At 38.6% G+C, this 120,417-nt stretch overlaps 1 protein-coding gene across 3 annotated transcripts; it reads right to left on the bottom strand.

The window, feature by feature from the left end:
- On the bottom strand, positions 18,434-92,284 carry LOC102184713 (complement factor H). Of its 3 annotated transcripts, XM_018060137.1 has the most exons (11): positions 92,149-92,284; positions 86,529-86,699; positions 81,604-81,777; positions 77,711-77,899; positions 77,114-77,290; positions 53,691-53,873; positions 51,929-52,105; positions 46,646-46,822; positions 20,627-20,809; positions 19,281-19,463; positions 18,434-18,848 (listed from the first exon to the last, which is right to left on the bottom strand). In XM_018060137.1, exons 1-11 carry the CDS (start codon positions 92,204-92,206, stop codon positions 18,652-18,654), a joined length of 1,869 nt encoding a protein of 622 aa, XP_017915626.1. In that variant the 5' UTR covers positions 92,207-92,284; the 3' UTR covers positions 18,434-18,651. The 3 variants fall into 3 exon arrangements, with proteins under 3 accessions (XP_017915626.1, XP_017915627.1, XP_017915628.1); XM_018060138.1 differs by lacking the exon at positions 86,529-86,699; XM_018060139.1 differs by lacking the exons at positions 81,604-81,777; positions 86,529-86,699.

The following is a 120,417-nucleotide window of genomic DNA, read 5'->3' on the forward strand; positions in this document are numbered from 1 at the left end:
GCTGAAGCTGAAGCTCCAATACTTGGGCCACCTGATGTGAAGAGCTAACTCACTGGAAAAGACCTTGATGTTGAGAAAGATTGAGGAAAGGAGGAGAAGGGGTTGACAGAGGATGAGATGGTTGGATGGCATCATTGACCCAATGGATATGAGTTTGAGCAAATTCATAGAGATAGTGATAGACAAGAAAGCCTGGTGAGGTGCTGTCCAAGGGGTTGCAAATAGTGGGACACAAATGACTGAACAACAAAACGAAGCTTAATCCACCAGATGGCACTGTTCAGTTTCTAAAGAAGGGTTTTTTTTTTTGTTGTTGTTGTTTTAAATTATTTTATGGGTAAGGTAAGAAGGGGCCTTGAAGATTCTGAGACTCTTTTTGCTTTAATATACATTTCAAAAGGTGATGTGGGAAATGGGCAATATCATAATATTAAATATTTTGTATATTTTTTTCCACAGCTGAGACTGAAATAAGAACTGGGGCATGGATAGACTTATATTTGTATGAGTTAAATATTCTGCAAAGTAGAAAGAATGTAACCAAAACATGGCAGGAGTAGGAATAGATGAATGGAATAAAAACACTGACCACTGAGAAGTAGGTGAGTGTTCAAACATCCCACTTACAACTGGCAGTAAGATGTCAAATGGTGGAGTATAATGAAAACAGGAATGGTGTTCTATGAAATATACTATATGTGTTTAGACATATGGAAAAGGCACAAAACTTTCACAGATAACAAAGTAAATATAAAAGCACAAAAGGAAAGAGGAGTGTATATATTTCAACAGAAGATGCTATAGCAGTTTCCACCAAACATGAGTCATATTTATAAGCATGTACAGTGTGATATTGTCTATTAAAGAAAGGGTCCTTCAACTGACTTAACCTTATTCTGCCCATATACAAGGAGCATGCCTAATCATAGTGACCTAGGAAACTAAACCTGATTTATGCACTGCAATTGGCCAGGCTTGGAGGAGACAGAGACAGGGAGAGATGTGGAGAGTGAGACAGAGTATTATGAGGTAAGATAGAATTGAGATTTAACAAGAACTTTTTGGGCTCCAAAATCACTGCAGATAGTGATTGCAGCGATGAAATTAAAAGACGCTTACTCCTTGGAAGGAAATTTATGACCACCCTAGATAGCCTATAGAAAAGCAGAGACATTACTTTGCCAACAAAGGTCCATCAAGTCAAGGCTATGGTTTTTCCAGTGGTCATGTATGGACATGAGAGTTGGACTGTGAAGAAAGCTGAGCACCAAAGAATTGATGGTTTTGAACTGTGGTGTTGGAGAAGACTCCTGAAAGTCCCTTGGACTGCAAGGGGATTCAACCAGTCCATTCTAAAGGAGATCAGTCCTGGGTGTTCATTGGAAGGACTGATGCTGAAGCTGAAACTCCAGTACTTTGGCCACCTCATGCAAAGTGTTGACTCATTGGAAAAGACCCTGATTTTGGGAGGGATTGGGGGCAGGAGGAGAAGGAGATGACAGAGGATGAGATGGCTGGATGGCATCACTGACTCGATGGACGTGAGTCTGAGTGAACTCCGGGAGATGGTGATGAACAGGGAGGCCTGGCGTGCTGCGATTCATGGAGTCCCAAAGAGTCGGACACGACTGAGCGACTGAACTGAACTAAGTGATGTGTTAGTCTGAGAACCTCCAGGACTCATAGCTTAGAGGAACTGGTAGTGTGGAGCCCTGGAAGAGAATGGAAGCTCTGAACTTGGTAGGTCCTGCTGTCTTCTATTAACTTCTATCACATCTTGCCCTGGGCCTCCTTTCCATCTGGCTGGTCATGAGTTAATCCAATGAGTTTCTTTTGAGTTCCATGGGCCACACTAGCAAAATAACTGAACCTGAAGACGAAGTTGTAGTTACCTCCAATCTTAATGATTAGACCAGGAGTGCAGGGTCACATGGATTTGTCATCGGCTTCTGAAGTGGGCGGGGGGCATGTTTGTGGGACTGAGCCCTTAACCTCTGGGATCTAAGCTGTTTCAGGTAGATGGTATTAGTATGTACTAAATTGTAGGATACTCAGCTCGTGTTGGAGAATTGCTTGGAGGTATGGAAAACATACACATACACATCATGATAGAAAAGATCATCAAACTACTTGAATAGCATATTTCAGTTGGGATAACAAATAGACTTGTCCTCAGTGGGAATAAACTTACAGCTAAGTGTGTAACTGAAAATGTTCAGTTTCACGAAGTGAACTTTTGACAGTTTCAATTAAGCTTCTTGTCTTCCCTCCCACTGTTTCCTTCATATGCGGTTGTTGTGGTTGTTGTTGTTCAGTCACTCAGTCGTGTCTGACTCTTTGCAACCCCATGGACTGCAGCATACCAGGCTTCCCTGTCCTTCCTAAGTACCATTTACTAACTTGACACCTGTCTAGGTTTGTTGTAACCCTCTTTAAAGGAGCAAGCATGTTTTAATTTCATGGCTGCAGTCATCGAGACAGTGTACTGAAACAGAGACATCAGATTCCAGACAAGGCCCATTCAGTCAAAGCTATGGTTTTTCCAGTAGTCATGGATGGATCTGAGAGTTGCACCATAAAGAAAGTTGAGCACTGAGGAAATGATGCTTTTGAATTGCAGTGCTGGAGAAGACTCTTGAGAGTCTTTGAAGTATAAGATCAAACCAGTCAATTGTAAAGGAAATCAATCCTGAATATTCATTGGAAGGAGTGATGCTGAAGCTGAAGCTCCAGTACTCTGGCCACCTGATGCAAAGAGCTGACTCATTGGAAAAGACCCTGATGCTGAGAAAGACTGAAGACAAAAGAATGGGGCGGCAGAGGATGAGATGGGTTAGATAGCATCATAGACTGAATGGACATGAAAGACTTCAGGCGACAGTAGAGGACAGAGGAGCCTGGCGTGCTACAGTCCATGGGGTCACAGAGTCAGACATTGGTTAGTGATTGATCAACAGCAAACCTGACAGCTGACCTTGTATGAGTAACTGAACTGTGCCACTTCTTAAAGTTTTAGGGGAGAACATCCTGCTTATTTTCTTTTTAAAAAATATTTATTTGTTTTAAGTGATTGATGATTGCATTACAATATTGGCTTGAATCTGTCATACATCAACATGAAGTAACCATAGTTGTACATATATCCCCTCCCTCGTGAATCTCCCTCCCACCTCTCACCCATTCCCACCACATCTAGGTTGTCACAGAGCCCTGGTTTGTGTTCCCGGAGTCATACAGCAAATTCCTGTTGGTATCTGTTTACATATGTTAGTGTGTATGCATCCATGCTGCTCTCTGCATTCATCACCCTCTCCCTCTTCTCCCCCACCCTTGTCCATAAGCCTGTTCTCTATGTCTGTATCTCCATTGCTGCTCTGTGAACAGGTTCATCAGTACCACACTTATAAGTACATTAATATACAATATAGGTTTTTCTCTTTCTGACTTACTTCACTCTGTATAATAGACTCTAGGTTCTTCCACCTCATTAGAACTGACTCAAATGCACTCCTTTTTATGACTGAGTAGTATTCCATTGTATATACGCACCATCGTTTCTTTGTCTATTAAACCGTTGATGGATATCTAGGTTGTTTGCGTGCATTGTCTATCATGTATAGTGCTACAATGAACACTGGGGCACAGGTGTCTTTTGTAGTTTTGATTTCTTCAGGGTATATGCCTAGTAGTGGTATTGCTAGGTCATAGGGTGGTTTTATTCCTAGTTTTATTTTAAGGAATGTCCATACTATCTTCCATAGTGGCTGTGTCAATTTACATTCCCACCAGAAGTGCAGAAAATTTCCCTTTCTCCAGACCCTCTTCAACACTTCTTTATGAATTTTTTGATTATGGCCATTTGGTCTGGTGTGAGGTGATATCTCACAGTAGCTTTGATTAGCATGTCTCTAATAATGAATGATGTTCATGGGTTTTTTGATGCTTTTGAACTGCAGTGTTGGAGAAGACTTTTGAGAGTCCCATGGACTACAAGGAGATCCAACCAGTCCATTCTAAAGGAGATCAGTCCTAGGTGTTCTTTGGAAGGAATGATGCTAAAGCTGAAACTCCAGTACTTTGGCCACCTCATGTGAAGAGTTGACTCATTGGAAAAGTCTCTGATGCTGCAAGGGACTGGGGGCAGGAGGAAAACAGGATGACAGAGGAAGAGATGGCTGGATGGCATCACCGACTCGATGGACATCAGTTTGAGTGAGCTCTGGGAGTTGATGATGGACAGGGAGGCCTGGCATGCTGCAATTCATGGGGTCGCAAAGAGTCGCATACGACTGAGTGACTAAACTGAACTGAACTGAACTGAGGTCTTCTTTGGGGAAATGTCTGTTTAGGTCTTTTGCCCACTTTCTGATGGGCTTGTGTGTTTTTCTGGTATTGAGTTGTATGAGCTACTTGCATATTTTGGAAAATAATAATTCAGCAATTGTTTCCTTTGCTATTATTTTGTTCTATCCTGAGGATTGTCTTTTCACTTTGTTTATAGATTCCTTTGCTGTGAAAAATCTTATAAGTTTAACTAGGTCCCACTTATTTATTTTTTGGTTTTATTTCCATTATTTTAGGAGGTGAGTCATGAAAGATCATGCTGTGATTTATGTCATACAGTATTCTGTTTATGCGTTCTTCTAAGAGTTTTATAGTGTCTGGTCTTAAATTGAAAACATTTAGTTTTTATCCATTTTGTGTTTATCTTTGTGTATAGTGTTATGAAGTGTTCTAATTTCATTCTTCTGCACATTGTTGTCCAGTTCTTCCAGCATCAGTTATTGGAGAACTATTATTTTTCCCATTGTATATTCTTGCCTCCTTTTTCAGCGATAAGGTGCCCATGGATGCAGGGGTTTATCGCTCAGCTTTCTATCTTGTTCCATTGGTCTATCCTTCTGTTTTTGTGCCAGTGCCATGCTCTTTGGATGACTATAGATTTGTACTATAGTATGAAATTATACAAGTTGATTCCTCTAGCTCTATTCTTCATTCTTTTTAAAAATTTTATTTATTTTAATTGGAGGCTAATTACTTTACAATATTGTAGTGGTTTTTGTTATACACTGTCATGAATGATCCATGGGTTTACATGTGTTCCCCATCCTGAACGCCTCTGACACCTCCCTCCCCATCCTATCCCTCTGTGTCATCCCAGTGCACCAGCCCTGAATACCCTGTCTCATTCATCAAACCTGGACTAATGATCTGCTTCACCTCTGATAATATACATGTTTCAATATATTCTCTTAAATTATCCCACCCTCACCTTCTCCGACATAGTCCAAAAGACTGTTCTATACATCTGTGTCTCTTTTGCTGTCTTATATATGGGATTATCATTACGATGTTTCTAATTCCATATATATGAGTTAGTATACTGTATTGGTGTTTTTCTTTCTGACTTACTTCACTCTGTATAATAGGCTCCAGTTTCATCCACCTCATTATAAATGATTCAAATGCATTCTTTTTAATAGCTGAGTAATATTCCATTGTGCATATGTACCACAACTTTCTCATCCATTCATCTGCCGATGGACATCTAGGTTGCTTCCATGACCTGGTTATTATAAACAGTGCTGTGATGAACATTAGGGTATACATGTCTCTTTCAATTCTGGTTTCCTCTGTGTGTATGCCCAGCAGTGGGATTCCTGGGTCATATGGCAGATCTATCTTCAATTTGTTAAGGAATCTCCACATTGTTCTCCATCCTGGCTGTACTAGTTTGCATTCCCACCAACAGTGTAAGAGGGTTCCCTTTTCTCCACACCCTCTCCAGCATTTATTGCTTGTGGACTTTTGGATAGCAGCCATTCAGACAGCTGTGAGATGGTACTTCATTGTAGTTTTATTTGCATTTCTCTATAATGTGTATTCTTCTTTCTTAAAATTACTTTGGCTTTTGGGGGTCTTCTGTGTCTCCATACAAATTGTGAAATTTGGGTATACCTGTGGCAGATTCATGTTGATGCATGGCAAAACCATACATACAAAAACGTGTATGCCTGTTGTGGTTTCATGTTGATGTATGGCAAAACCAATATAATATTTAAAGTAATAAACCTCCAATTAAAATAAATAAATTTATATTAAAAAATTAAAAAAAATTTTTAAATGATAATGGTAAAAATATATCTAGGAATTTCTCTGGAGCTGTTGTGGACAGTATGGGGTCAATTAATTTTCAGATAGTTCCTTGGTCTGGCTTATACTTCTCAAGATCTATAGGCACCTTCCTATGTAGTCGGAGCTGACTACAGGGTTTTAATCTGTTGCACCTGTCACTTCCAAAGTGGGTCCCTCTGTTTATTTTAGCTTTTTCTGTTTACTGGTCTCTTCAGCGTCTAATTTCTGCCCTGACACAAGGGTGCGATGGTGGTCATTTTTTCAGGCTCACTTATTTAGTCGTGCTGTTGGGAGGGAGCAACACTGCAGACAAATACCACTGGCGTGTATGGGAAGTGCTCACAGGGTTTCAGCCGCCCTGGGTTTGCCCCCGCTCGCTGCGTGTGTGCTTTCATTCTACACTTCTCAGGCTCTATGTTGCTCTGCCGGGAACTATCTGAGGTGGGCCCTGGATTGCATTTACTTCCCAGGTCTAAGTTGCTCAGGCTCAGGTTTTCGGGTGCTCCACAAAGGCGCAGACTTGGTTGGGCCTGCGTTTGGTGCCCTTCCCAGGCCCGAGCAGCTCAGGTGACCAGGTCCTTGGTGAGCGCAGTCACCCCCAGGTAGGGGGTGCATCTTGTCGCCTCCCCCGTCCCAGCTGCTTGGTTTTCTGAGTGTACAGTGGACGCGCCTTCTCAGGTGTGCCGGGTGTCTCTTCTGGGGAGCTGACCTCTGGCTGCAACCCTCCCAGCAGATGTTGACCATCCAGGATCCCAAGTAGTCTTGGTTAGCAACAAAGCCTGCTTGCAGTTTGGTAGATGATGCCTCTCTGGGGCCACCATTGCCCCCTTCTGGCTCTGGTTGCCCCCCACCCCCTGCCTGCCTGTCTCTGGCGGGGGATGAGCCGGTCCGCTAGCTCTGCTTAGTTCTCTGTTCTGTGAGCGAGCCTGGCAGAGTCTTAAGTTAGGGCTTTGCATGGGATAGTTTCTCTCTCTCTCTCTCTTTTTCTGTCTCTCTCTCTCTCTTTTTCTGTCTCTCTCTGGCTATCTCACAGTCTGGGTTGCTTTCTCACGTTAGTTTCCTGATGCCCTCAAGGCATCAGGCCCAGGCCTTACCCTAAGCAATGCAGCCGGTGCCTCCCTGTCCAGACCCTGCTTGCTAATGGCAGATGCGAGCCTCTGGGCTGCTTCTCCTCTGGGAGTTGCCATTGGCACATAATCTGTGGGTTTTAATTATTTATTTATTTTTTTTCCTCCAGGTTATGTTGCCCTCTGAGTCTTGCCCTACAAGACTCTTCCCAGACCTATGGTGAGTGTTTCCTAGTGTTTGGAAACTTCTTTCTTTTTTAAAACTCCCTTCCTGGGGCAGATCTCAGTCCTTACCTCTTTTGTCTCTCTTTTTGTCTTTTATATTTTCTCCTACCTCCTTTTGAAGACAATAGGTTGCCTTTCTGGGTGCCTGATGTCCTCTGCCAGCATTCAGAAATTATTTTGTGGAATTTGCTCAGTGTTAAAATGTCCTCTCCATGAATTTGTTGGGGAGAAAGTGGTCTCCCCGTCCTATTCCTCTGCCATCTTAGGACTGCCTCCCTTCAGTTCTTTTTCATTTATTTCTGCTCTGATCCTTATAATTTATTTCCATTTACTATTTTTGGCTTTTTGTTGTTGTTGCTATTGTTCTTTTACAGGCTGATTTAAGTGTACAGTTAGGTTGTCTATTTTACAACTTTCTTGTATCTTCAAGTAGGATTGTATTGCTATACACTTCCCTCTTAGAACTGCTTTGCTGCATCCCATAGGATTTGGGTCATTGTGTTTTTGTTGTCATTTCTTTCTATGAATCTTTTGATTTCCCTTCTGATCTCTTCAGTAACCTCTTTATTATTTAGAAATGTATTGCTTATTATCCTTGTTTTTGTGTTTTTTTGCAGTTCTTTCCCTGTAATTGATATCTAGTCTCATAGCATTGTGGTCAGAGAAGTTGTTTGGCATGATTTCAATTTCCTGAAATGTACTGAGGCATGATTTGTGGCCCAAGCTCTGGCCTATCATGGAGAATGAATGTTCCATGTGCACTTGAGAAGAAAGTGTATTCTTCTTCATTTTTGGATGGAAATTTCTGAAGATATCAATTAACCCAAATGGCTTAATGTTTCATTTAAGGTTTGTGTTTTCTTGGTTTTCTGTTTCTCATGCTCTGTCCATTGGTATAAGCAGGGTGTTAAAGCCACTACTACTATTTTGCTATTCTTGAGCTCCATTTTTATATCTCTTAGTATTTGCCTCATGCAAGGAGGTGCTTCTATGTTGGATACGTAGATATTTACAGTTGTTGTGTTCTTTTCAGATTGATCCCTTGATCATTATATACAGTCCTTTTTATCTCTGGCAATATTCTTTACTTTAAAGTGTATTATATCTGAAATGAGAATTGCCACTCTGGCCTCTTTTGATTTCCATTTGCATGGGTATCATTTTCCATCCTTTTGCTTTCAATCTGTATTTGTCTCTAGGTCTGAAATGGGTCTCTTCTAGGCAGCAAATATATGGGTCTTGTTTTTTTATCCATTCGTCTAGTCTATATCTTTTGGTTGGAAAATTTAATTCATTTACATTTAAAGTAATTATTGATATATGTTTCTATTGACATTTTCTTAATTGTTTTTGTAGGTCTTTCCTTTCTCTTTTGTTTACGACTTATATAAAATAAGTCCCTTTAGTATTTGTTGTAATGCTGGATTGGTGGTCCTAAATTCTCTTAAAATTTGCTTTTCTGTAAAGCTTTGATTTCTCCATCAGTTTTGAATGAGATCCTTACTAGATAGAGTAGACTTGCCGGTAGATTTTTTTTTTTTTCCCTTTCAGTATTTTAAATATATCCTGACATTACCTTCCGGCTTGCAGAGTTTCTGCTGGCTTGCAGAAAGATCTGCTGTTACTTGTATGGGCTTTCCATTGTATGTTATTTGTTTATCTTCCCTTGATGTTTTTAATATTGTGTTTTATACTTAGTGCTTTTAATCTTTGTGTTTAATATCTGTTAGCTTGATTAGTATGTGTCTCAACATCTTTCTCCTGGGGTTTATCCTGTATTAGACTCTGTGCTTCTTGGACTTGATTGACTATTTCCTTTCCCATGTTGAGGAAATTTTCAACTATAATCTCCTCAAAAATGTTCTCAATGCCTTTCTTTTTCTGTTCTTCTTCTGAGACCCCTATTAACTCAAACACTGGTGAGTTTAATACTGTCATCAGTTTCTTCTCATTATTTTTCCTTTATTTTTCTCTTCAGCAGTTATTTTTCCCAATCTGTCCTCTAGCTCACTTATCTGTTCTTATACCTCAGTTACTCTACTATTGGTTCCTTCTAGAGTATTTTTAATTTCAGTAATGTGTTATTCATCTCTCTTCATTATTTATTCTTTATTTCTTCTACATCCTTGGTAATTGTATTAATTGTGTTAATTGCTTCTTGCATATTCTACATCCTATTTTTGAGGCTTTGGAACATCTTTACTGTCATTATTCTGAATTATTTTTCAGGTAGTTTGCTTATTTCCTCTTTCTTTATTTGGCCTTGTGAGTTTCTACTTTGTTTCTTCATTTGTCCTATATTTCTGTGTCTTTACTTATTTATTTATCTATGTATTTATTTTCTAACTTGCTCCATTTGAAGTCTCCTTTTCCCAGATTTTAGGGGTGAATCCCTTCTTCCTTTTGGTTTTTGCTTTCAGTGGAAAAGGTTGTTTCAGTGGTTTGTGTTGATTTCTTGTTAGGGGTGACCTGAGTCTGTGTTAAAGTGGAGGAAGTGAGTTGTTTTATTTATTTATTTTTTTTTTTCCTGATGGAGAAGGCTGTGTGAGGCGATATAATTTGGAGTGTCTGTGGGAATCTTGTGGCTGATATTGTTTTTGTGTTTTTGTCTTGCGACTTGATTGGGTAAGGTATCCTGCAGGGTATGCCATTGGCAGCCCAGTGATACCAGGCTCTGTTTACAGTTCTAGGCCTTCATGGATTTTATCAGTAATTAATTTCCTTAATTTCCATGGGGGGTGGGGTGGTGCAGTTAGGAGTTCATTAGCAGTCTCGGATCTTGGACTCAATGCTCCCACTTCAGTGGTTCCGTCTCAGGCACAATCTCCCATCCTGAAATTCTCCATCTCTTCCTTTCATTTTTTATGTCTTATCTTTTGTCCCACCTCATTCCAGTGAGCTTAGCTTGCCACCCTGGAGGCACCTGGGGTCTTCTGCTGTCTCTTAGAGGCTGCTTTGTAAGCATTGTTCAATATCTTGATGAGTTTTTGGTGTATTTGTGGGGAAGCTGGAAACCTCCCCATCTTACTCCTTTGCATTTTTTTCTACTTCTTTTTATGTGTTGCTGTATTATATAAAATTGTGTAGAATTCTATATAAAATATCCAGTGCATTTAAGAAGTAGCATAACATTTTTGTAAATGGCACAGTATTTAGAGACAGACTAATAAGAATTTAAGTTGTGTCATAACAATGGGATAGATGTGAGGTCTTCAGTGATATACTATGAGTTGTGTGGCTTCCATCTCATCTGTGAAATATCTACAATCATATACTCAGTATATGAGCTTCCTTTCTATCGTCTTCCCTCATAGCTCATTAGTAAAGAATCTGCCTGCAATGCAGGAGACCCAGGATCAGTTCGTGGGTTGCAAAGATCTCCTGGAGAAGGAAATGGCAACCCACTCCAGTATTCTTGCGTGGAGAATTCCATGGACAGAAGAGCTTGACATTCTACAGTCCATACAGTCACAAGAGTCAGACATGACTTAGCAGTTAAACCACCACCATACCCAGTAATAAGGCCCTTTGTGAAGATCACGCATGTTAATTATACAATATCTTGAAATGTAGTATTGATAAGTATTCAGTTGTTACTAAAACTTAGTTTTTCTTAATTTGATATCTTCTTAGGCAATTATCTTACTACTAAACATTCCTGGGGATACAAACTTCAAGGGAAGATAGAATCGTAATCCTCACTAGCAAGTCATATCTCCAGATACAAACTGCAATTTCCTAACACTAAAATAAAGAAGACTATAGTGGAGAATGGATTAAGAAATCATACACATTATTCTAGAAATTACTTCATTAAAAATTGAACTCTATGTTTTAAAGCAGGTTTAGGTTCATAGCAAATGTGAGCAGAAAATACAGAGTTCCCAAACTCCCCACCACACACACACACGCACACACACACACACACACACACACACACACACACACACACAGATTGAGATTTGTTTTAAGGATCTGGCTCATGTGATTGTGAAGACTGGTAGGTCTGAAACCTGCATGGTAGGTGGCAGCCTGGAAAATTCAGGAAGGGTGTGTGTTGCAGTTTTTACTTTGGAAGCCTTGAGAGGCAGAGCTCCTTTTTCCTGGAAGGAGCTCAGTGTTTTATCTTAAAACTTTCAACAGAATGGATGAAGTATACCCATGTTATGAAAGGTAATTTACTTTATTTAAAGTTTGTGATTAAATGTTAATCATGTCTTTAAGATGCTTTCAGAGAAACAGCCAAACTGGTTTGACCAAACTACTGAGTACTATAACCTGGCCAACTTGATACAAAATTAACCACTATACAAAATATCCAAGGTGAACTTGGATATTTAGTTCAGAAGACTGCCAACCCAATTATGGAAGATTCATCTAATTTCTTCTCGCTGCTTGCATAAAATACATGAGACGAGTTGTAAGTGGAAGAATGAATCACCAGTCATTAAGAAGTCAATGGGAGATAATTCAAAATTTCTCAGTGGAGCTAATGGTAAAGAGCCTGCATGACAATGCAGGAGACTTAAAAGATGGGCATTTGATTCCTGGGTTGAGAAAATCCCCTGGGGAAGGAAATCACAACCCACTCTAGTATTGTTGCTTAGAGAATCCCATGGACAGAGGACCCGGTCAGGCTACAGTCCCTGGCATCACAGAGAGTTGGACACGACTGAAGCTACTTAGCATGGCACAGCACAAGACAGAGATAGAGATGCTGTTATCCAGGGATGATCTGTGTTTTATCCACATGGCTGAGAACTTATACGTATTAAAGCACAAGAGACAGAAAAGGTTTTTGAGAACTTTATACCAGCAGAAATGCATTCAGCATGGACTGAAAGGGACAGGCATCATACACATAAAAGAAGAATGCCTCCAAAGGTAGAGCTCTGATAACAGAGCTTCTTTCAGCTGAGAAAGTAGGCTCACTTCTTTGGTGGGTTGAAAAGTTGTGGCTTTCCCCATTGGCTTTTTTTTTTTTTTTCATAGAAATGTGTCCTTTCAATTGGAATCTAATGAGATTTCTCCTCATGGGGTTTGAGTTTAAACTTGAGACTCATTTTTTCTTTATCTTTCTCCATTTTTGAATGGTGATGTCTATTCTATGTATGTATTAACATTGTACTTTGGAAGCACATTTCTTGTTTTCTGGTTCATAGGGTCACACATGAATAGGAATTTTGCCCAAGGATGGACAAGAAACTGCGTCTCACCCATAACTATTTGGAAGACATTTAATAAAATTTGGGCCTTAGAGTTGACACTGAAAAGGGTGAAAACTTTGGGAGATGTTGGGATTTAGTGAATATATTTGACACTTGGGAAAGACAGGAAGCTGAGAGGCTGCAATGTGCACTGTTATGTGTCAAACAGTGTCCTCAAAAGAGTTTTTAGAATCCTTACAGGCAAGACCTAAAAGTCTAACAGATGTAATCAAGTTAAGATGCGATCATTTTGTGACACTTAGATTATTCCCAGATTGTGGCTGTTCTTTTCAGAAAAGGCAAAACTACAGTCACAGAAGCCAACTTAATGGTTCTCAGAGGTTAGGGTTTGATGAAGAGGATTGCCTGCAGAAGATTCTTCTGGGGTTATTGAACAGATGGTGCTACTGGTACAGAACCTGCCGGCCAATGCAGGAGATGTAAGAGCGTAGGTTTGATCTCTGAGTGGGGAAGATCACCAGGAGGAGGAAATGGCAACCAACTGCAGTATTCTTGCCTGGAGAGTCCCATCGATCCAGGAGCCTGGCAGCCTACAGTCCATAGGGTCGCACAGTCAGACATGGCTGAATGCACAACAGCCTGTATTTTGACTAGATGATGCTTATACAACTGTATACATGGGTCAAAATTTCTTCAACTCTGTGCAACTCAATTCCTCCATTAAAAATAATTACTTTTAAGAGTGATTCTGAAACCATTTTATTTTATTCAATATATTTTCATAATTAATAAAATATCTTAGACTTAATTATCCTTGATGGATTTAAAAGATTGATTTCTCATAAGGCATTAATGTAAACCTAAATTTCCTTCTTGTCCTTAGACTTGGGCTGTACATTTGCATCTTAGTATGTGGATAAGGCCACATCTCCCAAAGTGAATTGACTGTGTGTAGGATCTGTTCATAATTCTTTAATTTAAAAAAAAAAGAAGTTTGACATATACAGACTACTATATATAAAATAGATGACAAATAAGGACCTACCATGTAAGACAGGGAACTCTACTCCATACTCTGTTACAGCCTATATGGGAAAAGAATCTTAAAAAACTGTATCTTAAAAAAGTGTACATCTTTAACTTTGCAATGCATCTGATACTACACATTATAAACCAACTATGCTGCAATAAAATTCATTTTTAAAATAAAAAGTCTGAGATTTGTTCACGATTCTCATACTTGCATGTAATGACACATGCATAGTACATGCTCATCTCATTTTTAGCTTAGAAAATCATAACTTTTCACTGAAATTGAAAAAAATAATTTGTGTTCTTACTGTCCAGGTTACTTCCTTAGACTCACTCTTCATTATTTTTTCCAGACTTGCATTTTTTATGTAATCCTTTTTCCCCTGGTGTTTCACATTGCAGACTTACAAAATATGTCTAGATTCTCCTCTCTAGTACTTATTTAAGGTGCCAGATCATAGTCTATCCTCTAGTACCTCAAGTGATGATGCTTTCTTTTAACTTCATCTCCTAGAGGTACATATTTATAGATATATATTTTTTCACTCTATGTTTTCCAAAAATACTAGCTATCTTAGTACAATTAAGAAAAGACTAAGAAGAAAATTGTAACAAATTTTATGTATAAGTGGCCTTCTGAAATACTGGGACAATTGTAAAACAGTTCCACTGTTTCACCTCCCACACCTGCACACCAGATGCATGCAAAATAAGCTAGACTCCACAGCTCTTTTTCGACTTCTTTAAAAACAAAACCTTCAAATATGCTTAGTCAAAGACCATCACAGCTTGGAAATTAATACTTCTTATTCAGTGTAAGCATATAAATATGGATGAATATGAATCAAATTTTAATCTCCTATTCCCTAGCTTACCTTCAATAACCAGGACTACACTGATAAGGGATATGATGCTTTCGTTATCTTTATAGTAGATTTAACTCAAACCACTAATTATGTGTATATATATATATATATATATACATACACACACACACATATATATATGTATATGTATGTATTTACACAAGGGATTAAAGTAACCATAAACAAGAATGAATTTTTGCTATTTTATGCATAGTGATTAGACTTAGAAGGTATTATTCTTTGTGAAATATGTCATACAGAGAAATACAAGTACCATATGATATCACTTATATGTGGAATTTAAAAAAATTAATTGAAAGAGACACGTGTATCCCAATGTTCATCACAGCACTGTTTATAATAGCCAGGACATGGAAGCAACCCAGATGCCCATCAGCAGATGAATGGATAAGAAAGATGTGGTACATATACACAATGGAGTATTACTCAGCCACTAAAAAGAATACATTTGAATCAGTTTTAATGAGGTGGATGAAACTGGAGCCGATTATACAGAGTGAAGTAAGCCAGAAAGAAAAACACCAATACAGTATACTAACACATATATACGGAATTTAGAAAGATGGTAATGATAACCCTGTATGTGAGACAGCAAAAGAGACACAGATGTATAGAACAGTCTTTTGGACTCTGTGGGAGAGGAAGAGGGTGGGATGATTTGGGAGAATGACACTGAAAAATGTATAATATCATATATGAAACAAATCACCAGTCCAGGTTCAATGCAGGATACAGGATACTTGGGGCTAGTGTACTGGGATGACCCAGAGGGATGATACGAGGAGGGAGGTTGGAGGGGGGTTCAGGATGGGAAACATGTGTGCACCCGTGGCAGATTCATGTTGATGTATGGCAAAACCAATATTGTAAAGTAATTAGCTTCCTATTAAAATAAATGAACTTATATTTTAAAAATAAATTTAATAATGAATGTATGGCAAAACCAATACACTATTGTAAAGTAAAATAAATAAAAATAAAAATATAAAAACAACAGAAAAAATGAATGAATATAACAAAACAGCAACAGACTCACAGATACAGATAAAGAGCAACTGGTTGCCAGTGGGAAGAAGGAAGCTGGGAGGGACAATAGGCGTATTTGATTAAGAGGTATTATGTATAAAATAGAATCTCCAAGGACATACCATACAACACAGGAAGCATAACCAATATTTTACAATAACTCTAAATATAATATAGGGAAGTCGCTCAGTCGTGTCCGACTCTGCAACCCCATGGACTGTAGCCCACCAGGCTCCTTCCTTGGGATTCTCCAGGCAAGAGTACTGGAGTGGGTTGCCATTTTCCTTCTCCAGGGGATCTTCCCGACCCAGGGATCGAACCCGGATCTCCCGCATTCCAGGTGGATGCTTTAACCTCTAAGCCACCAGGGAAGCCCTCTAAATACAGTATAATCTTTAAAAATTGTGGATCTCTGTGTTATACACCTGAAACTTGTAAATTAACTATATGTCAACTACAAATTATTTAAAAACAAATTATTTTAAAGATTTGCTAAAACGTTTTAGGTGAAAGTGATTATGAACAAAGTCTGTAAATTAACACTCATCTCTTTACACAGAATGACAATAAATGTAGAAAAATGATAGAACTGATCTTTAAAAATCACCATTTTCTAGACAACAGTGAAATAACCATTTGCAGCCTTGGGTCATAAATAGATTCTACAACGATTAGTTGAAAAATTTGGAGAAATATTATCTGCAAACATGTTAACATTTACAGCAAAGATAACTTGTCAACTGTAACAATTTTATCTAAGGGTGAGAAAACCAGCTGTTACCAGCAATTCAGATTTAAATCAATTAGCACCAATGCTAATGGCCATGCTTCTTAGACTAACAAGGTCACTTGATGCAGTACAAAGTAATAAGATATCATCTTAAATATTGTAGCTTGATTATTTAAATCTATTTTAATAATAAAATTTTTATGATATTTAGAAATTTAAAATGTTTATAGTTAACTGATTTAAGCTTAATATGCTGTTGAAAATGTGTGAACATAAAAATCATCTTTCAGACTGGTGGTGAATGTTTCTAAAGTGCTCTGTACCAGCAAAATCAGGAAAACGTTACTAGACCTGGAATTTATTACCAAATTAGTCTCTAAAGCTCCTGTTGTGTCATTTTCCATATTTATTTTAGAAACTATTTTGAGGTTCAAAGTTGATATACACTGAAGACAGAAAAAAATCAAGAATTCATGTAAGTAAAAAGAAGTGAAACACCTTTTACACCGATTATCTGTGAATTCAACTCTAGCTATACTAGTTTCTTGCATTTCTTGACAATATTTTTCTATAAAAAGTTATTCAAAAATCTGCAAGCAATAAATGCTGGAGAGGGTGTGGAGAAAAGGGTTTGGTGGGAATGCAAACTAGTACAGCCACTATGGAGAACAGTCTGGAGATTCCTTAAAAAATTGCAAATAGAACTACCTTATGACCCAGCAATCCCACTGCTGGGCATACACACCGAGGAAACCAGAATTGAAAGAGACACATGTACCCCAATGTTCATCGCAGCACTGTTTATAATAGCCAGGACATGGAAACAACCTAGATGTCCATCAGCAGATGAATGGATAAGAAAGCTGTGGAACATATACACAATGGAGTATTACTCAGCCGTTAAAAAGAATTCATTTGAATCAGTTCTGATGAAATGGATGAAACTGGAGCCGATTATACAGAGAGAAGTAAGCCAGAAAGAAAAACACCAATACAGTATACTGACACATATATATGGAATTTAGGAAGATGGCAATGACGACCCTGTATGCAAGACAGGAAAAAAGACACAGATGGGTAAAACGGACTTTTGGACTCAGAGGGAGAGGGAGAGGGTGGGATGATTTGGGAGAATGGCATTCTAACATGTATACTATCATGTAAGAATTGAATCGCCAGTCTATGTCTGACGCAGGATACAGCATGCTTGGGGCTGGTGCATGGGGATGACCCAGAGAGATGTTGTGGGGAGGGAGGTGGGAGGGAGGTTCATGTTTGGGAACGCATGTAAGAATTAAAGATTTTAAAATTTAAAAAATAAAAAACTAAAAAAAATAAAATAAAAAATAAACCAAAAAAAAAAAAGTTATTCTGTGTTTAAAGCAGAGTGTCTTTATGTGTGTGTATGTATTTAATGTTGAATTTTTAAATCACTTATATGCCGTGTTATAGTAGTTATGCAATGTGATTGTCATTGTTCTTTATTTGAATTATGTGTACTTAGATAAGCATCTTGTAAAATATTAAGAGATCCAACCAGTCCAGCCTAAAGGAAATCAGTCCTGAATGTTCACTGGGAGAACTGACGCTGAAGCTGAAGCTCCAATATACTGGCCACCTGATGTGAAGAGCTGACTCCTTTGAAAAGACCCTCATGCAGGGAAAAATTGAAGGAGGGAGGAGAAGAGGACAACAGAGGATGAGATGCTTGGATGGCATCATTGACTCAATGGACATGAGTTTGAGTAAGCTCCGGGAGTTGCTGATGGACAGGGAGGCCTGGAATACTGCAGTGCATGGGGTCACAAAGAGTCAGAAACTACTGTGTGACTGAACTGAACTAAAAATATTATGTGTTTCATCATTTTTGGTTTATTCATCTATTGATAGATGAGCAAAAGTAAGATAAACTTCTTATATTTAATTGTTGACTTAAATATGACATTGTTTGCTTTTATATGTTTGTTAAGTGATATTATCAATATTTTGAATGTTTTCCATTTCGTTCCACACTTTTTTCCCTTGTATGCTAAAACAGAGTTTCAGAAACCCTCAGAAGTAATGGAGAAATCTTTAAGAAAGTTAGGAAACTGATGGATGGATGGAGGCATGGAAGTGATTGAATCTCATTTCTTGCTGTAAATGTTTCATGAACAGGGCACATAATATTTTGATTTGCCAAGTTTAATGAGGTACTTTTAAGAAGTGATTCATTGGACCCATCTCTCAATTACATTGTCCCCATAATATTTAACACAAATCTGATTTATGATTCAAGATGAGTTTAAAAATACTTGATAAAATAAACAGAATTGAATTAATAAGGAAAAATCTGAATACATATACATATTTCAGTTTTACAACTGCATTTAGTCTATGTTTTACCCACATTGAGGATACACCACCTTTCCTTCCCGACAAGTTGTTCGAAATGTATGTTTTGGTGTCAGTTGATGATAACCATATTCACACGTAAATTCAATAGTATCCTCTGTTTTATAGTAAAGTTTTGTATCATGTTTCCATCTTAACTGTATGTGATGTTTTTTCATTGTTTCTTCTGAAATTACACATGCCTCTAAAATTAAAGAAAATAAACATAAACCTTTGAGTAATATGCAAATACTTTCTACAGAATTTCAGGGTTTCAAGAACGTTGGTCCAAAAATTCTTCCTCAAACCTTTTCCAAACCAATACACTGAAAATGCACAATGTAGGTTTCATCATATTTAAAAAATTAATGTTATAAAAATGAGATATTTTGTTAGTGTAATCATTAAATGTTATAAGATTCATAATGTCAGTTATCATATGAAGAGCTTTCATAAAGGAGCCATTGTGCTTGAACATGAAATTTTATAACTTTATTTCTATATACAGGTATTAATGCTTGGTGTGCAAGCATTAACTCGTTGTTATTTAATCCATAAAATCTCTATTATAAACAGTTAAACATTATGCTGTGTACAAGGATTATCCTAGGATCCAAGAGAAGTTTAAAGCATTTACCTAAGCATTTTGGTGGTTCTGACCACTCTCCATTCTGACATACTATGTTTCTGTTTCCCCTAAGTTCGTAGTAGAGCTGACACTGGTACTCAGCAGTATATCCTGGAGGATATACTGATTGCAGGAGTGAGGTAATGTCTCCATTGTCTATTGGTGGGGGAGGCCCACATTTTCCTTGAGAGTCTAAAAAATAATGGCGTTTGTTTTATTCAAAGACAACACTGACAGTTTTAAGCAAATAAAAATGAAGCCAAATATGTCGTATGAAAACTTAAGATTTCTGATGAAAGAAATTATTTATAGAAGGAATTTTAATCACTAAAACAGAAATACACATTTTAAGACCTTATTTTACCACCATGGAAGCACATATAGTACTTTAACAAATATGTCTGCTTTGCAGTGAACTGATGTTCAAACATATTTTCTTTCAGAGTATATGCTGGGAATATGGGTAGCTAAGATAAAAGTTTGATATGTGCAACTTTTTCATTTTGAGGGTGTAGTGCCAGTAGCAAGTATAGACACTGGAAAAAATAAAATGAAAACAGTAGAAAGGGATATTATAAATACCCACTTTACTTAAAGTGACTATGTAAAATATCACTTCAAAAATATCACTGTGTAGCTTTGGGATGAATAAGACAAACTCATTCATTGTTCTTAGAAAATCTTCATAAACATCTATGTCTTGCTACAAGAAAAACCTTCAGCACAGCAGAATTTGGTCCTGTCTAGAGGTGTTTCTCTGTCTCCACTAACTAGATGTTTATGAAGATTTCCTAAGGGAGAATTTTTCACAAGGATATCTATCCTAGAGATTCAAACATATGAATTATATGTCATATTATTTGAAGTTTATGCACCATGGCCTCACATCTTTGCTTAAAAACATAACTTTTAGGCTTAGGAGCAGAGACTCTGGCTTAAGAGTCTCCTAAAATAAAAGCAGATGCATTAAGCATAAAGGTCTCAGCTGAAAATAAATGAATTTACCCCAGAAGAGAGGTAAGGATCTTAGCAAAATTACTTTTTAGTCACAGGATGTTTTAAAGTGACAAAACGTTGAACTAAATAGTACAATGATATTCTACTCCACTAGTAATTAATCATTAAAGGCAAAAAAAACATACATTTTTCAAAGCTTTGTAATTGATCCTTTAAAATACAGCCATGGAACCACAAAACACTTCATATGACCCTGCACCAGCAAAAAAACAAACAAAAAAAAAAAAAGAAAGAAAAAAGAAAGAAAGAAAGAAAAAAGAAAAAAAAGAACAAAGTTCAAGAATACTTCTGTATAGTTATCATCAGGATAAAGAATACTAAGATAATGAATTACTTACTAATGCATACAGGTTGAGCTGACCATCCATTTTGCAGACATGTAATTAACCCTGATGTCTTACCATCTGCTGTTACATATCCTGGTTTACACTTATATTCTGTTTGTTTATTTAGGGGATACGTAAAGGCAGATTCAGACAAAAATCCATTCTCAATTCTTATTTCAGATTTTGAACATGTTTCTAAAAGGGAGAAAGCATAAAGAAAAGGTAAGCATATATTTGATACACATTTCATAAGGACCCAAGTAAGGTAATGATACAAAAAAGAGGAGTCATTTATGACTATAAACCAAGAAAACATCTAATCATTTCCCCTCCTGTGTAAGAGGGGAAAAACAAAACAAAAAACTATGAGTTTCCAAAGATATTAAACCAAAACACTTGATTTCTATTTTCTAGAGCAAAGCAAGATTTAAAATACTCCGAATCCCTTCTAGGAAATTTTTAGAAATCTGTTTGTATAAAGGATCTGGAATCCCACAGCATGTCAGAAATCTTTTAGCAATGGGTTTCCTTTCCTGGGACTTGTTGAAAGTATTGTCTAGTCTGGATCTCTTACACAACCCGGAACACAGATCAGGTGGCGATTACAGAATCTTCCACCATAGTTACCCCAGCCTTTGTCTCTGAGAATTTGAAATGGTGTCATCAAAACTGAGTGCTTAAAGCCATATCAGTACATGGCGTTCAATGAAGATGACAAAGATCAATACATCCATTCATTTTACTAAGGACAAAATGTTGATCCTTCAAACCATGAATAACTAAACTTGGAAAAGTACAATTTTGTCACCTACTAGACATCTTCATAGAATTCAGCTAATTTTTTTAGTACTTCATGGATAAAGAAGAAATCAAAAGAGAAAACTGAATATTTTGAATTGAATGAAAATAAAACCATGATAAGTAAAGTTTTGTATGATTTATGAGATGACACAAAATTGTGCTGAGGGGAATTTTAAAATTACATAGCAATAATAATAATGATAAAGACTGAAAATCAATCATTGCTTTTTCCTAAAATTGAAAACAGAAAAACAAACAAGCCCAACACATATAATTTGGAAACACTGCAGTGATATCAGTAAGAGAGTGGAATAGGCCACCTTGACGTCTCCTTCCCTCCACAGACACACTGAATTAACAGCTATGTGTATATCAGCTCCTTCTATTCAAAATAGAAACAGTAGATGAGAAGTTCTGTATTCAAGGCAAGTGAGAAAATGACAAAATCCTAAGTGGGAGGGAAAACTAAGACACATTCCTGCAATAAGATCCATGCAGCAGAGGACCATACAGTTTGAAGGGAACACTCAACTCCCAGCTTCTCCTGGAGGAGCAAAGAGTTTGATCCACCATCTAGGCCTCTGATTCTGCAAATGCTAGTCCAGGGTCCAGTTTCCAATTTACCTGCCTCTGGGAGGCCTAGGATTTCCAATCTCCTGGGATTATAGAAATGAAGTGGCAGTTATGAATCTGTACCAGCACTTCTCACATGTCTTCCCATAGATTAATGAAGAGTGAGCAACTCCCAGTTTCTCCATGGAAGGAGACACATGTGGACCTTCATCTTTTCCCACTCTGCCCGAGGAATTGGCTTCTAACTAACCTGTCCCTGAGAGCTGATGAAACCCAACATTTGCATTTGTGCCTGGGGAGTACAGAGAGCCAAATTATGGTGCAGAAGGCATAGGGTTTGAAGTAGCATGCAGGCATTAACCACAGCTCCTTTCCCCAGGTCAGTGCAGAGTGAGCTAGGTGATAAACTCCAATTGCCTGTTCCACCAAGTATTCTGACTTGTTCAGTTCAGTTCAGTTCAGTCACTCAGTCGTGTCCAACTCTTTGTGACCCCATGAATCACAGCACGCCAGGCCTCCCTGTCCATCACCATCTCCCGGAGTTCACTCAGATTCACGTCCATCGAGTCTGTGATACCATCCAGCCATCTCATCTTCAGTCGTCCCCTTCTCCTCCTGTCCCCAATCCCTCCCAGCATCAGAGTTTTTTCCAAAGAGTCAACTGTTCGCATGAGGTGGCTAAAGTACTGGAGTTTCAGCTTTAGCATCAGTCCTTCCAAAGAAATCCCAGGGTTGATCTTCAGAATGGACTGGTTGGATCTTCTTGCAGTCCAGGGGACTCTCATGAGTCTTCTCCAACACCACAGTTCAAAAGCATCAATTCTTCGGCGCTCAGCCTTCTTCACAGTCCAACTCTCACATCCATACATGACCACAGGAAAAATCATAGCCTTGACTAGACGGACCTTAGTCAGCAAAGTAATGTCTCTGCTTTTGAATATGCTGTCTAGGTTGGTCACAACTTTTCTTCCAAGGAGTAAGCGTCTTTTAATTTCATGCCTGCAGTCACCATCTGCAGTGATTCTGGAGCCCCCAAAAATAAAGTCTGACACTGATTCCACAGTTTGCCCAACTGTTTCCCATGAAGTGATGGGACCGGATGCCAATATCTTAGTTTTCTGAATGTTGAGCGTTAGGCCAACTTTTTCACTCTCCTCTTTCACTTTCATCAAGAGGCTTTTTAGCTCCGCTTCACTTTCTGTCATAAGAGTGGTGTCATCTGCATATCTTAGGTGATTATTATTTCTCCCAGCAATCTTGATTCCAGCTTGTGTTTCCTCCAGTCCAGCGTTTCTCATGATATACTCTGCACAGAAGTTAAATAAGTGGGGTGACATTATACAGCCTTGACGTACTGCTTTTCCTATTTGGAACCAGTCTGTTATTTCATGTCCAGTTCTAACTGTTGCTTCCTGACCTGCATACAGATTTGTTAAGAGGCAGGTCAGATGGTCTGGTATTCCCATCTCTTTCAGAATTTTCCACATTTTATTGTGATCCACACAGTTAAAGGCTTTGGCATAGTCAATAAAGCAGAAATCGATGCTTTTCTGGAACTCTCTTGCTTTTTCCATGATGCAGCGCATGTTGGCAATTTGATCTCTGGTTCCTCTGCCTTTTCTAAAACCAGCTTGAACATCAGGGAGTTCACGGTTCACGTATTGCTGAAGCCTGGCTTGGAGAATTTTGAGCATTACATTACTAGCATGTGAGATGAGTGCAACTTTGCAGTAGTTTGAACGTTCTTTGGCAATGCCTTTCTTTGGAATTGGAATGAAAACTGACCTTATCCAGTTCTGTGTCCACTGCTGAGTTTTCCAAATTTGCTGGCATATTGAGTGCAGCACTTTCACAGCATCATCTTTCAGGATTTGAAACAGCTCAATTGGAATTCCATCACCTCCACTAGCTTTGTTCGTAGTGATGCTTTCTAAGGCCAGTTGACTTCACATTCCAAGATGTCTGGTTCTAGATTAGTGTCTGCATACTCTCGACTCCTCGAGGAGGCTAACTACAAACACAGAAGTTTGGATGAGCAGAGAGGTTAGAGAGGTAACCAAAATTCTGGCCAGGCTGATTGAAAAGGCTGAATTCTGGAAAGATTCTACTTCTGAGGCCAATTTGTGAAGACTAGGACAAGTGGATGTTTAGTCTAATGCACAGATATCAACACAGAGACTCCAGAAAAATGATCAACTGAGAAGTATGTTCAAATGAGAACAAGATATCCATTGTTTTTTATCCCAACCCAACAGCAGAAATTTAACAACCGACCACAGCAATCCTGACTTGGAGTGAGGTGTGGGCTCTATACCATACACTGAGATCCATGATGGTAAAAGAGTAGGTACACATGGAGTACATCTCTCTCCACGAATACATCAGGAATACACCTCCAGACACAGAAGCTCTTGCAGAACGCCAGCTGAGAAACTGACCACGGGAAAAGAATATATAGAACCAGGCAACACTCAGCAAGAGAAAAGGAGAAGTGCAAAAAAAGAAGACAGTGAGTAGAACTGGATCTGCATCTGCGGTTGGGAACTGAAGCAGGGACAGAGCTGCACAGGAGGGCAAATGTTCGTGACAGAGGTGAAGCACTGAGACTGTTGGAGAGTGAAGCAGCTGACCAGCGAGTGTCTGAATGGAATGAGGATCACACAGACAATCCTTGCCACAGCTGTACCTACACCAGACAGGGATGCAAGTCCCCTAGAAAGTGCTTCAGGTTGGAGCTGGAACATAGAGATTCAAAAGCAATCCCATGGCAAGGTCTGCTGTTGACTGAAGGGAGATGATGTGAAGGAACTTGAGAGAGGAGAGCACAGTGGGAAATGCTTATGAAGGAAAGCCAGCTAACCTGGAGTCATCGTGATACTGCTGAGTCACACACAGAGGATGGAGCCATCTCTATAGCCTCTCTCTCTGCACATATCAGCACCAGACAGCTGAAACAACACAGGGAGGGTGGTCCTTTAAGGATCTGACATGCAAAGCAACAGATAGACCCCAGCCAGGGTAATCTTTAAGTCCCTGATGCAAAGAACAACAAATAATGACCCCAACTGGGGGGCCTGTAAGCACCTGATAGGGTGAAGCAACAGTGAAGGACCAGCCAAAGAGACACTCTGATGGCCAGGTGCCAGAAGCTAGGAAACGACTCTAATAGGACCACCAATTCTGCAGCTGAGACAGTTGGTTTCCCTGCACGCTTGGCACTCCCAGGGTTTCCATAATTCAAGCAGCTGTGTCACCTCCATGCTCAATCCTCACTGGGCAGAGCTATCAGAAGCTAGAAAAATCCGTAATAGTCACATACCTCTGGTGACAATAGCCACAGCTATGTATCCGGGATTGCTATGGTCCCCATTATCCAAGCTCCTGTGTCACTTCCTAGCTCAATCCCACAAGGACAGAGCAAGCAGAGGCTACAAAAATCCCTAAGGGCACCATATTTCCTGCTGTCCTAGCCAGTGGCTCCCCTTAGTACCTGGTACTGCCAGGGCTCCTGCAATCTAAACAACTGCACCACCTCCACATTCGGTCCTCCCTGGGGCACACCCAAGTCCTCCAGGGGAGCCTCAGGAGTAACTCCTGTGGACGACTCACATGCAAAGGTGGAGATAAAACCACAAGTGAAATCCAGGGGCAGGTGGCTAAGGAATAGAACCAAAACATTCCCACCAGTGGTACAAGCTGAAGATTGAATCCACATGGTCAACTGGCAGACTTTGTACCTATGGGACAGATAAAGGACAATGGGAGTTGCTGGAAAAGAAACACACTAGCACTGGCAGATGTGGACATTAGAGCAGGAACATGCAAGAGCAGGACAGATGAGAGTCTGAGCTGTGGCCACAACAGGTACGAGACCAGCCCAGACCTGGAGGGCATCCTAGGGAGGAGAGGTGGGCTGTGACTCACATTGAGGAAAAGGATGCTGACAGCTGATCCAAGAAAAATATGTATTATTCTTATACTTTTATTTATTTAGAAATTGCTACTGGGGTTTTAAATTTTTGCTTGTTTTTTGCTCTCTGTTGTTGTAGCTGTTGATTTTAATACTACAATTAAATCTATTTACACTTTTGAGAAATTGTTTTCACCACACATTTAATTTTCTTTAAATACTTCCACCTCTACATGGTTTTGAGGGTTGTTTTCCTCTTTAATTTTCAAAGCTTTAAAAAAAAATTATTTTCACTATTTTCCCACATATATTCTTTTGCTTGCTTTTCTTATTCTTTTTCTGTTGTTTTTCTTTAACATACGTAAAACTTATTTATCTGCCTCTATTTTAATTTGCTTTTCTAGCTTTTCTTTCTTTTTTTCCTTTTCTCACTTTTCCTCATTATGTTTATTAGTTTGTTTTGCTTTAGTTGTTTTTTTCCCCTGTTGACATATGGCTTTGGTTTTGTTTTCCAGTTTTCGCTTTTAGTCAGATTTGTTAGTAACTAGTTGATATCATTCTTACTTTCCTTTGCTCATTGAATAAATCTCTTATCCTTTTTTTTTTTTCACTGTTTTGGTTTTGTTTATGTGTGTATACGTGTGTGTATATTTCCCATTTTTTTGTTAGTACTTGCCTGATTTTGTATCTGCCATTTGTCTGAGGTTTGTAGTTTGTTTCTAGTTTTAGTGTGTTTGTTTTATCCCCTTTAATGCCATTACAAACCACCTGTGGAATCTCACTTCCCTGGCCAGAGATCAGGCCCAGAACCTTTGAAGTGGAAGCACTGACAAGACTCTAGACTGCCATAAAACTCCTAATCCCAGGGAGTACTTATTAGTGAGAATTGTTATAAAAGCCTCCACCTGTATACACCTGGCATCACCCAACTACCAGCAGTATTCAGTGTAGGATGCCTCATCCAAAAAAAAAAAATCAAGAAACTATAAAACTCCTAGAGGAGAACATAGGCAAAACACTCTCAGACATAAATCACAGCAGGATCCTCTATGATCCACCTCCCAGAATTCTGGAAATAAAAGCAAAAATAAACAAATGGAATCTAATTAAAATTAAAAGCTTCTGCACAACAAAGGAAAATATAAGCAAGGTGAAAAGACAGCCTTCTGAATGGGAGAAAATAATAGCAAATGAAGCAACTGACAAACAACTAATCTCAAAAATATACAAACAACTTCTGCAGCTCAATTCCAGAAAAATAAACGATCCAATCAAAAAACGGGCCAAAGAACTAAATAGACATTTCTCCAAAGAAGACATACGGATGGCTAACAAACACATGAAAAGATGCTCAACATCACTCATTATTAGAGAAATGCAAATCAAAACCACAATGAGGTACCACTTCACACCAGTCAGAATGGCTGCGATCCAAAAATCTGCAAGCAATAAATGCTGGAGAGGGTGTGGAGAAAAGGGAACCCTCCTACACTGTTGGTGGGAATGCAAACTAGTACAGTCACTATGGAGAACAGTGTGGAGATTCCTTAAAAAATTGCAAATAGAACTACCTTATGACCCAGCAATCCCACTGCTGGGCATACACACCGAGGAAACCAGAATTGAAAGAGACAAATGTACCCCAATGTTCATCGCAGCACTGTTTATAATAGCTAGGACATGGAAACAACCTAGAGGTCCATCAGCAGATGAATGGATAAGAAAGCTGTGGTACATATACACAATGGAGTATTACTCAGCCGTTAAAAAGAATTCATTTGAATCAGTTCTGATGAGATGGATGAAACTGGAGCCGATTATACAGAGTGAAGTAAGCCAGAAAGAAAAACACCAATACAGTATACTAACACATATATATGGAATTTAGGAAGATGGCAATGACGACCCTGTATGCAAGACAGGGAAAGAGACACAGATGTGTATAACGGACTTTTGGACTCAGAGGGAGAGGGAGAGGGTGGGATGATTTGGGAGAATGGCATTCTAACATGTATACTATCATGTAAGAATTGAATCGCCAGTCTATGTCTGATGCAGGATACAGCATGCTTGGAGCTGGTGCATGGGGATGACCCAGAGAGATGTTATGGGGAGGGAGGTGGGAGGGGGGTTCATGTTTGGGAACGCATGTAAGAATTAAAGATTTTAAAATTAAAAAAAAATTAAAAATAAAACATTTTAAATCTTAAAAAAAAATAAAGTGAATGAAAGCAATTGCCTTCAAAAAAAAAATCAAACAAGATAAAAACACAAACCTAGTCATCAGTAAACAAGACTGCCACCTCATACAGCCCTGCCCATCAGAGAGAGAGAGGAAAAAAAAAAAAAAAAAACTTGCCTCATTTACCAGAGTACAAACAAAAGTCATGCCCAAAAGAAGCCTACACAAACCACTGGCACAATCTTACACACCAAGGGCAGACCAAAAGGAAGAAAGTATTCAAATTGAAAGCCTGAGAAAAGGAGACATCAAATGCAATAGTGAAAAAAAGAAAAGGTAAAAAATTATTGCTCAAATGAAGGAACAAACTAGAAGCATACAAGACTAAAAAACAAACAAACAAACAAAAACCCTTAAGAGGAAATAGTTCAAATTCCTGAAAAAAATTCAGAATAATGATGGTAAAGACGTTCCAAAACCTTGAAAACAGAATGCATAAAATGCCAAGAAGCAACCAACACAATTAACATAATTACCAAAGATATAGAAGAAATAAAGAATAAACAAACAAAGATGAATAACACAATTACTGAAAATAAAAATACTCTAGAAGGAAACAAGAATAGAGTAACTGAAGCAGAAGAATGGAACAATGAGCTGGAAGATAGAATGGTTGAAATAGTTACTGATCACCAGAGTAAAGGAAAAAGAATGAAAATAATTGAGGAGAGCTTCAGACACTTCTGGGACAGTATTAAACACACCAACATTTGAGTTATAGAAGTCCCAGAGGAAGAAGAGAAAAAGAATGGCACTGAGCAATTTTTTAAAGATAATATAGTTGAAAACCTTCCCAGCATGGGAAAGGAAATTGTCAATCAAGTTCAAGAAGCACAGAGAGTCCAACACAGGATAAATCCAAGCAGAAACATGTCAAGACACATACTAACCAACAGAGATTAAACACAAGGAAAGAATATTAAAAGCAACAAGGGAAAAGCAACAAGCAACACAGAAGGGAAAGGCCATTCAATTAATAGCTGTGTTTCAGCAGAGATCTTGCCGGCCAGAAAGGAATGGCAGGATATATTTAAAGTACTGAAAGGGGAAAATCAACAAGCAAGATTACTTCGCCTGGCAAGGATTTCATTCAAAACTGATGGAAAAATTAAAACATTTAGAGATAAGCAGTAGTTAAGAGAATTTAGCACCACCAAACCAGCGTTACAACAGATATTAAAGAGACATATAGGCAATGAGCATAAGACAAAGGAAAGACCTACAAAAAACCCGAAACAATTAAGAAAATGTAAGTGGGGGGTGGTCTTAAGGTGGCAGAGGAATAGGATGGGGAGATCACTTTCTCCCCCACAAATTCATCAAAAGATCATTTGAATGCTGAGCAACTTCCCCGAAACAACTCCTGAACACTGGCAGAGGACACCAGGCACCCAGAAAGGTAGCCCATTCTCTTCTAAAGGAAGTAGGACAGAATATAAAAGACAAAAAGAGAGAAAAAAGAGTTAGGGACAAAGACCCACCCTGGGAGGGAGTTGTGAAGGGGGAGAAGTTTCCAAACACCAGGAAACCCTCTCACCAGTGGGTTTGTGGGGAGTTTTGGAATCTCAGAGGGCAACATAAAGTGAAAGACAGAAAGAAATAAAAAAAGTGAAGTTGCTCAGTCGTGTCCGACTCTTTGCGATGCTATAAACTGTAGCCTACCAGGGTCCTCTGTCCATGGGATTTTCCAGGCAAGAATACTGCAGTGGGTTGCCATTTCCTTCTCCAGGAGATCTTCCCTACCCAGGGATCGAACTCAGGTCTCCCACACTGCGGGCAGATGCTTTAACCTCTGAGCCACCAGGAAGAGGGCAACATAACAGGGAGGGAAAAAAACAAAAAACAAACAAACCATAGAATATGTGCCTTAACCACAACTCCAAGCAGAGAAATAGCTCAGATGCTCAGGTCTGCCACCAGCAAGAGGGGGAGGCACTTTTGCATTGCTTAAGTTTAAGGACCCGTCCTGAAAGCCCTGAGGACAATCTGAGGGAGCTAACGTGAGATAGCAATCAAACTGTGGGACAGACAGAGAGAGAAAGGGATAAAAGAGAGAGAGAGAAAAGCTCTAACCTAAGCCACATCCTGGCCGACTCACAGAACAAAGGATTGAGCGAATGCCAAAGGAGAGCTAATAGACTGCAGACCGGTTCCTTCCCAACCCCCCCACACCGGAGGCAGAGAGGCAGACAGGCGACAGCCAGAGCCAGAAAGTAGGGGGCAATTTTGGCCCCAGAGACGGCATTCTCCACCATACTGGGAGCAGGCTCCCACTTGTTAACCACGTCTTCCTGGGATATTGAATGGCTGACATCTGCCAGGAGGGTTGCAACCTGAGATCACCCCCCAGAGGAGACACACGGCACACCTGAGATGATGCTCTTGCAGCGCACCCAGTAAACCAAATGACAGGGACCAGAAAGGTGACAAGACACACTGCACACCTGGGACAGTGTGCTCGCCAAGCACCTTGTTGCCTGAGCTCCTCGGACCTGGGAAGGGCACAAAATGCAGGCCCAGCTGAGTCTATGCCTTTGTGGAGAAACTAAACCTGAGCAGCTTAGACCAGGGAAGTGCACGCAACCTAGGGCCCGCTTTGGAAAGTTCCCCTTCAAAGCAACCTGGAGTCTGAGCAGTGTAGATCAGGAAAGCACAGGCACCATGAGCTAGGGCAACCCAGTATGGTCCGTACACTGTGAGCACTCCCCACACATGCCAGTGATATTTGTTTGCAGTATTCCTCCCTCCCCACAGCACAACTGCACAAGTGAGCCTAAATAAGTGACCACCTTCACCCCCTTACATCAGGGCAGAAATTAGACATTGAAGAGACTTGCAAACAGAGGGAACTGCTCTCGAAGTGACAGGCACAACAGACTGAAACCCTGTAGTTAGCATTGACTAAGCACTGGAAGGGGCCTATAGACCTTTAAAAGACGTATAAGCTGGAGCAAGGAACTATCTGAAACTGAACTGACCCCACACTGCCCTCACCAGCTCCAGAGAAATTCCTAGATATACTTTTACTAGAATCATTTTTTAAAAAATTTTTCAGTTCTTTATTACACCTTTAATTTTTATTTTTATAACCTACTATTACCTTGCAGAAAAGACCCTATTTTTAAAAGCAAATTTCACATATGTATTTTTTATAATTTGTGATTGGTTTTGTATTTATAATGTTGCATTTTTCAGAGTCTAACCTCTACTCTAGATTTTTAATCTTTGCTTTTTGTATCTGTTATCAATTTTGTACCTTTAAGAATCTAATCTTCAGTACCCATTTTTACTTAGGGGTGTGATTACTGGTTTGATTGCTCTCTCCCCTTTTGACTCTTCCTCTTCTCACCCAGGTCACCTCTATCTCCTCCCTCCCCTTATGCTTCTCTACTTAACTCTGAATCTCTCTGGGTGTTCCGGGCTGTGGAGAACACTTAAGGACCTGATTACTGGCTAGATTGCTCTCTCCCCTTTGGATTCCCCTCTTCATCTATCTTCCTCCTCCCTCTTCTCTTCTCCATGTAACTGTGTGAACCTTTCTGGGTGTCCCTCACTGTGGAGATTCTTTTCACCATTTTTCTAGATGTTTTATCAGCAGTGCTGTATGGATAGAGAAGTCATGAGGCTACTGTAAGATTAAGACTGAAAGCCAGAGGTAAGAGGCTTAAATCCAAAACTTGAGAACACCAGACAACTGACTCCAGGGAACATTAATCGACAAGAGCACATCCAAAACTCTGCATACCTACACTGAAACCAAGTTCCATCCAACAGCCAACAAGTTCCAGAGCAAGACAGATAATGCTATTTCTCCAGCAACACAGGAACATAGCCCTGAGCTTCAATATGCAGTCTGTCCACAGGCACACCAAACCCATAGACACCTCAAAACTCACTACTGGGCACTTCACTGCACTCAGAAGAGATCCAGCTCCACCCACCAGAACACGGACACAAGCTTCCATAACCAGGAAACTTTGACAAGTCAAACGTCCAACCACACCCTCAGGGTGCAACCTCCACAATAAAGAGGAACCAAAAACTTCCAGCATACAGAAAGGCCACCCCAAACAGAACAATCTAAACAAAATGGAAAGGCAGAGAAATATTCAGCCCGTAAAGGAACATGATACATCCCCACAAAATCAAACAAAAGAGGAGGAGATCTCTCTTTTTGAGTCTATCTCAGAAAGAATTCAGAATAGTGATAGTAAAGATGATCCAAAATCTTGAAAACAAAATGCAGTTGCAGATAAATAGACTAGAAACAAGGATTGAGAAGATGCAAGAATGTTTAACAAGGACCTAGAAGAGATAAAAAAGAGTCAGTCAATAATGAATACTGCAATAAATAAGATCAAAAGAACTCTGGAGGGAAACAACAGTAGAATAACTGAAGCAGCAGATATAAGTGAGGTGGAAGATAGAATGGTGGAAATAAATGAAGCAGAGAGGAAAAAAGAAAAAAGAATTAAAAGAAATGAGGATAACATCAGAGACCTCTGGGACAATGTTAAACACCCCAACATTCGAATAATAAGAGTCCCAGAAGAAGACAAAAAGGCCATGAGAAAATACTTGAGGTAATACTTGAAAACTTCCGTAAAATATGGAAGGAAATAGCCACCCAATTCTAAAAAAGCCAGTGGCTCCAAAATAGGATAAACCCAAAAGGAAACACCCCAAGACACATATTAATCAAATTAATGAGGATCAAACACAAAGAGCAAATATTAAAAGTAGCAAGGGAAAAACAACAAATAACACACAAGGGGATTCCCATAAGGATAACAGCTGATCTTTCTACAGAAACTCTTCAGGCCAGAAGGAATTGGCAGGACGTACTTAAAGTAATGAAAGAGAAAAACCTACAAACCACATTACTATACCCAGTAAAAATCTCAGTCTATTATGCAGGGGAAATGAAAAGCTTTACAGACAAGCAAAAGCTGAGAGAAGTCAGCACCACCAAACCAGCTCTTCAACAAATGATAAAAGAACTTCTCTAGACAAGAAACACAGAAAAGGTTTATAAGTAAGTATGGATGTGAGAATTGGACTGTGAAGAAGGCTGAGCACTGAAGAATTGATGCTTTTGAACTGTGGTGTTGAAGAAGACTCTTGAGAGTCCCTTGAACTGCAAGGAGATCCAACCAGTCCATTCTGAAGGAGATCAGCCCTGGGATTTCTTTGGAAGGAATGATGCTAAAGCTGAAACTCCAGTACTTTGGCCGCCTCATGTGAAGAGTTGAGTCATTGGAAAAGACTCTGATGCTGGGAGGGATTAGGGGCAGGAGGAGAAGGGGACGACAGAGGATGAGATGGCTGGATGGCATCACGGACTCGATGGACGTGAGTCTGAGTGAACTCCAGGAGTTGGTGATGGACAGGGAGGCCTGGCATGCTGTGATTCATGGGGTCGCAAAAAGTCCGACACGACTGAGCGACTGAACTGAACTGAGGAGCCCACCAGGCTCCTCTGTCCATGAGATTTTCCAAGTAAGGAGACTGGAGTCGGTTGCCATTTCCTTCTACAGAGGAGCTTCCCAAACCAGGGATTGAACCTGGGACTCCTGCACTGCAGCCAGATTATTTACCGACTGAGCTACAAGGGAAGATATAACAGTTTATAAACTCAAATCCAAAACAACAAAATAAATGGCAACGGGATCACACTTAACAATAATTACCCAAAATGTAAAAGGGGTGAATGCCCCAACCAAAAGACAAAGACTGGCTGAATGGACTCCAAAACAAGACTCCTATATATGCTGTCTATAAGGGACCCCCTTCCAAACAAGGGACACATACAGACTGAAAGGAGAGGGCTGGAAAAATATATTTCAAGCAAATGCAGACCAAAAAAAGCAGGAGGAGCAATACTCATATCAGATAAAACAGATTTTGAAATAAAGACCATGAAAAACGACAAAGAAGGACACTAAATAATGATCAAAGGATCAATCCAAGAAGAAGATATAACAATTATAATTCTATACGCACCCAGCATAGGCACACCGCAATATGTAAGGCAAAGGCTAACAAGTGTGAAAGGGGAAATTAACAGTAACACAATAATAGTGGGAGACTTTACTATCCCACTCACTCCTATGGATAGATCAACTAAACAGAAAATTAGCAAGGAAACACCAATTATAAATGATACAATGGACTAGTTAGACCTAATGAATATCTTTATGACATTTCACCCCCAAACAACGCATTTCACCTTTTTCTCAAGAGCACATGGAACCTTCTACAGGATAGATCACATACTGGGCCATAAATCTAGCCTTGGTAAATTCAAAAAATTGAAATCATTCCAAGCGTCTTTTCTGATCCCAATATAATAAGCCTAGATGTCAACTATAGGGGGAAAAAAAAACTATTAAAAATTCAAATATATGGAGGCTAAACAACATGCTTCTGAATAACCAACACATCATGGAAAAAATCAAAAAATAAATCAAATATGCACAAAAATGAATGAAAATGAGAACAAGACAACACGAAACCTAAGGGATTCAGTAATATCAGTGCTAAGGGGAAGGTTCATAGATTACAAGCTTACCTCAAGTAACAAGAGAAAAATCAAATAAATAACCTAACTGTACACCTAAAGCAACTAGAAAAAGAAGAAATGAAGAACCTTAGGGTTAGTAGAGGGAAAGAACGCATAAAAATTAGGGCAGAAGTAATTGAAAAAGAAACAAAGGAGACTATAGCAAAAATCAACAAAACTAAAAGCTGGTTCCTTGAGAAGATAAATAAAATAGAAAAACCATTAGCCAGATTCATCAAGAAACAGAGGGAGAAGAATCAAATCAATAGAATTAGAAATGAAAATGGAGAAAGCACAACAGACAACACGTAAATACAAAGGATCATAAGAGATTACTATCAGCAAATTTATGACAATAAAATGGACCACTTGGAAGAAATGGACGAATTCTTTAAAAAATATAACCTTCCAAAAGTGAACCAGGAAGAAAGATAAAATCTTAACAAACCCATCACAAGCACGGAAATGAAATTGTAATCAGAAATCTTCCAGTAGACAAAAGCCCAAGACTAGATGGCTTGACAGCCGAATTCTACCAAAAATTTAGAGAAGACCTAACACCTATCTTACTCAAATTCTTCCAGGAAATTGCAGAGAAAGGTAAATTGCCAAACTCTTTCTATGAGGCCACCATCACCCTAATACCAAAACCAGACAAAGATGCCACAAAAACCGAAAACTACAGATCAATATCACTGATGAACATAGATGCAAAAATCCTTAAAAAAAAATTCTAGGAAATAAAATCCAACAACATATTAAAAAAAAAAATCATACATCATGACCAAGTGGGCTTTATCCCTGGGATGCAAGGATTCTTCAATATTCACAAATCAATCAATGTGATAGACCACATTAACAAATTAAAAGATAAAAACCATGTGATTATCTCAATATATGCAGAGAAAGCTTTTGACGAAATTCAACATCCATTTCCATTTATGATAAAAAAAAAACCTCCAGAAAACATGCATAGAAGGAACATAACTCAGAATAAAGGCCATATATGATAAACCCATAGCAAACATTACCCTCAATGGTGAAAACTTGAAAGTATTTTCCCTAAAGTCAGGAACAAGAGAAAGGTGCCCACTCTCACTACTACTATTCAACATAATTTTGGAAGTTTTAGCCACAGAAGTCAGAAGAGAAAACATAAATAAACGGAACCCAGATCAGGAGAAAGTAGTAAAACTCTCACTGTTTGCAGATGACATGATCCTTTACATAGAAAACCCTAAAGACACTACCGGAAAATTGCTAGAGCTAGTCAATGAATATAGTAAAGTTGCAGGATATAAAATTAACACACAGAAATCCCTTGCATTCCTATACACTAACAATGAGGAAACAGCAAGAGAAATGAAGGAAACAATTTCATTCACCAGTGCAATGAAAAGAATAAAATAGTTAGGAATAAATCTTCCTAAAGAAACAAAAGACCTATACATAGAAAACTATAAAACATTGATAAAAACTCAAAGAATACAAATAGATGTAGAAATATGCCATGTTCATGGATCAGAAGTATCAACATAGTGAAAATGAGTATACTACAAAAGGCAATCTGTAGATTCAAAGCAATTCCTATCAAGCTACTAACAGCATTTTTCAGAGAACTAGAATAAATCAATCCACAATTTGCATGGAAATACAAAAAAAAAAAAATATTGAATAGCCAAAGCAAGCTTGAGAAAGAAGAATGGAACTGGAGGAATCAACCTACCTGACTTCAGACTATATTACAAAACTACAGTCAATAAGACAGCATGGTACTGGCACAATGTCAAAAACATAGATTAATGGAACAAGATAGAAAGCCCAGAGATAAACCCACTCACCTATGGAAACCTTATCTTTGACAAAGGAGGCAAGAATATACAATGGAGAAAAGACAATCTCCTTAACAAGTGGTGCTGGGAAACCTGTCAACCGCTTGTAAAAGAATGAAACTAGAACACTTTCTAACACCATGCACAAAAATAAACTCAGAATGGATTAAAGATCTAAATGTAAGACCAGAAACTATAAAACTCCTAGAGGAAAACATGGGCAAAACACACTCTGACATAAATCACAGCAAGATCCCCTATGACTCACCTCCCAGAGTAATGGAAATAGAAGCAAAAATAAACAAATGGGACCTAATTAAACTTAAAAGCTTTTGCACAACGAAGGAAACTATAAGTAAGGTGAAAAGATAGCCTTCAGAATGGGAGAAAATAATAGCAAATGAAGCACCTGACAAAGAATTATTCTCCAAACTATACAAGCAGCTCATGCAGATCAATTTACAGAAAAATAAATGACCCAATCAAAAAATGGGAACACGTGTACACCCATGGCAGATTCATGTTGATGTATGGCAAAACCAATACAGATTGTAAAGTAAAATAAAGTAAAATTTTTAAAAAAGAACTAGGCAACAACAAAAAACAAAAATGCTAAAACTAGTTAATTTGTAAATTACTTTCCTTTTTTCTTTAGGAAATAAAAAATTGAAAGTACCAAAAAAAAAAAAAAAAACGGCCAAAGAACTAACAGACATTTCTCCAAAAAGACATACAGATGGCTAACAAACACATGAAAAGATGTTCAACATTATTCATTATCAGAGAAATGCAAATTAAAATCACAATGAGGTACCATCTCATGCTGGTCAGAAAGGCTGCTATCAAAATCTACAAACAATAAATGCCCATTGGCAAAGTAATGGATAAGTAAGCTGTGGTATGTATACACAATGGAATGCTACTCCATAATTAAAAAATGCATTTGAATCAGTTCTAATGGGGTGGATGAAAATGGAGCCTATTATACAGAGTGACAGAGAAGGCAATGTCACCCCACTCCAGTACTTTTGCTTGGAAAATCCCATGGACAGAGGAGCCTGGTAGGCTGCAGTCCATGGGGTCACTAAGAGTGGGATTCGACTGAGTGACTTCACTTTCACTTTTCACTTTTATGCATTGGAGAAGGACATGGCAGCCCACTGCAGTGTTCTTGCCTGGAGAATCCCAGGGATGGGGGAGCCTGGTGGGCTGCCATCTCTGGGGTCGCACAGAGTCAGACACGACTGAAGTGACTTAGCAGCAGCAGCATACAGAGTGAAGTAAGTCAGAAAGAAAACACCAGTACAGTATATTAAGGCATATATACGGAATTTAGAAAGATGTTAATGATGACCCTATATGTGAGACAGCAAAAGAGACAGGATGTAAACAACAGACTTTTGAACTCTGTAGGAGAAGGCAAGGATGGGATGATTTAAGAGAATAGCATTGAAACATGTGTATTATAATATGTGAAATAGATTGCCAGTCCAGGTTCGATGCATGAGACAAGGGGCTCAGGGCCAGTGCACTGGGATGACTTTGAGGGATGGGCTGGGGAGGGAGGTGGGAGGGGGCTTCAGGATGGGAGACACATGTACACCCATGGCTGATTCATGTCAACATATGGCAAAAACCACAACAATTTTGTAAATTAATTAGCCCTCAATTAAAATAAATTAATTAGGTTAAAAAATGCTATAAGAACATACAGCATTATATTATATTATAATAGTAAAACGCTAATAGTAATATATAAATAATTACTTTAAATGTAAATGGATTAAACTCTCCAACCAAAAGACAAAGATTGACTGAATAGATAGAAAACAAGATCCATATATAGGCTGTCTACAAGAGACCCACTTCAGACCTAGAGACACATACAGACTGAAAGTAAGAGGATTGAAAACATATTCCATGCACATGGAAATCAAAAGGAAGTTGTAGTGGCAATTCTCATTTCTGACAAAATTGACTTTAAAATAAAGAATATGATACAAGATAAGGAAGGGACATTACATAATGATCAAGGGATCAATCCCAAAAGAAGACAAAATTCTAAACATCTATGCACCCAGCATAGAAGCACCTCAGTACATAAGGCAAATAAACAAACGTAAAAAGGGAAATTGACAGCAACACAATAATGGTAAGGGATATTAACACCCCAGTTATACCAATGGGCAGATCATCAAAACAGAAAATTAACAAGCATAGAACCCAGCTCTCCCACATTGCAGGCAGACGCTTTAACCTCTGAGCCACCAGGGAAGATCTCAATAAGGAAACAATCTTAAATGAAACATTAGGCCCAAGGGACCTAATTGATATTTTCAGCATTGTCCACACAAATCCAAGAGAACACACTTTCTTCTCAAGTGTGCTTGGAATATTTTCCAGGATAGACTATATTGGGGCCAAAAATCAAACCTCAGTAAATTATTAAAAATCTAAATTCTATTAAGCATTTTTTCTGACCACAATACTATGAGACTAGATATCAATTACAGTAAAAAACACAAACACTTGGAGATTAAACAATATGCTTTTACATAATGAACAGATAAATGAAGAAATCAAAAGGGAAATCAAAGAATTCTTGAAACAAATGAGAATGAAAACATGATAACTTAAAATCTATGGGATGCAACAAAACAGTTCTAAGAGGGAAGTTTGTAGCAAGAAAAAAGAAAAACATTAAATAGACAACCTAACTTTACACCTAAAACAACTGGATAAAGAAGGACATTAAAAGAAAAAAAAAAGTTAGTCAAAGGGAAGACATCCTACAGATCAGATCAGAAATAAATGAAAGAAAATGAAGGAACATTAGTAAAGATTGATAAAACTGGAAGGTGCTTCTTTGAGAAGATAAACAAAATTATCAATTAGTCAAATCCATCAAGAAGAAATGGGACAAGAATGACATCATCAAAATTAGGAATGAGAAAGGAGAGGGTAACAGACAACACAGAAATACAAAGGATCATAAGGGGCTACTATGAGCAACTATATGTCAAGAAAACAGACCAACTGAAATAAATTGATCTATTCTTAGAAAAGTTCAATCTACCAAGACTGAACCAGGAAGAAATAGAAATTATGAACAAGCAAATTACATGCACTGAAATCGAAAATGTGATTTTAAACACTCTCCAAAAATTGAAGCACAGAGCCAGATAGTTTCACAGGTGAATTTTCTCAAACATTTAGAGAAGAGCTAATGCCTATTCTTATCAAACTCTTTCAAAAAACTGCAGAGGAAGGAACACTTCCAAACTCATTCTACAAGGCCATCATCATCCTAATACCAAAACCAGACAAAGACAACACAAAAAAGAAAATTACAGGCCAATATCATTGATGAAAATAGATGGAAAAATCCTCAGCAAAACTCTAGCAAACAGAATTCAAAAATACATTAAAAAGATAGCACACTATGATCAAGTTGGGTTAATTCCAAGGATGCAAGCATTCTTCAATATACTGGTGTATATCCATCAATGTGATATATCATATTAACAAATTGCAAGATAAAACCATATGGTCATCTCAATAGAGGCAGAAAAAGCTTTTGAAAAATTTCAGTACCCATTTATGATAAACACTCTTCAAAACATGAGCAAAGAAGGAACCTACCTCAACATAATAAAGGCCATATATGAAAAACCCAGAGCAAACATTATTCTCAAAGGTGAAAAACTGAAAGCATTCCCTCTGAGATCAGGAAAAGACAAGGGTGCCTACTCTCACCACTATTAGACAACATTGTTTGGAAGCCCTCGCAACAGCAATCACAGAAGAAAAAGAAATAAAAGGAATCCAGATTGGAAAAGAAGAAGCAAAACTCTCATTGTTTGCAGACAGATGACAGATGATACTATACATAGAGAACCCTAAAGATATGTTCAGAAAATTACTAGAGGTAATCAGTGAATTTAGCAAACTGACAGCATACAAAATGAATACACAGAAATCACTTGCATTCCTCTGTACTAACAATGAAACATCAGAAACAGAAATTAAGGTATCAATGCCATTTACCATTGCAACAAAAAGAACAAAATCCTAGGAAAAAAAAACCTAAGAAGACATAAGAGCTGTATACAGAAAAGTACAAGACGTTGAGGAAAGAAATCAAAGACAACAAAAAGAGATGGAGAGATATTCCATGTTCCTGAGTTAGAAAAATCAACATTATGAAAAGGACTATACTCCCAAATACAATCTACAGATTCAATGCAATCTGTATCAAAATACCAATGCTATTTTTCACAGAACTAGAACAAAAAGTCATAATTCATATGGAAACACAAAAGACCTGAATAGCCAAAGCAATCTTGAGAAAGAAAAATAGAGCTAGAGGAATCAACGTTCCTGACTTCAACTGACTACAAAACTACAGTTATCCAGACAGTATGGTACTGGCAGAAAAACAGAAATATAGACCAATGGAACAAGATAGAAAGCCCAGAGATTAACCCATACACCTATGAATTACTTATGTTTGAAAAAAGAGGCAAGAATATACCATGGGGCAAATAGAGGGTCTTTCATAAGTGCTGCTGGGAAAACCTGACAGCTACATGGAAAAGAATGAAATTAGACTACTTTCTAACACCATTCACAAAGATAAACTCAAAATGGATGGAAAACACAGGCAGAGCACCCTATGTCATAAATCACAGCAAGATCCTCTATGACCCACCTCCTAGAGTAGTGGAATAAAAACAAAGATAATCAAGTAGGATGTAATTTAACTTAAAAGCTTCTCCACAGCAAAGGAAACTATGAATAAGGTGAAAAGACAATGCTCAGAATGGGACAAAATAACAGCAAATGAAACAACTGACAAAGGATTAACTTCCAAAAGATAGAAGCAACTCATAGAAATCAATACCAAAAGAAAAAAAAAAAAACACAACTCAATCAGAAAGCGGGAAAAAGACCTAAACAGACATTTGTCTAAAGACCTAAAATGGCTAAGAAACACATGAATATATTTTCAATATCACTATTAGAGAACTGCAAATCAAAGTTACAATGAGATATCACTTCACACCAGTCAGGATGACCATCATCAAAATGTTTACAAACAATAAATACTGGAGAAGGTGTAGAGAGAAGGGAACCCTCTTGCACTGTTAGTGGGAATGTAAACTGATACAGCCACTCTAAAGAACAGTATGGAGAGTACTTACAAATCCAGGAGTAAAACCACTATATGATGCACCAACCCCACTCCTAGGCATATACCCTGAGGAAACCAAAATTGAAGAAGACACATGTACCCCAATGTTCACTGAAGTTCCATTTACAACAGCTAGGACATGGAAGCAACATAGATGTCCACAGATTAATAGATAAAGAAGCTGTGCTACATACATACAGTGGAATATCACTCAGTCATAAAAAGGAATGCACTTGAGTCAGTCCTAAAGAGGAGGATGAACATATAGCCTAGTATACAGAGTGAAGTAAGTCAGAAAGAGAAAAACAAATATTGTATGCTAACACATATACATGGAATCTAGAGATATTGTACTGATAAACTTATTTGCACAGCAGCAATAGAGACACAGACACTAAGAACAGCCTTATGGACACGGCTGAAAGGGAGGAAGTAGAGGGTGGCATGTATGGAGAGGGTTAGCATACAAACTTAAGCTACCATATGTAAACTAGAGAGTCAATGGGAATTTGCTGTATGACTCAGGGAACTCAAACCAGAGCTCAGGAACAACCTAGAAGGGTGGGATGGGCAGAGAAATGGGAGGGATGTTCATGTGGGAGGGGACATGGTAAATCTATGGCTGATTCTTATTGATGTTTTGTAGAACCCAACATAATACTGTAAAGTAAGTATACTTCAATTAAAAATAAATAAATATAAAAAAACAACCACCCACCCCCCCCCCGAAATTCCATATGCCAACGGACCCAGGAGGAGGCTCACTCATGCATGCATGAGGTAAAAGGCAGACAGATCTCTGTCTTGACTGTGATGCCTACAGTGGCTCATGAACCATCTCAATTCCCTCTCAGCTGCATTCCAGGAATCCTGGAAAACCTATCTTAAAAATTCATGCATGGAGCTAAGTCCTTCTGTGAAACTCCAGGTATTGACAAGTGGACCTCTGTCCGCTTCATTCACACACCCTGTGGCCAGATCCCTGTGGTTACAACTGACTCAAGAGAAGAGCAACCTTTGACAGACCACCAGTGAGCTTGCACAGAAATTTGGCTTAATTCTGTGGCCCAGAACAAGAACACAAGATTAGTAGCACTGGAACATGTATATTATCATATGTGTAACGGATCACCAGTCTAGGTTTGATGCATGAGACAGGGTGCTCAGGGCTGGTGCACTGCAATATCCCTGAGGGATGGGATGGGGAGGGAGGTGGTAGGGGTGTTCAGAATGGGGAACACATGTACGCCCATGGCTGATTCATGTCATTGTATGGCAAAAATCACTACAATATTGTAAAGTAATTAGCCTCCATTTAAAAAAAAATTTTTTTAAGTAAAAAGGAAAATTAAAAAAAGATGTAGTGCTACTTTGGGGGAAACAAAGGACAGGCTGTCAGTACCATTTCTGGTGCACTAATGTATCTAGACAAAACAGGAAGCACAGAAATTCTGACAAAACAGGGATGAGAAGTGTCAGCAGGTGCCACTATAGAAGATCTGAGATAGCTGCGGAGTCTCTAGCCAGGTTGAAGGAAGTTGTCTCTCACCCAAAGGAGACTGGAACTTTAATTAGAAAAACAGCACCGACAAACTTCAAGGAACATGAACTCAACGTATCATGACACCAACAAAGTATAAAAATCTTCAGTATTCACATCCAATTGGCGATGTGTGATTTATCCTGTGAAGAATTCGAAATACCTTTTTAAAATAACTCGGTGTGCTATAGAAAATACAGTAAGATACTTGAACAAAAGCAGGAAGACAATAAACAAAAAGCAGGAAAACAATGGACAAAACAAGTAGTTTAATAAAAAGGTACAAATCATTCAAAATCAGAAACTCTGGTGCTGAAGGTTCCAAGGATGAAATAAAATAATTCATTAAAGAGCATCAACCACAGAGTCAAAAATGTAGAAGAATATGTGAGACAGATGATATATCAAAGTTATCCTGTCCAGGGAGATTAAAAACAAAATTTAAAAGAAAAGAATGAAAAAGAACAAAGAAAGGCTACATGATCTATGCCACATTGAAAACAGAACCGATTTGCAAATTATTGAAGTTCCAGGAGGAGAAAGGAGATGAGGCAGAAAATATATTTAAGGAGTAGTGTATGAAAACTTCCCAAATCAAGGATGATATTTGAATATCTAAGTTCAGGAAGCTTACAGGGACCAAACCAAACCAACTTTAAAAATCCTCTACAACACACATTCATAATAATGTTGCAAAAATCAAAGAAAAATAGAGAAGTCTTCAAGCAGCATGAAGAAAAAACAAACAAGCTAACAAAACAAAAACCTTGAAATTTACTAAGGAGCCTTCATTTGGATCTTAGCAAATCTCTCATCAGAAACCCACTAGGCCAGGAGACAGTGGGAGGATATATTCCAAGTGTTGGAAGAAAAATCTGCCAAAGAATACTTGAAAATATCATTCAGAAAAGAAAAGAATATAAAGATTTCACCAGACCAACAAATATTGAGGAAATAGAACACAACTAGACCTTCCTTTTGGAGAAGGCAATGGAACCCCACTCCAGTACTCTTGCCTGGAAAATCCCATGGATGGAGGAGCCTGGTGGGCTGCAGTCCATGGGATTGCGAAGAGTCGGACACGACTGAGCGACTTCACTTTCACTTTTCACTTTCATGCATTGGAGAAGGACATGGCAACCCACTCCAGTGTTCTTGCCTGGAGAATCCCAGGGACGGGGGAGCCTGGAGGGCTGCCGTCTCTGGGGTAGCACAGAGTCGGACACGACTGAAGCGACTTAGCAGCAGCACCAACAGACCTTCCTTGAGGAGGACATGGCAACCCACTGCAGTACTTTTGCCTGGAGAACTCCATGGAGGGACGAGCCTAGCGGGCTGCTGCCCAAAGTGTCCCAAAGAGTCAGACACAGCTGAGGTAACTGAGTAGGCACACAGATCTTCCTTACTGAAACACTAAAAGGAATTTTTGAAGCTGAAATAAAAGAATGCTAATTCATTCCATGAAATTACCTAGTACACTGGTAAATTTAAGTGCACAATCACATTCAGAACACTGCCGTACCTTGATATGCAACATTAAACACAACTATTTAAGAGTTAAAGTACAGAAATTAAAAATTAGTATATTTAAAATTATTTTTTAATTAAGTACACACTATAAAAAGAGGTAAATCATGACATCAAAAAGATAAAATGGAGAAGGGCAAAAGGAAGGAGATTTAATATGTGGTTGATGTTCATATATTATCAGCATAAAATACACTGCTCTCTCTGTAAGGTGTTTTACGTATATCTCATGGTAAACAAAGCAAGAATCCATTCTAGATTCACAAATGGTAAAGAAACGTTCATTAAATGCATACTACTGTAACAAAAATCATGAATTCAAAGAGGCAAGCCATCAGAGGAAGTAAAGAATTAAGAAACTATAAAACATCTTGTAAAATAAAAAAATATTAATATATCCTTATCTATCGATAATTTCTCTAAATATAAAGGATTGCATGTTTGCATGCTAAGTCACTACAGTTGTGTCTGACTCTTTTGAGACTCAATGGACTATAGCCCTCCAGGCTCCTCTATCCATGGGATTTCCCAGGCAAGAATACTGGAAGGGGTTGCCATTTCCTTCTCCACCGTTTTCTTCTATCTCAATGAAATTCTTAAGCAATTACTTTGAATTACTTATCAGACAAATTATCCATATCTATTATTCGGGGTCAGTAACTGAAAAACTATTGTATTTCTCTGTTAACATTTTAGTCCTTTGATGTCTATGTCCCTTGAAGTCTCAAGTTGCTGTTTGCATTTAAAGAAGCAGTCACTCCCTCCAGTCTTTACAGACTGACCTGGGGAGGGAAGTACACTGTCACATTGCTAGGGATTTTGAGACTTTTCAGACATTTTTAAAGGAGACACCTGTCCCATCTACTCAATTCCTCCTAGGAGAGAATTCTGAAGCTCATATGCTTCTATCAAAACAGCAAAGTCAGTCTCTGTGCTGACAGTTTCCTGGCTGTTTCCCTGGGGCAGTGCCAAATGCTCACATTCATATGGTTTCTCACAGACCCACGGGGACAGGATGGCTTCTAGATGTCCCACAGGCCATCTGAAAAGGTCTAGATGCCACCGTGGGGACCTACAGAGGGAGCTGGCCCTGGAGAGGGGATGTAGATGAGATGAGGGGCCCAGGAGTGAGCAGAACCACAAGCACCGTGTCTGCAATGGTTTGGGGCTCCCTCGTGGGGTCTCCACATGGTCAGTAGGACCTATGTTCCTTGAAGAACTCTAGCCCTGGATGCTGTGCTCCTGGGCTGTCCCCACCCCAGCCATGCAGGTGACCCCAGTGGTCTGGATAAGGGGAGAGAGAAGTGTGCTGGAAGGTGAGGACGCCACCCTTGCTTACATGCTCTTATTTTCCCCACAGGTAAAATCCTGTGCTGAGGGGTCTGTCTTGGCACTAAGCAGTGCCACCTCAGGGGCTAAACGAGGCTACTGCTCTAACCCTCAGTGAGGCATCCAGTCTTCAATCTTTGTGCTCTAGCAGCATGCTATCATTTCTCTGCTAGACTCCTGGACCCCCACAAAGATCCTCTTATCCACAAATGATGGTCAAAGACTGCATTTATATCAGGAGAGACAGTGAGACTCCTGCCATCTTTCTGACCTCACTCTGTTATTACAGGTTTCCTCTTTGTGAATCTTTTCCTACTTTTTTGACTAATGTCTATCAATAGGTATATGTATTTTGTTATATACTTATCAAGACGTCTATAGGTATACTCATAGACACTTGTAAACAAAATTAAATTGGTCTTTTGGCAAAACAAGAATTTGATATAAACTTTTTGAGTGGATAATACAGCTGAGTCTTAGAAAATTATGAACACCCTGGGATCTCAGCCCAGTTCACTCACTGACACGGATGCATCTGGGAGGAGGAGACCAGCCACTCTCTGTGCAGTTCATTGTGTTCTGATCATTTTGAAGACTGTAGCCTTCATAGCAGCGGACTGTTACAGTTTCACCCTGTAAATATTTTTCTTCATGATGTGGGTTATGTCCATTTTCCAAATAATTGAAGATACATTGTCCTAAGGATCATAAAATTAATATGAAAGAAATACAACATAAATTTGGGAAAATAGTGCATTAAAATTAATCTTATAGAATTTACATGAGAATAAATTAGTATTCAAATATATCACATAAGAATAAAAATGAAAGCTAGTACACATGTTTGTTGGAAATGAAAATCAACATTCCATATTATTTATCCTTAGTTTATGATTAAAATATGTATTAATGATACAGATATTCTTGTAAAGCCTCTGTATCTCTCACAGGATTTACATGAAGAGCCTCTAGTATGGAAAATCTATTGGATGTTTCTACTCATAGAACTCATCCCTTGGCCTTACTGTTGTTATACAACACTTAATTGTATTCACTTATATATCCTGTTTAAGTATGCTATAATTTTACAAAATACAGTTAGAAAAAAGAGAATTGTTACTTTAGCGGCGGGAAAGTAGTTGAGGACTAAACGAAGCAGCCCCAAAAAATACTGTGTTCAGTTGACCTGATGTTTTTCTATATGTGATGGATTTAGGAAAGTCCACAACACCTTCCACACTCCTCTCTCCAAATATTAAAGCTTGAGTCCTCACTACTGAGTGTGCAGGACTTTAGTGACAATTTCTCATGATTACACATGACTGATGTGACAGTGTGACAAATTCATACCTGCTGTGGAGGCTTCCTCCTCCCTGTCTGGGGTCACTGGCCCTGAAGAAAGCTAGCTGTCTCACGAGCTAGCTGCAGAGATGCCCACGTGGTCAGGTGCTGAGGCCTCCCCCAAACGCCAGGAGAGTGAGCCAACTTGGAAGCAAAGCCTCCAGCCCAGCTGAGCATCCAGGTGACAGCATCCCAGGCTATTACCAAGTTGCCACCCAAACAGAGTGACTCAGAATTAGCCAGCGAGGCCCTTTCCTCATTCTGAGAGACAGAAATTCTAAGAATATGGAGGTGTGTGGTCTTAAGCCAATATGTTTTTTAGAAAATTTGTTAATTAGGAGTATGTGTCTAATACAATGGCCATCTCAGTTGGTGCTAGTGGTAAAGAATGAACCCACCTAGCCATGCAGGAGATATAGTAGTACAGGCAGGTTCAATCCTTGGGTTTGGATGACCCGCTGGAGGAGGGCATGGCAACATATTCCAGTATTCTTGCTTGGAAAATTCCATGGACCGAGAAGCCAGGCATCTACTACAATAGGTGTTAGATAATGTGAATTTAATATAATGGCTTGGATCTGATATTACAATTATTTTGCATGCTAAAACTTTCACAATCGCACCCATAAATTATGAAAAATAACTGCATATAAATATTCAAACATTTAGCTTTAGGACCACTTTTAGAAAGAGTTCAGTTGTTAATGAGAAGACAAGTGTTGCATTGGAATGTCTGGTGAAGAGTTGTCAAAGTTTCACATTTCTCTTTCATGTTGTGTACTCCTTCTCCTCTTATTTAGAAATATGCCTGTAGACTTATCTATAATTGATTAATAGACCATCACTCATACACCTGGGAATCAGGAGAAACTGAATTAAATAACATATCTGCCTGCTCCTTAGCCAGAATAATGGTGATGCAGCATTTCGTATAAGTGATCTGGGTCCCGAGCTACTATTTTTTATTGTTTTTAATTTGTGTGATTTTTTATTCATTATTTTCTTTTTTTTAAGATTCTTTTTTTAATTTATTTATTTTAATTGGAGGTTAATTACTTTACAATATTGTATTGGTTTTGCCATACATCAACATGAATCCACCACAGGTATACTTTTAATTGTAACACTTAGGACTAGACAGGGAGCTTTATTGTGCTGTAAGTCTTATTCATGAAAAAAATTGCCAAATGGTCTAAAATAACATGCAACAAATTATGAGATGAATAATGCAGAGTGATGCATATTCTATTCACATCTTGAATTTCACGAGGTATCATAAAACTCAGTAGAGGTTTCATTTAAAAGAACTTGAAGAAAAATGGATTATTAAAGAAAATGAAAGACAAAAACATCATAATGAAGAACTTATAAGCTTACTTTTTTGGAGTAAAATCTTTATTTTTACTATTTGCTTATATTAACACATCTATATAATTTAATTTTTTGTTTTTTCATTAGTTTTTATTGGAATGTGGTTGTTTTACATTGTTGGGTTAGCTTCTGCTGTACATCAAAATGAATCAGTTCCATGAATATATATATATATATGTATATGCATAAATATATATCCCTTTTTTAAAAAATTATTTCCCTCCCATTTAAGTCACCAGACAGCATTGAGTGGAGGTCCCTATGATACACAGTAAGTTCTCATTAGTTATCTATTTTATTCAAAACAGCCAGGACATGGAATCAACTTAAATGTCCATGAACAGAAGAATAGAATAGATTGAACCCAAGTCTCCTGCATCGCAGGCAGATTCTTTACCATCTGATCTTTTTAAAATAAGCCAATTGCTTTGCTGTCTCGGCTGCTGCAAGGGCGTGTGTCTCTGCTGCTGAATGGTTTCCAGGCTTTCTTTGCATAGACGTCTTCCTACATAAACTTGACCAGCAGTCCCTCCTACTTTCTAAGCACTTGGATTCTTTTGTTCTTAGAATACACTTATTGGAACAATATAATAGAAATATTTTTACTTTTTGGTTCATTATTTGCCTTAATTCATCTTTTTTTTTTTTTTTTTTTCATACTGGCATGAAAGCTCTTGAAAGACATACCACCTTCCTCCACTGTATTCTTCACAATTACTCTTAGGCAACTTCTGGCACATAGTAGGTGCTTGCTGACAGCCTGAAAGTGAAATTACCTGGGCTCTGGACTCTGTTGAACAAGCCTGGCTTGTTCCTCTAACAAGCTACCCCTGTGTGTCTATCTGAAATCTCTATCCTGAACCTCTTGTTCTCTGTCACAACCAAGCCTTTTCAGAGTTATGTCCTAAAGCTATATTGCATTTCTTATTAACAATTTATTTAGCAGATTCTAAGCACGTTTTTCCCTGCCTACACCATCTTAAACTGTCTCTCTCACAATTAATGTTGGCATCATATTTTTAGTCTTTTAACCTGGCTTATTAACTGAATTAGAAGTATTCATTAGTGTGACTATTCTAATGTAATTAGTTTACAAGTTCCTTGACTAAACTGTATGGCAAGCATTATGACAAGTGTATATGAATATTTTATTTTAATAGCTAAAAGATATTTTGAAATATTAGAACATTTGTAAATATTAAATCTTTTTACAGATTCAGAGGAGTGAACAAAGCTTCAAATAGGTTGTTGCCCTTAGATTCATACTTAGCAAATGGTGGAATTGGATATAGAACCATTTCAGGCTGATTCCATAGGAATTACTATTAGTCAATTTATTATCCCTTGTTCTTAAATCATTTTTTTCTGTCCAATCTATGCAACATTCATTCTGACATGTTTTCTCCTAAATTCTCTGGGTCCTCCTTTCTTTCTGTCCACTTTGCCATCTATTCTTCTTCTGTCAGACACCTCAGTGTTGGAAGCTTCAGAACTCAGTCTTGAGCTTTCTTCTATTTTCATTCTACATTCTTTTCTAATCTGATGTCATCATTTAGAGAGTGATAATCAGTCTATGGTTTTTCCAGTAGTCATGTATGGATGTGAGATTTGGACTGTGAAGAAGGCTGAGCGCCGAAGAATTGATGCTTTTGAACCGTGGTGTTGAAGAAGACTCTTGAGAGTCCCTTGGACTACAAGGAGATCCAACCAGTTCACTCTGAAGGAGATCAGCCCTGGGATTTCTTTGGAAGGAATGATGCTAAAGCTGAAACTCCAGTACTTTGGCCACCTCATGCAAAGAGTTGACTCATTGGAAAAGACTCTGATGCTGGGAGGGATTGGGGGCAGAAGGAGAAGGGGACAGCAGAGGATGAGATGGCTGGATGGCGTCACTAACTCAATGGATGTGAATCTGAGTGAACTCCGGGAGTTGGTGATGGACAGGGAGGCCTGGTGTGCTGCGATTCATGGGGTCGCAAAGAGTCGGACACGACTGAAGGACTGAACTGAACTGAACTGCATCTCATGTGTATATCTCCTGGTTAAACCTATGCATTCAGCACTACAGTTGATGTATCTTATGTTTATGGTCCCCATTGGCCCAACCACAATGTGTTCAGGCCAAAGTTGTGATGTTCTTGCGAGAGTGTGCTTTCTCCTGCCAGTACCACGTACAAAGTCATTTCCATTTTCTTGCTTGCTTATGAGAAAATGGTATTCAAAACATGAGTCCTTTCAACTTTTGCTCTTTCTGACAATCAACATTTATCAACTTTACATGCATTTATTACCAGAAAAATATATCCCAAATTTATTCTCTGCTCAGAATCACTTCAGCCAAGAATTTATCTAATCCCCACACTTTTTCACCCCACATGGTTTCTTGAATCTTCTCTTGTCCATCATAAGCACAGCATACAGAAAAATCCACAAACAGCCTTCAAAACTCCAAATAAAATTATATCATTTCTTTTCTTAAAATTCCCTATGCGTTTTCATGAATCATGAAATCAATCAATGTTAATATGCCTTGAAATAACCCAGCTCCTTTTTCCTTTGCCTCATATCAGCTTCAGCTCATAAAATTCTCTCTCATTCAGTAGAATATTCCCACCTTCATATTTTCCAAATATTACTTTGCTGCCAAAGTTTGCACATAACTCTTCCCTTGACTTGAGACACTCAACATCCACTCAGCTTACCAGAGACTGAATCCCTATTTCCAACCCTGGAAAAAACACGTCTGATTGGCAAAATATAAGAGATCCATGTCATTGTCCTCAGAACTTGTCAGTCAGAAAATAAAATCACCTGTCAAAACCTACAGAATTTAACATTCAAGGTAGGAGGTATAAGCAGAAACTCAGGAGCAAATAATTGAACAGGTTGCAAGACCCTGTCATTTTGGTATTGAGTGAGTCGTTGGACTTTAAAACTTCCCCTCCTTCCAGTTTACATTAAAGTAGAAGGAAGCATCATTCCTTAAAGATGATTCTAGATCAGTGTAATTTGGTAAAAATCAAACACTTCTGACAATTACTGTTAAATTTTGCTTATCTTGAAGGAGAGAACATCTGGAAAAGAGCACTTACCATAGCATGCAGCTTTATCGGACCAGCCGTCTTGACCACATACTATGGAGCCTGTGGTGCGTCCATCTCGAGTCTCATACCCATCAAGACATGCATAGTCCAGGCTGTCATTCAGCTTGAACCATGTGCCATCACTTTTGACTTCGGCCTTCTCAAATACTGGCCTGTCACAGGACTCTAAGGGATAATGGGATTGTGATTTCATTTCTAATATTATTTAGTGGGCAATTTGATTGAGTTTCATCTCAAGGGAAAAGGGCTTCACCAGTTAGTATGTACTAATCATAAAATATTAGCCAAGAATGCCAGTGATATATCACTGTCCTGACATAATTACTCAAAGTGAAAACAAGTGCATTTCTATGCAACATTTTTCTCAACACTTGATGTTCCTGAATTATTTACTTTAAGAACATGTTCCTCAGTTGCTGTACTTATGCATTTTTTCCAATGCTAGTATTAAAATAAGCCATTACAGAAGTATTGTACTATTTTCATAACAGCATTTTCTGAATTAATATGCCAAATTAATCAGCAGTTGTGACATATTTGCCAGAGAAAACTTCATTGAAAAAAAGTAATTTTCAAAAGGCAAGTTAATTTTTTAAAGATGCTATAAAATTTTTAAAATCTACATGATGATTTTCCTTTTCCAACTATATTTCTAATGGTTGTATATTCTTTTATACTTATCAAGGTTGAGTACAGACATAATTCTTCATGTATAGCTATTTACAAGAAAACATGTTAACAATTAATCTGTTTTCACTAACACCATAGACTGATGTTAATAGTTTAAATAATTTACTTCAAATTTTCATGTGTTAAAGCAAAATTATACTAGTAAAATATAATAGAGACACTTTTCATAAAAGACTGTTAAAATGGAAAACTGTCATATATTAAAATAAAATAAGTTTGATATGTGCAACTTTTTTCATTTTGAGGGTTTAGTGCTTATAGCAAATATAGACACTGGAAAAAATACAATGCAAAAGTAGAAAGGGATATTATAAATACCCACTTTACTTAAAGTGACTATGTAAAATATCACTTCAAAAATATCACTGTGTAGTTTGGGGATGAATAAGACAAACTCATTCATTGTTCTTAGAAAATCTTCATAAACATCTATGTGTTGCTACAAGAAAAACCTTCAGCACAGCAGAATTTGCTCCTGTCTAGAAGTGTTTCTCTGTCTCCACTAACTAGATGTTTATGAAGACTTCCTAAGAATTTTTCACAAGGATATCTATCCTAGAGATTCAAACATATGAATTATATATCATATTATTTGAAGTTTATGCACCATGGCCTCACATCTTTGCTTAAAAACATAACTTTTAGGCTTAGGAGCAGAGACTCTGGCTTAAGAGTCTCCTAAAATAAAAGCAGATGCATTAAGCATAAAGGTCTCCGTTGAAAATAAATGAATTTATCCCGGAAGAGAGGTAAAGCTCTTAGCAAAATTAGCTTAGTCAAAGGATGTTTTAAAGTGACAAAATGTTGAACTAAATGGTACAATGATATTCTACTCCACTAGTAATTAAATCATTAAAGGCAAAAAAAAAATACATATTTCAAAGCATTGTTATTGATTTTTTCAAATACAGCCATGGAACCACAAAACACTTCATATGATCCTGCCTCAGCAAAAAACAAAAAAAAAGAAAGAAAGAAAAAAGGAAAAAATAACTAAGTTAAAGAATACTTCTGTATAGTTATCATCAGGATAAGAATACTAAGATAATGAATTACTTACTAATGCATACAGGTTGAGCTGACCATCCATTTTGCAGACATGTAATTAACCCTGATGTCTTACCATCTGCTGTTACATATCCTGGTTTACACTTATATTCTGTTTGTTTATTTAGGGGATACGTAAAGGCAGATTCAGACAAAAATCCATTCTCAATTCTTATTTCAGATTTTGAACATGTTTCTAAAAGGGAGAAAACATTAAAAAAAAGGTAAGCATATATTTGATATACATTTCATAAGGACCCAAATAAGGTAATGATACAAAAAAGGGAAGTCATTTATGACTATAAACCAAGAAAACTTCTAATAATTTAAGGTCCTGTGTAAGAGAAAAAAAAAGTATGAGTTTCCAAAGATATTAAACCAAAACACTTGATTTCTATTTTCTAGAGCAAAGCAAGATTTAAAATACTCCGAATCCCTTCTAGGAAATTTTTAGAAATCTGTTTGTATAAAGGATCTGGAATCCCACAGCATGTCAGAAATCTTTTAGCAATGGGTTTCCTTTCCTGGGACTTGTTGAAAGTATTGTCTAGTCTGGATCTCTTACACAAGCCAGAACACAGATCAGGTGGTGATCACAGAATCTTCCACCATAGTTACCCCAGCCTTTGCCTCTGAGAATTTGAAATGCTGTCATCAAAACTGAGTGCTTAAAGCCATATCAGTACATGGAGTTCAATGAAGATGACAAAGATCAATACATCCATTCATTTTACTAAGGACAAAATGTTGATCCTTCAAACCATGAATAACTAAACTTGGGAAAGTACAATTCTGTCACCTAATAGATATCTTCATAGAATTCAGACAATTTTTTATAGTGCTTCATGGATAAAGAAGAAATCAAAAGAGGAAACTTTGAATATTTTGAATTGAATGAAAATAAAACCATGATAAGTAAAGTTTTGTATGATTTATGAGATGACACAAAAGTGTGCTGAGGGGAATTTTAAAATTACATAGCAATAATAGTAATGATAAAGACTGAAAATCAATCATTGCTTTTCCTGAAAATAGAAAAGCAAACAAGCTCAACACATATAATTTGGAAACACTGCAGTGACATTAGAAAGAGAGTAGAATAGGCCACCTTGACCTCTCCTTCCCTCCACAGACTCACTGAATTAACAGCTATGTGTGTATCAGCTCCTTCTATTCAAAATAGAAACAGTAGATGAGAAGTTCTGCATTCAAGGCAAGTGAGAAAATGCCAAAATCCTAAGTGGGAGGGAAAACTAAGACACATTCCTGCAATAAAATCCGTGCAGCAGAGGACCATACAGTTTGAAGGGAACACTCAACTCCCAGCTTCTCCTGGAGGAGCAAATGGTTTGATCCACCTTCTAGGTCTCTGATTCTGCAAATGCTAGTCCAGGGTCCAACTTCCAATTTACCTGCCTCTGGGAGGCCTAGGATTTCCAGTCTCCTGGGATTATAGAAATGAAGTGGCAGTTATGAATCTGTACCAGCACTTCGCACAGGTCCTCCCCTAGCTTAATGAAGAGTGAGCAACTCCCAGTTTCTCCATGGAAGGAGTCAGATGGCACATCTGGACCTTCATCTTTTCCAGCTCTGCCTGAGGAATTGGATTCTAACTAACCTGTCCCTGAGAGTTGGTGAAACCCAAAATTTGCATTTGTGCCTGGGCACTACAGAGAGCTAAATCATGGTGCAGAAGGCACAGAGTTTGAAGTAGCATGCAGGCGTTAACCACAGCTCCTTTCCCCAGGTCAGTGCAGAGTGAGCTAGGTGATAAACTCCAGTTGCCTGCTCCACCAAGTATTCTGACTTGTAGATCACTGCGTACTCTCTACTCCTGGAGGAGGCTGACTACAAAAACAGAAGTTTGGATGAGCAGAGAGGTTAGAGAGGTAACCAAAATTCTGGCCAGGCTGATTGAAAAGGCTGAATTCTGGAAAGGCTCTAATTCTGAGGCCAATCTGTGAAGGACATGTGGATGTTTAGTCTAAATGCACAGATATCAACACAGAGATTCCAGAAAAATGATCAACTGAGAAGTATGTTCAAATGAGAAGAACAAGATATCCATTGCTTTTTATCCTGACCCAACAACAGAATTCAACAACCGCCCACAGCAATCCTGACCTGAGTGAGGTGTGGGCTCTATACCATACACTGAGATCCACGATGGCAAAAGAGTAGGTGCACGTGGAGGTCATCTCTCTCCACAGATAGATCAGGAATATATACCTCCAGACACAGAAGATCTTGCAGATGCCAGCTGAGAACCTGACCATTGGAAAAGAATATATAGAACCAGGCAACACTCAGCAGGACAAAGGAAGGAGGGCAAAAAAAGAGGAGAGTGAGTAGAACTGGATCTGCATCTGGGGTCGGGAACTGAAGCAGGGACAGAGCTGCATGGGAGGGCAAATGTTTGTGACAAAGGTGAAGCACTGAGACTACTGGAGAGTGAAGCAGCTGACCAGTGAGAGTCTCAATGGAATGAGGATCACACAGACAATCCTTGCCACAGCTGTACCTACACCAGACAGGGATGCAAGTCTCCTAGAAAGTACTTCAGGTTGGAGCTGGAACATAGAGATTGGAAAGCAATCCCAGGGCAAGGTCTGCTGTTGACTGAAGGGAGATGGTGTGAGGGAACCTGAGAGAGGAGAGCATGCTTATGAAGGAAAGCCAGCTAACCTGAAGGCAGTGTGATACTGCTGAGTCACACACAGAGGATGGAGCCATCTCTATAGCCTCTCTCTCTGCACATATCAGCACCAGACAGCTGAAACAACACAGGGAGTGTGGTCCTCTAAGGACCTGACATGCAAAGCAACACAGAAGGACCCCAGCCAGGGTTATCTTTAAGTCCCTGATGCGAAGAACAACAAACAATGACCCCAAATGGGGGGTCTGTAAGCGCCTGAAGGGGTCAAGCAACTGAGAAGGCCCAGCCAAAGAGACCCTCTGATGGCCAGGTGCCAGAAGCTAGGAAACGACTCTAATAGGACCACCGATTCTGCAGCTGAGTCAGTTGGTTTCCCTGCACGCTTGGCACTCCCAGGGTTTCCATAATTCAAGCAGCTGTGTCACCTCCATGCTCAATCCTCACTGGGCAGAGCTGTCAGAAGCTCGAAAAATCCCTATTAGTCACATACCTCCGGTGACAATAGCCACAACTATGTATACGGAATTGCCATGGTCCCCATTATCCAAGCTCCTGTGTCACTCCCTAGCTCAATCCCAGAAGGACAGTACAAGCAGAGGCTACAAAAATCCCTAAGGGCACCATATTTCCTGCTGTCCTAGCCAGTGGCTCCCCTTAGTACCTGGTACTGCCAGGGTCCCTGCAAACCAAGCAACTGCACCACCTCCACATTCGGTCCTCCCTGGGGCACACCCAAGTCCTCCAGGGGAGCCTCAGGAGTAACTCCTGTGGACGACTCACATGCAAAGGTGGAGATAAAACCACAAGTGAAATCCAGGGGCAGGTGGCTAAGGAATAGAACCAAAACATTCCCACCAGTGGTACAAGCTGAAGATTGAATCCACATGATCAACTGGCAGACTTTGTACCTATGGGACAGATAAAGGACAATGGGAGTTGCTGGAAAGGAAAACGCACTAGCACTGGCAGATGTGGACATTAGAGCAGGAACATGCAAGAGCAGGACAGATGAGAGTCCGAGCTGTGGCCACAACAGGTACGAGACCAGCCCAGAACTGGAGGGCATCCTAGGGAGGAGAGGTGGGCTGTGACTCACATTGAGGAAAAGGATGCTGACAGCTGACCCAAGAAAAATATGTATTATTCTTATACTTTAATTTATTTAGAAGTTACTACTGGGTTTTTAAATTTTTGCTTGTTTTTTGCTCTCTGTTGTTGTAGCTGTTGATTTTAATACTATAATTAAATCTATTTACACTTTTGAGAAAATTTTTTAACCACACATTTAATTTCCTTTAAATACTTCTGCCTCTACATTGGTCTTTTGTGGTTTTGAGGGTTGTTTTCCTCTTTAATTTTCGTTTTTAAAAAAATTATTATCACTATTTTCCCACATATATTTTTTTGCTTGCTTTTCTTATTCTTTTTCTGTTGCTTGTTTTTCTTTAATATATGTAAAACTTCTTTATCTACCTCTATTTAAATTTGCTTTTCTAGCATTTCTTTCTTTTTTTTCTTCTCCTTGCATTTCCTCACTATGTTTATTAGTCTGTTTTGCTTTAGTTGTTTTATTCCCCAGTTGACATATGGCTCTGAATTCGTTTTCCAGTTTATACTTTTAGTCAGATTAGTTAATAACTAATTGATATCATTCTTACTTTCCTTTGCTCACTGGATCAATCTCTTCTACTTTTTTTTTTTTCCACTGTTTTGGTTTTGTTTATGTGTGTATACGTGTGTGTATATTTCCCACTTTTTTGTTAGTACTTGCCTGATTTTGTATCTGCCATTTGTCTGAGGTTTGTAGTTTGTTTCTTGTTTTAGTGTGTTTGTTTTATCCCCTTTAATGCCATTACAAACCACCTGTGGAATCTCACTTGCCCAGCCAGAGATCAGGCCCAGAACCTTTGCAGTGGGATCACTGACAAGACTCTAGACTGCTGTAAAACTCCTAACCCCAGGGAGTATTTATTAGTGAGAATTCCCATAAAAGCCTCCACCTGTATACACCTGGCATCACCCAACTGCCAGCAGCACCCATTGTAGGATGCCTCACCCCAAACAAAAACAAAAACAAAAACCAAGATAAAGACACAAACCCAGTCATGAGCAAACACGACTTCCACTTCATACAGCCCTGCCCATCAGAGGGGAAAAAAAAGAAAACTTGCCTCCTTTCACTAGAGTATGAACAAAAGTCACACCCAAAAGAAGCCTACACAAAACCAGTGACACAACCTTACACAGCAAGGGCAGAAACCAAAAGGAAGGAGGAACTCAACATGAAAGCCTGAGAAGAGGAGACATCAAATGTAATAATGAAAAAATGAAAAAAAAGCAAAGGTAAAAAAGTATTGCTCAAATGAAGGAACAAACTAGAAGCACACAAGACCTAAAATAAAATAAAATAAAATAAACCCTAACAGGAAGTAGTTCAAATACCTGAAAAAACATTCAGAATAATGATGGTAAAGATGTTCCAAAACCTTGAAAATAGAATGCATAAAATGCCAAGAAGCAATCAACACAACTAATATAATTACCAAGGATATAGAAGAACTAAAGAATAAACAAACAAAGATGACCAACACAATTACTGAAATTAAAAATACTCTAAGGTAAGGTAAGGTGAAGTCGCGCAGTCGTGTCCGACTCTTTGCGACCCCGTGGACTGTAACCTACTAGGCTTCTCTGTCCATGGGATTCTCCAGGCAAGAATACTGGAGTGGGTTGCCATTTCCTTCTCCACGGGATGTTCCCTACCCAGGGATCGAACCCAGGCCTCCTGCATTGTGGGCAGATGCTTTAACGTCTGAGGCACCAGGAAGAAGGCAACATAACAGGGAGGGAAACACACACACACACACACACACACACTCACACACACACACACAGAATACATGCCTTAACCACAACTCCAAGTGGAGAAATATCTCAAACACTCACATCTGCCACCAGCAAGTGGGGGAGGCACTGTTGCATTACTTAGGGTTAAGGACCAGTCCTGAATGCCCTGAGGACAATCTGAGGGAGCTAACATAAGATAGCAGCACAAATTGTGGGATGGAGAGAGAGAGGGGAAAAGAGAGAGAGAGAGAGAAAGAAAAGCTCTAACCTAAGCCACATCCTGGCCAGCTCACAGAACAAAGGATTGAGCGAATGCCAAAGGAGAGCTAGCAGGCTGCAGACCAGCTCCTTCCCCGCCACCCCCCACCCCCTGCTCCACTGGAGGTAGAGAGGCAGGCAGGTGACAGCCAGAGCCAGAAGGCAAGGGGCAATTTTGGCCCCAGAGATGGCATCCTCCACCAAACTGGGAGCAGGCTCCCACTTGCTAACCACGTCTTCCTGGGATATTGGTCGGTGGACATCTGCCAGGACGGTTGCAACCTGAGATCAGCCCCTCAGGGGAGACACACGGCACACCTGAGACAGCTCTCTTGCAGTGCACCCAGTAAACCAAGAGACTGGGACCAGAGAGGTGATAAGATGCACTGCACACCTGGAACAGTGTGCTCACCAAGCACCTGGTTACCTGAAAGTTCCCCTTCCGAGCAACCTGGAGTCTGAGCAGTTAGACAGGGAAAGCGCAGGCACCATGAGCTAGGGCAACCCAGCGTGGTCCGTACACTGTGAGCACTCCCCACACATGCCAGTGATATTTGTTTGCAGTATTCCTCCCTCCCCACAGCACTACTGAACAAGTGAGTCTAAATAAGTGGCCACCTCACCCCCTTGTGTCAGGGTGGAAATAGACACTGAAGAGACTTGCAAACAGAGGAGGCCAAAATAAACAAATAACAGGGAACTGCTCGCAAAGTGACAGGCAGAACAGATTGAAACCCTGTAGTTAGCATTGACCAAGCACTGGAAGGGGCCTGTAGACCTTGAAAAGAAGTATAAGTTGGAACAAGGAACTATGTGAAACTGAACTGACCCCACACTGCCCTCAAGAGCTCCAGAGAAATTCCCAGATTTATTTTTACTATTATCATTTTTTAATTTTTCAGTTCTTTATTATTCCTTTAATTTTCATTTTTATAACCTACTATTACCTTGCAAAAAAGACCCTATTTTTTAAAGCAAATTTCACATATGTATTTTTTATAATTTGTGATTGGTTTTGTATTTTTAATGTTGCATTTTTCAGAGTCTAACCTCTACTCTAGATTTTAAATCTTTGCTTTTTGTTATCTGTTATCAATTTTGTACCTTTAAGAATCTAATCTTCAGTACCCATTTTTACTTACGGGTGTGATTACTGGTTTGATTGCTCTCTCCCCTTTTGACTCTCCCTCTTCTCACCCAGGTCACCTCTATCCCCTCCCTCCCCATATGCTTCTCTACTTAACTGTGAGTCTCTCTGGGTGTTCTGGGCTATGGAGAACACTTAGGGAACTGATTACTGGCTAGATTGGTCTCTCCCTTTTTGACTGCCCTTCTTCTCCTCGTGGTCACCTCTATCTCTCTTCTCCTTCTTCTCTTCTCTATTTAATTCTGTGAACCTCTCTGGGTGTTCCAGACTGTGGACAGCACATAGGGAATTGATTATTGGCTAAATTGCTCTCTGCCCTTTGGATTCCCCTCTTCACCTCCTGGTCACTTCTGTCTTCCTCCTCCTCTTCTCTTCTCCATGTAACTCTGTGAACCTTTCTGGGTGCCTCTCACTGTGGAGATCCTTTTAACCATTTATCTAGATGTTTTATCAGCAGTGCTGAATGGATGGAGAAGTCTTGAGGCTACTGTAAGATTAAGACTGAAAGCATGAGGTAAGAGACATATATCCCAAACTTGAGAACACCAGACAACTCCTGACTCCAAGGAACATTAATTGATAAGAGCACATCCCAAACCCTGCATACCTACACTGAAACCAAGTTCCACCCAAGAGCCAACAAGTTCCAGAGCAAGACATACCACGCTAATTCTCCAGCAACACAGGAACATAGCCTTGAGCTTCAATATACAGGCTGTTCAAAGTCACACCAAACCAACAGACACCTCAAAACTCACTACTGGGCACTTCATGGCACTCAGAGAGAAGAAATTCAGCTCCACCCACCCGAACATGGACTCAAGCTTCCATAACCAGGAAACCTTGACAAGCCAAACGTCCAACCACACCCACAGGGAGCAACCTTCCTTTATTTTTAGTCAACAATAAAGAGGACCCACAAACTTCCAGCATACAGAAAGGCCACCCCAAACAGAACAATCTAAATAAAATGAAAAGGCAGAGAAATATTCAGAAGGTAAAGGAACAGGACAAATCCCCAATAAACCAAACACAAGAGGAAGAGATAGGGAGTCTACCTCAAAAAGAATTCAGAATAATGATAGTACAGATGATCCAAAATCTTGAAAACAAAATGAAGTTACAGATAAATAGACTAGAAATGAGGATTGAGAAGATGCAAGAATGTTTAACAAGGACCTAGAAGAGATAAAAAAGAATCAATCAATAATGAATACTGCAATAAATAAGATCAAAAGAACTCTGGTGGGAACCAACAGTAGAATAACTGAAGCAGAGGATAGGATAAGTGAGGCAGAAGATAGAATGGTGGAAATAAATGAAGCAGAGAGGAAAAAAGAAAAAAAGAATTTTAAAAAATGAGGACAACATCAGAGACCTCTGGGACAATGTTAAATGCCCCAACATTTGAATCATAGGGGTCCCAGAAGACAAAAAGAAAGGCCATGAGAAAATACTTGAGGAGATAATAGTTGAAAACTTCCTCAAAATATGGAAGGAAATAGCCACCCAAGTCCAAGAAAGCCAGAGGCTCCAAAACAGGATAAACCCAAGGTGAAACACCCCAAGACACATATTAATCAAATTAACCAAGATCAAACACAAAGAGCAAATATTAAAAGCAGCAAGGGAAAACCAACAAATAAGACACAAGAGGATTCCCATAAGGATAACAGCTGATCTTTCTACAGAAACTCTTCAGGCCAGAAGGGATTGGCAGGACATACTTTTAGAGATGAAAAAGAAAAGCCTACAACCCACATTACTATACCCAGTAAGGACCTCATTCAGATATGAAGGAGAAATGAAAAGATTTACAGACAAACAAAAGCTGAGAGAATTCATCACCACAAAACCAGCAGTTCAACAAATGATAGAGGAACTTCTCTAGACAGGTAACAAAGAAAACGTTTATAAGTAAGTAAGTGTTAGTCACTCAGTTATGCCCGACTCTTTGTGACCCCAAGAATGGCAGCCCACCAGGCTCCTGTGTCCATGAGATTTTCCAGGTAAGGATACTGGAGTAGTTTGCCATGTCCATCTCCAGGGGATCTTCCCAAACAAGGGATCGAACCCAGGTTTCCTGCACTGCAGCCAGATTCTTTACCAATTGAGCTACAAGGGAAGCTATTAAGGTTTATTAACTTGAATCCAAAACAACAAAATAAATAGCAATGGAATCATACTTAACAATAATTACCCGAAAATGTAAATGGGTTGAATGCCCCAACCAAAACACAAAGACTGGCAGAATGGATACAAAAACAAGACCCCTATATATGCTGCCTACAAGGGACCCACCTCAAAACAAGGGACACATACAGACTGAAAGTAGAGCGTTGGAAAAATATATTTCAAGCAAATGCAGACCAAAAAAAGCAGGAGGAGCAATACTCATATCAGACAAAATAGACTTTGAAATAAAGGCCATGAAAAATTACAAAGAAAGACACTAAATAATGATCAAAGGATCAATCCAAGAAGAAGATATAACAATTATAAATATATATGCACCCAACATAAGCACACCACAATATGTAAGGCAAATGCTAACAAGTGTGAAAGGGGAAATTAACAGTAACACAATAATAGTGGGAGACTTTAATATCCCACTCACAACTATGGATAGATCAACTAAACAGAAAGTTAGCAAGGAAACATAAATTATAAATGATACAATGGACTAGATAGACATAATGAATATCTATATGATATTTCACCCCCAAACAATGCATTTCACCTTTTACTCAACAGCACTTTGAACCTTATACAGGATAGATCACATACTGGGCTAAATCTAGCCTTAGTAAATTCAAAAAATTGAAATCATTCCAAGCCTCTTTTCTAATCCCAATGCAGTAAGATTAGATGTCAACTACAGGGGGAAAAAAAAACTATTAAAAATACAAATATATGGAGTCTAAACAACATGCTTCTGAATAACCAACCAATCATGGAAGAAATTTAAAATGAAATCAAAATATCCATAGAAATGAATGAAAATGAAAACACAGCAACACAAAATCTAAGGGATTCAGTAAAAGCAGTGCTAAGGGGAAGATTCATAGCATTACAAGCTTACCTCAAGAAACAAGGGAAAAATCAAATAAATAACCTAACTGTACACCAAAAGCAACTAGAAAAAGAAGAAATGAAGAACCCCAGGGTTAGTAGAAGGAAAGAACTGATAAAAATTAGGGCAGAAGTAATTGAAAAAGAAACAAAGGAGACTATAGCAAAAATCAACATAACTAAAAGCTGGTTCTTTGAGAAGATAAATAAAATAGAAAAACCATTAGCCAGACTCATCAAGAAACAAAGGGAGAAAAATCAACAGAATTAGAAATGAAAATGGAGAAATCACAACAGACAACACAGAAATACAAAGGATCATAAGAGATTACTATCAGCAATTTTATGACAATAAAATGGACCACTTGGAAGACATGGATGAATTCTTTAAAAAGTCTAAACTTCCAAAACTGATCCACGAAGAAAGATAAAATCTTAACAGGCCCATCACATGCACAAAAATGAAACTGTAATCAGTAATCTTCCAGTAAACAAAAGCCCAAGACCAGATGGCTTCACAGCTGAATTCTACCAAAAATTTAGAGACCTAACACGTATCCTACTCAAATTATTCCAGGAAAATGTAGAGAAAGGTAAATTGCCAAACTCATTCTTTGAGGCCACCATCACCCTAATACCAAACCCAGATAAAGATGCCACAAAAAAACGAAAACTGCAGACCAATATCACTGATGAACATAGATGCAAAAACCCTTAAAAAAATTCTAGGAAATAAAATCCAACAACATATTAAAAAAATCATACATCATGACCAAGTGGGCTTTATCCCAGGGATGCAATGATTCTTCAATATTCACAAATCAATCAATGTGATACACAATATTAACAAATTAAAAGATAAAAACCATATAATTATCTCAATATATGCAGAGAAAGCTTTGACAAAATTCAACATCCATTTATGATAAAAAAAAAACCCTCCAGAAAGCATGCATAGAAGGAACATAACTCAGAATGAAAAAGGCCATATATGATAAACCCACAGCAAACATTACCATCGAAGGTGAAAACTTGAAAGTGTTTTCCCTAAAGTCAGGAACAAGAGAAAGGTGCCCACTCTCACTACCACTATTCAACACAATGTTGGAAGTTTTACCCATAGAAATCAGAGGAGAAAACAGAAATAAATGGAATCCAGACTGGGAAAAAGCAGTAAACCTCTCACTATTTGCAGATGACATGATCCTCTACATAGACAACCCTAAAGACACTACTGGAAAATTACTAGAGCTAGTCAATGAATATAGTAAAGTTGCAGGATATAAAATTAACACACAGAAATCCCTTGCATTCCTATACACTAACAATCAGAAAACAGAAAGAGAAATTAAGGAAACAATTCCATTCACCAGTGCAATGAAAACAATAAAATAGTTAGTAATAAATCTTCCTAAAGAAACAAAAGACATATATATAGAAAACTATAAAACATTGATGGAAAAACTCAAAGAACACAAATCGATATAGAAATATAGCCTGTTCATGGATCAAAAGTATCAATATAGTGAACATGAGTATACTACAAAAAGCAATCTATAGATTCAAAGCAATTCCTATCAAGCTACTAACAGCACTTTTCAGAGAACTAGAATAAATAAATTCAGAATTTAGTATGGAAATACAAAAAAATCTCGAAGAGCCAAAGCAATTTTGAGAAAGAAGAATGGAACTGGAGGAATCAACCTACCTGACTTTAGACTATATTACAAAGCTACAGTCCATAAGACAGCATAGTACTGGCACAATGCCAAAAACATAGGTCAATGGAACAAGATAGAAAGCCCAGAGATAAACCCACGCACCTATGGAAACCTTATCTTTGACAAAGGAGGCAAGAATATACAATGGAGAGAAGACAATCTCTTTAACAAATGGTGCTGGGAAAACTGGTCAACCACTTGTAAAAGAATGAAACTAGAACACTTTCTAACACCATACACAAAAATAAACTCAAAATGGATTAAAGATCTAAACGTAAGACCAGAAACTATAAAACTCCTAGAGGAAAACATGGGCAAAACACACTCTGACATAAATCATAGCAAGATCCCCTATGACCCACCTCCCAGAGTAATGGAAATAGAAGCAAAAATAAACAAATGGGACCTAATTAAACTTAAAAGCTTCTGGACAACGAAGGTAACTATAAGTAAGTTGAAAAGATAGCCTTCAGAATAGGAGAAAATAATAGAAATGAAGCACCTGACAAGGAATACTCTCCATACTATACAAGCAGCTCATGCAGATCAATTTACAGAAAAACAAATGACCCAATCAAAAAATGGGTCAAAGAACTAACAGACATTTCTCCAAAAAGACATACAGATGGCTAACAGACACATGAAAAGATGTTCAACACTACTCATTATCAGAGAAATGCAAATTAAAATCACAATGAGGTACCATCTCATGCTGGTCAGACAGGCTGCCATCAAAAAGTCTACAAACAATAAATGCTGGAGAGTATGGAGAAAAGGGAACCTTCTTACACTGCTTGTGGGAATGTAAACTAGTACAACCACTATGGAGAACAGTGTGGAGATTCCTTAAGAAACTGGAAATAGAACGGCCATATGATCCAACAATACCACTGCCGGGCATACACACTGAAGAATCCAGAATTGAAAGAGACACAGGTACCCCATTGTTCATCATAGCACTGTTTACAATAGCTAAGACATGAAAGCAACACAGATGCCCACTGGCAAATTAATGGATAAGAAAGCTGTGGTATGTATACACAATGGAATACTACTAGTGATTAAAAAATGCATTTGAATCAGTTCTAATGAGGTGGATGGAAATGGAGCCTATTGTACAGAGTGAAGTAAGTCAGAAAGAAAACAGCAGTACAGTATATTAAGGCATATGTATAGAATTTAGAAATATGTTAATGATGACCCTAAATGTGAGACAGCAAAAGAGATAGGATGTAAACCACAGACTTTTGAACTCTGTGGGAGCAGGCAAGGGTGGGATGATTTAAGAGAATAGCATTGAAACATGTATATTATCATATGTGAAATAGATTGCCAGTCCAGGTTCGATGCATGAGACAAGGGCCTCAGGGCCAGTGCACTGGGATGACTTTGAGGGATGGGATGGGGAGGGAGGTGGGAGGGGGCTTAGAATGGGAGACAATGTACACTCTTGGCTGATTCATGTCAACATATGGCAAAAACCACTACAATATTGTAAATTAATTAGCCTCCAATTAAAATAAATAAATTAATTTTAAAAATGCTGTAGGAACATGCAGCATTGGATTATAATAGTAAAATGCTAATAGTAATATATAAATAATTACTTTAAATGTAAATGGATTAAACTCTCCAACTAAAAGACACAGATTATCTGAATGGATAGAAAACAAGACCCATATATAGGCTGTCTACAAGAGACCCACTTCAGACCTAGAGACACATACAGACTGAAACTATAAGGATGGAAAACATATTCCATGCACATGGAAATGAAAAGAAAGTTGGAGAGGCAGTTCTCATTTCTGACCAAATTGACTTTAAAATGAATATTATACAAGATAAAGAAGGGACATTACATAATGATCAAGGAATCCATCCCCAAAGAAGACAAAATTCTAAACATCTATGGACCCAGCATAGAAGCACCTCAGTACATAAGTCAAATACTAACAAACATAAAAAGGGAAATTGACAGCAACACAATAATGGTAAGGGATATTAACACCCCAGTTATACCAATGGGCAGATCATCAAAATAGAAAATTAATAAGGAAACACAAACCTTAAATGAAACATTAGACCAAAGGGACCTAATTGATATCTTCAGCATTTTCCACACAAATCCAAAAGAAGACACTTTCTTCTCCAGTGTGCTTGGAACATTTTCCAGGATAGACTATCAGATCAGATCAGTCGCTCAGTCATGTCCGACTCTTTGCAACCCCATGCACTGCAGCATGCCAGGCCTCCCTGTCTATCACCATGTACCAGAGTTCACTCAAAGTCACGTCCATCGAGTTGGTGATGCCATCCAGCCATCTCATCCTCTGTCCTCCCCTTCTCCTCCTGCCCCCAATCCCTCCCAGCATCAGAGTCTTTTCCAATGAGTCAACTCTTCTCCTGATGTGGCCAAAGTACTGAAGTTTCAGCTTTAGCATCATTCCTTCCAAAGAAATCCCACGGCTGATCTCCTTCAGAATGGACTGGTTGGATCTCCTTGCAGTCCAAGGGACTCTCAAGAGTCTTCTCCAACACCACAGTTCAAAAGAATCAATTCTTCGGTGCTCAGCCTTCTTCACAGTCCAACTCTCACATCCATACATGACCACTGGAAAAATCATAGCCTTGACTTGACAGACCTTTGTTGGCAAAGTAATGTCTCTGCTTTTCAATATGCTACCTAGGTTTGTCATAACTTTCCTTCCAAGGAGTAAGTGTCTTTTAATTTCATGGCTGCAGTCACCATCTGCAGTGATTTTGGAGCCCCTCAAAGTAAAGTCTGACACTGTTTCCACTGTTTCCCCATCTATTTCTCATGAAGTGATGGGACCAGATGCCATGATCTTCGTTTTTTGAATGTTGAGCTTTAAGGCAACTTTTCACTCTCCTCTTCCACTTTCATCAAGAGGCTTTTTAGTTCCTCTTCAATTTCTGCCATAAGGGTGGTGTCATCTACATATCTGAGGTGATTGATATTTCTCCCGGCAATCTTAATTCCAGCGTGTGTTCTTCCAGCCCAGCGTTTCTCATGATGTACTCTGCATATAAGTTAAATAAGCAGGGTGACAATATACAGCCTTGACATTCTCCTTTTCCTATTTGGAACCAGTCTGTTGTTCCATGTCCAGTTCTAACTTTTGCTTCCTGACATGCATATAGGTTTCTCAAGAGGAAGGTCAGGTAGTCTGGTATTCCTATCTCTTTCAGAATTTTCCACAGTTTATTGTGATCCTCACAGTCAAAGGCTTTGGCATAGTCAATAAAGCAGAAATAGATGTTTTTCTGGAACTCTCACTTTTTCTATGATCCAGCGCATGTTGGCAATTTGATCTCTGGTTCCTCTGCCTTTTCTAAAACGAGCTTGAACATCTGGAAGTTCATGGTTCACATATTGCTGAAGCCTGGCTTGGATAATTTTTAGCATTACTTTACTAGCATGTGAGATGAGTGCAATTGTGTGGCAGTTTGAACATTTTTTGGCATTGCCTTTCTTTGGAATTGGAATGAATTCTAACCTTTTCCAGTCCTGTGGCCACTGCTGAGTTTTCCAAATTTGCTGGCATATTGAGTGAAGCACTTTCACAGCATCATCTTTCAGGATTTGAAATAGCTCAACTGGAATTCCATCATCTCCACTGTAAAGGAGCAATATTACATAGGAACCTGGAATGTCAGGTCCATGAATCAAGGCAAATTGGAAGTGGCCAAACAGGAGATGGCAAAAGTGAACATCAACATTCTAGGAATCAGCAAACTAAAATGGACTGGATTGGATGAATTTAACTCAGATGACCATTATATCTACTACTGCGGGCAGGAATCTCTTAGAATAAATGGAGCAGCCAACATGGTTAACAAAAGAGTTACCCAAATGGTTAACCAAAATGCAGTACTTGAATGTAATCTCAAATATGACAGAATGATCTCCGTTCATTTCCAAGGCAAACCATTCAAATCACGGTAATCCAAGTCTATGCCCCAACCAGTAACGCTGAAGAAGCTGAAGTGGAATGGTTTTATGAAGACCTACACGACCTTATAGAACGAACACCCAAGAAAAAGAGGATAGACTATATTTGGGCCAAAAATCAAACCTCAGTAAATGATTAAACATTGAAATTCTATGAATTTTTTCTGACCACAATACTATGAGACTAGATATCAATTACAGTAAAAAACACAAACAGTTGGAGATTAAACAATATGCTTTTACATAATGAACAGGTAAGTGAAGAAATCAAAAGGGAAAACAAAGAATTCTTGAAACAAATGACAATGAAAACATGACAACTCAAAACCTATGGAATGCAACAAAACAGTTCTAAGAGGGAAGTTTATAGCAAAAAAAAAAAAGAAGAAGAAGAAGAAAAACATCAAATAGACAACCTAACTTTACACCTAAAACAACTGGATAAAGAAGGACATAAAAAAAAAAGTTAGTAGAAGGAAAGAAATCCTACAGATCAGATCAGAAATAAATGAAAAAGAAATGAAGGAACAATGGTAAAGATTAATAAAACTAAAAGGTGCTTCTTTGAGAAGATAAACAAAATTGTCAATTAGTCAAATCCATCAAGAAAAAAGGGGAGAAAAATCAAATCCACAAAATTAGGAATGAGAAAGGAGAGGGTAACAGACAACACAGAAATGCAAAGGATCAATAAAACGGACAACATCTATTCTTAGAAAAGTTCAATCTACCAAGACTGAACCAGGAAGAAATAGAAATTATGAACAAGCCAATTACATGCACTGAAATTGAAAATGTGATTTAAAAAACTCCCAGAAAATTGAAGCACAGGACCGGATAGTTTCACAGGTGAATTCTCTCAAACATTTAGAGACGAGCTAATGCCTATTCTTATCAAACTCTTTTAAAAAACTGCAGAGGAAGGAACGCTTCCAAACTCATTCTACAAGGCCATCATCACCCTAATACCAAAACCAGACAAAGACAAAATAAAAAAGAAAACTATAGGCCAATATCATTGATGAAAATAGATGGGAAAATCCTCAGCAAAACTCTAGCAAGCAGAATTCAAAAATACATTAAAAAGATAGCACACTGTGATCAAGTTGGGTTAATCCCAAGGATGCAAGCAGTCTTCAATATACTTGTGTATATCCATCAATGTCATATACCATATTAACAAATTGCAAGATAAAACCATATGGCCATCTCAATAGAGGCAGAAAAAGCTTTTGAAAAATTTCAGTACCCATTTATGATAAATACTCTTCAAAAAATGAGCAAGGAAGGAACCTACCTCAGCATAATAAAGGCCATATATGAGAAACCCAGAACAAACATTAGTCTCAAAGGTGAAAAACTGAAAGCATTCCCTCTGAGATCAGGAAAAGACAAGGGTGCCCACTCTCACCACTATTAAACAACATCATTTGGAAGCCCTTGCAACAGCAATCACAGAAAAAAAAGATATAAAAGGAATCCAGATTGGAAAAGAAGAAGCAAAACTCTCATTGTTTGCAGACAGACGATACTATACATAGAGAATCCTAAAGATATGTTCAGAAAATTGCTAGAGGTAATCAGCAAATTTAGCAAACTGACAGCATACAAAATGAATACACAGAAATCACTTGCATTCCTCTGTACTAACAATGAAACATCAGAAAGAGAAATTAAGGTATCAATACCATTTACCATTGCAACAAAAAGGATAAAATGCCTAGGGAAAAAACCTAAGGAGACGTAAGAGCTATATATAGAAAAGTACAAGACACTGAGGAAAGAAATCAAAGACAACATAAAGAGATGGAGAGATATTCCATGCTCCTGGGTTAGCAGAATCAACATTATGAAAAGGACTATACTACCAAATATAATCGGAAGATTCAATGCAATCTGTATCAAAATACCAATGCTATTTTTCACAGAACTAGAACAAAAAGTCATAATTCATATGGAAACACAAGAGACCTGAATAGCCAAAGCAATCTTGAGAAAGAAAAATAGAGCTAGAGGAATCAGCCTTCCTGACTTCAGACTGACTACAAAGCTATAGGTATCCAGACAGTATGGTACTGGCAGAAAAACAGAAATATAGACCAATGGAACAAGATAGAAAGCCCAGAGATTAACCCATACACCTACAAATAACTTATGTTTGACAAAAGAGGCAAGAATATACCATGGGGCAAATAGAGGGTCTTTCATAAGTGCTGCTGGGAAAACTCTGACAGCTACATGGAAAAGAATGAAATTAGACTACTTTCTAACACCATACACAAAGATAAACTCAAAATGGATGGAAAACACAGGCAGAACACCCTTTGTCATAAATCACAGCAAGATCCTCTATGACCCACCTCCTAGAGTAATGGAATAAAAACAAAGATAATCAAGTGGGATGTAATTAAACTTAAAAGCTTTTCCACATCAAAGGAAACTATGAATAAGGTGAAAAGACAATGCTCAGAATGGGAAAAGAAAAATACCAAATGAAACAACTGACAAAGGATTAATTTCCAAAACATACAAGCAGCTCCTACAAATCAATACCAGAAAAACAAACAACCCAATCAAAAAGTGGGAAAAAGACCCAAACAGACATTTGTCTAAAGACCTAAAATGGCTAATAAACACATGAATATATTCTCAATATCACTATTAGAGAAACACAAGTCAAAACTACAATGAGACATCACTTCACACCAGTCAGGAGGACCATCATTAAAAAGTCTACAAACAATAAATGCTGGAGAAGGTGTGAAGAAAAGGGAACCTTCTTGCACTGTTAGTGGGAATGTAAATTGATATAGCCACTATAAAGAACAGTATGGAGAGTACTTATAAAGCCAGGAGTAAAACCACTATATGACCCACCAACCCCACTCCTAGGTATATACCCTGAGGGAACCAAAATTGAAAAGGACACATGTACCCCAATGTTCACTGAAGTTCCATTTACAACAGCTAGGACATGGAAGCAACATAGATGTCCACAGATTAATAGACAAAGAAGCTGCGCTACATATATACAGTGGAATATTACTCGGTCATAAAAAGGAATGCACTGGAGTCAGTCCTAAGGAGGTGGATGAACATACAGCCTAGTATACAGAGTGAAGTAAGTCAGAAAGAGAAAAACAAATTAAAAAAAAAAAACAAATATCATATACTAACACATATACATGGAATCTAGAGATATTGTACTGATAAACCTATTTGCACAGCAGCAATAGAGACACAGACACTGAGAACAGACTGATGGACACGGCTGGCAGGGAGGAAGTAGGGGGTGGCATGTATGGAGAGTGTTAGCATGCAAAGTTAAACTACCATATGTAAAATAGCCAATGGGAATTTGCTGTATGACTCAAGGAATTCAATCCAGAGCTCAGTAACAACCTAGAAGGGTGGGATGGGCAGGGAAATGGGAGGGATGTTCATGTGGGAGGGGACATGGGTAAATCTATGGCTGATTCTTGTTGATGTTTGGTAGAACCCAACATAATATTGTAAAGTAAGTATACTTCCATTAAAAATAAATGAATATAAAATAAACAACCATCCACCCTTGAAATTCAATATGCCAATGGACCCAGGAGGAGGCTCGCTCATGCATGCATGAGGTAAAAGGCAGACAGATCTCTGTCTTGACTGTGATGCCTTCAGTGGCTCATGAACTATCTCAATTCCCTCTCAGCTGCACTCTAGCAGTCCTGGAAAACCTATCTTTAAAATTCATGCATGGATCTAAGTCCTTCTGTGAAACTCCAGGTATTGACAAGTGGACCTCTGTCTGCTTCATTCACACATCCTTCCACCCTGTGGCCAGATCCCTGTGGTTACAACTGACCCAGAGGGAAGAGCAACCTTTGACAGACCACCAGTGAGCTCGCACATAAATTTGGCTTAAATCTATGGCCCAGAACAAGAACACAAGATTAGTAGCACTGAAGCATATATATTGTCATATGTGAAGTGGATTGCCAGTCCAGGTTTGATGCATGAGACAGGGTGCTCAGGGATGTGCACTGCAATAACCCTGAGGGATGGGATTGGGAGAGAGGTGGTAGGGGGGGTTCAGGATGGGGAACACATGTACGCCCATGGCTGATTCATGTCACTGTATGGCAAAAACCACTACAATATTGTAAAGTAATTAGCCTCCATTTAAAATAAAAATTTTTTAAGTAAGAAAAAATAATTAAAAAAAGATGTAGTGCTACTTTGGGGGAAACAAAGGACAGGCTGTCAGTACCATTTCTTGTGCACTAATGTATCTAGACAAGACATACAAGCACACGAATTCTGACAAAACAGGGATGAGAAGTGTCAGCAGGTCCACTACAGAAGATCCGAAATAGCTGTGGAGTCTCTAGCAGGGTTGAAGGAAGTTGTCTCTCACCCAAAGGAGACTGGAACTTTAATTAGAAAAACAGCACCACAAAACTTCAAGGAACATGAACATCATGTATAAAACAAAGTATAAAAATCTTCAGTATTCACATCCAATTGGCAATGTGTGATTTATCCAGTGAAGAATTCAAAATAGCCATTTTAAATAACTCGGTGTGCTATAGAAAATACAGTAAGATACTTGAACAAAAGCAGGAAAACAATAAACAATGGACAAAACAAGCAGTTTAATAAAAATATACAAATCATAAAAAAAAAAAAAACCAGAAACTCTGGTGCTGAAGGTTCCAAGGATGAAATGAAAAAAATCATTAAAGAGCATCAACCACAGAGTCAAAAAGGTAGAAGAATCTGTGAGATAGATGATATATCAAAGTTGCCCTGTCTAGGGAGATTAAAAACAAAATTAAATTTAAAAAAAGAATGAAAAAGAACAAAGAAAGGCTACATGATATATGCTACATTGAAAACAGAACTGATTTGCAAATTACTGAAGTTCCAGGAGGAGAAAAGGAGATGGGGCAGAAAACATATTTAAGGAGTAATGTCTGAGAACTTCCCAAATCAAGGATGCTATTTGAATATCTAAGTTCAGGAAGCTTACAGGTGACCAAACCAAATCAACTTAAAAAATCCTCTCCAAAATACGTTTATAATAAAGTTGCAAAAATCAAAGAAAACTAGAGAAGCCTTCAAGCAGCATGAAGAAAAAACAAACAAGCTAACAAAACAAAAACCTTGAAATTTACTAAGAAGCCTTCATTTGGATCTTAGCAAATCTCTCAGCAGAAACCTACTCGGCCAGGAGAAAGTGGGATGATATATTCCAAGTGTTGAAAGAAAAAACTACCAAAGAAGAATACTTGAAAATATCATTCAGAAAAGAAAAGAATATAAAGATTTTACCAGACCAACAAATACTGAGGAAAGAGAACACAACTAGACCTTCCTTGAGGAGGGCATGGCAACCCACTCCAGTATTCTTGCCTGGAGAACCCCATGGAGGGACGAGCCTGGCGGGCTGCTGCCCACAGGGTCGCAAAGAGTCAGACACAGCTGAGGTAACTGAGCAGGGACACAGACCTTCCTTACTGAAACACTTAAAGGAATTATTGAAGTTGAAATAAAAGAATGCTAATTCATTCCATGAAAATACCTAGTACACTGGTAAATTTAAGTGCACACTCACATTCAGAACACTGCAGTACCTTGAGATGGAATGTTAAACACAGCTATTTAAGAGTTAAAGTACAGGAATATAAAAATTACTATATCTACAATTATTTTTTAATTAAGTACACATTATAAAAAGAGGTAAATCATGACATCAAAAAGATAAAATGGAGAAGGGTAAAAGGAAGGAGATTTAATATGTGGATGATGTTCATATACTATCAGCATAAAATACAGTGCTCTTTCTGTAAAGAGTTTTATGTAAATCTCAAGGTAAAAGAAGCAAGAATCCATACTAGATTTACAAATGGTAAAGAAAAGTTTATTAAATGCCTCCTACTACTACAAAAATCATGAATTCAAAGAGGCAAGCCATCAGAGGAAGGAAAGAATTCGGAAACTATAAAACATCCTGTAAAATAAAAAAGATAATATTAATACATCCTTATCTATCAATAATTACTCTAAATATAAAGGATTGCATGTTTGCATGCTAAGTCACTACAGTTGTGTCTGACTCTTTGAGACTCAATGGACTGTAGCCCTCCAGGCTCCTCTGTCCATGGAACTTCCCAGGCAAGAACAGTGGAGTGGGTTACCATTTCCTTCTCCACTGTTCTCTTCTACCTCAATGAAATTCTTAAGCAATTAATTTGAATTACTTATCAGACAAATCATCCATATCTATTATTTGGGGTCAGTAACTGAAAAACTATTGTGTTTCTCTGTTAACATTTTAGTCCTTTGATGTCTATGTCCCTTGAAGTCTCAAGTTGCTGTTTGCATTTAAAGAAGCAGTCACTCCCTCCAGTCTTTACAGACTGACCTGGGGAGGGAAGTACACTGTCACATTGCTAGGGATTTTGAGACTTTTCAGACATCTTTAAAGGAGACACCTGTCCCATGTACTCAACTCCTCCTAGGAAAGAATTCTGAAGCTCATATGCTTCTATCCAGCAGCACAGACAGTCTCTGTGCTGACAGTTTCCTGGCTGCTTCCCTGGGGCAATGTCAAATGTTCACATTCATGTGCTTTCTCACAGACCCACGGGGACAGGTTGGCTTCTAGATGTCCCACAGGCCATCTGCAAAGGTCTAGGTGCCACCATGGGGACTTACACAGGGAGCTGGCCCTGGGGAGGGGATGTAGATGAGATGAGGGGCCCAGGGGTGAGAACCACAAGCACAGTGTCTGCAATGGTTTGGGGCTCCCTGGTGGGGTCTCCACGTGGTCAGTAGAACCCATGTTCCTTGAAGAATTCTAGCCCTGGATGCTGTGCTCCTGGCCTCTCCCCATCCCAGCCATGTAGGTGACCCCAGTGACCTGGATAAGGGGAGAGAGAAGAGGGCTGGAAGATGAGGATGCAGCACTTGCTCACACGCTTTTATTTTCCCCACAGGTAAAATCCTATGCTGAGGGGTCTGTCTTGGCACTAAGCAGTGCCACCTCAGGGGCAAAATGAGGCTACTGCTCTAACCTTCAGTGAGAAATCCAGTCTTCAATCTTTGTGCTCTAGCAGCATGCTGTCGTGTCTCTGCTAGACTCCTGGACCCCCACAAAGATCCTCTTATCCACAAATGATGGTCAAAGTCTGTGTTTACATCAGGAGAGACAGTGAGACTCCTGACATCTTTCTGACCTCACTCTGTTATTACAGGTTTCTTCTTTGTGGATCTTTTCCTATTTTCTTAACTAATGTCTATCAATAGGTACATGTATTTTGTTATATGGAGAAGGCAATGGCACCCCACTCCAGTACTCTTGCCTGGAAAATCCCATGGGTGGAGGAGCCTGGTAGGCTGCAGTCCATGGGGTCACGAAGACTCGGACATGACTGAGCAACTTCACTTTCACTTTTCATTTTCATGCATTGGAGAAGGAAATGGCAATCCACTCCAGTATTCTTGCCTGGAGAATCCCAGGGACGGGGGAGCCTGGTGGGCTTCCGTCTCTGGGGTCGCACAGAGTCGGACACAACTGAAGCGACTTAGCGACAGCAGATTTTGTTACATACTTATCAAGACGTCTAGGTACACTCATAGACACTTGTAAACAATAAAATTAAATAGGTCCGTTGGCAAAACAAGAATTTGATATAAACTTTTTGAGTGGATAATACAGCTGAGTCTTAGAAAATTATGAACATCTGGGATCTCAGCCCAGTTTACTCACTGACACGGATGCATCTGGGAGGAGGAGACCAGCCACTCTCTGTGCAGGTCATTGTGTTCTGATCATTTTGAAGACTGTAGCCTTCATAGCAGCGGACTGTTACAGTTTCACCCTGTAAATATTTTTCTTCACGATGTGGGTTATATCCATTTTCCAGATAATTGAAAATACATTGTCCTTAGGATCATAAAATTAATATGAAAGAAGTACAACATAAATTTGGGAAAATAGTACATTAAAGATTATAGAATTTACATAAGAATGCATTAGTATTCAAATAAAACATGTAACAATAAAAATGGAAGCTACTACCACATTTGTGGAAAATGAAAACGATAACATTCCATATTATTTGCCTTTAGTTTTATGACTAAAATATGTATAAATGATGCAGATATTCTTGTAAAGTCTCTGTATCTCTCACAGGATTTACATGAAAAGCCTCTAGTAAAGGGAAGTTCTATTGGATTTTTTGCTCATAGAACTCATCCCTTGGCCTTACTGTTGTTACATAATACTTAACTGTACTCACTTGTCAACTTTTGTCTCTTCACTCTTTCAAAGATTATGCATATAAACTTAGAGAGGTTTACTTACTGAGGCACGGTTCTTCTGGAGACCATCCTTGTGCTGTGCAAGTCAGGTAATCCCAGGAACGTTGTGAAGGAGGCACAAAATACCGATCACAGGAATAGACAAACTGTTGATTTACATATGCTGGAAAGTATCCTCTGTATGAATAATATAGCCATCCATGTTTGATTACTGGATAATCACAAGGTTTCCCTTGGAATTAAAATAGTAGAAATAATATTTTACCTCAGTATACAATTTGAATTAATATTTCATTTATGAATTATATCTTTGTTCAGTTAATTACATTCATTGCATTATGGTTTATAGGGAAAAAAAAGTTATAGAAAATTCAGATGATTGAAGTATATAAGGAACTCCTTGCTAATGAAGATCAAATTATGTCTTGTGGGTCATATTATGTAAAATGTGTATGTGGATTCTCTTGGTAGGAAACTATACAGATCTATTAAATAAATTCTCCTTAAATACAGAAGTTCCAACCTTGGTTGACTAAATTAGCATCTTAATCAAGAGATGAAAGTACAGATTTTATCTTGTGGCTCATCTGCTTTCATTTTCTTTCTTCTCCATTCTCATCAGAAACCAGAATCCTGACATTTATTCTCATACCAAGTCAATGTAGGAATCAAACAGATATTTTTACAATTATCATTCATTAGTTTACTTTTCTGTTTATTGGATATATGTGATATATAGAGAGAACCACAACAATTTTTCATTGATCGGATCACACAGAGTAACATTCTTATTTATCCATCAAACTAGACATTAAGATATCTTTTCCCTTGCTTGTCTAATCAGAGAAATGAACAATGAATAATTCTTAATATTTAAATGGTTAAGATGAAGGGAAACCCTTGTCACTTATGGTCTAATTTTAATTGGAGAATGATGTATTTTTCAGTATTTCTTACAAATGTTTTAAATGAGGTATAACATAATTACATTTTATTGTTATTAGCATATATTGAGTAATTTTCATGTATATGCTTGCTAGGTGAATTTTAAAATTTGATTCTTTGCATATCTTAATCCACTTCTTTAACAAAGACTTGTCAATTATACCCTCTCATGGCCTATAGTCTGCATTTCTCATCACTGATAGATTTCCCCCACTCTTTTGAAGCTTGTCTACATTTTTAAGTTTGAAATGCTTACATAGTTTGATTCCTCTTAAGTAATAGTTTAGGTTTCTGTCCACTATTTTTGGGAGATTAGAACATTGTCTCTTCAGCCTTGAATTTTACAAATTTCATCATGTGTGTTAAGATATGTGTATCTTTCAATAATTCTATGTTGGGCAAGTTTGAGTCTTTGTATTTGCAAGAACCAAATGAAAAGAACTCAATTAACCTTGTCATTACATTGTAGAGGAGAGATCTGAGTTCTGATTATCTGATTTCAGAACTAGTACATTTATCATTTTGATGCATCATAGAATATGAATACAGTAAAACAATCCTCTGACACTCACTTCCAAAAGGTACACAAAGAGAGCATAATTAAAAGTAAGCATCATTACTATCACTGGTGTGAGCTATTTTCCTCCTCTCTTTTATTTGGGCACATGTGAATCTGTCTTTGTCTCTCTAACCAGATCATTTATTGAAGCACATACAAGAGTCCACTATAGTTGGAATGGCATTGACTTTGTCAGGACTCAGAACAGCCTCATTCTTCTCTTACACTCCTACCAACACAGGTTCAGGTCTCATGAGCAGGCTTGGCTGTCCATCATAATGTTGGCTCAGATTGATCTCAAAACTGATGAAAACTATTCACTCAGTTTTACAGTGTTTCTAGTCTTTCTGTACCTCTGCAAGTTACTCCAAAGATCCAGGCCCAGGATCTTATAATTTTTAAATTTTAATTTTAAATGTCATGTTATTAGGTCCAACCTCACACATGGGAGTTGTTCTGAGTGATGAATTTGTCCTAATATAGGTTCACTTTCAGCACCTGTGTATCATTCCAGATGCATCTCCTTTGCAGCATTAAACTAGCTGATCATACAAAAGAGGAAGGGAACAGGCCTGACAACAAAGTCCTGCATCTGATAATCAGCTCATCTAATGAAACTATGAATATTGATAAACTATTTAAATAGTTTCCTCATGTTGTCAACAAGAACTTCACAAGGTGCCTTGTGGGATAACCTTGTTGTGATATAAATAGAATTGGGTTGATCTACCGTTTTCAAAGGGCTTCCCTATGGCTCAGTGGTGAAGAATCCATCTGCAATGCAGCAGACACAGGAGATGTAGGTTTCATCTGTGGGTCAGAAAGATTCCCCTGGAGAAGGAAATGGCAACCCACTGCAGTATTCTTGCCTGGAGAATTCCACAGACAGAGGATCCTGGTAGGCTATAGTCCAAAGGATCACAAAAGTTGTACACGTTTGAGTGACTAAGCACACAGCACCATTTTCATAAATCCATCTTAAACAAGATGAAATATTTTTCTTAAAATTCTTATGCAGATTAAAACCTGTTTCATACTGCTAACACCTTCATTTTAATGGAACTTATGCTTTGAAAATTCATTTTAAATGTATGCTTGGAATTACCATTAAGGTCACTGAACTGTTTCATATCACTACAGTTTTCTTTCATGGAATAACTGGTTTAAGTATGCTGAAATTTTACAGTGAACTGTTAGAAAGAAGATTGTTTAGAGGCAACTTAGAGGAAGTTGAGGAGTAAAGGAAGCAGCCCCAGAAAATACTCTGTTCAGCTGACCTGAAGTTTTTCTATATGTGATGGTTTTAGGAAAGTCCACAACGCCTTCCACACTCCTCTCTTCAAACATTAGAACCTAAGTCCTCACCACTGAGTGTGCAGTTAGTATTCATTTCTAAAGAATACACATGACTGAATGACAGTGTGCAACCAAGTCATACCTGGTGTAGAGGATTCCTCCTCCCTCTCTGGGGTCACTGCCCATTGAGGAAAGCTAGCTGTCTCTCAAGTGACCTGCAGAGATGCCCAGCTGGTTAGGTACTGAGGCCTCCCCACAAAGCCAAGACAGTGAGCCAATTTGGAAGCAAAGTCTCCAGCCCAGCTGAGCCTCCAGGTGACTGTGGCTCAGGTTAATACCCTGACTGCCAGCCATGCATAGTGATTCAGAACCAGACAGTGAAGGCCCTTCCTCATTCCTGACCCACAGGAGCTCCAAGAATATGGAAGGGTGTTGTCCTAAGCCAAAATGTTTTCTGGGAAATGTGGTAATTTGGCTATGTATCTAATACAATGGTTTCCCAGTGGGCACAAGTGGTAAAGAAGCCACTTGCCAATGCAGGAGACATAGTACATGCAGGTTTCAGTCCCTGATTGAGAAGAACACCTGGAAGAGGGCACTCCAGCACTCTTGCCTGGAAAATCCCATGGAGAGCGAAGGTGGCAAAGAGTCAGGCAAGACTGAGCAATTTAGCATGTGCGCATGCAGGCATCTAAAACAATAGGTGCTATGTGATGATAGTTTTACTTAAGGGCTTAGATCCAGTATTACAATTATTTTGCATGCTAAGTCGCTTCAGTCGTGTCTAGTTGTTTGTGATCATTGTAGACTATATCCTGCCAAGCTTCTCTGTCCATGGGATTCTCCAGCCAAGAATAGTGGAGTAGGTTGTTAGAGATTTATATATTCAAAACCACAGCCATATTTTATCTTTGAGTGGCAAAAATGTAAAGAGTTTTTAGTTTACAAAAATGTTTTTATTCCTTATTAGAATTGCCTACTTCAAGAAGCAAATAATGCTTCTAAAAGCGCAGAATTAGCATACAGAGTAAGGCAGATACTTGGATTTGCCCTATGCATAGGGCATGGTGCCCCATTGTTGTATGTTTAAGAGAAAGAAATTTCACAATTAAGGTCAAGATATGAATGGAACATACAAGCACATCTTGGAGCAGGTGCCCAGCCATCTCTGGTACACGTTGCCTCAGTTCCACGGATCTCAGGAATAAAACCCTTTTTACACTCGTAAGTGATTTTATCTTGACCTCTGTATTTGCTTAATTCAGGTCTGTACACACCATTGGGAATATGAGGAGGATCACATATTATTTCTGAAAAGACAAAAGGTATGTTCACAATATAGAAATCACATCTCTTAAAATAATCAATTATATAAAAATATAAAAGTGGATGTTATTAATTTGTTCTTAGTACAGCACAAAAGTCAGTAAAATGAGCATAGCCTCATACCCCTCCTGCTGTATCACTTACATTTCCCTTCACTGTGTTTCTCATCTGATATATCTATACCCTCAGTACTCTTGAACCCTCTTTCTCCACAGTCAACACACACTTCATGATATTCCACATCTGGCAATGAATTCATGATGTATCTCTTCAGCTATTCTTTCCACTTTATGCAAGTTTCTCGGCTTCTGTATTTCTACAAGTACTGCTGGCAATTATTCTCCTCCCTCCAGACACTTGTTGCAATAACACACCCTGTCCTTTTGAAGTAGACTTAAATACAGGGATTGCATAGGGCAATGAAATGAATGTGGAAGTAATGTTTTCCTTTAGGGAGGGAGTTGAAAAAGTCATTGAATTTTCATATTCCCTTTCCCACAGCTACAGTGATTAAAGAAGAACATGGAAGGGCATACCTCCATTCCCTGATTCTGACAATTAAAATAATGAGGAGGGTCCCTGCTGACCTATGTTTTCTGGGAAATTTGTTAATTAAGACTATATATCTAAAACAATGGGCTTCCCAGTTGGCACAAGTGGTAAGGAATCCACCTGCCGATGCAGGAGACATAGCAGATGCAGGTTCTGATGAAGGTTGGAAGTGAGCATATATAGAAAATAAACTTTAGTTTTTTAAGCCACTAAGATTTTGGAACACATCATTCTTATTGTAATCAAATAACCTAATCCAGGTTTCAAAACTCCTTTTAGTATAAAGACTCAGGTAAAAGGTGTCTGTTGTAAATACTGAACTCCACCATTGTAGGGCAGAAGTAGCCATCAGTCAGTTCAGTCACTCAGTTGTGTCTGAATCTGCGACCCCATGAATTGCAGCACGCCAAGCCTCCCTGTACATCACCAACTCTCGCAGTTCCCTCAAACTCATATCCATCCAGTTGGTGATGCCATCCAGCCATCTCATCCTCTGTCCTCCCCTCTTCCTCCTTCCCCCAATCCCTCCCAGCATCAGAGTCTTTTCCAATGAGTCAACTGTTTGCATGAGGTGGCCAAAGTACTAGTACTAGCTTTAGCATCATTCTTTCCAAAGAAAACCCAGGACTGATTTCCTTTAGAATAGACTGATTGGATCTCCTTGCAGTCCAAGGGACTCTCAAGAATCTTCGCCAACACCACAGTTCAATAGTATCAATTCTTTGGCACTCAGCTTTCATCACAGTCCAACTCTCACATCCATACATGACCACTGGAAAAATCATAGCCTTGACTAGATAGACCTTTGTTGGCAAAGCAATGGCTCTGCTTTTCAATATGCTATCTAGGTTGGTCATAACTTTTCTTCCAAGGAGTAAGCATCTTTTAATTTCATGGCTGCAGTCACCATCTACAATGATTTTGGAGCCCATAAAATTAGTCTGACACTGTTTCCACTGTTTCCCCATCTATTTCCCATGAAGTGATGGGACCAGATGCCATGATCTTAGTTTTCTGAATATTGAGCTTTAAGCCAACTTTTTCACTCTCCTCTTTCACTTTCATCAAGAGGCTCTTTAGTTCCTCTTCACTTTCTGCCATAAGGGTGGTGTCATCTGCATATCTGAGGTTATTTATATTTCTGCTGGCAATCTTGATTCCAGATTGTGCTTCTTCCAGCCCAGCGTTTCTCATGATGTACTCTGAATAGAAGTTAAATAAGCAGGGTGACAGTATACAGCCTTGACGTACTCCATTTCCTATTTGGTACCAGTCTGTTGTTCCATGTCCAGTTCTAACTGTTGTTTCCTGACCTGCATATAGATTTCTCGAGGCAGGTCAGGTGGTCTGGTAGTCCCATCTCTTTCAGAATTTTCCACAGTTTATTGTGATCCTCACAGTCAAAGGCTTTGGCATAGTCAAGAAAGCAGAAATAGATGTTTTTCTGGAACTCTCTTGCTTTTTCCATGATCCAGCACATGTTGGCAATTTGATCTCTGCTTCCTCTGCCTTTTCTAAAACCAGCTTGAACATCAGGAAGTTCACAGTTCACGTATCGCTGAAGCCTGACTTGGAGAATTTTGAGCATTACTTTACTAGCATGTGAGATGAGTGCAATTGTGCGGTAGTTTGAGCATTCTTTGGCATTGCCTTTCTTTGGGACTGGAATAAAAACTGACCTTTTCCAGTCCTGTGACCACTGCTGAGTTTTCCAAATTTGCTGGCAGATTGAGTGCAGCACTTTCACAGCATTATCTTTCAAGATTTGAAATAGCTCAACTGGAATTCCATCACCTCCACTAGCTTTGTTCGTAGTGATGCTTTCTAAGGCCCACTTGACTTCACATTCCAGGATGTCTAGCTCTAAGTGAGTGATCACACCATCGTGTTTATCTGCGTCGTGAAGATCGTTTTTGTACAGTTCTGTGTATTCTTGCCACCTCTTCTTAATATCTCCCCCTTCTGTTAGGTCCATACCATTTCTGTCCTTTATTGAGCCCATCTTTGCATGAAATATTCCCTTGGGATCTCTAATTTTCTTGAAGAGATCTCTAGTCCTTCCAATCTGTTGTTTTCCTTTACTTCTTTGCATTGATCACTAAGGAAGGCTTTCTTATCTCTCCTTGCTATTCTGTGGAGCTCTGCATTCAGATGCTTCTATCTTTCTTTTTCTCCTTTGCTTTTCCCTTCTCTTCTTTTCACAGCTATTTGTAATGCCTCCTCAGACAGCCATTTTGCTTTTTTGCATTTCTTTTCCGTGGGGATGGTCTTGACCCGTCTCCTGTACAATGTCACCAACCTCCGTCCATAGTTTATCAGGCACTCTGTCTATCAGATCTAGGCCCTTAAATCTATTTCTCACTTCCACTGTATAATCATAAGGGATTTGATTTTGGTCATTCCTGAATGATCTAGTGGTTTTCCCTAGTTTCTTCAGTTTAAGTCTGAATTTGGCAATAAGGAGCTCATGAACTGAGCCACAGTCAGCTCCCAGTCTTGTTTTTGCTGACTGTATAGAGCTTCTCCATCTTTGGCTGCAAAGAATATAATCAGTCTGATTTCAGTGTTGACCATCTGGTGATGTCCATGTGTAGAGTCTTCTCTTGTGTTGTTGGAAGAGGGTGTTTGCTATGACCAGTGCATTCTCTTGGCAAAACTCTATTAGCCTTTGCTCTGAAGTAGCCATAGACAATACATATAAGAAATAGGCATGTCTCTGTTCCAGTAAGTTAGTTTACAAAAAAGGGACAGGCTGGATTTGAGCTAGGGCTATGGCGTGAACCACACATGGGACAACAAACTGGCTCAAATTTGAGAAAGGAGTACATCAAGGCTGTATATTGTCACCATGCATATTTAACTTCTATACAGAGTACATCATGTGAGTTGCTGGACTGGATGAATCACAAGCTGGCATCAAGATAGCCAGGAGAAATATCAACAACCTCAGGTATGCAGACAATAGCACCCTAATGGCAGAAAGCGAAGAGGAACTAAAAAGCCTCTTGATGAAAGTGAAAGAGGAGAGTAAAAAAGCTGGCTTAAAATTCAACATTCAATAAACTAAGATCATGGCAATCGGTCCCATCATTTCATGGCAAATAGAGGGGAAAAACTGGAAGCAGTGGCAGAATTTATATTCTTGGGCTCCAAAATCACTGCAGATGGTGACTGCAGCTATGAAATTAAAAGACACTTACTCCTTCGAAGAAAAGTTATGACAAACCTAGACAGCATATTAAAAACCAGAGACATCACTTTGCCAACAGAAGTCTGTCTAGTCAAAGCTATGGTTTTTCCTGTCGTCATATACGGATGAGAGAGTTGGACCATAAGAACGCTGAGCACCAAAGAACTGATGCTTTCAAACTGTGGAGCTGGAGAGGACTCTTGAGAGACTCTTGGGTAGCAAGGAGATCAAACCAGTCAATCCTAAAGGAAATCAACCCTGAATATTCACTGGAAGGACTGAAGCTGAAGCTGAAGCTCCAATGCTTTGGCCATCTGATGTGAAGAGTTGACTCACTAGAAAAGACTCTCATGCTGGGAAAGATTGAAGGTTGGGGGAGAAGGGGACAACAGAGGATGAGATGGTTGAATGGCATCACTAACTCAATAGACATGAGTCAGAGCAAACTCTGGGAGATAGTGAAGGACAGGGAAACCTGGCATGCTGCCGTTTATGGGGTTGCAAAGAGTTGGACACAACTTCATGACTGCACAACAACTGTGTGCCACACAATAGTGTGCTACCCCTTGACATAGTCCTTTCTGATTTGTAAAGTTCTACTCAGTCATTTATATCAACTTTGTTAGTACACAACAAGGATCAATTTGCAATAATCTTTTTCTTTTAAGTCATGCTTTCCAGGTGGCTCAGTGGTAAAGCGTCCAATGGAGGAGACAGAGGTTCAGTCCCTGGGTCAGGAAGATACCCTGGAGAAGGGAGTCCCAATCCATGCCAGTATTGTTGCCTGGGAAATCCCAAGGACAGAGGAGCCTGGCGGGCTACAGTCCATGGGATCTCAAAGGAATCAGACATGACTTAACAACTAAACAACAACAAATAAACATCAATACTCCATTGTCAGAAAAAATAAACTGCTTAGTGGTAAGGAGTATATGAGTTAAAGGAACTGTAATAAAATATACAACAAAAGATATAGAAGAAATGTAACATTACCTATACAAGCAGGAGCTGGAGTCCATCCAGATTTAGTGCATATTGTATCTCCCCTCTGACCATATTCAAAACCGGCTGCACATCTATATTGAACTCGTTCGTTTGCCTTATAAGTTGCCTTTGGAAGTACAGCGTGTCCATTTAAAATGACAGGTGGTTTGCAGAAAATTTCTAAACAAAAGGGGTTAAATTCAAAAATGTCCATTATATGTCAAAGTACTATATCCCAGACATAAGTTATATAAAGATACAATTTTTGTTTCCATTCCATTAAGTAAATTAGGCCACCAAACAAAGTCCTGTTTTGACTTGAATGCTTGATGAACAATTTATCAGTTGTTCTTAACATTCATTTTGGAAGAAAGTTAAAATTCTGATTTAAATCTTATTGCTGATTTATTTAGTTGGGGGATAAATTAGTCCTCTTGAAATAAATAATGTCCAGTAACTTCATCAGCTATATATATAAAACTGAATACCAAAGTAGTTTCATTGTGATTTATGTAAAACAGCCTATTCATACGTATCCTGGTTTTCCATATAGTTTGCTTTATTTTAGATTAAAGTGATATAAAGAAGATACTTGTTATAACTTAAGCATTTTATATATTATAATATTCTGAATGAATCTGAACATCAATTTCTAGAGCTGTGGGAAATTACATCCAAAGGATATTCACCAATTTGGTATTACCAAATATTTATGTTGTCCCCTGTCCTTCATTTGTAGAAAGCTAGAAAACATCATGTACTTAATGCCTTTCTCTTTTTTTCAACTTTTTCTAGGCTTTGTTTTTATTTTTATTTTACCTAATTTTTATTGGTATTTATTTGCTTTACAGTGCTGTGTTAGTTTCTACTGTACAGCACAGTTAATGAACTATATGTATACATATATCCCTTCTTTTTTGGAATTCCTTTCCAGTTGTGTCTCCACAGAGCACTGAGTTCCCTGTGCTATACAGTAGGTTCTCATTAATTTTCTATTTTATACATGGTATCAATAATGTCTCTATATATGTCAATCCCAGTCTTACCATTCATCCCACTTCCCCTTCCCCCTTGGTATCCATAAGTTTGTTCTCTACATCTGTGTCTCTGATTCAGCTTTGTAAATGAGATCAGCTCTACCGATTTTTTCAGATTCTACATATATGTGTTAATACCCAATACTTGATACAAATTTGGAGTCTTTGTATTTGCAAGAACCAAGTGAAAAAACTCAATTAACTTTGTCATTACATTGTAGAGGAGAGATCTGAGTTCTGATTATCTGATTTCAGAACTAGTACATTTATCATTTTGATGCATCATAGAATATGAATACAGTAAAACAATCCTCTGACACTCACTTCCAAAAGGTACACAAAGAGAGCATAATTAAAAGTAAGCATCATTACTATCACTGGTGTGAGCTATTTTCCTCCTCTCTTTTATTTGGGCACATGTGAATCTGTCTTTGTCTCTCTAACCAGATCATTTATTGAAGCACATACAAGAGTCCACTATAGTTGGAATGGCATTGACTTTGTCAGGACTCAGAACAGCCTCATTCTTCTCTTACACTCCTACCAACACAGGTTCAGGTCTCATGAGCAGGCTTGGCTGTCCATCATAATGTTGGCTCAGATTGATCTCAAAACTGATGAAAACTATTCACTCAGTTTTACAGTGTTTCTAGTCTTTCTGTACCTCTGCAAGTTACTCCAAAGATCCAGGCCCAGGATCTTATAATTTTTAAATTTTAATTTTAAAGGTCATGTTATTAGGTCCAGCCTCACACATGGGAGTCGTTCTGAGTGATGAATTTGTCCTAATATAGGTTCACTTTCAGCACCTGTGTATCATTCCAGATGCATCTCCTTTGCAGCATTAAACTAGCTGATCATACAAAAGAGGAAGGGAACAGGCCTGACAACAAAGTCCTGCATCTGATAATCAGCTCATCTAATGAAACTATGAATATTGATAAACTATTTAAATAGTTTCCTCATGTTGTCAACAAGAACTTCACAAGGTGCCTTGTGGGATAACCTTGTTGTGATATAAATAGAATTGGGTTGATCTATCGTTTTCAAAGGGCTTCCCTATGGCTCAGTGGTGAAGAATCCATCTGCAATGCAGCAGACACAGGAGATGTAGGTTTCATCTGTGGGTCAGAAAGATTCCCCTGGAGAAGGAAATAGCAACCCACTGCAGTATTCTTGCCTGGAGAATTCCGCAGACAGAGGATCCTGGTAGGCTATAGTCCAAAGGATCACAAAAGTTGTACATGATTGAGCGAGTAAGCACACAGCACCATTTTCACAAATCCATCTTAAACAAGATGAAATATTTTTCTTAAAATTCTTATGCAGATTAAAATCTGTTTCATACTGCTAATACCTTCATTTTAATGGAACTTATGTTTGAAAATTCATTTTAAATGTATGCTTGGAATTACCATTAAGGTCACTGAACTGTTTTATATCATTACAGTTTTCTTTCATGGAATAACTGGTTTAAGTATGCTGAAATTTTACAGTGTACTGTTAGAAAGAAGATTGTTTAGAGGCAACTTAGAGGAAGTTGAGGAGTAAAGGAAGCATCCCCTGAAAATATTCTGCTCAGCTCACCTGACGTTTTTCTATATGTGATGGTTTTAGGAAAGTCCACAACACCTTCCACACTCCTCTCTCCAAATATTAGAGCCTAAGTCCTCTCTACTGAGTGTGCAGGACTTAGTGACCATTTCTCATGATTACACATGACTGATGTGACAGTGTGACAAACTCATACCTGGTGTGGAGGCTTCCTCCTCCCTGTCTGCTGTCACTGGCCCTGAATAAAGCTAGATGTCTCTCAAGCAACCTGTGCAGATGACCACGTAGTCAGGTGCTGAGGCCTTCCCCGAAAGCCAAGAGAGTGAGCCAACTTGGAAGCAATGCCTCCAGCCCAGCTGAGTGTCCAGGTAACAGTGGCCCAGGCCATTACCCAGTTGCCTCCCAAACAGAGTGATACATAACTAGCCAGCGAAGCCCTTTCTTTATTCTTGACCCACAGGAGCTCTAAGAATATGGAGGTGTATTGTCTTAAGCCAATATGTTTTCTGGAAAATTTGTTAATTAGGACTATGTATCTAATATAATGGGCATCCCACTTGGTGCTAGTGGTAAACAAGGAACCCGCCTGCCAATGCAGGAGACATAGTACAGGCAGGTTTGATCCTTGGGTTTGGATGGTCCCCTGGAGGCAGGCATGGCAACCCACTCCAGTATTGTTGCCTGGAAAATCCCATGGACAGAGAAGCCTGGTGGGCTACAGCCGATGGGGAGGCAAAGAGTCAGACATGACTGAAGCGACTTAGCATGCGGGCACGCAGGCATCTACAATAGGTGTTAGTTGATGTGAGTTTCACTTAATGGCTTGAATCTGATATTACAATTATTTTGCATGCCAGAAATTTCATAAGTGCACCCATAAATTATGGAAGAAAAACTTTGCTTAAATATTCAAACATTTAGCTTTAAGACCACTTTTGGAAAGAGTTCAGTTGTTAATGAGAAGAGAAGGGTTGCACTGGAATATCTGGTGAAGATTTGTCAAAGTTTCACATTTCTCTTTCATATTGTCTACTCTTTCTCCTCTTGTTCGGAAATATGCCTGTAGTCTTATTCTGCTGCTGCTGCTGCTAAGTCGCTTCAGTCGTGTCTGACTCTGTGTGACCCCATAAACGGCAGCCCACCAGGCTCCCCCATCCCTGGGATTCTCCAGGCAAGAACACTGGGGTGGGTTGCCATTTCCTTCTCCAATGCATGAAAGTGCAAAGTGAAAGTGAAGTCGCTCAGTCATGCCCGACTCTTAGCGATCCCATGGACTGCAGCCTACCAGGCTCATCTGCCCATGGGATTTTCCAGGCAAGAGTACTGGAGTGGGGTGCTATTGCCTTCTCCAGTAATCTTATTCTAACTGATTAATAAACCATCACTCATGTACCTGAGAATCAGGAGAAACAATTCATGTCTGCCTGCTCCTCAGCAAGAATAATGGTGATGCAGCCGTTCTTATAAGTGATCTGGGGCCAGAGCTGCTTTTAATTGTAACACTAAGGACTCGACAGGGAGCTTTACTGTGCTGCAGATGTTGTTCACGAAGAAAATTACCAAATGGACTAAAATAGCATGGAACAAATTATGAGATGAATAATGCAGAGTGATGCATATTCTATTCACATCTTGAATGTCACGAGGGATCATAAAACTCATTAGAGTTTTCATTTACAAAAACTTGAAGACAAATGGATTATTAAAAAAATGAAAGACAAATATATCATAATGAAAAACATATAAGTTTTATATTTTGGAGTAAAATCTTTGTTTTCAATATGATTTAATTACTTATATTAATACATTTATATAATTTGATTTTTGTTTTTCATTTTCATTGGAGTTGCTTTTAAATATTGGGTTAGCTTCTGCTGTACATCAAAACAAATCTGAATATGTTATATGAATGTGTGTGTATATATATATATATATATATCCCCTTTTCTTGGATTTCCTTCCCATTTAGGTCACCAGAGAGCATTGAGTGGAGCTGCCTATGATACACAGTAAGTTCTCCTTAGTTATCTATTTTATCCACAACTGCCAGGACATGGAATCAACCTAAATGTCCATCAACAGAACAGATGCAGAAGAAGTGGTACATATACACAGTGAAATATTACTCAGCCATAAAAAGCTATGAAATTGCATAATTTGCAGAGACATGGATGGACCTAGAGACTGCCACATAGAGTGAAGCAAGGCAGAAAGAGAAAAATAAATAATGTATAATATTGCTTATATACAGAATCTAGAAAAATGCTACAGATGAACTTATTGCAAAGCAAAAATAGAGATACAGGCATAGAGAACGGATGTCTAGATACAAGAGGGCTCAAGAGTAGAGGGATGAATTGGGAGAGTGTAAAAAATAGATTACTAATGAAAACAACTTATAAGTTTAAAACTAAAAGTGACAATTTTTTTAAGGTTGTCAACATTTACATTTCTCTCTGAAAAGAATTCTAAATATATTGGCACTACACTGGAAATTAAGACTGTCTTTCACATTTTGTAAAAGGAAAATATATCTTGTACCTACGCTGGTTTTTAAAAACTAACAGTGATGTTAATGATCTTTAATAGATTTAAGCTATAATCACAATACAGTCAAATGAACATATTTAAAATGAGATTTGAACCTGCAAAAATCACCCTATGTTAAAGTATAAAAATAACCATTGTTCTCCAGAGCTTTCTCATATTACAAGTAAGACTCTCCTAAACATTCTGGAATTATAATTTACTTTTCTGTGACACATTTTCTATTCACATTTTCATGAGCATATTCACATGACCCCATAATCTACATGGAGTACCTTTTTGCACTGTGGAACTCAGATGACATAGAAAAGTATTCATTTTGTTTTCCCCTTTTAGGTGAATGTCTGATCATTTTTCCATTAAGGTATTCTTATGTTTATCTCACAGTGCAGACTATTTTAACCAATTTATTCAATCAAAAATACACACAACGGAAAGTAGATAGTTATATTTAGGAGGAAGCCGGAGTGTTCACGTCGGTTTCAACTTACCCTGTCCATGAGCAGTGTAAAACCACAAGGTGAGAAGGACATTGATTAACAACAACATGTTAGATTTTCCCAGTGGTACATTCACACAAATACTCCAGTTGCACTGTCTAGGGTTCAAAAATCTGCTTCATTTGCAGTTATCTAGTGTGACTGAATTTATGCGTTACAATGAATCTAGTTAATTAGTGCCATTTAGTAAATATCAAAGTTCAAAGTTCTGAAATGTACCTACCTTGTTTCTGTTGGTAGTTTCACAATAAGTTATTGTATTCATCACCTGATATCTATGTGCACAACTTTCTGTGGCTAATATGGACTGGCTCCAAAGCCATATATCAGATACTAACTTTCAATAATATATTTCAAGACAGTAGGTGAAGTTTGTACCAGCCATTTGGGTCATCCGTATTTTCATGGACTGGGGAAAGTGAATAAATAAAAAAAAAATTATAGTAGAGCTTAAAAACAATCATATAAATTATAGCACAATCCCTTCATTTACATGCTATTTATGTATGTGTTTTATGATTATCAATTTCCTAATTTTGTTAACATATAATTGACATAAAGCACTGCATAAGTTTCAGGTGTACGGCCTAATGATGTAATTTACATATATCCTGAAATGATTACAACAGTAAGGTTTGTGAATATCCATCATCTCATACAGATATAAAAGTAAAGAAAAAAGAATTTGTGATGAGAACTCAGGACTTACCATCCTATTAACTTTCATACTTAAGATACAGCAGAATTAGTCATATTAATCATGTTGTACACTACATTCTTAGTACTAATCTATCTCACAGCAGGAATTTGGTACCTTTTGACTGGCTTCATCCAGTTCCCCTATCTCCAGGCCTAGCCTATGGTAATCACAAATGAGATTTATTTTTCAAAGTATTTGTTTGTGCTTTTAAGTACAGTTGACCTACAACATTCTGTTACTTTCTGTTACACAGTGTAGTGATTCCATGTTTCTGTCCATTTCAAAATAATTGCCACAGTAAGTCTAGTTACAATCTAGCAAGATTTTGAAAATTGCATAATTATTGACTAAATGCTCCGCACTGAATATTTCATGTTTATGACTCATCTATTTTGCACCTGGAAGTTTCTCCCCTTAACCTCTCCCTCACCAGAGGATCTGGAGTGCATCCCTTAAAAAGACACATACAGAATTGTTCATTGCAGCTTTATTCATAAATGGCAAAAATGCAATTGTTCCCATGAACATTGAGAAAATGGATAAAACATTTGTAGCATTTTTATATGACTGATTAATACGCACTAATTTAGAAAATGATAGACAGTGATTTGGGATAATCTCACAGCTCTTGCAAATGGAAAAAAATCAAACACACTCACTAAGTACATATCTTATAATTTCATTGGTAGGCTTTCGAAAGGTTGAAAACCTCGTCATGAAGGTGGTGCCTACGAAGTAACGTGTGGTACAGAATGGGACGAGACACAAGGAAACCTGAGGATGTGTTGGACATTTACTCAATTTAGTCCTGGGTAGTAGTTACACAGGCATACATGTGTGTTAAAAAAATTATCAATCACGTTAAGATTAACTTTAGGTGTTTAGCTATTTCTATGTTTAACGTTGCTTTAAAAATTACCATTTTCAGAATAAAATGTAAAGTTAAAAGTCAAAATCCAATCCAGAGGACACACCTTATGTCTCAAATCAAAAGGACTTGAAAGAGCCTTGAGTTTTTATCCCCAAACACAAGAATTTGGGGTATTGGTCATACTAGATTCTACTAAATAAGATGAAATCCTATATGAAAAATGAAACAAATTTGTGAATGGGGTGCTATTTTCACTTTCAACATTTTAATGTTTCTTTTTTTATGTATACCTTCTATAAAAATAGTTGTGGACATTTCCATAAGCTAAAATTTCCATACAACTTATGTTTTCATAGAGAGAACTATAGATTGTTTAAATGTTTATCAATAAAAAAATGTTGAAAAAAAGAAAAAGAAAAAGTTACCTGTGGCAGATTCATGTTGATGTATGGCAAAATCAATACAATACTGTAAAGTAATTAACCTCCAATTAAAATAAATAAATTTATATTTTTTTAAAAAGTTATTGTTTTTCTTCAAAAGTTCATTTCTCATTGAACACACACCTCCACTCCAAATAGAAATAGTGTAGTTATGGAACATGGAGAGACTTCAAAAGGCATGAAGGAACATTTGGGATGATGAAAATATTCTACATCTTGATTATAGAGTAATTGTATAGATGTATTGGGAAGGAAACGGAAACTTACTCCAGTATTCTTGCCTGGGAAATACCATGGACAGAGAAGCTTGGCAGGCTACCCTCCATGGGATCGCAAGAGTTGGACACAGCCTGTCACAACAAAACTATATATATTTTATGAGACTCATCATGTTGCATATTTAGAATAGACAGGTTAAACATGTCTTCTCTGTAAGGGTAATGGGAAGTTTCGCAGAGCTCTAGGTGGGGGAAAATAGAAGGACTTTAGAATTCTCCAAAGAAACTAAAAGACCAAGGCAATAATAGAAGAGCATTTTCATAAAAGTTAAGAAAAGAAAAGGAAAACCAAGAGTTTTATATCCATACAACCAGGCAGCCAAGTATTACACTACAGAAAATATTTTTAATTGTGCAAGAACTCATAGGACACTATTGATCTACAGATGCACACATTCCGTGGCTATAGCTACATGCTTAGTCACCCAGTCGTGTCTGACTTTTGCTATCCTTTGGATTTTAGCCCGCCAGTCTCCTCTGTCTATTAGATTTTCTAGGCAAGAATAAAGGTGAGGATTTCCATTACCTCCTCCACAGAATCTTCACAAACCAGCAATCAAACTAGTATTTCCCATGTCTCCTGCCTTGCAGGCAGATTCTTTAAATGTTGAGCCATTAAGGAGCTGCCTCCATGCATGTAAGGGGCACCTTAAATATGGAATCTACCTCATTCCACCTGAATGAAGAGTTCAAAAGAATAGACAAAAGAGATAAGAAAGCATCCTTAAGTGAACAATGCAAAGAAATAGAGGAAAGCAATAGAATGGTAAAGACTAAAGATCTTTTCAAGAAAATTAGAGATACAAAAGGAACATTTCATGCAAATATGGGCACTGAAGGATAGAAAGAGTTGGACCTAATAGAAGCAGAAGATATTAAGAAGAGGTGGCAGGAATACATAGAAAATCTGTACAAAAATACAAAAAACCTCGAAAAGCCAAAACAATCTTGAAAAAGAAGAATGGAACTGGAAGAATCAACCTGCCTGACTTCAGGCTCTACTACAAAGCCACAGTCATCAGGACAATATGGTACTGGCACAAAGACAGAAATAGAGATCAATGGAAAAAAATAAAAGCCCAGAGATAAATCCACATACCTATGGACACTTTATCTTCGACAAAGGAGACAAGAATATACAATGGAGAAAAGACAAACTCTTGAACAAGTGGTGCTGGGAAAACTGGTAAACCACTTGTAAAAGAAGGAAACTAGAACACTTTCTAACACCATACCCAAAACTAAACTCAAAATGGATTAAAGATCTAAACGTAAGACCAGAAACTATAAAACTCCTTCAGGAAAACATAGGCAAAACACTCTCTGACATAAATCACAGCAGGATCCTCTATGACCCACCTCCCTGAATACTGGAAATAAAAGCAAAAACAAAAAAATGGGATCTAATTAAAACTAAAAGCTTCTGCACAACAAAGGAAACTATAAGTAAGGTGAAAAGACAGCCTTCGGAATGGGAGAAAATAATAGCAAATGAAGCAACTGACAAACAACTAATCTCAAAAATATACAGGCAACTTATGCAACTCAACTCCAGAAAAATAAACGACCCAATCAAAAAATGGGCCAAAGAACTAAATAGACATTTTTCCAAAGAAGACATACAGATGGCTAACAAACACATGAAAAGATGCTCTACATCACTCATTATCAGAGAATTGCAAATCAAAACCACAATGAGGTACCATTTCATGCCAGTCAGAATGGCTGTGATCCAAAAGTCTAGAAGCAATAAATGCTGGAGAGGGTGTGGAGAAAAGGGAACCCTCTTACACTGTTGGTGGGAATGCAAACTAGTACAGCCACTATGGAGAACAGTGTGGAGATTCCTTAAAAAACTGGAAATAGAACTGCCTTATGACCCAGCAATCCCACCGCTGGGCATACACACTGAGGAAACCAGAATTGAAAGAGACACGTGTACCCCAATGTTCATCACAGCACTGTTTATAATCGTCAGGATATGGAAGCAACCTAGTTGTCCATCAGCAGACGAATGGATAAGAAAGCTGTGGTACATATACACAATGGAGTATTACTCAGCCATTAAAAAGAATACATTTGAATCCATTCTAATGAGGTGGATGAAACTGGAGTGGATTATACATAGTGAAGTAAGCCAGAAAGAAAAACACCAATACAGTATACTAACACATATATATGGAATTTAGAAAGATGGTAATGATAACCCTGTATGCGAGACAGCAAAAGAGACACAGATGTATAGAACAGTCTTTTGGACTCTATGGGAGAGGGAGAGGGTGGGATGATTTGGAGAATGGCATTGAAACATGTATAATATCATATAAGAAACGAACCACAAGTCTAGGTTCGATGCGGGATACAGGATGCTTGGGGCTGGTGCACTGGGATGACACAGAGAGATGGTATGGGGAGGGAAGTGGAAGGGGGGTTCAGGATTGGGAACACGTGAACACCCGTGGCGGATTCATGTTGATGTATGGCAAAACCAATACAGTATTGTAAAATAAAATATAGTAAAAAAAAAAGAAAAAAAAAACTAAAAAAAAGGTTTTAATGAACCAGATAACCATGATGGTGTGACACTCACCTAGAGCCAGAAATCCTGGAGTGTGAAGTCAAGTGGGACTTAGGAAGCATTACTACAAACAAAGCTAGTGGAGTTGATGCAGTTCCAGCTGTGCTATTTCAAATCCTAAAAGATAATGCCAATAAAGTGCTGCACTCAATATGCCAGCTAATTTGGAAAACTCAGTAGAGGCCCCAGGATTGGAAAAGATCAGTTTTCTTTCTAATCTCAAAGAAGGACAATGCCATAGAATATTCAAACTATCATATAATTATGTTCATTTCACATATTGTCAATATAATGCTCAAAATCTTTCAAGCTAAGCTTCAAAAGTATGTGAACTGAACTGAGACTTCCAGATCTATAAGCTAGATTTAGAAAAGGCAGAAGAACCAGAGATCAAATTGCCAGCATCCGTTGGATCATAGATAAAGCAAGGGAATTCCAGAAAAACATATACTTCTGCTTCATTGACTACACTAAAGCCTTTGACTTTGTGGATCACAGCAAACTGTGGAAAATTCAGGAGACAGGCATTCCAGACCACCTTGGAAACCTGTACACAGGTCAAGAAGCAATATTTAGAACCAGACATGGAACAATGAGCCAGTTCCAAATTGGGATAGGAGGACATCAAGGCTGTATATTGTCATCCTGTTATTTAACTTTATGTGGAGTACATCATGCGAAATGCTGGGATGGATGACTCACAAACTGAAATCAAGATTGCCAGATAAATATTAACAACCTCAGATGTGCCGATGACACCAGCTCTTTGCAGAGAGCCAAGATGAACTGAAGAATCTCTTGATGAAGGTGAAAGAATAGAGTGAAAAGGCTGGCTTAAACCTCAGCATGAAAAAGCTGAGATTATGGCATCCAGTCCCATCACTTCGTGAGAAATAGATGGGGGAACAATGGAAATAAAGACAGATTTCATTTTTGAGGACTCAAAAATCACTGACAAGAGTTGCTGCAGCCTCAAAATTAAAAAGAAAAAAAAAGCCTGCTCCTTGGAAGAAAAACTATGACAAATGTAGATAGAATTTTAAAAAGCATCACTTTGCCGAAAAAGGCCTGTATATTCAAGCTATGGTTTTTCCAGTAATCATGTACGGATGTGAGAGGTGGATCATAAAGGAGGCTGTGCATCAAAGAATTGATGCTTTCAAACAGTGGTGTTCTCCTGAGAGTTCTTGGAGGGCGATGAAATGAAACCAGTCAATCCTAAAGGAAATCCACACTATATATTCATTGGAAGGACTGATGCTGAAGCTGAAGCTCCAATACTTGGGCCACCTGATGTGAAGAGCTAACTCATTGGAAAAGACCTTGATGTTGGGAAAGGTTGAGGAAAGGAGGAGAAGGGGTTGACAGAGGATGAGATGGTTGGATGGCATCATTGACCCAATGGATATGAATTTGAGCAAACTCCTAGAGATAATGAGAGACAAGAAAGCCCGGTGAGGTGCTGTCCAAGGGGTTGCAAATAGTGGTACAAAAGTGACTGAACAACAAAATGAAGCTTATTCCACCAGATAGCACTGTTCAGCCTCTAAAGAAGGTGTTTTGTTGTTGTTGTTGTTGTTTTTTAATTATTCCGTGGGCAAGGAAGGAAGGGGCCTTGAAGATTCTGAGACTCTTTTTGCTTTAATATACATTTCAAAAGATGATGTGGGAAATAGGCAATGTCATGATGTTAAACATTTTGTATATTTTTTTCCAGAGCTGAGACTGAAATGAGAAATGGGGCATGGATAGACTTATATTTGTATGAGTTAAATATTCTGCAAAGTAGAAAGAATGTAACCAAATCCTGGTAGGAGAAGGAAGAGATGAGTGGAATAAAAACACTGACCACTGAGAAGCAGGTGAGTGTTCAAACATTCCACTTAACAACTGGTAGTAAGATGTCAAAAGGTGGAGTATAATGAAAACAGGAATGGTGTTCTATGAAATGTACTATACAGGTATAGACATATAGAAAAGCACAAAACTTTTGCAGATAACAAAGTAAATGTAAAAGCACAAAAGGAAAGAGGAGTGTATATATTTCAACATAAGATGCTATAGCAGTTTCCACCAAACATGAGTCATATTTATAAGCATGTGCAGTGTGAAATTGTCTATTAAAGAAAGGGTCCTTCAACTGACTTAACTTTATTCTGTCCTTATACAAGGAGCACACCTAATCAGAGTGACCTAGGAAACTAAACCTTATTTATGCACTGCAATTGGCCAGGCTTGGAGGAGAAAGACACAGGGAGAGACGTGGGGAGCGAGACTGAGTATTACGAGGTAAGTTAGAATTTAGATTTAACAAGAAATTTTGGGGCTTCAAATTCACTGTAGATGGTGATTGCAGCCATGAAATTAAAAGACACTTACTTCTTGGAAGGAAATTTATGACCAACCTAGATAGCATATTGAAGAGCAGAGACATTACTTTGCCAACAAAGGTCCGTCTAGTCAAGGCTATGGTTTTTCCAGTGGTCATGTATGGATGTGAGAGTTGGACTGTGAAGAAAGCTGAGCGCCGAAAAATTGATGCTTTTGAACTGTGGTGTTGGAGAAGACTCCTGAGAGTACCTTGGACTGCAAGGAGGTCCAACCAGTCCATTCCTAAGGAGATCAGTCCTGGGTGTTCATTGGAAGGACTGATGCTGAAGCTGAAACTCCAGTACTTTAGCCACCTCATGCAAAGTGTTGACTCATTGGAAAAGACCCTGATGCTGGGAGGGATTGGGGGAAGGAAGAGAAGGGGACAACAGAGGATGAGATGGCTGGATGGCATCACCGACTCGATGGACATGAGTTTGAGTGAACTCTGGGAGTTGGTGATGGACAGGGAAGCCTGGCATGCTTTGATGCATGGGGTTGCAAACAGTCGGACACAAATGAGCGGCTGAACTGAACCGAATGGAACAAATGGCTCAGCAGGTGAAGAATACACCTGCAATGCAGGAGACACAGGAGATGCAGGTTGTATCCCTGGCTCGGGAAGATCCCCTGGAGGAGGGCATGCCAATCCACTGCAGTACTCTTGCCTGAAGAATTCCATGGACAGAGGAGCCTGGCAGGCTGCTGTCCATGAGGTTGCAAGGAGTCTGAGAGAACTGAGAGAATAAGCTCACGACCAAGCACACAGAGGAACAAAGGACACTGCACAATGCAAAAAGTCCAAATCATAATAAAAACTTACCAGGTTTGGAAACTTGTGCTAGATCCAGAAACACAAGGTTCTACCGCTCCTGGATGTACCTTCAGCTTCCAACCACCCCTCTGTTGTTGGAGATATGGTTTTGCAGTTAGTTCTGGGTCTAGGAAATGGCAATCCACTCCAGTACTATTGCCTGGAAAATCCCATGGAAAGAAGAGCCTGGTAGGCTACAGTCCATGGGGTGGCAAAGAGTCGGACACGACTGAGCGACTTCACTCACTTTCATTTTCTGGGTCTAGAGAAGAAGAGGAACAGGCTAGCAGGAATCTAACAGGATTTTCCCTCTGGATCACCACATCTCCACGTGGAGATCTCTCACCAGATTTCTGTCTCTAACTACTGTGGGCAACTGCCTCACTGGTAGAGCTGAAGAAGTCTTCTTATTTCTGATTTCCCACTCCAATCTATGGGCAAAACTCAGGGAAAACCTGAAGACCAAAAGAATCTGAAACAGTTTATAACCGCTAACCTCTAAGAGGGCATAGCAGTGTGTAGAAGGTGGATGTGGTGCTTGGCAACACCAGTAAATAATCAGTGTAGTTCACCATTGTCCACCACAATAACAACAATGATGCTTCTACATAACAATATTAAATCTGTCTCCTAAAATGAAGATTCCTTTGTTCTCTTTCTATAGGCTGAAGTTAAAACTTCCAAGAGTCACCTTATTTATATTTGGTGACATTATTACCTTTTTAATTTAGTCACAACTCCACACAGCTGTCTTGTATTTTGAAAAAGGGAATGATTTTTCTTTAAAACCATAAAGTCAAAGAGGAAAATGTGGTTAAAAATTTACAAGTATGTTTATAAGAGTCAAACTAGAAAGCACAATGAAACAATCCTCAAAGCAGACTCAAAAGTAGACTCTGTTGAAATTATAAATTCGTTTTTATACACCTGATAATATATCTGCCTTGTCTTCAGCTGGCAATGAAAAAGTCCATGTCCCTTACCTTGTGGGGTTAATGTAAACTTCATTTCCAAGTGGTCAGAATCTAGAGGGATCTCACACTTAATCGGTTCCTGCTGTCTTCTATTAACCTTAATATGAACATGGAACAGTGTGCAAGGGAGAAGCCTCAGAGAATATCCTTATCCAAATATAGTTTCCTGTGCACATCATGTAGCAATAGACAATGGCCGTTTGGTGGCTGAGTTCAATGTCCCCAGCCTGTGTTCATATCGATTTCTGTTCCTGACAGTTCAATGACATAAAAGGCTTAAGACAACAGATAGTTACTTTCCACTTCCAGGAAAGGGAAATATCCATTTTTCTGGTGAAAAGATCTTATACTATGACCTAAACCTTGCACTTTGGCAGAATAAGAATTTGTAAGCCTGAAAAAAGAATGTTATTAGTGATTGTACATCTTAACAAATGCAGACAACCTAACACTAATACTAATACTAACACAAACACTAATACTTGGTAAAAAAGAAATACAAGAAATCAAGTTCTTGCAAAGACAAATAGAAATTTTCTTTGTTCAATATATAGCCATTGATATGATACAATGCCAATATGTACCATCCCAACAAATTTGCAACAATGTTAGGGTTTGTGATGTTGTGATTTTCAATAAAAAAGATATAGTTGGTCTTTATCCCCATTTTGGGCACAGAACTCCAGAAACTCTTGGAATTTCCTATATGTCTTCTGTTATGTTAATATGTTAACACTTTTGTTATGTTAATATGTTAACACTTATGTTAATACAGTGACTTTTAGAAATCTAATGATGGAGGCTAGTTGCCCGGGGAACCAACCATATGACTAGATGGTTAAACCACGATCCTACCCTCCTGATGTCTAGTGAAGGGCAAGGGACTGGAGGTTTCCTCAGTTAGCAATGGTGAATAAATAAATAATTTATGCCCATGTAGTGATGCGCTGGTTTGAGAACCTCCAGGATTCATAGCTTAGAGGAACTGGGACTGTGGAGCCCTGGAAGAGCATGGAAGCTCTGCACTTAGTAGCTTCCTGCTGTCTTCTATTAACTTCTATCACACCTTGCCCTGGGCCTCCTTTCCATCTGGCTAGTCATGAATTAATCCAGTGAGTTTCTTTTGAGTTCCAGGGGCCACACTAGCAAAATAACTGAACCTGAAGACGAAGTTGTAGCTACATCCAATCTTAATGATTAGACCAGGAGTGCAGGGTCACATGGATTTGTCATCGGCTTCTGAAGTGGGGAGGGTGGCATGTTTGTGGGACTGAGCCCTTAACCTCTGGGATCTGAAGCTGTTCCAGGTAGATGATAATAGTATGTACTAAATTGTAGGATACTCAGCTCGTGTTGGAGAATTGCTTGGAGGTATGGAAAACATACACATACACATCATGATAGAAAAGATCATCAATCTACTTGAATAGCGTATTTCAGTTGGGATAACAAATCGACTTGTCCTCAGTGGGAATAAACTTACAGCTAAGTGTGGTAACTGAAAATGTTCAGTTTCACAAACTGAGCTTTGCACAGTTTCAATTATGCTTCTTGTCTTCCCTCCCACTGTCTTCTTCATATGTGGTTGTTGTTGTTGTTGTTGTTGTTGTGGGTCAGTCACTCAGTTGTGTCTGACTCTTTGCAACCCCATGGACTGCAGCATACCAGGCTTCCCTGTCCTTCCTAAGTACCATTTACTAACTTGACACCTGTCTAGGTTTGTTGTAACCCTCTTTAAAGGAGCAAGCATGTTTTAATTTCATGGCTGCAGTCATTGAGACAGTGTACTGAAACAGAGACATCAGATTCCAGACAAGGCCCATTCAGTCAAAGCTATGGTTTTTCCAGTAGTCATGGATGGATCTGAGAGTTGCACCATAAAGAAAGTTGAGCACTGAGGAGATGATGCTTTTGAATTGCAGTGCTGGAGAAGACTCTTGAGAGTCTTTGAAGTGTAAGATCAAACCAGTCAATTGTAAAGGAAATCAATGCTGAATGTTCATTGGAAGGAATAATGCTGAAGCTGAAGCTCCAATACTCTGGCCACCTGATGCAAAGAGCTGACTCATTGGAAAAAACCCTGCTGCTGAGAAACATTGAAGACAAAAGAAGGGGGCGGCAGAGGATGAGATGGGTTAGATAGCATCATAGACTGAATGGACATGAAAGACTTCAGGCGACAGTAGAGGACAGAGGAGCCTGGTGTGCTACAGTCCATGGGGTCACAGAGTCAGACACTGGTTAGTGATTGATCAACAGCAAACCTGACAGCTGACCTTGTATGAGTAACTGAACTGTGCCACTTCTTAAAGTTTTAGGTGAGAACATTCTGCTTCTTTTCTTTTCTTTTTTTTAAATTTATTTATTTATTTTTTAGTTTTTTATTTTTTTAATTTTAAAATCTTTAATTCTTACATGCATTCCCAAACATGAACCCCCCTCCCACCTCCCTCCACATAACATCTCTCTGGGTCATCCCCATGCACCAGCCCCAAGCATGCTGTATCCTGCGTCAGACATAGACTGGCGATTCAATTCTTACATGATAGTATACATGTTAGAATGCCATTCTCCCAGATCATCCCACCCTCTCCCTCTCCCTCTGAGTCCAAAAGTCCATTATACACATCTGTGTCTTTTTTCCTGTCTTGCATACAGGGTCGTCATTGCCATCTTTCTAAATTCCATATATATGTGTTAATATACTGTATTGGTGTTTTTCTTTCTGGCCTACTTCACTCTGTATAATCGGCTCCAGTTTCATCCATCTCATCAGAACTGATTCAAATGAATTCTTTTTAACGGCTGAGTAATACTCCATTGTGTATATGTACCACAGCTTTCTTATCCATTCATCTGCTGATGGACATCTAGGTTGTTTCCATGTCCTGGCTATTATAAACAGTGCTGCGATGAACATTGGGGTACATGTGTCTCTTTCAATTCTGGTTTCCTCGGTGTGTATGCCCAGCAGTGGGATTGCTGGGTCATACGGTAGTTCTATTTGCAATTTTTTAAGGAATCTCCAGACTGTTCTCCATAGTGGCTGTACTAGTTTGCATTCCCACCAACAGTGTAGGAGGGTTCCCTTTTCTCCACACCCTCTCCAGCATTTATTGCTTGCAGATTTTTGGATCGCAGCCATTCTGACTGGTGTGAAGTGGTACCTCATTGTGGTTTTGATTTGCATTTCTCTAATAATGAGTGATACTGAGCATCTTTTCATGTGTTTGTTAGCCATCCGTATGTCTTCTTTGGAGAAATGTCTATTTAGTTCTTTGGCCCGTTTTTTTATTGGGTCGTTTATTTTTCTGGAATTGAGCTGCATAAGTTGCTTGTATATTTTTGAGATTAGTTGTTTGTCAGTTGCTTCATTTGCTATTATTTTCTCCCATTCAGAAGGCTGTCTTTTCACCTTGCTTATATTTTCTTTTGTTATGCAGAAGCTTTTAATTTTAATTAGGTCCCATTTGTTTATTTTTGCTTTTATTTCCAGAATTCTGGGAGGTGGATCATAGAGGATCCTGCTGTGATTTTAACAAATATTTATTTGTTTTAAGTGATTGATGATTGCATTACTATATTGGTTTGAATCTGTCATACATCAACATGAAGTAACCATGCTAAGTCACTTCAGTCGTGTCCAACTCTGTGCGACCCCATAGATGGCAGCCCACCAGGCTCCCCCGTCCCTGGGATTCTCCAGGCAAGAACACTGGAGTGGGTTGCCATTTCCTTCTCCAAGGCATGAAAGTGAAAAGTGAAAGTGAAGTTGCTCAGTCGTGTCCAACTCTTAGTGACCCCATGGACTGCAGCCCACCAGGCCCCTCGTCCATGAGATTTTCCAGGCAAGAGTACCAGAGTGGGGTGCCATTGCCTTCTCCATATGAAGTAACCATAGTTGTACATATATCCCCTCCCTCATGAATCTCCCTCCCACCTCTCACCCATTCCCACCACATCTAGGTTATCACAGAGCCCTGGTTTGTGTTCCCTCAGTCATACAGCAAATTCCTGTTGGTATCTGTTTACATATGTTAGTGTATATGCATCCATGCTACTCTCTGCATTCATCTCACCCTCTCCCCCTTCTCCCCCACCTTTGTCCATAAGCCTGTTCTCTATGTCTGTATCTCCATTGCTGCTCTGTGAACAGGTTCATCAGTACCACGCTTATAAGTACATTAATATACAATATAGGTTTTTCTCTTTCTGCCTTACTTCGCTCTGTATAATAGACTCTAGGTTTTTCCACCTCATCAGAACTGGCTCAAATGCACTCCTTTTTATGCCTGAGTAGTATTCCATTGTATGTATGCACCATCGTTTCTTTGTCTATTAAACTGTCGATGGATATCTAGGTTGTTTGCATGCATTGTCTATCGTATATAGTGCTACAATGAACACTGGGGTACAGGTTTCTTTTTTAGTTTTGATTTCTTCAGGGTATATGCCTAGTAGTGGTATTGCTAGGTCATAGGGTGGTTTTATTCCTAGTTTTATTTTAAGGAATGTCCATACTATCTTCCATAGTGGCTGTGTCAATTTACATTCCCACCAGAAGTGCAGAAAGGTTCCCTTTCTCCAGACTCTCTTCGACACCTCTTCTTTATGAATTTTTTTATTATGGCCATTTTGTCTGGTGTGAGTTGATATCTCATAGTAGCTTTGATTAGCATGTCTCTAATAATGAGTGATGTTCATGGGTTTATTGATGCTTTGGAACTGTGGTGTTGGAGAAGACTCTTGAGAGTCCCATGGATTGCACGGAGATCCAACCAGTCCATTCTAAAGGAGATCAGTCCTGGGTGTCCTTTGGAAGGAGTGATGCTAAAGCTGAAACTCCAGTGCTTTGGCAACCTCATGCGAAGAGTTGACTCACTGGAAAAGACTCTGATGCTGGGAGGAATTGGGGGCGGGAGGAAAAGGGGATGACAAAGGATGAGATGGCTGAATGGCATCACCGACTCGATGGACATGAGTTTGGGTGAATTCCGGGAGTTGGTGATGGATAGGGAGGCCTGGAGTGCTGCAGTGCATGGGGTCGCAAAGAGTCAGACAAGACTGAGAGACTGAACTGAACTGAACTAAACTGAGGTCTTTGGAAAAATGTTTGTTTAGGTCTTTTGCCCACTTTCTGACGGGCTTGTTTGTTTTTCTGGTATTGAGTTGTGTGAGCTGCTTGCATATTTTGGAAATTAATAATTCACCAATTTTTTCCTTTGTTATTATTTTGTTCCATCCTGAGGGTTGTCTTTTCACTTTGTTTATAGATTCCTTTGCTGTGAAAAATCTTATAAGTTTAATTAGGTCCCACTTATTTATTTTTTGTTTTATTTCCATTATTTTAGGAGGTGAGTGATGACAGATCATGCTGTGATTTATGTCATACCATATTCTGCTTATATGTTCTTCTGAGTTTTATAGTGTCTGGTCTTAAATTGAAAACATTTAATTTTTATCCTTTTTGTGTTTATCATTGTGTATAGTGTTATGAAGTGTTCTAATTTCATTCTCCTGCACATTGCTGTCCAGTTCTTCGAGCATCAGTTAGTGGAGAGACTATATTTTTGCCATTGTATATTCTTGCCTCCTGTTTCAGCGATAAGGTGCCCACGGATGCAGGGGTTTATCTCTCGGCTTTCTATCTTGTTCCATTGGTCTATCCTTCTGTTTTTGTGCCAGTGCCATGCTCTTTGGATCACTGTAGCTTTGTGCTATAGTCTGAAATTACACAAGTTGATTCCTCCAGCTGTATTCATTCTTTTTTAAAAATTTATCTATTTTAATTGGAGGCTAATTACTTTACAATATTGTAGTGGTTTTTGTCATACATTGACATGAATGAGCCATGGGTTTACATGTGTTCCCCATCCTGAACGCCTCTGACACCTCCCTCCCCATCCCATCCCTCTGTGTTATCCCAGTGCACCAGCCCTGACCACCCTGTCTCATGCATCAAACCTGGGCTGATGATCTGTTTCACCTCTGATAATATACATGTTTCAATATATTCTCTCAAATCGTCCCACCCTCACCTTCTCCCACAGAGGCCAAAAGACTGTTCTATACATCTGTGTCTCTTTTGCTGTCTTATATATGGGATTATCATTATGAAGTTTCTAAATTCTATATATATGGGTTAGTATACTGTATTGGTGTTTTCCTTTCTGACTTACTTCACTCTGTATAAAAGGTTCCAGATTCATTCACCTCATTAGAACGGATTCAAATGCATTCTTTTTAATAGCTGAGTAATATTCCATTGTGTATATATACCATAACTTTCTCATCCATTCATCTGCTGATGGACATCTAGGTTGCTTCCATGACCTGGCTATTATAAACAGCACTGTGATGAACATTTTGGTACACATGTGTCTTTCAATTCTGCTTTCCTCAGTGTGTATGCCCAGCAGTGGGGTTTCTGGGTCATATGGCAGATCTATTTTCAGTTTTTTAAGGAATCTCCACACTGTTCTCCATCCTGGCTGTACTAGTTTGCATTCCCACCAACAGTGTAAGAGGGTTCCCTTTTCTCCACACCCTCTCCAGGATTTATTGCTTGTGCACTTTTGGATAGCAGCCATTCAGACAGGTGTGAGATGGTACCTCATTGTAGTTTTATTTGCATTTCTCTATAATGTCTATTCCTCTTTCTTAAAATTACTTTGGCTTTTAGGGGTCTTCTGTGTCTGCATACAAATTGTGAAATTTTTTGTTCTAGTTCTGTGAAAAATGCCAGCAGTAATTTTGATATTGCTTTCAATCTCTAGATTGCGTTTGGTAAGGCAGTCATTTTCACCATATTGATTCTTCCAACCCAGGAGCCTGGAATATCTCTCCATCCCTTTATGTCATCTTTCATCCGTGTCTCATAATTTTCTGTATATAGTTCTTTTCTCTCCATAGGTAGGCTTATTCCAAGGTATTTTATTCATGTTGTTGCAATGGTAAATGGGATTGATATCTTAATTTCTCTTTCTGATTTTTCTTATTCTATAGGTATACAAGTGATTTTTGTGTATTGATTTTATAATTTGTGACTTTACTAAATTCACTGATAATTTCTAGTAATTTTCTGATAGTATCTTTATGGTTTTCTATGTACAGTATCATTTCATCTGCAAATAGTGAGAATTTTGCTTCTTCCTTTCCAATCTGGATTTCTTTTATTTCTTTCTCTTCTCTGATTGCTGTAGCCAGGAATTCCAAACTATGTTAAATATTAGTGGCATGAGTAGGCACCCTTTTCTTGTTCCTGATCTTATAGGGAATGCTTTCAGTGTCTAGCCATTGAGAATGTTTGCTATGGGCTTGTTGTACATGCATTTTATTATGTTGAGGTAGGTTCCTGCTATGCCCATTTTCTGAAGAGTTTTTTTTTTTTTAATCATAAATGGGTGTTGAATTTTGTTGAAAGCTTTTTCTGCATCTTTTGAAATTATCATATGGTTTTAGCTTTCAATTTGTTAAAATGGTGCCTCATATTAATTGACTTGCATATATCCAAGAATCCTTGCACCCTGGAATAAACTCAACTTGATCATGGTGTATGATGTTTTTATTTTGTTCATGAATTCCGTTTGCTATAATTTGTGGAGGATTTTTGTACCTATGTTCATCAGTGATATTGACCTCTAATTGTGTGTGTGTGTGTGTGTGTGTGTGTGTGTGTGTGTGTGTGATATCAGTGTCTGGTTTTGCCATCAGTTTGACTGTGGCCTCGTAGGGTGCATTTGAAAATGTTTTCCTCTGCAAGTTTTAGGAAGAGTGTGGAAGGATAGATACTAGCTCTTGTCTTAATGTTTTATGGAATTCACCTGTGAAGCCATCTGGCCTTGGGCTTTTGTCTTGGGGGAAATTTTTTAATCACAGTTTCAACTTCAGTGTTTCTTATTGTCTTGTTCATAATTACTATTTCTTCCTGGTTCAGTCTTGAATTGAAGGAGGTAGAACTTTCCTAAAAATCTGTCCATTCATTTTCTCTAGAGTGTCTATTTTCTTAGCATACAGTGATCTTTTGTATTTCTGCATTGTCTGATGCATATGGAGGTTGTTTAGCCTCCATATGTTTGTATTTTTAATAGTTTCTTTTTCCTGTAGTTGACATCTAATCTTACTGCATTGTGGTCAGAAACGGTGCTTGGAATGATTTCAATTTTTTGAATTTACTAAGGCTAGATTTATGGCCCAGGACATGATCTATCCTGCAGAAGGTTCCATGTGCACATGAGAAACGTAAAATTCATTGTTTTAGGGTGAAATGTCCTATAGATATCAATTAGGTCTAACTGGTCTATTGTATTATTTAAAGTTTCTGTTTCCTTGTTAATTTTCTGTTTAGTGGATCTACCCATAGGTGTGAGTAGGGTATAAAGTCTCCCATTATTATTATGTTATTGTTAATTTCCCCTTTCCTACTTGTTAGCATTTTCTTAAATATTGTGGTCCTCCTGTGTTGGGTGCATATATAATTCTTACATCTTATTGGATTGATCCTTTGATCATTATGTAGTGTCCTTCTTTGTCTTTTTTCACAGCCTTTACTTTAAAGTCTATTTTATCTGATATGAGTATTGCTACTCCTGCTTTCTTTTGGTCTCCATTTGCATGAAATATCTTTCCCTGCCCTTCACTTTCAGTCTGTATGTGTCCCTTGTTTTGAGGTGGGTCTCTTGTAGACAACATATATAAGGGGTCTTGTTTTCATATCCATTCAACCAGTCTTTGTCTTTTGGTTTGGGCATTCAACCCATTCATATTTAAGGTAATTATTGATAAGTATGATCCTGTTGCCATTCACTTTGTTGTTTTGGGTTTGAGGTTATACACACTTTCTGTGTTTCCTGTCTAGAGAAGATCCTTTAGCATTTGTTGGAGAGTTGGTTTGGTGTTCCTGAATTCTCTCAGCTTTCACTTGTCTGTAAAGCTTTTGATAACTCCTTCATATTTGAATGAGATCCTTGCTGGGTACACTAATCTGGGTTGTAGGTTTTTCTCTTTCATCACTCTAAGTATGTCCTGCCATTCCTTTCTGGGTTAAAGAGTTTCTATTGAAAGGTCAGCTGTTATCCTAATGAGAATCTCCTTGTGTGTTATTTGTTGTTTATCCTTTGCTGCTTTTAATATTTGTTCTTTGTGTTTGATCTTTGTTAATTTGATTAATATGTGTCTTGGGGTGTTTTGCCTTGGGTTTACCTGTTTGGGACTCTCTGGGTTTCTTGGACAGTGTGACTATTTCCTTCTCCATTTTAGGGAAGTGTTCAACTATTATTTCCTCAAGTATTTTCTCATGGCCTTTCGTTTTGCCTTCTTCTTCTGGGATGCTGATGATTCGATTGTTGGGGCGTTTACCATTGTCCCAGAGTTCTCTGAGGTTGTCCTTATTTCTTTTAATTCTTTTATCCTCTCTGATTCATTTCTACCATTCTATCTTCTACCTCACTAATCCTATCTTCTACCTCCATTATTCTACTGTTGGTTCCCTCCAGACAGTTTTTGATCTCATTTATTGCATTATTCATTATATATTGAATCTTTTTTATTTCTTCTAGGTCTTTATTTCTTGCATCTTCTCAATCCTTGTCTCTAGTCTATTTATCTGTAACTCCATTTTGTTTTCAAAATTTTGGATCTTTTGCACTATCATTTTTCTGAATTTTTTATCAGGTAGACTCCCTATCTCTTCCTCTTTTGTTTGGATTGGTGGGCATTTATTCTGTTCCTTTACCTGCTGAGCATTTCTCTACCTTTTCATCTTATTTACATTGCTGTGTTTGGGGTTGCCTTTCCCTACTCTGGCAGTTTGTGGTTCCTCTTTATTGTGGAGGTTCCTCACTGTGGGTGGGGTTGGATGGGTGGCTTGTCAAAGTTTCCTGGTTAGGGAAGCTGTGTCGGTGTTCTGGTGGGTGGAGCTGGATTTCTTCAGTCTGGAGTGCATTGAAGTGTCCAGTAGTGAGTTTTGAGATGTCGGTGGGTTTGGTGTGACATTGGGCAGCCTGTATATTGAAGCTCAGGGCTATGTTCTTGTGTTGCTGGAGAATTTGCATGGTATGTCTTGCTCTGGTTCTTGTTGGCTCTTGGGTAGTGCTTGCTTTCATTGTAGGTATGGAGGCTTTTGATAAGCTCTTATTGATTAATGTTCCCTGGAGTCAGGAGTTCTCTGGTGTTCTCAGGATTTGGACTTAAGCCTCCTACCTCTGGGTTTCAGTTTTATTCTTACAGTAGCCTCAAGACTTCTCCATCTATACCGCACCAATGATAATTAACCTAGAAAGGTTAATGAAGAAAAATTTCTCCACAGTGAGGGACACCCAGAGAGGTTCACAGAATTACATGGAGAAGAGAAGAGGGAGGAGGGAAATAGAGGTGACCAGGAGGAGAAGAGGGGGTATCAAAAGGGGAGAGAGAAAGTTAGCCAGTAATCACTTCCCTATGTGCTCTCCACAGCCTGGATCCCTCAGAGATGTTCACGGAGTTACACAGAGAGGAGAAGAGGGAGGAAGGAGACTGAAGTGGCAAGGAGGCGAAAATGGGGAATGAAAAGGAGAGAGACAGATCCAGCCAGTAATCAGTTCCCTAACTGTTCTCCACAGTCCAGAACACACAAAGAGATTCACAGAGTTGGGTAGAGAAGAGAAGGGGGAGAGGGGAGATAGAGACGACCTGGTGGAGAAAAAGCAGAGTCAAAAGGGGGAGAGAGCAGTCAAGCCAGAAATCTCACTTCCAAGTAAAAATGGGTACTGACTATAGGGTTCTTAAAGATACAAATTGATAAAAAATACCAAAAAGCAAAGATTAAAAATCTAGAGTAGAGGTTAGATTCTCAAAAATATGATATTAAAAAAACAAACCAAAGTCACAAAATTAAATATATATATATATGAAGTGTGCTGTAAAAATATGGTCTTTTTCTGCAAGGATATAAAAATAGTAGGTTATAAAAATGAAAATTAAAGGAGCAATAGAGGACTTTAAAATTTAAAAAAATTCCAAAAGTCTTTTGGACTCTGTGGGAGAGGGAGAGTGTGGGATGATTTGGGAGAATGGCATTGAAACATGTATAATATCATATAGGAAACAAATCGCCAATCCAGGTTCGATGCGTGATACTGGATGCTTGGGGCTGGTGCACTGGGATGACCCAAAGGTATGGTACTGGGAGGGAGGTGGGAGGGGGGTTCAGGATGGGGAGCATGTGTATACCTGTGGCGGATTCATGTTGATGTATGGCAAAACCAATACAATGTTGTAAAGTAATTAACCTCCAATTAAAATAAATAAATTTATATTTTAAAACATTATTAATTAAAAACTGATAATAGTAAAAATATATCTACGAATTTCTATGGAGCTGTTGTGGACAGTGTGGAGTCAATTCATTTTCAGACAGTTCCTCGATCTGGCTTATACTTCTCAAGATCTATAGGCACCTTCCTATGTAGTCAGTGCTAACTATAGAGTTTCAATCTGTTGCACCTGTCACTTCAAAGTGGGTCCCTCTGTTTATTTTAGCTTCTTGTCTATACTGGTCTCTTTAGCGTCTAATTTGTGCCCTGACACAAGGGGGTGATGGTGGTCACTTTTTCAGACTCACTTGCTCAGTCATGCTATCAGGAGGCAGCAACACTGCAAACAAATACCACTGGCGTGTATGGGAAGTGCTCACAGGGTTTCAGCCGCCCTGGGTTTGCCCCCGCTCGCTGCGTGTGTGCTTTCATTCTACACTTCTCAGGCTCTATGCTGCTCTGCCGGGAACTATCTGAAGTGGGCCCTGGGTTGCATTTGCATCCCAGGTCTAAGTTGCTCAGGCTCAGGTTTTCGGGTGCTCCACAAAGGCGCAGACTTGGTTGGGCCTGCGTTTGGTGCCCTTCCCAGGTCCCAGGAGCTCAGGTGACCAGGTCCTTGGTGAGCGCAGTCACACCCAGGTAGGGGGTGCATCTTATCGCCTCCCCCGTCCCAGCTGCTCGGTTTTCTGAGTGCACAATGGACGCGCCTTCTCAGGTGTGCCGGGTGTCTCTTCTGGGGAGCTGATCTCTGGCTGCGACCCTCCCGGCAGATGTCGACCATCCAGAATCCCAAGTAGTCTTGGTTAGCAACAAAGCCTGCTTGCAGTTTGGTAGATGATGCCTCTCTGGGGCCACTATTGCCTCCTTCTGGCTCTGGCTGCCCCCGCCTGCCTGTCTCTGCTGGGGGATGAGCCAGTCCACTAGCTCTGCTTAGTTCTGTTCTGTGAGCAGCGGGCCTGGCAGAGTCTTAAGTTAGGGCTTTTCAAGGGATAGTTTCTCTCTCTTTTTCTGTCTCTCTCTGGCTATCCCACAGTCTGGGTTGCTTTCTCCCCTTAGTTCCTTCAGATTGCCCTCAGGGCAATCAGGCCCAGGCCTTACCTTAAGCAACGCAGCTGGTGCCTCCCTGTCCAGACCCTGCTTGCTAATGGCAGATGCAAGCCTCTGGGCTGCTTCTCCACTGGGAGTTGCCATTGGCATGTAATCTCTGGGTTTTAAGTGTTTGTTTATTTATTTTTCCTCCTGGTTATGTTGCCCTCTGTGGTTACAAGACTCACCACAGACCCGCCTTGAGAGTGTTTCCTGGTGTTTGGAAACTTCTTTCTTTTTTAAGATTCCCTTCCTGGGACAGATCTCTGTCCCTACCTCTTTTGTCTCTCTTTTTATCTTTTGTATTTTCTCCTACCTCCTTTTGAAGACAATGGGCTGCCTTTCTGGGTGCCTGGTATCCTCTGCCAGCATTCAGAAATTGTTCTGTGAAATTTGCTCAGCATTCAAATGTTCTTTCAATGAATTTGTTGGGGAGAAAGTGGTCTCCCAGTCCTATTCCTCTGCCATCTTAGGATTGCCTCCCTTCACTTCTTTTTCATTTATTTCTGCTCTGATCCTTATAATTTATTTCCATTTACTATTTTTGGCTTTTTGTTGTTGTTGCTGTTGTTCTTTTACCAGCTGATTTAGGTGTAGAGTTAGGTTCTCTGTTTTATAATTTTCTTGTATCTCCAAGTAGGAGTGTATTGCTATATACTTCCCTCTTAGAACTGCGTTGCTGCATCCCTAAGGTTTTGTGCCATTGTGTTTTGTTGTCATGGGTTTCTATGAATCTTTTGATTTCCCTTCTGATCTCTTCAGTAACCTCTTTATTACTTAGAAATGTATTGCTTATTATCCTGGTTTTTGCGGGTTTTTGCAGTTCTTTCCCTGTAATTGATATCTAGCCTCATAGCATTGTGGTCAGAGAAGTTGCTTGGCACGATTTCAATTTCCTGAAATGTACTGAGGCATGTTCTGTTGCCCAAGCTGTGGTCTATCATGGAGAATGAATGTTCCATGTGCGCTTGAGAAGAAAGTGTATTCTTCTTCATTTTTGGATGGAAAATTCTAAAGATATCAATAATCCAAATGGCCTAATGTTTCATTTAAGGTTTGTGTTTTCTTATTGATTTTCTGTTTTTCATACTCTGTCCATTGGTATAAGCAGGGTGTTAAAGCCACCTACTATTATTTTGCTCTTCTCGAGCTCCATTTTTATATCTCTTAGTATTTGCCTCATGCAAGGAGGTGCTTCTATGTTGTATACACAGATATTTACAGTTGTTATGTCTTCTTTTCAGATTGATCCCTTGATCATTATGTAGAGTTCTTTTTTATCTCTTGCAATATTCTTTACTTTAAAGTGTATTATATCTGAAATGAGAATTGCCACTCTGGCTTCTTTTGATTTCCATTTGCATGGATATCATTTTCCATCCTTTTGCTTTCAATCTGTATGTGTCTCTAGGTCTGAAATGGGTCTCTTGTAGGCAGCAAATATATGGGTTTTCATTTTGTATCCATTCATCCAGTCTATATGTTTTGGTTGGAGAATTTAATTCATTTACATTTAAAGTAATTATTGATGTATATGTTTCTATTGACATTTTCTTAATTGTTTCTGTAGGTCTTTCCATATTCTTTAGTTTATGACATATAAAATAATTCCCTTTAGTATTTTTTGTAATGCTGGATTGGTGGTCCTAAGTTTTCTTAAATTTTGCTTTTCTGTAAAGCTTTTGATTTCTCCATCAGTTTTGAATGAGATCCTTACTAGATAGAGTAGACTTGATGGTAGATTTTTTTTTTTTCCTTTCAGTATTTTAAATATATCCTGACATTACCTTCTGGCTTGCAGAGTTTCTGCAGGCTTGCAGAAAGATCTGCTGTTACTTGTATGGGCTTTCCATTGTGTGTTACTTGTTTCTTTTCCCTTGATGTTTTATACTTTGTGTTTTATTATTATTATTGTATTTTATACTTTGTGTTTTATACCTTGTGCTTTTAATATTTGTGTTTGATATCTGTTAGCTTGATTAGTATGTGTTTCAACATCTTTCTCCTGGGGTTTATCGTGTGTTAGACTCTGTGATTCTTGGACTTGACAGACTATTTCCTTTCCCATGTTGAGGAAGTTTTCAACTATAATCTCTTCAAAAGTGTTCTCAGTGTCTTTCTTTTTGTGTTCTTCTGAGACCCCTATAACTCAAACACTGGTGAGTTTAATACTGTCATACGTTTCTTCTCATTCTTTTTCCTTTATTTTTCTCTTCAGCAGTTATTTCTGCCATTCTGTCCTCTACCTCACTTATCTGTTCTTATACCTCAGTTACTCTACTATTGGTTCCTTCTAGAGTATTTTTAATTTCAGTAATGTGTTATTCATCTCTATTTCTTCTATGTCTTTGGTAATTGTATTAATTGTGTTAATTGTTTCTTGCATCTTCTACATCCTACTTTTGAGGCTTTGGAATATCTTTACTGTCATTATTCTGAATTATTTTTCAGGCAGTTTGCTTATTTCCTCCTTGTTTATTTGGTCTTGTGAGTTTCTACCTTGTTTCTTCATTTGTCCTATATTTCTGTCTTTTTTTCTTTTTTTTTTTTTCCTAACTTGCTCCATTTGAAGTCTCCTTTTCCCAGACTTTAGGGATGTATCCCTTCTTCTTTTCGGTTTTTGCTCTCAGTGGGAAAGGTTGTTTCATGGTTTGTGTTGATTTCTTGTTAGGGGTGACTTGAGCCTGTATTGTAGTGGAGGAAGTGAGTTGTTTTATTTATTTATTTATCTTTCCTGATGGAGAAGGCTGTGTGAGGCAGTATAATTTGGAGTGTCTGTGGGAATCCTGTGGCTGATATTGTTTTTGTGCTTTTGCCTTGCCACTTGATTGGGCAAGGTGTCCTGCAGACTATTCCATTGGAAGCCCAGTGATACCAGGCTCTGTTTACAGTTCTAGGCCTTCATGGATTTTCTCAGTAATTATTTTCCTTAATTTCCATGGGAAGGGGGGTGCAGTTAGGAGTTGTCTAGCAGTCTCGGATCTTGGACTCAATGCTCCCACCTCAGTTTTTCCGTCTCAGGCACAATCTCCCATCCTGAAATTCTCCATCTCTTCCTTTCATTTTTTATGTCTTATCTTTTGTCCCACTTCATTCCAGTGAGCTTAGCTTGCCACCATGGAGGCCTGGGGTCTTCTGCTGTCTCTTAGAGGCTGCTTTGTAAGCATCGTTCAATATCTTGATGAGTTTTTGGTGTATTTGTGGAGAAGCTGGAAACCTCCCCGTCTTACTCCTCTGCCATTTTTTTCTACTTCTTTTTATGTATTGCTGTATTATATAAAATTGTGTAGAATTCTATATAAAATATCCAGTGCATTTAAGAAGTAGCATAACATTTTTGGAAATGGCACAGTATTTAGAGACCGACTAATAAGAATTTAAGTTTTGTCATAACAATGGGATAGATGTGAGGTCTTCAGTGATATACTATGAGTTGTGTGGCTTCCATCTCATCTGTGAAATATCTACAATCATATACTCAGTATCTGAGCTTCCTTTCTATGGTCTTCCCTCATAGCTCATTAGTAAAGAATCTGCCTGCAATGCAGGAGATCCAGGTTCAGTTCGTGGGTTATGAAGATCTCCTGGAGAAGGAAATGGCTTCCCACTCCAGTATTCTTGCCTGGAGAATCCCATGGACAGAAGAGCTTGGCATTCTACAGTCTATAGAGTCACAAGAGTCAGACATGACTTAGCAATTAAACTACCACCATACCCAGTAATAAGGCCCTTTGTGAAGATCGCACATATTAATTATACAATATCTTGAAATGTAGTATAGATAAGTATTCAGTTGTTACTAAAACTTAGTTTTTCTTAATTTGATATCTTCATAGGCAATTATCTTACCACTAAACATTCCTGGAGATACAAACTTCAAGGGAAGATAGAAACGTAATCCTCACTAACAATTCATATCTCCAGATACAAACTGTGATTTCCTAATTCTAAAGAAGAATATAGTGGAGAATGGATTAAGAAATCACACACATAATTCTTCAAATTACTTTATTAGAATATGAACTCTATGTTATAAAGCAGGTTTAGGTTCATAGCAAATATGAGCAGGAAATACAGAGTTCCCAAACTCCCCACAAGACACACACACACACACACACACACACACACACACACACACAAAGATTGAGATTTGTTTTAAGGATCTGGCTCATGTGATTGTGAGGACTGGTATGTCTGAAACCTGCATGGTAGGTGGCAGTCTGGAAAATTCAGGAAGGGTATGTGTTGCAGTTTTTACTTGGAAGCCTTGAGAGGCAGAGTTCCTTTTTCCTGGAAGGAGTTCAGTGTTTTCTCTTAAAACTTTCAACAGAATGGATGAAGTACACCCATATTATGAATGATAATTTACTTTATTCAAAGGCTGTGATTAAATTTTAATCACATTTTTAAGATACCTTCAGAGAAACAGCCAAACTGGTTTGACCAAGCTACTGAGTACTATGACTCGGCCAACCACTATACAAAATATCCAAGGTGAACTTGGATATGTAGTTCAGGAGACTGCCAACCCAATTATGGAAGATTCATCTAATTTCTTCTCGCTGCTTGCATAAAATACATGAGATGAGTTGTAAGTGGAAGAATGAATCATCAGTCATTAAGAAGTCAGTGGGAGATAATTCAAAGTTTCTCAGTGGAGCTAGTGGTAAAGAACCTGCATGACAATGCAGGAGACTTAAAGATAGGCATTTGGTTCCTGGGTTGAGAAAATCCCCTGGGGAAGGAAATCACAACCCACTCTAGTATTGTTGCTTAGAGCATCCCATGGACAGAGGACCTGGTCAGGCTACTGTTCCTGGGGTCACAGAGAGTTGGACACGACTGAAGCGACTTAGCATGGCACAGAACAAGACAGAAACAGAGATGCTGTTATCCAGGGATGATCTGTGTTTTATCCACATGGCTAAGAACTTATACATATTAAAGCACAAGAGACTGAAAAGGTTTTTGAGAACTTTATATTGGCAGAAATGCATTCAGCATGGACTGAAAGGGACAGGCATCATACACATAAAAGAAGAATGCCTCCAAAGATAGAGCTCTGATAACAAGGCTTCTTTCAGCTGAGAAAGTAAGCTCATGTCTCTGATGGGTTGAAAAGTTGTGGCTGTCCCCCATTCACTTTTTTTTTTTTTCATAGAGATGTGCTCTCTCAATCGGAATCTAATGAGATTTCTCCTCATGGGTTTTGAGTTTAAGACTTGAGACTCATTTTTTTTTTTTTCCTCTTTCTCCTTCACCATTTTTGAATGGTAATGTCTATTCTATGTATGTATTAACAATTGTACTTTTGAAGCACATTTCTTGTTTTCTGGTTCATAGGGTCACACGTGAATAGGAATTTTTCCCAAGGATGGACAAGAAACTGCGTCTCACCCATAGCTTATTTGGAAGACATTTAATAAAATGTGGGCCTTAGATTTAATACTGAAAAGGGTGAAAACTTTGGGAGATGTTGGGATTGAGTGAATATATTTGACACTTGGGAAAGACAGGAAGCTGGGAAAGACAGGAAGCTGAAAAGCTGCAGTGTGTACTGTTATGTGTCAAACAGTGTCCTCAAAGAGTTTTTAGAATCCTTACAGCCAAGGCTTAAAAGTCTTACTTTATTTGCAATTAGATGTCTAACAGATGTAATCAAATTAAGATGCGATCATTTTGTGACACTTAGATTATTCCCAGGTTGTGGCTGTTCTTTTCAGAAAAGGCAGAACTACAGCCACAGAAGCCAAATTAATGGTTCTCAGAGGTTAGGGTTTGATGAAGAGGATTGCCTGCAGAAGATTCTTCTGGGGTTATTGAACAGATGGGGCTAGTGGTACAGAACCTGCCGGCCAATGCAGGAGATGTAAGAGCGTAGGTCTGATCTCTGGGTGGGGAAAATCACCAGGAGGAGGAAATGGCAACCAACTGCAGTATTCTTGCCTAGAGAGTCCCATCGATCCCGGAGCCTGGCAGCCTACAGTCCATAGGGTCTCACAGTCAGACATGGCTGAATGCACAACAGCCTGTATTTTGACTAGATGATTCTTATGCAACTGTATACATTGGTCAAAATTTCTTCAACTCTGTGCAACTCAATTCCTCCATTAAAAATAATTACCTTTAAGAGTGATTTTGAAAACATTTTATTTTATTCAATATATTTTCATAATTAATAAAAGATCTTAGGCTTAATTATCCTTGATGGATTTAAAAGATTGATTTCTCATAAGGCATTAGTGTAAACCTAAAGTTCCTTCCAGGTGTTAGACTTGGGCTGTATAATTTATCATTTGCATCTTAGTATGTGTATAAGGCCACTTCTCCCAAAGAGAATTGACTGTGTGTAGGATCTGTTCATAATTCTTTAATTAAAAAAAAAGAAGTTTGACATATACAGACTACTATATGTAAAATAGATGACTAATAAGGACCTACCATGTAAGACAGGGAACTCTACTCCATACTCTGTTACAGCCTATATGGGAAAAGAATCTTAAAAAAGTGTGTATCTTTAACTGAGTCACTTTGCAAGGCATCTGATACTATACATTATAAATCAACTATGCTCCAATAAAAATTGTTTTTAAAATAAAAAAATAAGTCTGAGATTTGTTCACGATTCTCATATTTGCATGTAATGATCCATGCATAGTACATACTCATCTCATTTTTAGCTTAGAAAATCATAAGCTTTCACTGAAACTGAAAAAACAATTTGTGTTCTTACTGTCCAGATTACTTTCTTAGACTCACTCTTCATTATTTTTTCCAGACTTGCATCTTGTATGTAATCCTTTTTCCCCTGGTGTTTCACATTGCAGACTTACAAAATATGTCTAGATTTCCTCT

Source organism: Capra hircus, chromosome 16 (genome assembly GCF_001704415.2).
Source record: "Capra hircus breed San Clemente chromosome 16, ASM170441v1, whole genome shotgun sequence".
In the NCBI taxonomy this organism is placed as follows: Eukaryota; Metazoa; Chordata; class Mammalia; order Artiodactyla; family Bovidae; genus Capra; species Capra hircus.

What these genes read in the sequence shown, in the direction of transcription:
- LOC102184713 (XM_018060137.1), bottom strand. Translation starts at nt 92,206, where the DNA reads ATGTTGTTGTTAATCAATGTCCTTCTCACCTTGTGGTTTTACACTGCT. An exon ending in TCCCAGATGCATCCGTGTCA is followed by an intron (nt 20,810 to 46,645) that starts GTGAGTGAACTG and finishes TCTCCCTTTTAG; the next exon opens with AAACATGTTCAAAATCTGAA. An exon ending in AGCTCAACCTGTATGCATTA is followed by an intron (nt 19,464 to 20,626) that starts GTAAGTAATTCA and finishes ATTATTTTTTAG; the next exon opens with ACTCTCAAGGAAAATGTGGG.